Genomic DNA, 121,896 nt, shown 5'->3' on the forward strand with positions numbered 1-121,896 from the left:
TTTGGTATAAGTGTAAATTGCCCCTAGTCTTCTTCCTCGTGTCCGGCCATCTTCCACATCACGTCTTTCCGGTCCGTCAGTGACGGTTGACGGTCGGTGGTTGCAGAATCGGCTACTTCAGTCAGTCACTGTGGTACAGTTTCTGTCCTCAACATTGCCCGGGATGTGCCAAGTGGAGGCTTCTGCTTGCATCCCAATTGTCCCTAGCGTGTATAGTGTTAATGTACGGGGATCGCTGGTCAGTGCGGACTCGGTGGGCTGAAGGGCCGGTTTCTGCGCTGTATCTCTAAACCAGTGGTTCCCAACTTTTTTTTGGCCATGCCCCACCTAATCACCTCTAAAATCCTGCCCCCCCCCCCCCCCCCCCCCCCCCCCCCATGTGGTGATATATAATTCTTATCATTTAAAAAGTGAACTCCGTTTCAGCTGAAGAAGCTTAAATACACAATAAAGACCTTTTTTACCCCAAAAAAATTATTTACTCAAAATAACATCTGAAACATAAACTACATATGTTTACCTGATGGAAAACCCTAAAAAATAAAAATTGAAAATTTGGACCCAGACCTCAGTCGCGCTCAATTGCCCCCCTTAAAAATCAAATTGCCCCCCTGTGGGGCGTACGCCCCACGTTGGGAACCACTGCTCTAAACTAAAACGAAACAGAAATGAAGAGCCCAGCTACTCAAACAGCATCTGTGGAAGGAGAAACTAGTTAAACGTTTGGAGGGATCCTTCCTCAAAATGCGCTGAGGGAGAGGGGATTACAATCTCCAACAGTCTAGGCTGATGGTAAAAGTCAATCCAAGTGGAGTGATGAGGTGGTCAGCATAGACAAGTTGGGCTGAAGGGTCTGCTTTCATGCTCCTTGATGTTATGAATGGAGAGAGACAGCAATTATTTTGGCACCTCATCACTCAACTTTTCCAATCAATCCAAGTTGCTTTTTTTTTAATCTTCTGAGAGCAAATATAGTTTTGTGTAACAAATGTGTTCTCAGCTTACTGTAATGATAAATCACAAGATTCCTGACTCAAAATTATTCAATGGAGTCATACGACACGGAAACAGGCCCTTTGGCCCAACTTCCCCATGTTGACCAAGATGCCTCATCTACACTAGTCCCACCTGCCCGTGTTTGGGCCACATCATAAGATCATATGAAAAGAGTAGGGAATGAGGACATTCGGCCCATCAAGTCTACCCCGCCTTCCAATCGTGGCTGACCTGCCTCTCCCTTCTAAATCTATTCACCTGCCTTCTCCCCATAACCTTTGACATATCCCTCTAAGTCTTTCCTATCCTTGTCCAATGTCCAATGTCATTTAGTGCCCTTACACCTCTGTTTATTCACATTGATTTTAGTGGCTTTTTGTTTGTATAATATTGAAATCAATTTGATTTATAATGGGATGATAGTCGACTTGGCGTGTCAGGGCAACAAGTGGGTCACCGCATCAGGTTTTACAATAGACTGTTTTTTGTTATTTTAATAAACCGGTTGAGTGATCCAGTGTGAAGACTTGTTTTTAAATAGTTATGTTAGGATGATCAGTGTGTAGACCTATTTTCATTTGCAATTAAGTGCTCAAAGACTTGCTACACCCCAAATTACGTCAAACCCACATAAAGAGAAAAACTCTTCTTCAAACACCTCCCTCTTGCCTCCAGTTAAAAACCCAAGCACGCAAAAACACACCTGCGCACAAAATGTCATGCAGATTGATGCAGCCCTGGTTCATTCAGGTTCTTGATGAGTCAGGTAGGCAGGGCTGTGGAGAAGGTATTGGGAACACTTGCCTTCCTGGGGAAGGGCATCGAGTACAAGTGTTGGGACACAGTGATGCAGATGAACCACACATTGGTGAACCACACTTGGAGTACTGTGTGCAGATCTGGTTGCCCAGCTATAGGAAGGATGTTACTTATTGTTCTTTATCTCTCTACATCATCATCTATATCTCTCGTTTCCTTTATCCCTAACCAGTCTGAAGAAGGGTCTCGACCCGAAACGCCGCCAATTCCATCTCTCCAGAGATGCTGCCTGTCCGCTGAGTTACTCCAGCTTTTTGTGTCTATCTATAGGAAGGATGTCATTTTGGAAAGGGTGCAGAAGAGATTGGCCAGGACGTTCATTACCCTGGGCTTGTGGGATTGAGTAACAGGGAGAGGGTTGGATAAGCTGGGACCTTTTTCTTCAGCATAGGAGACTGGCGGGCGACCTTATTGAAGAGTACAAGGTCGTGAGGGTGCATGGATAAAGTGAACACTCACACAGTCGTTTTCCCAAGATAGAGGATTCTAAAACTAGAGAGCAAAGACTCAGTGAGAGAGGGGAGATTTAAGGCAGACCTCAGGAGCAGCTCAAATGTTAGTCCGTATCTGGGACAAACTGCCAGAGGAAACAGATATAACTTTTAACAGACATTTGGACAAATATATCGACTGTTTTTGCATCAACATTTTCAATAAAATCTTTCGTTTAAAGTAACCGATGATTAAAGTGGCTAATGGGTCCAAATCAATGGAATTCAACAGAAACCTGGAGTTAAAAGGCTGCAGATTTTGAAGGGCGAAGCCTCAGAGATGTCAGGTCTAGAATTAGGGGCGGAGAAGCTGACAGAAATAGAAAAGGTGCAGCGTACCTCAACGAGAGGGAGCGGTGAAGGGAGGCGGCACCCGCAGGGTGAGCCAGGGTGAAAGGACGGTCATTTACAGCAGGATCAGGCATGAAGCCAGAACAATACAGAAAAACAAGAGTGTGAGTGAGGGAGAGAGGGAAGAGGGAGGGACGGGGGTGTGGGACTAAAAGATTTGTAGTTTAGCAATGCATTCAGAAGGCTTTATAGTTGTCCTGCAATGTGTTCTGTGTTGCAATGTGTTCTGCAATAAATCTTCTTACTTAGTTCTGCATTACTCAATACACAAGACATTGGTTAATCTTTGAGATTTATTATATTAACTCCTGCAATTGCAACACAGGTAACAACACCCTGACGTGAAGGCCAGAACCAGCTGAGCAGGTTCAGGGAGAGGGGGTTAGAAGTTGTTTATAAATGATGCTTCGCCCATAATTTAACATTCCAACACTGAGACTGAGACTGCACAAAATAGTATTCCCAGAGAAATAGAAAAGTCATGTTTTCAGGACATTAAGCAGTTTACGGAGATAGCAAACGACTGTAGGATATCAGATGCGAAGTCGGGGAAAAATGCTGGCGTAACAGATGACAATCTGAGTTGGGTCCCTTCTTCAGACTGATTGTGGTAGTGGGGGAGAGAGCTGGAAAAGAGAGTTTGGGCAGGACAAAGCCTGGCAAGCAATAGGTGGAAGAGAGACACAAAAAGCTGGAGTAACACTGCGGGACAGGCAGCATCTCTGGAGAAAAGGAATGGGTGACGTTTCGGTTCAGACTGAAGAAGGGTTTCGATCCAAAACATCACCTATTCCTTTTCTCCAGTGATGCTGTCTCTCCCGCTGAGTTACTCCAGCTTTGTGCGCCTATCTTCGGTTTATCCAGCATCTGCAGTTCCTTCCTACACAAGTGATAGGTGGTACACAAAAATTCTGGAGAAACTCAGCGGGTGAAGCAGCATCTATGGTGCGAAACGTTGCCTAATTCCTTCGCACCATAGATGCTGCTGCACCCGCTGAGTTTCGCCAGCATTTTTGTGTACCTTCGATTTTCCAGCATCTGCAGTTCCTTCTTAAACAAGTGATAGGTGGATACAGGTGAGGGGGGCGGGTTGATTCATTTATCACCTTTGTATCACGGTCATGCCTTGTAGCAGGTGGCTGACAGGATGTGTGACGCATCGAACAGCAGTAAACCACGCAGAAAGCATCTTGTCCAGCAATATCACAATCTGGTTTGGGAACAGCTCTGCCCAGGACAGGAAGGCTCTGCAGAGAGTAGTGCGTTCGGCCGAATGCACTATGGGAACTACACTCGCCCCCCTGCAAGATCTATACACCAGCAGGCGCAGATCCAGAGCCAGCAACATTATGGGAGACCCCTGCCACCCCAGCAACGGACTGTTCCAGCTGCTACAGTCAGGCAATCGCCTCCGCTGCCATGCTGTGAAAACAGAGAGGATGAGATGGAGTTTCTCCCCACAGGCCGTCAGGACTGTAACCTCTTATCTCTGTTTTGGTCCCCTAATTTGAGGAAGGACATCCTTGCTATTGAGGGAGTGCAGCGTAGGTTCAACAGGTTAATTCTTGGGATGGTGGGACTGTCATATGTTGATAGAATGGAGCGGCTGGGCTTGTATACTCTGGAGTTTAGAAGGATGAGAGGGTATCTTACTGAAACATATAAGATTATTACGGGTTTGGACACGCTAGAAGCAGGAAACATGTCCCCGATGTTGGGGGAGTCCAGAACCAGGAGGCACAGTTTAAGAATAAGGGGTAAGCCATTTAGAACGGAGATGAGGAAACACTTTTTCACACAGAGAGTTGTGAGTCTGTGGAATGTGGAGGCCGGTTCTCTGGATGCTTTCAAGAGAGAGTTAGAAAGAGCTCTTAAAGATAGCGTAGTCAGGGGATATGGGGAGAAGGCAGGAATGGGGTACTGATTGTGGATGATCAGCCACGATCACAGTGAATGGCGGTGCTGGCTCAAAGGGCCGAATGGGCTACACCACCTATTGGTTATTGCCCCTTCGTGTTTTATTCAAGATTCCAGCATCGGCAGTTCTTTGCATCCCTCTTTTGGTCACAATTCACCCTTTAAATAAAAGCCAGCACTCTATCAAACCTTTCCAATAACCTGCTCCATATCTAAGCTAGCTTTCTACATTTCATACACCAGAACGCCAAATTTTACTTCGGAGTCACGTGAGTGACTACGTGAAGAACCCACCCAGCGCGCAGGCGCGGCATTACGTCAGCAGTGCAACAGCGGCAGCAGCTGGAGCCAGGCTCTCCAGCGGCAGCATAAAGACAGGACCTCAGGTAAGTGTCTTTTGAGTTACAGAGTCGCTAAACGGAGGAGAAAGAATGGCTTCCCGAAAGCGACCAGCAAGGAGGACTGCCTGCCCAACTCCACCCGAGGAGGGGTCAATATCTGGGTGGCAGCCACCAGCGGCGGATGAGCTGTTTGGACGCTCCCGCACACCCGAAGCCGAGCCGCTCCCTGTGCCGCCGATTACGACGCCCCGCACAGGGAGGAAAGCAACCCGCAAAACTGACCGGCCGGTGACCTCCGACTCGTCGGAGGAACGGGAACGCTCTCCACCGGCGAAACGGGGAGACAGCCGCTTAAGCTGCATGAGGCAGCTGCTCGAGCGGATGCTCGACGAGGAGATGCAGGCTAGGCATCTCCAAGGAGGACGGGCTTTGGCCTCCTCCATACCGTCGCCACACCCTTCTGTACCCTCCCTGTTCGAGGGCAGCAAGGGAGGCCAGGACTGGGCTGGCCTATCACAAGGGCAGGCGGACGACAGCACAAGTATGCCGGGCGAGCTACAAGAGGAAGAGCTACTGGGTGTTGTTAGTCGGTACGCGGCGCGCCCAACGACCGGGATGATACTACCACCAAGGATGGCAGCCAGTATCATCAGACTCTCCAACAAGCCGTTGCAAGAGAAGGTCGTTCAGGAGGCCCTTGACACCTATACAGCGCCGGAAAATTGCGAGGCGCTGCGGGTAAAGACCGTAAACGGCCAAATATGGAACCAGCTGGGGCAGCAGATCAGGACTCAGGAGGTGAAAATGCAACGAATCCTGAAGCTCCACACTGCAGCCATCACCGCCTTTGCTCGGTCCGTCGGAGACGCAGAGCTCTCTACACCCCAGCAGGATGTGCTGGCGTTAATGTGTAACACACAGTACGAGCTCAACAGCCTGCGTCGTGAAAACATCAGGCCTGCCCTCAACCCCACATATGCGGGCCTCTGCAAAGCTCCGGCGCCAGAAAGGGAGGCGCTGCTATTCGGAGCAGACCTACCTAAAAAGCTCAAGGAACTAGAAGAGGCGGCCAAACCCGTAGGCCTTATGAGGGCAGCGCCAGGACCGAGCAGGGTGAAGACACCCAGTTGGCAGCACGCCTCGGCATCCACCAGTAGGTACCGAGCTGGTGAAAGCCTGGTGACCGCCTCCCACTACCCCCAGAGCTCTTTTTTAGAGCGGGGCCCAGGGCGGAGCCGTGGGAAGATACGCCGCCCCACCGCAGCACCAACAAGAACACCCTCGGGCCAAACCCATCGGAAACGCTCCCAGAAATAAACATGGAGGTAGGTGGGTCTGGTTCCTGTCGACATACACAGACAAAGGGTGTTGTATTAACAGGAGGGCGTTTGAGGTTCTTCAAACATGTTTGGTGCTCCCTTACTAACAACGAGTTTATACTCAACAGTATCAGTGGATACAAAATTGAATTCAAATCTGGCATAGAACCGCCAGTTCAGCACATGCCCCAAAGGGTATTCCTTCCCTCATATTTAGAGAAGGTAGAAGGACAAGCTGAACTAGACAGGCTCGTGGCCAAAGGCATCATAGAAAGGACCAGACACGAGCCATTGGAATTTGTATCCAATATCTTTCTAAAAACTAAAAAAGATGGTGGATGTCGTATTATCATTGATTTGACATCACTTAATCAGTCTGTTGAGTATCAACATTTCAAAATGGAGACGTTTGTCACTGCCAGACAACTGATCTCCAAGGGATACTTCATGGCAAGCATAGATATCAAGGATGCTTACTATCTAGTACCCATTCATAAGGATCATTTCAAATATCTGAAATTTATCTGGATGGGGCAACTATGGCAGTATAGAGCATTACCCAATGGTTTAACGACAGCTCCCAGATTATTTACCAAAATCCTTAAAGTGGCCATGAAAAAATTGAGAGAGCAAAAACATTTAGTCGTGGCCTATCTGGACGATGTTCTCATATTAGGGAGAACAAGGGAACTAGCTGTCGCAGGAGTTTTAGCCACTAAACAACTCCTTGAAACATTGGGATTTATTCTACACCCAGATAAATCAATATTGGAGCCAACTACTAACATGGATTACCTAGGCTTCACTATTGACACTATCCGTATGACTGTTACTCTGCCTAGAGATAAAAAAGTTACACTTACAGAAGCCTGTAACAGTTTAATCGCAAAACCGCAACCAAGGATACGGCACGTAGCCAGAGTCATTGGTAGCATAGTAGCAGCATTCCCAGCTGCTCAATTTGGGCCCTTGCATTATCAAAATTTGCAAAGAGCAAGGACATATGCACTACGTCTAAGTAGGGGGCATTATGACCGTAAAATGGATTTACCCGCTGAAGCCAAATCAGAACTTCAGTGGTGGGTGGATAATATTTGGCACAGTTACAGTCCTATCGCCGTCGCCAATCCTAACATAACCATTACAACGGATGCCAGTGCTTTAGGCTGGGGAGCTACTAACTCTATAGACAGCACAGGTGGCAGATGGACTAACTCAGAGGCATCGCTACTACAATCACTTGGCATAAACTACTTGGAGATGCTCGCCGCATTTTATGGGCTAAAAGCATATGTATCCGACATGCGGCATGTGCATGTCAGGGTTATGATTGATAACACAACGGCGGTGTCTTACATCCAGCACATGGGTGGCATAAAATCAGTATCATGCGACAAATTGACTACTATAATCTGGCAATGGTGTGTCGAGAGACATATTTGGCTATCAGCTGCCTACTTACCAGGCAAGCTAAATTCAGTGGCGGACACCAGGTCACGAAAATTCAATGACAACATCGAATGGATGTTAGACCCAAAAATATTTGCTAGAATTGTCAAGCAATACGGTACGCCAGATATAGATTTGTTTGCATCTGGACTAAATCACCAACTACCCATGTATGTGGCTTGGGAACCAGACCCAGGGGCAGCAGCGGTAGATGCCTTCACGCTGGATTGGGGAAATTTCTTTTTCTATGCTTTCCCTCCCTTCTGCCTCATCAGTCGGGTACTCCAGAAAATACAAGCTGACTCAGCTTCAGGTATTCTGGTCGTGCCCGACTGGCCTACCCAACCATGGTTCCCAATTTTCCACGACATGGTGGTAGAGTCACCTATGGTTTTTCACAGCCACCCACAACTATTGACTCACCCGGTATCTGGCATAAGCCATCCATGCCATCAAAAATTGAACCTCCTGGTTTCCAGATTCTGAACAGACCTTACCAGGGATTGGGGTTATCAGAACGAACAATCACCACCATGTCGGCATCCCTGCGAGTTTCCACCAAGAAACAGTACTTGACCTACATCAGGAAATGGGAACAGTACTGCCTCAATGCAGGGACATCTTACAAGACAGCTTCGATTACGGACGTGCTGGAGTTCCTGGGCCACTTGCACCATGACCAAAAGATGAGCTACAGTGCCATCAATGCAGCACGAAGCGCCCTGTCCGCATACCTTATGCCCCAAGGACATCACAGTATTGGATCCCACCCCCTGGTTATCAAACTCCTTAAAGGGATCTATAATACCAAACCCCCTACACCTAGATACACCCATGTGTGGGATGTTAGTGTAGTTTTGCAACACCTTCGAGGTTGGCCTCCGGTGGGATCCTTGAGCCTGGAGCAGTCCACTATCAAGACCGTCATGCTCATGGCGCTCGTCTCTGCTCAGAGGGTTCAGTCGCTGCATCTATTAAGACTGGACTACATGGTGACCACCCCAGATTCCATTACTTTTACCATACCGGGGTTGGTTAAACAGAGCAGGCCAGGTACATCCAACACTCCGTTAATCTTCCGGGCTTACCCTCCAGAACCTAGGCTTTGTGTTGTGACCCACCTACATGATTACATAGACACAACCCAACCACTTAGAGGGAGTGAGAAAGCCTTATGGGTCAGCCATAAAAAGCCTTTTGGACGGAATACCAGCCAGACAATATCTAGATGGTTGAAACAGGTCCTACATACCGCAGGGATTAACACGGATGTTTTTAAATCCCATTCAACCAGGGCAGCGTCCACGTCAGCGGCGACAAGGATGCAGGTTCCCATAGACCACATCCTTAGTACAGCGGGATGGTCAAGGGAATCGACATTCCAAAAATTCTACCACAAACCGCTGATGGAGAAGGACGTCTTTGCGGAGAAAATTTTAGAATCCGCAAATTTATAATTTACAGCCCAGGGGAGCTATTTTTTGTTATTGTGAAATAAACATTTTTGTTTTGAAAAACTAACAAATTCGTTGGTCTTTAGATACCACTTCCTCCCTCGATGATCTTTCGGCAGTGAGTGATATAACTGTTACACGGTTTGAAATCACAGACCTTTGAAGTCTTCACGTAGTCACTCACGTGACTCCGAAGTAAAATAGTGAGATTAAACGAGTACTTACCAGTACGAAGTTTGATCTGTATTTTATGAGGAGTTACGATGAGGGATTACGTGCCCTCCGCTCCCACCCTCATTGTATAGATCAAACTTGGGCTGATGTCTCATTAATCTTTACTATCTTTACTTCAATTTGTGTCTACCTGTGATTCCACACCGCTGCTTGGAAGTATGCCGCGCCTGCGCGCTGGGTGGGTTCTTCACTTAATCCCTCATCGTAACTCCTCATAAAATACAGATCAAACTTCGTACTGGTAAGTACTCGTTTAATCTCACTATTCCATTGAGCTTCAGATTTCTGCGTTGTTTCACCATTTAAGTAGTGGTTTGTTTCATCATTCAAAGTGAACAACTTCACATTTTATAGATGGTAGACAAAAGCACTTTTGTCTACCTTCGATTTTCCAGCATCTGTAGTTCCTTCTTGAACATGTTTCATAGATACAAGGAACTGCAGATGCTGGTTTGTCATATAAAGACAAAAAGTGCTGGAGTAACTCAGTGAGTCTGGCAACATCCAAGGAGAACCCCAGTCCGCCACTTGTCGAGACCCTTCTTCAGACTCTCATTTCACATTGTCTCCAGTTGGCAACTCTTTGGCCTTTCACTCATCCTATCGATATCTCTGTAAACATTTTGTTCACCTCTCACAACCGAAATGCCAGCAACACTGGTGAATACTTCACGGCAACAAATTTGACACCTCTGAGGCATTTAACACGGCTACCCAGCCGAAATAATAAAGATCATATGGGAGGAAGGAACTGCATAGAAACATATCATGGAAAAATAGGTGCAAGAGTAGGCCATTCGGCCCTTCGAGCCAGCACCGCCATTCAACATGATCATGGCTGATCATCTAAAATCAGTACTCCATACCTGCTTTTTCCCCATATCCCTTGATTCCTTTTGCCCTAACAAGTAAATCTACCTCTCTCTTGAAAACATCCATTGAATTGGCCGCCACCACCCTCTGAGGCAGAGAATTCCACAGACTCACAACTCTCTGTGTGAAGAAGTGCTTCCTCGTCTCTGTTCTAAATGGCTGACCCCTTATTCTTAAACTGTGGCCCCTGGTTCTGGACTCCCCCGACATTGGGATCATGTTTCCTGCCTCTAGCGCAGTGGTTCCCAGTATGCCCCACAGGGGGGCAATTTGATTTTTAAGGGGGGCAATTGTATTTCTTTTTTTTAAACAATTTTTTAGTAATTTCTTGCTCAGAACTTTAACTGTCTTTTGTTTATTTCATTTTTCTTTTTCATGGATGCCATGTACTTTTGTTTAAACCAAGGTATTGGCGTTTTAAGCTTCTTCAGCTGAAACGGAGTTCACTTTTTAAATGATAAGAATTATATATCACCACATGGGGGGGGGGCATCAGGATTTTAGAGGTGATTAGGTGGGGCATGGCCAAAAAAAGGTTGGGAACCACTGCTCTAGCGTTTCAAATCTCTTAATAATCTTTTTTGTTTCAATGAGATCCCCTCCCATCCTTCTAAACTCGAGAGTGTACAAGCCCAGCCGCTCCATTCTCTCACCAAACGCACTGTACACACGGCAATAATTCTGAGTGGTTTGTATGTGTCTATGTGAAACTGAAAATGCTGTGCAATGTGTTTGCGTAGCCTGAATTGCGTAGTCTGAAAGCTATTGAATAGAGAAGAGGCTGGGGAATCTAAAAAATTATGATCTTTCGCTTGGGGTTGGGCACTTGTGAACAGCAGGGTGGGTGTGGTCCTTCAGAACATCCATGTGGTTGTATAAAGTGGTTAAATAACAACTCTTTTGTTTTCTCTCTTATTTCAGGCTTGCAGTGACACAATAGATTCAGCTTGAGCCAAACAATTGTCAGTTCAAGCTCCAATCGACAGATTAGACCACATATATCTGGACAGTCATACCGAGACATGCAAGAAATTGCAGAGAGTTGTGGATGTAGACCAGTCCATCACCTAAACCAGACTCCCCCCCCCCCCCCCCCCATTCCACCCCACCCACCATTAACTCCATTTACATTAACTCACAAAAGCAACCAACATAATCAAAGGCTTGTCCCACCCCGGTCATTCATTCTTCTCCTCAGTCCTGTCAGACAGAAAATCCAGAAGCTTGAAAGCACGCACTACCAGACTCAGGAACAGCTTCTTCTCCTCGGTTATCAGGCTTCTGAATGGTCCTTCCATAAATGATACGATTCACCTCTACTCCATTATCTATGGAACTGGTGTGCTACAATGCTGAGAACTATATTCTGCATCTTCCCCTTTGCTCTAGCTATTGTACTTGAGTTTGATTGTATTTATGTGGAGTATTATCTGCTTCGATTGGAGAGCAATGCAAAGCAAAGCTTTTCACTGTATCTCACTGTACACACGACAATAATAAGGCTGGTGCCTGTTTTCCGGAGCTCCCGCGGCAACAGCTGCGTCCGCTGGACTGGAGGGCGGCAGCTTCGACCACCCCGGGCCGCTGAGCTTGAACCGGCCCGTTTGCCGAGCTCGGTTGAGCCGCGGGACTGACTACCATCGCCCGGTGGGGTAACAACATATCGCCTCAGCGCAGAGGGAGAATGAGGAGGGAAGAGACAGTAACTTTAAGACTTTTGCCTCCATCACGTTGAGGAGGTGCTTGGTGAACTCACTGTGGTGGATGTTAATTTGTGTTTATTGTGTGTTTTGTTGTTTATTATTATATGTATGGCTGCAGGCAACGACATTTCTTTCAGACCGAAAGGTCTGAACGACAAATAAAGGATCTAATCTATCATTCTAATCTAATCTAATCTCATCATCAAAGCGAAGGATGATGCGTACAAATTAGCCAGAAAAAGCAGCATACCGGAGGACTGGGAGAAATTCAAAGACCAGCAGAGGAGGACAAAGGGCTTAATTAGGAAAGGAAAAATAGATTATGAAAGAAAACTGGCAGGGAACATAAAAACTGACTGCAAAAGTTTTTATAGATATGTGAAAAGAAAGAGATTAGTTAAAACAAATGTAGGTCCCTTGCAGTCAGAAACAGGGGAGTTGATCATGGGGAACAAGGATATGGCGGACCAATTGAATAACTACTTTGGTTCCGTCTTCACTAAGGAAGACATAAATAATTTGCCGGAAATAGCAGGGGACCGCGGGTCAAAGGAGTTGGAGGAATTGAGTGAAATCCAGGTTAGCCGGGAAGTGGTGTTGGGTAAATTGAATGGATTAAAGGCCGATAAATCCCCAGGGCCAGATAGGCTGCATCCCAGAGTACTTAAGGAAGTAGCTCCAGAAATAGTGGATGCATTAGTAATAATCTTTCAAAACTCTTTAGATTCTGGAGTAGTTCCTGAAGATTGGCGGGTAGCAAACGTAACCCCACTTTTTAAGAAGGGAGGGAGAGAGAAAATGGGGAATTACAGACCAGTTAGTCTAACATCGGTAGTGGGGAAACTGCTAGAGTCAGTTATTAAAGATGGGATAGCAGCACACTTGGAAAGTGGTGAAATCATTGGACAAAGTCAGCATGGATTTACGAAAGGTAAATCATGGCTGACGAATCTTATAGAATTTTTCGAGGATGTAACTAGTAGCGTGGATAGGGGAGAACCAGTGGATGTGGTGTATCTGGACTTCCAGAAGGCTTTCGACAAGGTCCCACATAAGAGATTAGTATACAAACTTAAAGCACAAGGCATTGGGGGTTCAGTATTGATGTGGATAGAGAACTGGCTGGCAAACAGGAAGCAAAGAGTAGGAGTAAACGGGTCCTTTTCACAATGGCAGGCAGTGACTAGTGGGGTACCCCAAGGCTCAGTACTGGGACCCCAGCTATTTACAATATATATTACTGATCTGGATGAGGGAATTGAAGGCAATATCTCCATGTTTGCGGATGACACTAAGCTGGGGGGCAGTGTTAGCTGTGAGGAGGATGCTAGGAGACTGCAGGGTGACTTGGATAGGCTGGGTGAGTGGGCAAATGTTTGGCAGATGCAGTATAATGTGGATAAATGTGAGGTTATCCATTTTGGTGGCAAAAACAGGAAAGCAGGCTATTATCTAAATGGTGTGGCCGATTGGGAAAGGGGGAGATGCAGCGAGACCTGGGTGTCATGGTACACCAGTCATTGAAGGTAGGCATGCAGGTGCAGCAGGCAGTAAAGAAAGCGAATGGTATGTTAGCTTTCATTGCAAAAGGATTTGAGTATAGGAGCAGAGAGGTTCTACTGCAGTTGTACAGGGTCTTGGTGAGACCACACCTGGAGTATTGCGTACAGTTTTGGTCTCCAAATCTGAGGAAGGACATTATTGCCATAGAGGGAATACAGAGAAGGTTCATCAGACTGAGTCCTGGGATGTCAGGACTTTCATATGAAGAAAGACTGGATAGACTCGGTTTGTACTCGCTAGAATTTAGAAGATTGTGGGGAGGATCTTATAGAAACTTACAACATTCTTAAGTGGTTGGACAGGCTAGATGCAGGAAGATTGTTCCCGATGTTGGGGAAGTCCAGAACAAGGGGTCACAGTTTAAGGATAAGGGGGAAATCTTTTAGGGCCGAGATGAGGAAAACTTTTTTCACACAGAGAGTGGTGAATCTTTGGAATTCTCTGCCGCAGAAGGTAGTTGTGGCCAGTTCATTGGCTATATTTAAGAGGGAGTTAGATGTGGCCCTTGTGGCTAAAGGGGTCAGGCGGTATGGAGAGAAGGCAGGTACAGGATACTGATTTGGATGATCAGCCATGATCATATTGAATGGCGGTGCAGGCTCAAAGGGCCGAATGGCCTACTCCTGCACCTATTTTCTATGTTTCTATGTTTCTAAGAAAGATATTGGCAAACTTGAAAGGGTTCAGTAAAGATTTACGAGGATGTTGCCAGACTAGAGGATCTGAGCTGTAGTGAGAGATTGACTAGGCTGGGTCTGTATTCCTTGGAGTGCAGGAGGATGAGGGGTGATCTTATAGAGGTGTATAAAGTCATGAGAGGAATAAATCGGGTAGATGCACAGAATCTCTCGCCCAGAGTAGGGGAATCGAGGGCCAGAGGACATAGGTTTCATAGAAACATAGAAACATTGAAAATAGGTGCAAGAGGAGGCCATTCGGCCCTTCTGCTAGCCCCAAGAGCTCTATCTAATTCTCTTTTAAATTCATCCAGTGAATTGGACTCCACTGCCTTCTGTGGCAGAGAATTCCACAAATTCATAATTCTCTGGATGAATTCACAACTCTCTGGGTGAAGGGGAAAAGATTTAATAGGAATCTGAGGGGTACCATTTTCACACACAGTGAGGTAGTTGAGGCTGGGACTATCCCAACGTTTAAGAAACAGTTAGACATGTACATGGATAGGAGGGATATGGGCCAAACGCAGGCAGGTGGGACTAGTGCAGCTGGGACATGTTGGCCGGTGTGGGCAAGTTGGGCCGCTGGCCTGTTTCCACGCTGTATCACTCTATGACCCTTCTTCAGTCTAAAACAAATTGCCCAGGCATTACCACATTGTTGGAGTTGATGACACTGAGATTTCTGCCACATTTCCTACGTTACACAAGTTAGTGTTCTGCAGAAGTCTTTTTTATTCACTCCAGGTTGGTTTGCTACTGTGATGAGTCTTGTGTAAATCCCTCTAAACACGTTTTCAAGTTATATTTCAAAATTCCTAAGCATGCAACGGAGAGTTTGTCATTTAAGCTCCACAGCACCATCTGGTGGAGCGAGTCCAGACTGTTGCACAGTCCTGCATATTGCAACTTCCGATGCCTCACTCAGATTCAGATTCAGATTCAATTTTAATTGTCATTGTCAGTGTACAGTACAGAGACAACGAAATGCATTAGTTCTCTAACCAAGTCATTAATTCATTGACAAGAAGACTTAAACGTATCCCCACAACAATCCGAGGCTCAAGTTTGGAGGGATTATGAACCAAACGCAGGTAGTTTGGACTTCAGTTTAGTTTAGTGATACAGCATGGAAACAGTCCCTCAGCCCACTGAGTACGTACTGACCATCAATCACCCATTCATTCTAGTTCTCTGTTATCCCACTTTCTTATCCACTCCCTACACATTAGGAACAATTTTACAGAGAGGCCAATTAACCTACAAACCTGCACTTTTTGGTGACATGTGAAGAAACCGGAGCACCCGGAGAAATCCCATGCGGTCACAGGGAGACCGAGTGAACTCCACGCATACAGCGCCCGTAGTCAGGATCAAAGCTGGATCCCCGGCTCTGCCACAGTGCTGCCAATTTTGTCCATTTCATCCTCCATCGTGTTTCCTGGTTTAGTTTAGAGATACAGCGCAGAAACAGGCCCCTTGGCCCAGCGATCCCGGCACACTAACACCATCCTACACACACTAGGGACAATTTACAATTTTACCGAAGCCAATTCACCGACAAACACGCACGTCTTTGGTGTGTGGGAGGAAACCGAAGATCTCGGGAAAAGCCCACGCAGGTCAAGTCAAGTCAAGTCAAGTTTATTTGTCACATGCACATATGAGATGTGCAGTGAAATGAAAGTGGCAATGCTCGCGGACTTTTGTGCATAAGACAAACAACCAAACAAATTATAAACACAATCATAACACACATATTCTTTTACATAATAAATAATGGAAGGAAAAACGTTCAGTAGAGTTAGTCCCTGGTGAGATACGCGTTTACAGTCCGAATGGCCTCTGGGAAGAAACTCCTTCTCAACCTCTCCGTTCTCACCGCATGGCAACGGAGGCGTTTGCCTGACCGTAGCAGCTGGAACAGTCCGTTGCAGGGGTGGAAGGGGTCTCCCATGATTTTATTTGCTCTGGAGTTGCACCTCCTGTTGTATAGTTCCTGCAGGAGGGCGAGTGAAGTTCCCATAGTGCGTTCGGCCGAACGCACTACTCTCTGCAGAGCCTTCTTGTCCTTGGTAGAGCAGTTCCCAAAGCAGATGGTAATATTTCCGGACAAGATGCTTTCCACCGCCGCTGCGTAGAAGCACTGGAGGATCCTCGGAGACACTCTGAATTTCCTCAATTGCCTGAGGTGGTAAAGGCGCTGCCTTGCCTTACTCACGAGGTCACGGGGAGAACGTGCAAACTCCGTACAGACAGCACCTGTACCCGGGTCTACTGAAAGCACTGTAAGGCAGCAGCTCTACCACTGTGCCCCCACAGTGCCACCGTTCTGAAGAAGAGTCTTTGAACTGAAACATGAACGCTGTTTCTCTTCCTACAGATGCTGCCTGACCTGATGAACGTTTTGAATGAATGAATACTTTGCTTACATACCCTCTCCACTATCGCCGCCCGGTCACCTCCGGATGCCTCCGTGGCGCTAACCCGGGTCCCAACCGTGGGCTCCATCGACTCACGGCACGCGGGTGCCAACCTCACCGACTCCACCGCCGCAGGCTCTGGCTCTGAGCGACACTGCAGCTCGCCGGGAGGCATCTGCCACAACAGCTCATCGGCAAGCAGAAACATTCTGTTTTTATTCCCAATTTCAGCAGCTGCAGATTTGTTTTATTTCCACATGGTTAATGCATGTATTTGGGACCTGGTATCTGTCGTCCATCAATTGAGATCAATGGTAGACATGATTACCCGGCAATAAAGAGAAGTAACACGGCACTTTGGTGAGCAGTGGTCGGTGTTGAAGTTGGATAAGTATCCTTAACAATGATTGATCCAAGGCAGTTAAATGGTAATCGTGTGAATACAGTACCAGGGTCACAAAATCCTCAGCTTACATTCCCCCAAAGGTTTGGGATTTTGCAAGAATAGCATCATGGTTATATTCTTGTGCTCAATTTATTTCGTTTTAGTTTAGAGATACACCATGGAAACAGGCTCTTCAGCCCACTGAGTCTGGGCCGACCATCGATCCTTGTACTCCAACACTATCCTATACACACTGGGGACAATTTACAATTTTACCAAGCCAATTAACCTACAAACGCACATGTCTTTGGAGTTTGAGGGGAAACCGGAGCACCTCGAGAAAACCCACGCAGGTCACGGGGAGAACGTGCAAACTCCATACAGACAGCACCCGCTGTCAGGATCGAACCTGGGTCTCTGGGGCTGTAAGGAGGAAACTCTACCGCTGTGCCACCGTGCTGCCCTACTAGTTTGAGGAGCTTCGTTCGATAGGAAGGGGAGAAATTGGTTCCACTGAGAAGAGGATGCATAATCAGAGGCATGGATTTAATATAACAGGTCAAAGTGACAAGGAGAAATGTGGAGAGTTTGTTTTACTAAGTTTTTCTGAACAGGAATGTCATGCATGAAAATGTGGTGGCAGCAAAAATGAATGATAACTTTCAAAAGGGAGTTGTATAAATACGTAAAAGGGAATCTTTGGCCTTTGTCCAACATTCTGCCTATCAACCCCCACCAATTACCTGCCATGATTTGTAAAGCCTCTCCTCTCTTCCAACTTTCTTCCCTCCCCCCCACCCCCCTTTCAACAGCCTGAAGAAGTTCCTGTAGAATGTGGATAGGTGACCCTTAGGGGTCCCAACCTAAAACATCACCCATCCATTTTCTCCAGAGATGCTGCCTGACCAGCGGACTTACTCCAGCACGTAGTGTCTTTTTGTAAACCATCATCTATCGTTCCTTGTCTCAACATAATTCCATGGTTTGGATAAGTTATAGAGTCACAGAGGTCTACAGCACATAAACATGCCCTTTGGTCCACCTTGCCCATGCTAGCCAAGTTGACAAACTGGGCAAGCCCCATTTGGCCCATAACCCTCTAAACCCTTTCTATCCAAATACCTGTCCAAATTTCATTTAAACATTGTAATGATATCTGCTTCTGTTTGTTGAAAGATACTACATGATAAGTCTTAGGCTTAGGTATTGGTGCCATTTGTTTTCTGGATGTTATCAGACGTTTAAAGTTATTTTCCACATTATTTCTAAGTAGCCATCCATTACAGGGAATACAGATTAAAATCAACATCATGCTACTCTTTGGCCTGTTGCACCATTAACATCGAGGCTGATCCGGCACCATTGTGCGATCTGCTTCAGTCCTGGAAAATGACATTGACCACTGATTCACAGGGAAGAGCTGGGGGAAAGTTGGGGCGTGGGAAAGAGTGGGGTCATGGAATACTGATGCTCATTACATTCTGTCCTTGGCCTCTCCCGTTGCCAGAGTGAGACCACATGTAAACTGGAGGAACACCACCTCATATTCAGCTCGGGTAAATTGCAATCCAATGGTGTGAACTTTGATTTTTTTTCCAAATTCAAGTAATACCCATGCCTTCCCCCCTCTCTCCCTCCCCCTCCCCCTCCCTCACTTTCCCATAACCCTCTCCTCCCCCCCTCCCCCCTCCCTCCCTCCCTCATTTTCCCTTGACCCTCTCCTTCCCCCCCCATCCCCCCCTCCCCCCCCCCCCCCCTCCCCCTCCCTCACTTTCCCATAACCCTCTCTTCCCCCCCCCCTTCCCCCCTCCCCTCCCTCACTTTCCCTTGACCCTCTCCTTCCCCCCATCCCTCCCTCCCCCCCCTCCCCCCCCCTCCCTCACTTTCCCATAACCCTGTCCTTCCCCCCCCCCCCTCCCCCTCCCCCTCCACCTCCCCCCTCACTTTCCCATAACCCTGTCCTTCCCCCCCCCTTCCCCCTCCCCCTCCCTCACTTCCCCTTGACCCCTCTCCTCCCCCCCCCTCCCCCCAAGGCACATAGATTTCAATCACCCTATTTCTTTCCACTCTGTTGTGGACTCATTTCCCCCATCCTCTGTCACAGTGCCTGTTGACCACAGAGGGTGGCATAGACTGTGTTGTCTTTTGTTCCATTATGTTGAAGTATTTTCACATGTGTGTCACTATCATTTGTGTTACCTATTGAGTTCCCCATTTAAATGCTGATGTTTGTCTCTGTCTTTGCCGAGTCTTGGATTATTTCATGTTGGGTCTTGTACTCTTGTTGTTCAGGATGCTAGTAAAAGTATTTGTAAGTTTAACTTATTCCTGGCCCCTGTGTCTTCTCTGTGCTTGTGGTCTATTCATTTCTTGATATTGTTACATCCTCAAGTCCCACGATTCTCTTTTATCCCCATTCTTGCCCTGCCTACTTCTGTCCAGATTCCTTCCTCTGGCTTTACATTTCATTCCTCGTCTCCCTTTCACCACTATCCTTGGTCACTAAGTTACTCTACCCATCGGCAAAGCAACCACCCCTTACCTGTATCCACCTATCACCTGCCACGCTTTGCCTTGCCCCCAACTCTTTATTACTACTTGCTGGTTGCCTTGCCGAAGCTGCGTGAAGTATAAATGGAGGCAATGGAAGGGAGGTTGGATTGTGAGATGGTCTGGGCTGCGTGCCAAGGATTGTGTTACATACCTACCATCCTGCCCGGTCAGAGTGAGCAGAATCTTGCAGTAATGAACCACCTGGCTCATCTTGAGTCCCCATGAGAGATGGCAGTTCCTTTAACTGGTTGAAAGATATGAAGTTAACCATTTAGTGGTGAAGCGATGGCAGGAATTTGAGTGATATAGAAACAAGGAACTGGAGATGCTGGTTTACAAAAGAAGTCTACAAAGTAACTCAGGAAGTCAGACAACATTGATTAAATTGTTTGAAAGATGCAACATGGAAACAGGCCCTTCGGCCCGCCAAGTTCATGTCTGACCATCAAACACTCGTTCACACTAGTTCGATGTTGTAGACAATGGTACAGACACAGTCTGGTGTTCAAAGTCAGCTTTAATTGTCAGTCATGGTGATGCAGTACAATACGTTGTTAGTTCATCTCTACCACCGGTGTAACTACGTAATATGGGAGATGAGTGTTGACCTTACAGTAACGGTTTAAGTGGTTTGCTCGACTTGTCATAGGAGCGCTTCTGGACATCATGTTTCTCCTGAATGCATTTCTGGACCGCAGCTGGTTTGAGCACCTGTGGCGTCAGCTGTTGCTGGGCGACGGAGAGCTGGGGCCATGTTATGCGGGACACCAGCCGCTGGGCGGGAGAGCCTAGAACACCATCCCTGGGAATGTTTCTCAGGTTTAACAGATCCAAGTAGACGTTGGAATTGGCAAGATGCGAACGTTCCATTAACTGTTTCGCACTCCTGACAGCACGCTCAGCGAGGCCCTTGGATTGAGGGTATTCGGGGCTGCTGGTTTCATGCTGAAAGTTCCAATGTTTGGCAAAGTTTTTGAATGCCTGGCTGGTGAACTGTCTTCCGTTGTCAGTTTGCAGTTGAACTGGTACGCCGTGTACAGATAAATGTCTCTGAAGCTTTTGTATGACCATCTCAGACGTGATGGTAGGCAGCAGGTCAAGTTCAAACAAATTGGAGTAGGAATCGACCAGAACTAAATAGTGTTTACCATGCCATTCAAAAATATCCGCAGGGACGGATGACCAAGGTAGTTCTGGAGCGGGTTGTTGCAGGGGAGGCTGTTTCTGTTGCAAGCGGAGCAGGATGCTGTTTTTTCATGTATGTATTTGGTCATTCCTGGCCAGTAAAACATGCTTTGGGCACGGGCATGTGTAGCCTCAGTGCCTGGGTGGCTGCTGTGGACATCTTTGTAGTATGCATCTTGCAGGGATGAGGGAATCACAACTTTGTGATCCTTGACAATGATCCTGTCTTGTATCACCAGTTCATTGCGAACTAAGAAGAATGGCTGTATATCTAGTGGTGTGCTGGATTGTTTTGTGGGCCAACCACTCTTGATAATGGAGGAGAGCAGCGGCAACGTTCTGTCAGCAGTTGTGTGTTCCGCAAGGCAAAGCATGCATTCCGTGGGAACAAAGTCGACTTTGAGCACAGCGAGCTCGTCGCACTCAAAAGGAGGTTGTTCACAGGCCACCCGTGGCGTTCGAGAGAGAGTGTCGGCGGTGAGCATATCTTTGCCCTTTTTGTAAACAATCTGGAAATCAAAACGGTGGAGCTAGCCAGAACACTTGTTGGTGTTGCTGGTGCCAGTCCAGGCAGTGTCCTTGTGAGTGAGCTGTCTCAGTGGGGAGATAAGTTCATTTTTAAATTAGAATTGTGCTCCGTTTTGAAAAGTCATGACCGTACACCAGAATGTCATCAACGATGATAGCACATGGGTAGCCCGCGAACAGCTGTTCCATAGATCTCTGAAAGACCTCGCTGGCCCAGTTAATTCCAAATGGCATTCTGAGGAACTTGAATCTGCCAAATGGTGTGGCATATGTAGTGAGGTTTGAGGATGCATCATCTAGAGGTATCTGCCAAAACGAGCTTTTGGCATCTAGTACTGTGAACACTGTTGCATGACCGATTTGAGCTGCAACGTCTTTGATGGTTCTCATCGGGTAGTGGGGGCGTTTAATAGCTGTGTTCAGGTCTCTTGGGTTAATGCACACATGCAGCTTGTCTTTGTCTTTCTTTTTGTAACAACCATGGTGGAGACCCAGTCTGTGGGTTCGCTTATTTCAGCCCATACCCCCGTGGACACTATGTGTCTCAGTTCGGCTTGATTCTGTCATGCATAGCATTGGGGTACGCGGTGAGGTGCACGGACTGCTGGGACAATAGTGAGGTCAATAATGATCTTGTAAGTCATTGGCAAATTGCCCAGTTTGTCGTCGAACAAATCCTGATAAAGGGACAGGAGTTGTTGTGTCAGTTCATCAGATAGGCATAACTTGTGGACAGACACTAAACCCAGGTCGTGGCATGCATGTATTCCCAACAAAGTCTCAGAGTTCGGTTTCACAATGTAGAAAATCAGGTTTTCAGTGATATTGCCCACCACACACTTGAAATCGGCTTTACCGAGAGGGTACAGAACCCCCCCCCCCCCCCCCCCCCCCCCCCCCCGCCCGTAGGCATGCAAGGTAGAGACATCCTTAGTCAAGGTCTCATTATTTCATATCTTGTTATAGACCATCAGGGACATTACGTTCACACGCGCTCCTGTATCCACTTTAGCAATAACAGACTTGTTATTGATGTGCACGGTAACAGCAGGGTCCAAGAGCTTACCAGATGTGCGGAGGAGAGCATGAACAGCAGAACTATTGTATGAGATAATTGGTTCATTCTCGTGGGCAGCTTCGAACTGTCCATGGGAGTCAGACACTGTTGGGTCTTGCTGCAACAGGTGTAGATTAGACTTTGAATTCGCACTAGGGTTCCCACGAAAACAACAGCATGCGGCAAAATGATTCATTTTCTTACAGTAATTGCATGATTTGCCGTTTGCTGGGCAAAGCTGGCGACCTCTATTATGGAAATAGTTGCAGTTAGCGCACCTCTGCGGTGGCTCATTCACAAATCTTTTAGTGCCAGCTGACGCGGTGCGGTTACTGATAACGGTCAGATTAACATCATGTTTCTGAGGCCAAGCTGATCACCCAGTGGGGCTACAACCTCCGACATACGGCAGGCATGCACTGCCTGTTCAAGAGTCAGGTCAGCATTTCGGAGTAGCTCTGTTTTGAGCTTCCGATCACACAAGCCGTTAATGGTTTTGTCGCGTATTAACTCATTAGTTATCTCACCAAAGCGACATCTCGGGGCCATGTACTTCAAATCACAAATGAAACGGTCCACAGGTTCGTCAGGATGATGTTGGCGTGCAAAGAACTTTGCTCTCTCCAGAATCCGGTTCGATGGCAGGTCACATAGCTCACGGAATTTACGTAGCAGCCCTTTAGGGTTGTGCATCGTCTCAGCTGGGACGACCGCCTGGCCGTTCCCATCGAGCACCGCTTGCACAAAGTCGAAGGTTTGCGCGCGAATCATAGCCTCGGGTCCAGCTAGGTTGAGCAGGAGCGATGCCTTGACTTCATCTGGATCATTGCGATGGACGATATTGATGTAGTGATCATAGTCAATTTCAAAGAGCCTCCATCGCTCGCCTATGTCTGCATCAAAGATGAGCTGTGTTGGTTTGCGGCACGAGTGAGCCATCGGAGTAAAAGATCAAGACTAATAAAATGCAAATAAAACCGATCGACAGATGAAATGGGTAACTTCCAGCTATTCTGACACCATGTAGACAACTGTACAGACATAGTCTGGTGTTCAAAGTCAGCTTTAATCATCGGTTATAATGATACAGTACAATACATTGTTAGTTCACCTCTACCACCAGTGTAACTACGTAATATGGGAAATGAGTGTTAATATAAAGTGTACAGTAAGGTGGAGTTAGTGTCAGTACATTACTCTGATTGGTTCACATGCAATAACCAATCTACATATGTCATCTCACACACTAGGGGTAATTTACAGAGGGCCAATCAACCAACAAGCCTTTGGAATGTTGATGGAAACCAGAGCACCCGGAGGAAACCCACCCGGTCACAGGGTTAACGTGCAAACTCCACACAGATAGCTCCTGAGGTCAGGATTGAACGTGGGACTCCAGCGCAGTGACACGGCAGCTCTGTCAACTCCCTCTTGTAGTTATCCACTATCCACATGAAATGCTTGTGTTATACTGCTCAGCCCTTCCTTCACCCTGGTATCACTCACATTCTGAACACTCTCTGCACGAAGAAATGCCCTCCTCAATTCTTTAATAGGTTTATCACTGGTGACCCTTAAGCTCAGGCCCACTAAACTTTGAAATAAACAGTAAGTGAAAACTTAAAAATTTAATCAAAGATCACATCTGTGAATTTAATACCATCATCCCCTCCAAGCCTCAGGCAATTGAGGAAATTCAGAGTGTCTCCGAGGATCCTCCAGTGCTTTTACGCAGCGGCGGTGGGAAGCATCTTGTCCGGGAACATTATCATCTGGTTTGGGAATTGCTCTGCCAAGGACAAGAAGGCTCTGCAGAGAGTAGTGCGTTCGGCCGAACGCACTATGGGAACTTCACTTGCCCCCCTGCAGGAACTATACATCAGGAGGTGCAACTACAGAGCCAACAATATCATGAGAGACCCCTTCCACCCCTGCAACGGACTGTTCCAGCTGCTACGGTCAGGCAAACGCCTCCGTTGCCATGCGGTGAGAACGGAGAGGTTGAGAAGGAGTTTCTTCCCTGAGGCCATTCGGACTGTAAATGCCTATCTCACCAGGGACTAACTCTAATGAATGTTTTCTTTCCATTATTTATTATGTAAAAGGAATATGTGTGTTATGATTGTGTTTATAGTTTGTTTGGTTGTTTGTCTTTTTGCACAAAAGTCCGCGAGCATCGCCACTTTCATTTCACTGCACATCTCGTATGTGTATGTGACAAATAAACTTGACTTGACTTGACTTGAAGCTGGTTACCAAGCTCTCAGGTCTGGATCTCTGCGCATCCCTCTGCAATTGCATCCTCAACTTCCTCATCCACAGGCCACAGTCTGTCCGTATTGGTGCAAATGTGTCATCCTCGTTAACAATCAGAGTTTTAGGCTGAGGAAGAATTTTAATTTGGGGGTCATTTCAATAGATGAGAGTTTGGAGAACTGCAGTTGCTGGAATCTTAAGCAAATAATAAACTGTGCAAGGAACTCAATGGGTCAGGCAGCATCTGTACAGGCAAACGGATGGATAACATTTCTGGTTGGAACCCTTCTTCAGAATTAGAAGTTCTCCATTTTCCGCCACAGATGCTCAGTTCCTCCGGAAGTTTGTTATTTTTTTTGCTCAGGATTCTAGCATCTGCAGTCTAATGGGTCTATAATCTTCCTATTCGACACAACCTTACCTTCCATGGACGTTCCTACAAGCACTGTCACATCACTGTGGCTTTGCCATTTTTACAAGAATATTGCGATCAGTTGCGGTTCTCCCTAGCCTGTTCACTTAGTTACGGAGATCAGATCCAACTTGCTTAATGGGGCTGGGGAATTTGTTCTTTCACAACATATTTCACACAAATAGCAACATGCCAAATGTCATTAAAAAAAATAGTTCTGTAAGAAATAATGCTGGATACAGGTCAGAGCAATATACTGCAAGGTTTATGAAATGCTTCGGAAACAACAGCTAAGCCATTATTACCAGAACAAATCAACATCAAATCTAACATTTATCCTGTTTCAATGCTTATGAAAGAAAACTAACACAATGAAAAGAAAGCACATTGTTAAATTGTTCTGGTAACCAGTACATAATGTCCAAATAGGAGAAGGTCAGAGCATATAAGAAGAATTATGTGGTAGGTGGAGGTAGAGCTGCCAAAAGTGGAATTATGTAAAATTATGTTCTGTTTAGAAGAGGAAACATCAGTTGCAACCTGTGATGATCTCCACTTCACAACCTGTCGATGTTTGCAGGAGGTTCGTTTGGTTTAGTTTAGTTTATTGTAGTTTAGTTTATTTTTAGTGTACCGATGTACAGTGAAAAGCTTTTGTAGTGTGCTAACCAGTCAGCGGAAAAACAACTCATGATTTACATTCGAGCCATCCACAGTGTACAGATACATGACCAAGGGAATAACATTTAGTGCAAGATAAAGCCCAATTAAAGATTGTCTGAGAGTCTCCAATGAAATCCAATGGGATTGAAGTCACTAAAGCCATGTTCTGGATACTGTGGGCTGAAGGGCCTATTCCTGTGCTGTGCTCTTCCATGTTCCAAAGAATGTTCTAAAGAACATTCACTAAAGCCGTGAATGGAATTGCAGAAATACAACTCATGTTTTCTTTATAACGACTCCTCAACGTCAAAGTGGCTGCAATAGCCTTGGAGAGACACAAAATGCTGGAGTAACTCATCAGGGTTGAGTCTTGACCTGCAACATCACCTGCCCATGTTCTCCGGAGATGCTGTCTGGCCCGCTGAGTTACTCCTGCACCTTGTGTCCTTTTGTGTATTAACCAGCATCTACACGTGTAGGATTGGATAATGGGGAATGCAATCATTAATTAAAAAAACTCGTACCCTTTGAAACATAGAAACATAGAAAATAGGTGCAGGAGTAGGCCATTCTGCCCTTCGAACCTGCACTGCCATTCAGTATGATCACGGCTGATCATCCAACTCAGTATCCTGTACCTGCCTCTCTCCATACCCCCTGATACATTTAGCCACATCTAACTCCCTCTTAAATATATCAATAAGTATCAATAAGGAGAAGGGAACTTCTCGTCTTTGGGTGCTTGGCTGGCAGAGGTTATAATAAGGTGCTGGCTGTGTCTAAAGTGAGGATTAGCAAAGTACCCTGATTGATGCCACAATTGCCCGATGTACAGGGATTTGGTTGGGGTCTACCAACCTTCGCCGTTTACCCACCATGTCATTGTGTTCGCACATGATGAACAGTGGAGCCGCCCGCCTCACAACGCCAAAGACCCGGTTTCGATCCTGACCCTGGGCGCTGTCTATATGGAGTTTGCACGTTCTCCCTGTGCTCCGGTTTCCTACCACGGTCCAAAGACATGCGGCATCTTGGTTTTAATTAGCTTCTGCCAACTGCCCTTAGTGTGTAGGATGCCAAAGTGGGATAAGATAGGCACAAAATACTGGAGTCACTCAGCGGGACAGGCAGCATCTCTGGTGAGAAGGAATGGGTGACGTTTCGGGTCGAGACCCTTCTTCAGAGCAAATTGACGACGCTAAAATGTGGCGACACTTGTACTGCTGAGGTGAGGCCTACTTAATGATTCTACCGGCTTGTATGCAAAATAAAGCATTTCACTGCACTTGGCTACATGTGACAAGAACCCATCTTTGAATCATTGAAACATTGACCATATAGCCATCTGAGAATAAAATGCAGATTGTTATCCGTGGTTATATTGGAATGCAAAATCTGATGCAGTGCAAACGTAGCTGCCAACAATTCACCTGTCGCCGCACATCACTCCTTAATTCTTCAATTTAGTCCAATTTCCTCTTCCCACCTGAAGATATTTTGACAAGTAAAGCTTTAAGCAATTTACACGCCAGATAAAGGGCAAGCGTCGACACAGCAACGAGGATGGCGATGACATCCAGCAGGTAGTACTGATAGAAGGGCAGCTCAGTGCCCGCGGCTCGCAAGTGAGCGGCGCCTCGGTGCCTAATGGTGTATTCAATCCAGAAGACCGCCAGCGCTTTGGGTTCCAGCGGGACATCCCGGTGCAAGGCGGATATTCGCTTCATGTTCTCCCCGTAGGAAGGGATCTCGATGACAGTCTTCACCGCCTGGAAGATCACATCGCTTGTTAAATGAGCCAAGTCCAGCATGATCGCCGCCCCTCGCGTTTTGAGGCGCAGAAGGTTGTCGTACTGATCGCCCAAAACTGGGATGCCGACCAGAGGGACGCCGTGATAAATGGCCTCGTAGAGCCCGTTCTCCCCACCGTGGGTGATGAAGGCTCTGGTCTTCGGGTGACCCAGCAGATCGTTTTGAGGAAGCCAACTCATCACCTTGGTGTTATTCCCTAAGGTGGATGGCGCGTCTCCAACCAAGCGCCAGACCACTCTCTGGGGTAGGCGGGCCAGTCCCGCCGCCAATTCAGTCGCCAGTTCTGGTGGGTAGATGCTCACCACACTTCCCAAGGAGAAGATCACGACCCCTTGGTCCCCAGAACCGTCCATGAACCGCTGCAGTTCAGCAGAGAGCGGGCGGCCCGCGCTACACTGAACACCCCCGATGTAAACCAGGTTTGGCATGGTGGGCCGGGGATAATCAAAGGCAAAGTCAACCTTCATCAGGACCATGTCAGCCTTGGCATAAAGCTCTTCCACCGTGATGTCGCTGTCCAGGTAACGCCGACACAGCTCGTTATAGGCGGGGTAAATGTAGAAGTAACTTGTGAATCTGGACATCTCATAGATCAACACGTTCTTCATCCTCTCCCACACCGACATCCTGTCCGACAAGCGGGAATTTACCACGGGCACGAAGGAAAGTGGCGACGGAGCCAAGTTAAAGTGGAGGTCCCCGGTGATCATCCACCTGCCAAAGAACACCAGCGGCGTGCCCAGTACCTGTGCCAACATGGCCCCGGCCGCATGGTAAGGGTCGGCTAAAGTCAGGTCAAACCCTGCTCCTTTCAGTCGCTGCAACAGTGCGCGGTCGTCAAACAACGCGCGGATGACCGGGATGGTCACCTCTTTGTTGAGTAGGAATAAGCTCAACATGCTGCGGGCGGCGGCGAAGCTGGAGAGGAAGCCGTCTTCCACGTAGAGCGAGTTGAAGACAATGTCACGGATTTCGCTCGCGTTCCGCGTTTTGCGCGACTCAGCTGCCGGCACCAGGATAGTTTCCAGCGTGAAATCCTCGGATGTTGTTTCCAACCCCCGCGAGTCGTTGCTCCTCAGCACCGTCACTTGGTGCCCGCTCGCCACCAGTTCCAGGAGCAGGGTCTTCATGATGATCCAGTGGCTCCAGTCGGCGGGCACGGCCAGGATCTTGGCCGCTTCTGAGCCGCGATTCCCCGCAGAGGAGAAGAGCGCGGCGCCCAGCAGGAGCGCCAGCAACGACGCCCTGCTTCTCACTGACATTCTTCCACCAAGTTTGTATCCCAACCAGGAAACAAATGTTTGTATCCCAACCTATTCCTACCTTTGGGATCGAATTACACTTCCTGGTTAGTTATCAACTGGCCACCACTGAACACATCCCGCTGAACCGCCGATTAAATCAGTTGTCGTTCCTACAGAAGCAAAATAAGCGAAATTAACTCGAATTGAATTGTTTTACAAATTCTTTCCCCACACTGCATGGTTCATTCTTTTCTCAGATCCCCGGTGAGTGCTTTTTGCTCCTTCACTGAAAAATTTCCATTAAGATCTGACTAATCTTCAACATTTCACTTCTGGCACTCGGGCCAAACGCACGAGTTACTCACGAGTCACTACGGTAAACTCGCGGGCCACTACGTTCTTACAACGAGTTTAAATGTTTCAATTTTTTTAATCTCAGGAGTAAATTTGACTCGCGGAAAACTTTTAATAGTGAAATTGTTCAAGAGTTAACACGTTTCACGGGTACCTGCCGTTGGCGCCACGAGTCGCTAAGTTGCGTCCAAGAGTTCCGACGTTCCCGCTACGTTCATTGTACGTGATTACGAGTTTAATTTGTTTTAAACTCGGGGTCACTCGTGGGTCGACTCCCACCGTGAGACAGGGTTTTTTTTAAGGTGGTTTCAAACGGGGAGGAAGCAGGAATATTCTATGGCGCTATAAATTCTTGTCCCTTTCTTGCAAGGAAATGCAGATGCTGGTTTATGCCAAAGATGTACACAAACGGCTGCAGTAACTCAGTGGGTCAGACGGCATCTCTGGGGAACATGGATAAGCGATAAATGGGTTTCTGGTGCGATCCTACTTCAGATTTCTAGTTTACACTTGCTCCGAGTTGTGCAATATTAAAACATTTGCCAAGAACAGGAAACTTGTGATCACATCAAAGGGCAGCTTAAACAGAATACATTTGTAGTTTAACGTTTGACCAGTTAAAACCAATCACGGATGAATTCTACAGAGTAGAAACAAGGAACTACAGGTGCAAAATAAAAAATTACAAAGTGCTGGAGTAACTTAACGGGTCAGGCAGTATATCTGGAGAACATGGATAGGTGACTTAGAACTTCGAACTTCTGCAGACGACCCGTCTAATGGCCCCGACCCGAAACGTCACCCATCCATGTTCTCCAGAGATAATGCCTGATCCGCTGAGTTACTCCAGCGCTTTGTGTCTATCTTCGGGAATGCATCTTGTGTGTCGGCTTGAATGTGCTTTCTTTTAATATGCCATGAAATATCCTTGAACAATATTAGCAACAATATGAGCAAGAGGGAACTGCAGATGCTGGTATAAACCGAAGGTAGACACAGAAAGCTGGAGCAACTCAGCGAGACAGGCAGCATCTCTGGAGAGAAGGAACGGGTGATGTTTCGGGTCGAGAAGTCTGAAGAAGGGTCTTGACCCGAAACGTCAAATATTCCTTCTTTCCAGAGATACTCCCTGATCCGCTGAGTTACTCCAGCTTTTTTTGTGTCCGTCTTTAGCAACATTATGCTTTGGTTTTGCACGGGTCACTTTAAAAAATGTCTTGTCACATCTCAAGAGAATCGAGACAATAGGTGCAGGAGTAGGCCATTCGGCCCTTCGAGCCAGCACCGCCATTCAATGTGATCATGGCTGATCATCCACAATCAGTACCCCGTTCCTGCCTTCTCCCCATATCCCCTGACTCCGCTATCTTTAAGAGCACTATCTATATCTCTCTTGAAAGCATCCAGAGAACCTGCCTCCATCGTCCTCTGAGGCAGAGAATTCCACAGACAAGTCAAGAGAGTTTTATTGTCATATGTCCCAGATAGGACAATGAAATTCTTGCTTGCTGCAGCCCCACAGAATGTGTAAACATAGTACATAGCGGGAGAAAAAAAAAGTTGAATGTGTGTATAAACACTGAACTTGGTTACACTGGCGGGTGTTCAGTGGAGCAACGTGAACCAGCCGAGTGACACAAGGTCCGCTGCGCCCCCCAGTGGCCCTCTGCTGTCACCGGTACATCTGTGGAGCACAGACGTGACCCTGTGTCACTGGGCTGGGCTCACGGTGCGCTCCTGCACACGCGACCTCCTCCTTGCAAAATAGCCCGAACGTCTGCAAATGTCAAATGTCAGTGTGTAGAAAGGAACTGCAGGTACCGGTTTAAACCGGAGATGAACACAAAGTGGTGGTGTTACTCAGCGGGTCAGGCAGCATCTATGGAGAAACAGCATGGGTGACAGTTTCGAGACAGGTGCCGTCTTCAGATTGAAAGTAGAGGGGAGGGAACTGGAGGTAATAAAAGGCAGGAACAAAGCCGGGCCGGGCGGCAACAGATGACCAAGGAAGGGTGGAGCCCACAACGGTCGATTGTTGGCTGGGGAAGAGATGACCAAGGAAGGGTGGAGCCCTCTGCGTGAAGGACCAACAAGGGACCATTGTGACCACACGTTATTTGTAGTTTCGATATTAGAATCCTTCAATCTTCCCTTGAACGCTCATTGCTTTATCCCGGCCATTACTAATTATAAACACGATCCCGAATTACATTTATGCATAGTTTCTCTTTACAGTGTGGGAGGAAACAATCCAGCGTTTCCACATCTGGATGCCAGCATTTCCCCGTGCAGCTGTGGGAAAGGCAAGGGTTCCCTCACAAGGATGAGCTCACACGGAATTCCCAACTCGCTGACAGACCTTTGCCGCGGTCATTGCAACGTCTGGTTCCCCCCGGCGAGGAGCCAGCCTCTTCCTGCAGTTTTGCACCAATTCTGATGCTAAATCTGCCGACTGGGCTTATGAGGGGGAAATATTTACGGTGCTTTTAAGTGACGCTGGAAAAATTTAATATGAATCTGAGGGGTAACCTTTTCACACAAAAGCTGGTGGGTGTATGGAACAAGCTTCCAGAGGAAGTAGTTGGGGCAGGGACTATTGTAACGTTTAAGCTACAATTAGACAGGATAGGAAAGAATTTGAGGTATTGGGCCAAACGCAGGCAAGTGAGACAAGTGTAGATGGGACATGTTGGTTGGTGTGGGCATGTTGGGCCGAAGGGCCTGTTTCCACGCTGTATGACTCTATGACTCCATCACTATAACTCTAAGATTCTATGAATGACTAACCCTATGATTCTATCACTCGATGACTATCACTCTAGGACTATGATCCCATGACTCCATCACTCACTCACTCACTCACTCACTCACTCACTCACTCACTCACTCACTCACTCACTCACTCACTCACCCACTCACTCAAGCTCACTCACACTCACTCACTCTCACTCACTCACTCACTCACTCACTCACTCACTCACTCACTCACTCACTCACTCACTCACCCACTCACTCACTCAACCACTCTGTGACTATATGACCATGACTCTGACTCGACCACTCAATCATCTAGCACTCTAAGACTGCATCTGATAACACGAGTCACAGGTTCAGCAAGTCCTCTCAGTAGCGCCAAGAGGGGCAGGTGTAAGGGAGAGAGGTCAAAAAACAATAGTTCCTACAAATCTTTTCAATGTGTTGAATTTTTTATTTTTTTGTTTTTATGGCATTTCTGCATTCATTTTCAATTTATTTTTTGTAAATCTTCATGATGCATTTGCCCACCAATTCAGCCCGTGGTCCGGCTTCACCGGCAAACGAAGAACACTGGAGCAAAACAGAAAGTGCTGGAGTAACTCAGCGGCTCAGGCGGCGTCTGTGGAGAGAGGGGGCGGGCGACGTTTCAGGCGGGACGCGTCCCGATGCTGCAGGAGCGAGGCTGGGTCAGAACATGGTGAGACAACAGCAGAACAACGGGGATCATGGAGGGGGGGGGGGGGGGGGGGTGGTGTGAGAGAGGGTCTCACAGAACTCTCACCGGAATTAGGAAGAAAACCTCTTCAACGTGGGAAGGACGCAAAGTGCTGGAGTAACTCAGCAGATCAGTCAGCATCTTTGGAGAACATGGAAAGGTGACATTTCGGGTCGGGGCCCTCCTTCAGAGTGAAGGCACAAGGAACCGCAGATGCAGGTTTACAAATAAAAAGACACAAAGTGCTGGAGTGTAACTCAGCGGGACAGGCCGCATCCGTGTAGATGGGTAGGTAACGGATCGAGACCTTTCTTCAGCCCCTTCTTCAAAGTAGGCATACCTTGAGGAGATTCGGCAATGGGGCATAAAACGCAGACACAAAGAACTGCAGAAGCTGAAATCTTGAAAGCTGAAGTTACTCCGCGGGTCAAGCAGCATCTTTGATGAACGAGGATAGATGATGTTTCGTGTCGGGGGCCCTTCTTCAGACTGCAGACACAAAGAACTGCAGATAAAAAAAAACACAACGTGCTGGAACAGGCATTTGGAACATGGATGGGGTAACGTTACGGGTCGGGACCTTTCTTCAGGCCGCTTCTTCTAAACAGAGGGTGATGGTCAAGAGATGGGTGTGAGGAGGTGCGAGAGTGTCCGAATGATCAATAGACCGACTGGCACTGACAATCAATCTACTTTCTTCAATTTAGTCCTTGTCCTTCTTCCAACTGAATGCATTTTGACAAGTAGAAATATCAGCAATTTACACGCCAGATAAAGGGCAAGCGTCGACACAGCAACGAGGATGGCGATGACATCCAGCAGGTAGTACTGATAGAAGGGCAACTCAGTGCCCGCGGCTCCCAAATGAGCGGCGCCTCGGTGCCTAATGGTGTATTCAATCCAGAAGACCGCCAGCTCTTTGGGTTCCAGCGGGACATCCCGGTGCAAGGTGGATATTCGCTTCATGTTCTCCCCGTAGGAAGGGGTCTCGATGACAGTCTTCACCGCCTGGAAGATCACATCGCTTGTTAAATGAGCCAAGTCCAGCATGATCGCCGCCCCTCGCGTTTTGAGGCGCAGAAGGTTGTCGTACTGATCAAATAAAACTGGGATGCCGACCAGAGGGACGCCGTGATAAATGGCCTCATAGAGCCCGTTCTCCCCACCGTGGGTGATGAAGGCTCTGGTCTTCGGGTGACTCAGCAGATCGTTTTGAGGAAGCCAACTCATCACCTTGGTGTTATTCCCTAAGGTGGATGGCGCGTCTCCAACCAAGCGCCAGACCACTCTCTGGGGCAGGCGGGCCAGTCCCGCCGCCAATTCAGTCGCCAGTTCTGGTGGGTAGATGCTCACCACACTTCCCAAGGAGAAGATCACGACCCCTTGGTCCCCAGAACCGTCCATGAACCGCTGCAGTTCAGCAGAGAGCGGGCGGCCCGCGCTACACTGAACACCCCCGATGTAAACCAGGTTTGGCATGGTGGGCCGGGGATAATCAAAGGCAAAGTCAACCTTCATCAGGACCATGTCAGCCTTGGCATAAAGCTCTTCCACCGTGATGTCGCTGTCCAGGTAACGCCGACACAGCTCGTTATAGGCGGGGTAAATGTAGAAGTAACTTGTGAATCTGGACATCCCATAGATCAACACGTTCTTCATCCTCTCCCACACCGACATCCTGTCCGACAAGCGGGAATTTACCACGGGCACGAAGGAAAGTGGCGACGGAGCCAAGTTAAAGTGGAGATCCCCGGTGATCATCCACCTGCCAAAGAACACCAGCGGCGTGCCCAGTACCTGTGCCAACATGGCCCCGGCCGCATGGTAAGGGTCGGCTAAAGTCAGGTCAAACCCTGCTCCCTTCAGTCGCTGCAACAGTGCGCGGTCGTCAAACAACGCGCGGATGGCCGGGATGGTCATCTCATTGTTAAAGAGGAGTGAGGCATACATGCTGCGGGCGGCGGCGAGGCTGGAGAGGAAGCCGTCTTCCACGTAGAGCGAGTTGAAGACAATGTCACGGATTTCGCTCGCGTTCCGCGCTCTGTACGCCTGAGCTGCCGGCACCAGGATAGTTTCCAGCGTGAAATCCTCGGATGTTGTTTCCAACCCCCGCGAGTCGTTGCTCCTCAGCACCGTCACCTGGTGCCCGCTCGCCACCAGTTCCAGGAGCAGGGTCTTCATGATGATCCAGTGGCTCCAGTCGGCGGGCACGGCCAGGATCTTGGCCGCTTCTGAGCCGCGATTCCCCGCAGAGGAGAAGAGCGCGGCGCCCAGCAGGAGCGCCAGCAACGACGCCCTGCTTCTCACTGGCATTCTTCCACCCTGTGGGACCGTGAGAGCTCGCCACCGTGGCGCCGTGAGAGCTCGCTTTGATGCTGAGATTTGTCTTGCACAACCCCCCTTCAGATGGACACAAAGTGCTGGAGTAACTCAGCGAGTCAGGCAGCATCTCTGGAGAACAAGGGTGAGCGACCTTTCGGGTCGAGACCCTTCTTCAGACTGGTTGTAGCAGCGAGAAGGAAAGTGGACAAGGGTTGAGGCAGAACCAACCGCGGGGGTCATGTCGACATCGGTGATTGGCGGTTTTGACAGGCAGATTATTGGAACCAGGCCACGGGGGAATGAAGCGGAGGGGAGGGAGTGTTTTGTGTGTATGAGTGGGGGAGCGGGGGTGGTATTCTGTAGAGTTGACCTAACATTGGAATATTCAATGTTCCTACATTGGGTTGTGCTAGATGCTGAGTTCTTCCAACACTTTGTGGCCTTTTATATAAAACAGTATCAGCAGTTCCTCGTTTCTCTCCACGATCCTGACTACGGGTGCTGTCTGTACGGAGTTTGTACGTTCTCCCCGTGACCTGCGTGGAATTTCTCCGGATGCTCCCGTTTCCTTCCACACTCCAAAGACGTGCAGGTTTGCAGGTAACTTGGGTCGTTGTAAATTGGGATTTTTTTTTCTCCACTACCCAAGCATGCAGATAGTATATGGATAGCGAGCTTTATTGGTGTCAAGGATTACAAAGTGTCGAGGGTTATTATATAAAGAGTAGACGTTGTTTCCTCTTCAATGCAGATGTACGGGGCAAGTATTTCACACGAGCATAGTGGGGGCCTGCAATGCCTTGCCTTGCCTTGGTGGTGATGGAGGCAGATACAACAGTGATGTTTAAGTGACTTTTAGATAGGCACATGGACATGCGGGGGGGAATAGATCCTGTACAGGCAGATGAGTTCAGTTTAGCTTGGCATCATGTTCGGCACAAACGTTGTGGGCCGAAGGGCCCGTTCCTGAGCTGCGCTGTTCTGTATAGAAAGAAAGAACAGCAGATGCTGCTTTGTACCAAAGATAGACACAAGTGCTAGAGTATCTCGGCAGGCCAGGCAGCATCTCTGGAGAAAAAGGGTGGGTAGGTGAGACAGTCTGAAGAAGGGTCCGGACCCAAAACGTCACCCATCCTTACTCGCCAGAGATGCTACCTGATCCTCTGAGTTACTCCAGCACTTTGTGTCTATCCACTGTATTGTTCTATGTTCCTATACCTTGTAGATGCCGGAGATGCCATGGAATGCCAGGGGGTGACTCAGGTGCCAAAGGTACCATCCCCTAACATGTTCTTTGGCACCATTCTGTGTGGCTGTTGGAGTTCCTGGTCAAGGGCGACCACTTGCCAATGCTACAAGCCACTTATCTAACGACCTCTGATATAGCCACGAATGTCTTCACTCTCTGAGAAGCTGCAAATATGCTGAGCATTCTGTAATTAGAGTATGTCCAGGCTTCTACCTTAAAATGGAATTAAGATTACTGATGAAACAGTTGGAATAATCGGATCTAGAACTCTGAACACTGTGAGGGACATGGGGGGGGGGGGGGGGGGGGGGGGCAATGTTCACAGCGTTCAGGCTATTGACCATCTATCTTATTTTTCTCCAAGTTGACTTTAATCACGTTTTCCTTTTTCCCGCCTGTTTCCCGGTGACTGTTACCTTTCTTATACTCCTTTGGTCACACCTGGCCAAATGTGTTCTTGGTTCCAACAGTTGTCACATTTGCCTCTCTCCTGGAATTCGACTGCTGTGTCCATCTTGGCTCAAATGAGGTCAAATTGTCTTAGCGCCCCCAGTCTGAGCATTGGCGAGAAAGTTTGTTTCAAATGAGCAAATGGTCCTGGATAGCATGGTAAACAGCACCTTGCGTCCATCAGCTGATGACTGAAGTATACCGCTGAGCTTTTACCTTCTATGTTGTGACAGTAACTGTGTTTGTAACTAGATATATCAATTTGTTAGGACCACAGCCAGACATGTTCAGGGTGCATAGTCTTTGCTGTAACCAATACACTCTGCCATTTCTTGATATCATGTGAATAGAATGGGCTGATTTACCTGCCAGTTACCTGCTGTTGATGATTATGCACCTCAGTTGACCAAGCCCTGGAAATCACTCCCTGAAACAACTCACCCTTCTCACCCTGGCCACAAACTCTTTGAATCACTTCCCTCTGGAAGGCGACTCCGGACTGTCAAAGTTGCCACAGCCAGACATAAAAACAGCTTTTTTCCATGAGTCAATAACCAAAAATCTGTAGTCTTCTTTTGCTCTGGTATTTTATTTAATTCATATGTTTAATCAATAATGTTTTATTATTAATGTATAACGTTTTATGTGTCATTCCTAAATGTCACGTGTGTCGTTGTCACTTGCGGGCGGAGCACCAAGGCAAATTCCTTGTATGTGAATACTTGGCCAATAAACTTATTCATTCATTTGTTCACCTCCCTCTTCTTCAGACAGTCCAACATTTTTGAATTCTCCCATTTTAAGGAACACTTCCCTCCCCTTCTCACTTCCACGTGTCCTCCTCAGTACCCCTCACCCCAGTTGTGGAACTCATTGCCACAGTAGGCTGCGGAGGCCAAGTCAGTGATATTTCTAAAGTGGAGATTGATAGATTCTTGATTAGGAACGCTGTAAAGGGTTATGGAGAGAAGGCAGGAGAATGGGGTTGAGAGGGAAAGGTAGACCAGCCATTGTTGAATGGCGGAGTAGACTTGGTGGGGTAATGGCTGAATTCTGCTCCTATAACTTATGAATTTATGAGCAAGAATATCTCCAGCAGAGAGTGATCTAGAAAGCTTTAAGGTAAGGAAGTGTGAAGGAAACATGTGGGGCAAGTTTATTTTGAAAAGGAGAGTGGGGATGCATAGAACGCACTGCTAGGGGGATAGATTAGTTTAGTTTAGTTTAGTTTGGTTTGGTGCAGTGTGCTGGAAGCATACAATAGTGGCATTTAAGAGGCACGTGGATATACAGGCTATGGCGGGACATGGATCACAAGCAGGCAGAAGAGATTAGTTGAGCTTGACATTATGTTCGGCACATTGTGTTCCTGCGCTATACTATTCTATGTTCTACGTTCTAACCAATAATACTCGTCACCACTTACATAGTTTCTCTTTCTTCATCCACGGAGAAATACTTTCCACTTCGTTGTCAATGTTAATTACGACAAAATATAGTTTTCCGTTTAAAAAACCAATGATCTTTTCCCTCCAGTTGTCCAAGCCACAGCCCTGTTCAAAGTGCTAATGCTGAAGCAATATCCAGCACAGATCCATTGTACTGCACAGAAACATGTTCAGCATCCAAACCCTGGATCTCTGCATCAATCAGTCTCTTCTCCAGTTGTCCAAGTGTCCTATCCTGCAGACCCATTTTCTACATGGTGTCCCCTTGTAATTAACACAACGGGGCTTTCCTTATGCAACAGGTTCTTGCTCACAACGTGCTTTTCCAAGATCAGACTTTTGAGAGACATTAAAGTTGCAAGTTAAGCACCCACATGTGGCGACTCTCTGACTGCTGTTCCAGAAGAGTAATATATTGTACTCATAGCCAGACACAAAATGCTGGAGTAACTCAGAGGCAGCATTTCTGGAGAGAAGGCATGGGTGAGGCTTCGGGTCGAGACCCATCTTCAGACGTCTCAACCCGAAACCTCACCCATTCCTTTTCTCCATAGATGCTGCCTGCCCCCCTGTTACTCCAGCTTTTTGTGTCTGGATTTGACTGGATAGCATGCAGGCCAAGCTTTTCACTATACCTCGATATACATAACAATAAATAAACTAAACTAAATAGTCCAGCTGCTGAATTAGGGAACTAAACCACTTAAGAGATATGGCTGTGGTAAGTGTTTCGGCCCGAAACGTTGCCTATTTCCTTCGCTCCATAGATGCTGCTGCACCCGCTGAGTTTCTCCAGCAATTTTGTGTACCTTCACTTAAGAGATGCTTTGCAGGTTGACAAGCAGAAAACAAGCTGTCTTGTACCCTCCCTGCAGTTATCAGCTAACATTGCCTCTTAAGAACAGTTTGTCAGTTTCACCGCTGGCCTCCATTGACCCGTGATCACCTCTATTGACACTTGTGCATTGATACTCCATTAGAGAATGTACCACACAGCCTTTTGTATATTTAATTTTCAGTAACAAAAAAAAAACATAACTGCTAAAATGACCTTTATTTTTTTATAAACTCATGCAGGAAAAATAATTTTGTTGCTGCAAGTCTGAAACTCTCTAGCACCCAACCAACTTTGGCTCGTTGTTGACACTTGTTTTTTTTATGATGCGATTTTCTATAACGCAAGGTTTCTTGGAATGAAACCATCGAGTTATATCAAAACTACTTGTACTTCACCAGCCGATGTAGCAATGCGCGGGGGCAGAGGATCCAAGTTACAAAGAAGAGGTCCGCGTACATCACACATATAATGTCTCCCAGCAGAGGGGGAATTCCTATTGCAATATCACTGCATCGTTAACCATTCTTCTGCCTTTTGCGCAGGAACTCTGAATTTGTGAACTACTTGGTGATCTTTTTTAATTTCTTACGTTCATAACTGATAGGGGCAGAATTAGGCCATTCGACCCATCAAGTTTACTCCGCCATTCAATCGTGGCTGATCTATCTTTCATTTCTTACCCCATTTCTCCTGAATTCTCCCCACAACCCCTGGCACCCGTATTAATCAAGAATCCACCTATCTCTGCCTTAAAAGTATCCATTTGGCCTCCACAGCCGTCTGCAGCTAAGAATTCCACAGATTCACCACCTGACTTTATTGAACTGTTGCATTTTCTTCTCAAAACCAAAAATATGTTGGTGTTAATATTGGTGTCGGGCTTATTGTTTTAATATCTATTTATTGCGTGTAACGAAAGAATGTAAGTCAATAGACAATAGACAATAGGTGCAGGAGTAGGCCATTCGGCCCTTGGAGCCAGCACCGCCATTCAATGTGATCATGGCTGATCATCCCCAATCAGTACCCCGTTCCTGCCTTCTCCCCATATCCCCTAACTCCGCTATTTTTAAGAGCCCTATCTAGCTATCGCTTGAAACTATCCAGAGAACCGGCCTCCACCGCCCTCTGCGGCAGAGAATTCCACAGACTCACAACTCTCTGTGAGAAAAAGTGTTTCCTTGTCTCCGTTCTAAATGGCTTACTCCTTATTCTTAAACTGTGGCCCCTGGTTCTGGACTCCTCCAACACCGGGAACATGTTTCTTGCCTCTAGCGTGTCCAAACCCTTAACAATCTTATATGTTTCAATAAAATTCCCTCTCATCCTTCTAAACTCCAGAGTGTACAAGTCATATGTTTAATGGAGTATTGTTGTGTCTATACCAATAGAAGTGATCGTTTGCCAATTTGTCGCTGGCAAGGCGAACTTTACCTTCCTACTTTACCTTAATTTAACTTTAAAAATCTTAATGTATAACAACATTCAAAATTCATCTTGTCAATTGACCTTTCCACCAGAATCAAAAAATTAAAAAATTAAAAATAACACACACAATATTCACCAGCAGGACGGCCTGGTGATTTTGATTAAACCATGTCGGTGGATATGTGAGAAGATTCGGCACTTCCATGTAAAACCATACCCGACAACTGCAGTGTGGAGGAAGGAACTGCAGATGCAGGTTAACACCGAAGATAAACACAACATGCTGGAGTAACTCAGCGGGTCCGGCGGCATCTGGACCTGGAGAAAAGGTGACGTTTCGGATAGAGACCCTTAATCAGATCCAGTTTACCCCCCTCCCAGTAACAGCATCAGTACCAGTGCAGTTACTGCCAAACGCGGCGACCCCGCACCTCTAGTATTTCACATCCTGCTTCGCTCACGGATCAAGTAAGTAAACAAATTGGGGCTTTTATTTGTTTACACTTAAGAGTTCAATTATTGTTTCACAAGCAAACATGTTACCAACTGCCCCGAGCTCCACATCTCAGCGCTCCCCTACCAGACTCGCACATTGCCCCGGCTGCTACCTCCACGCCCACAATACCCTTCCATTGCCGCGGGGACCACAGTGGAGAGCGCGGGTGTGCAGCGAGCCCCCGTTAAAGGAAAGACTCCCCCCCCCCCCACACCCATAGAGGTTTCAAGTTACACACGATGCTAAACTTCAGATGAAGGGTCTACCGTCTATGTACCTTCACGAGGTGTTCACGGTGTGAGTGCCGGGCGGTGGGAGCTGTGGAACACTGGACTGACTGCCAGTGCCAAGACTGTGAGCGGAGGCGGGAGACACATAAATCTCCCAGACACTTTCCCACGGCTGCTGCCTCCAGCGACATCGAATCTGAAACGCGTGTTCCGTCTACTAGTTATTGGGTAACATCTGGGCAAAGGCACTGAGCCAAACTACCCAACTGCACCCTGCGGAAAGATCATTATCATTTTTCCTTTTTAAAAAAAGGGGCGGCACAGTGGTGCAGTTGTAGAGTTGCTGCCTCACACTCAGCGCCAGAGACCCGGGTTCGATCCTAACTCCGGGTGCTGTCTCTGCACGGAGATTGTGCGTTCTCCCCGTCACTTGCGTGGGTTTTCTCCGGGTGCTCCGGTTTCCTCCCACACCCCAAAGACGTGCAGGGTTGTCGGTTAATTTGGCTTTCATAAAATTGTAAATTGTCCCTAGTGTGTTGGATAATGTGAGTGCGCCGTTAGTATGTGATCGTTGGTCGGAGCGGCCTCGGTGGGTCAAATGGCCTGTTTCCAGGACAGTGTCTAAGAACAGGGATCTGATTCTCCAGGCTTCTCGTCTAGTTTGCATCTAACCTCGTCGTCCTTTCCGCACTCAAAGACCACTGAGGAATTGACACCAAGTTGCGGGCGTCAGTCGCTCTTGAAACGATACATCGCTGCAGCGGAGAGTTCACTTCAAAACTTTAAGTTATTCAACTTTGTCGAATTCGAGAGGGGAGCCATTTCAGTGTTATAACTCATCCGTGGACGGAAGAAACCGCTGTCGAAATATCTTCAACAGTCCAAATCATTTGTTGGAACAAGTATATTTATTCGTTCGAATCCACCTCTTCTTTGGCTGGGAATTTTTTTCTTTTTAAGATAGATCTCAACTCTAAACGTTGTCTGTCCATTCCCTCCACAGATGCTGCCTGACCCGCTGAGTTACTCCGGCACTTAGCGCTTTGCTCAAGACTCCAGCATCTGCGGCTTTTGGTGTCTCCTCTTATTTGATTAACGACGCGTTGATCAGAAGACATAATGCGGACATTATGTTAATATGGAGCAAACTGCAAGTGAGAATGACATTGTTCTGTTTGGGACCTATGACAATAAAACAACTCTGACTCACTCTTGATTAATATATATCATCTGGGTAGTATTATTGATCTGATTTGCCTGCGTAGAAATAATCTTTGTTAACAATATTGTAGGTGAATTGATTCAAAAGTGTTTGGTTTAGAAGGAACGGCATTTGGATATGGAGGTGCCAGGTATTGGCACTCAGGGTAACTTGTCCACCATTGGAAACTTTTCCTCTTCAGCCCCAGGGCAAGTGAATGAGAAACTGCTGACAATATTGCTGGGGACCATTCTGAGCGCCATGTGTTTGATGGGAGTTATAGGCAATGTCTACGTCCTGGTGGTGATGAATTTGTCCATGAGGTTCACTGGCTCCATGTACACCTACATAGTAAACTTGGCTTTGGCCGACCTCCTCTACCTCACCACCATCCCATTTGTGGTGTGCACCTACTTTGCGAAGGACTGGTACTTTGGAGAACTTGGCTGTAGATTCCTGCTCAGCTTGGACTTCCTGACTATGCACGCCAGCATCTTCATATTGACTGTCATGAGCATTGAGAGATACTTAGCAGTGGTGAAACCCCTGACGACGTATAGGAAAAACAACGGCTACAGGAGGGTCATCATTAGTGTGGTATGGCTGGTTTCTATTCTCCTTGCCCTTCCTACGATGGTAATGACCGATCTCAGAGAATTTGCCAAGAACGGGACAATAAAACGCATGTGCGGCTCCACATGGCCAAAACATACTTACAGAATCTATCTGACTGTGCTTTTTAATACTTGTATACTGACTCCAGGGATATTAATTGGATTCTTATACATAAAGTTAGCTCGTACTTACTGGACATCCCAAAGCAGGAAGGAAGTGACAAAGGCACCAAAGCTGAAAATCCTCTATATGATTTTTGGGATTGTCCTAATATATGATATCTGTTACTTGCCTTTTTGGGTATGGCAATTGTTTCATCTCTACATTGAATCTGCAACTATTTCTCCCACCACAGTTGCCATCGTTAATTTGTTTGTGACATGCCTGGCATACTGCAACAGCTGCATCAATCCTTTCCTCTACACCTTACTGACAAAAAATTACAAAGAGTATCTGAGGAACCAAAAGGCAAAGTTCTCCAAAAGGAAATGCCACAGGGTTTTGTCCCAAAGATCAACGTCTTCTGGACATCATCCGTGCACAGAGAGTCTATCGTACACTTAAAACCAGCTACAGAGGAGGCCTATGCGTTAAGTATGTGAGTATAACAGATATGGAATTTATCTATAAAATTATTTTCCTTTATCCGTGGACCACAGTCAACAATAATTCTGTTCCTCCTATTTGCTAAACACAAAGTGCATGGGTCAGGCAGTATCTCTGGAGGGAATCGACTGACAATGTTTCAGTCCGGGACACATCTTCAGAGTGAAGATTCCAGCATCTGCAGCTCCTTGTGTTTCCCTGCCCATTTGCGACCCTTTCAGAGAGGACATCTTGTGTCATGACTTGACCCATTTAGATCAGTTAAAAAAGATCGTTTTGATCATCTTCCTTTTCTCCAAAAATGCCGCCCGGCCCGCTGCATTTGTGTCCAGCATTTTGTGTCTATCTTCGATCATCTTGGCATGTTGGCCAGTCATTCATATTAGTTTTTCAGCTTCCTTCCCTAAATGTAAAATTATTAAAATAATTTGTTTCCTAATAAGGTTCAATTCAAAGAGAACAGGAATCTAGGAAGAGAGTCATTCATTTAAAATACAAAAAAACAATTTTTACAAATGTTTGGACTGGTTTAAAAATCTGCTTTGACTTAAAAGCTCTAAAGTACCCTTTCATTTATTGAAAATAAACAAATCTTTTGAAATGTATTCAAAAATATTGCTTATTTTGATGAGACATCTCATTGCTTGATAGTTTTTTTTTAATAGTAACAAAACCACCTCTGCATTATTTACACAAATTGAAATGAAAGCATCAGAAACCAAAACACGTATTATTTTATTGAATAGCTAAAAGCACGAGAATGGTGTTTAATATAGAGCAGAAACATAATCAGTGACTCTCCAGGAGAGACCTTTCATCCGACCAGGAGGAGAGTAGAAGGATTATGAGGTGAGGATGGTTTAGAGGAAGAAAATGCCATTAAGGAAATTCTCTTGAAAATTGTTTAGAGAGAAAGATAGGTCAGATTCGATGGGCCAAATGGCTTAATTCTACTGCTAGGACTCATGAGCTTCTTTGTGAGATCATTTGGTCTTTCTAAAGTAGAGAAGACCATGCATGAACAGTTGACAGAATTACAAGCGATCTTCAGTCTCACATGAGCTGTGTGTTTGGGCTCTGCAAAGAGTAGAGAGGAAAGGACAGGCCTTGTACCTCCTACACTCACACACACAGGCAGGTATCACTGAAAGAGCAGCGTTGTTGGGAATGATTGGATCACAGGTTTGTGGAGGGAAGTAGGTCCATGGGAATCTGGAGAGGAGGGAAATGTGTTTAGTCATGATGATGGTGGCAAAGTGGCAGGCTTGAGATATTGAATAAGGCTTGTGAAATGGAAATTGGATGAGAGGTATGCTCATAAAGGTGCTGAATGGGAGGATGAGAGGTGTTCATGTGTCAATAAATGATGGCCTTGCCAGTGATGCATCATCTGATGATTATTTTTTAGTTGAATGCATTCCTTTGTGCATTAGTTGCATTGATTATAGCATTAATTGAATGTCTAACATTATAAGCTGTGGGGTGATGTGCGGGGCAAGATTCTTCTAAACACAGAGTGGTGGGTGTCCAGAATGCCCTCCCATGGTGACGTTGGAGGCAGCATAGTGGTATTTAAGGATACCATAGTGGTATTTAAGAGGCTATTAGATACAGTAGATGTGTGGATATGCAGTGAATGGAGGGATATAGATCATTTGCAGGCAGAGATTATTTTAACACGGCATCATGTTCAGCTCAGACATGGTGTTCCTGAGCTGCACTGTTCTGCGTTTGATGTACAGCGTGAATATGGAAACACAACTCCTTTGGCAGATGAGTTGGCAAACTGCTTTTGAGATACAATAAGCAAAATCAAATCTTCAAGGAAATATGGGGCTTTGGTATGATGCATATTGTTGTAATCTGGCATATGCGGTTTAAAAAGGAAGCAGATCAAGTAATAATTTTTAACAGGAAACTGGATGTTTACTTGATAGAAGATATTTGGCAGGGTTATGGGAAAAAAAGCAAGAGGATCATGGCTAATTGCACAGCGATTTGTGGGAGTGGGCACAAACGTGATGGATCAGTGACCTCCTAATGATGTAGGAATCTATAGTTACCCTTTTCTCAAATATAAAATCTGTGGGCCCGGTGACATTTTGGTTCTCATAGAAATATTGGCATGAGTTTCCCATGACTTGCCATCCTGGATATTAAATGGGCCATAACATCAGTTTCTTTCTGCAGTTGTGCAGAGCCCTAGTGAGACCACACCTGGAGTGTGCAGTTTTGGTCCCCTAACTTGTGGAAGGACATTCTTGCTATTGAGGGAGTGCAGCGTAGGTTTACAAGGATAATTCCCGGGATGGCGGGACTGTCATATGCTGAGAGAATGAAGCAGCTGGGCTTGTACACTCTGGAGTTTAGAAGGATGAGAGGATATCTTATTGAAACATATAAGATTGTTAAGGGTTTTCGACACGCTGGAGGCAGGAAACAGGTTCCCGATGTTGGGGGAGTCCAGAACCAGGGGCCACAGTTTAAGAATAAGGGATAAGCCATTTAGAACAGAGACGAGGAAACACTTTTTCCTCACAGAGAGTTGTGAGTCTGTGGAATTCTCTGACTCAGAGTGCGGTGGAGGCATGTTCTCTAGATGCTTTCAAGAGAGAGAGCTGGATAGGGCTCTTAAAGAAAGCGGAGTCAGGGGATATGGGGAAAAGGCAGGAACGGGGTACTGATTGGGGATGATCAACCATGATCACATTGAATGGCAGTGTTGGCTCGAAGGATGAATGGCCTACTCCTGCACCTATTGTCTATTGTCTATTAATGGCTATTGATTTCACTGTCAATGGGAATGTGGGATTAATTATAAAACACGTCTTGAATAAAACATGTCAAGGTTTTTCCACTCAAAGTCCAGGCCCATTGCTGTCAGGTGTCCAGGGGATATAGTAGGGATGCTGCTGGTGCCTGCCTTCTCTATCCGAATTATCCCAATTCCAGAATTATTAAGGTGGAAATTGCAGAGAAAATTTACAAAGACATTGGCAGGACTTGAGGGTCTGAGCTACAGGGAGAGGTTGGGCAGGTTGGGAATTTATTTCTTGGAGAGCAGGAGGCTGAGGGGTGATCTTAGAGAGGTGTGTAAGAGGGAAATAGATTGTGTAGATGCATAATGTATTTCACCCGGGTAGAGGAATCAAAAACTAGGGCGACAGGTTTAAGCTGAGAGGGGATTTAATAGGAACTTGTGAGGTGACTTTTTCCACAGTAAGAATGATGGTTATATGGTATGAGCTGCCAGAGGAGGTGGTCATGGCAGGTACAATAACAACATTTCAAATACATTTGGACAGGAACATAGATAGGAAGGGTTTTGTGGGATATGGGCCTCATGCAGGCAGGCAAGATTAGTGTAGAAGGGGCATCTTGGTTGGCATGGGTGAGTTGAGCCGAAGGTACTGTTTCTGTTTCATATGACTAATTTGGTACGAAACTGATGCCACTCAAAATAATAATGAGCTGCTGGTTTTATCTTAGTTAGATCAAATATATTAAACTAAATACAATACTCCATTGTTACAAAGGAAGAGAGGTTTCTCAGGATACGATTGAGTGGAAAAATAGTTGTTTTTGGTGACGTCCAAGACTAATTCATAACATGATTGAGGTTTTCATTTAATTATGTGAGACCTTGGGGATAGGACACAAAATCCCCCAGTATTAATGTATACCGCAGGAGAATGAGACCTTACTGTGCACCACAATTGGGAAAATCACTAGGCACTGGGAAATGAAGTCAACAACATTAGTATTCCTGGCACTAGATCATCTCAAATTTATAACATGAGATTTCTGGTCCCAAGAAATCCAACGAGAAAAAGGTCAGGGAAGAAGAGTCTCAACCCGAAACGTCACCCATTTCTTCTCTCCAGAGATGCTGCCTGGCCCACTGAGTTACTCCAGCATTTTGTGTCTAAGGTCAGGGAAGCTTCAGTGTTAGACTCCCGAAAACCCAATTTTACTTCTGCAAACCCTAATCAAAGTTGACCTTCTACAGTACTTGTTTGGGCCGATATATAGTTGGGAGTATGAGTATTTACATTTTATTTATAAAACCTTAACAATGAAAACTTGAAATAGCACTAATCATAGATAATCTCAGGTTGATACCTGCTCGGTATATTTTCTAACTAAAGAAAAAAAAAAACAGTTTAACAAGGGACAATTCTGGCAGTCAAAGACAAACTTGCCTCGGAATGATTTACAAAAGTGAAGGATCACTCACTGTGTCATTATGTTCGGATTAATCTCACCAGCCATTGTGATCTTTGCTTCTGCATGGTCAGAGTTTGCGGGCACTGGAGTCTACAATAACATGACATCTGAACTTCTGGACTCAAATCCCTGACTGATGAAGATCAACATGCCAAACACCTCCTTCACCATCCTGTCAAGTCAATTTTTATTCCATGGATGAGGGGCTTTAGTTGCCTGGATAGACTGGAGAAGTTGGAATCATTCTCTTTAGAACTGAAAAGGTCAATAGGGGATATGAAAAAAACCTTAAAATTACAAAGAGCAGCTGAACGGATGGAGTAGGCTCCTGTTGACCAAAGGGTGAGGAGTGAAAGTGATTGGCAAAACAACTCATTGTGATATGAGATGATATTTCTACTTTATTGTGCCCCTGGGGTATGGGCAGGGTCTGCAAATGTTTGCTGAGGGTTGTAGTAGTGGCAGATTCAGTTGTTTCATTCAAGAAGGAACTGACTAAGTAGTAGAAACGATAAATAAAACACCATGCAAAGAGGGATACTGGAATTTGCAAGAAGCTTGCAACAGTCACTGATTGTACATGTTTTAGCTTGAACCAGTGTAATCTGATTTGCTCACGAATTGAGCTGATCAAGAGTCAAATGTACTGACAATGGAACAATTATATTCTTACTTGCAGCAGCATATCAGGACTGTAAACACGATACTCAGACGTATAATAAACAAGAATTCAATAAATCAGACATATTGGTGCAGACACATTGGACTGAGTAGCCTCTTTCCACACTATAACCTTCCTGTTATGTTGATAATTGTGATAATTCTTATTGCAATTGCACCATTTAACACTGTGGACCCTCATAAAGTCCCAGGAACCATCAGCAGTACGTGCCCAGCCTATGAAACACCACTGCGACTTACATCCCATGTACACATATAGCATACATTCCCATGATTTTCAGATATCATTTCCTGGAACCAAGATAGCTTTGAATTAAAAACACATGTAATGTTACTCACTGTGAGAATTACATCTTGCACGTCATATGCCATTGGAATTATAAACTATTCTAAAAGAAAAAAAAGATGAGAAAATAAATTATCTGCCTAATTCAGTTAACTTTGCCTATTATTAAAAAATAAAGTAGCCTATTGGTGATACTCTGAACATTGAGTATTGATACCGTGATCACTTTTATCTTGTTAATGGATCTTCAAATTACAAATATTCCTTTATTAACAATGTTATCAATTTAGGTAATTATTCATCTAACTTCTATCATGAAGTATTTTGGAGAGATCTTTTATTGCTGTTGGAAAAAGAATTAAAGGGCTCCATAAGTGTGGAATCAATCTCTCTGATGGGCTTATTTCAACTACAGAAGTCTTGTCTTCCAGTATTCTTGAATTCTTGGGACCTTGGTGGACTGACACATTCACTGGATTATTCATAACCCAATCCACTTTTTAAAAATAAATGTTACATCGTAGTATAATACAATACAAAGCTGGAGTAACTCAGCAGGACAGGAGGCACCTCTAGAGAGAAGGAATGGGTAACGTTTCGGGTCGAGACCCTTCTTCACTGTCGCTGGGATTGTTACAGTTACAGATTCCTGACATCTTTCAGCCCTCTTGCTTTCCCATGGAAAGCATAAAAAGAAATTTCTTTAAGAAAAAGGCAGGTATATTTTAAGACACATAAAGAAAAAGTGCCAAAAGTAACACTGCAATTATTGGTGGGAATGCATCCAATGATGCAGTTTAAGGTACTTTACTGAAATGTGAAGTTGTTAATCACACTATTCTTCGTTTTACTGCACTCATCAGGATTAACAGACAAAAACAAATCAAGTGCTGGAATGTACAATAATGACATTGTGTTAAACAGTTTCCTTACACTAAAGTTGTAATGTAAAAAGCTCTAAATATTTGCACATAAATGCTTTTTTTTTGTTTTTCATCTTTAAATGATTTTCACTCTCCCATTATGACCTGGAGAATCAAGCAGGAAACCTTCTTGACAAAAAAATAATTTTAGGATTTCCTAATGCAGTTTAGTCAAAAACCGCACTTTAAAATTACACTTTAAAAATGTAATTGCAATAACATTAATAAACAAGTCAATTTACACCCCAACCTTTTACAAAGTATAATCCTATATCATATAATGTAGTCTGATATGGTTGAATGAGAATTCTGTATTCTACAGTATATTAGATATGATCCTAGGTAGCACAAAGAAAGAGGGCTCTTGAAGTACATGTCCATGTTTAGCAAGAGGTTTGTTGTAGTGAATAATATATTTAAACTTAAAACTTGATTTTGTATTTTTTACTTCATTCTAAGACGTGCTTTATTGTGTTCCGTTGATGTTCAAAAAGTATTAAGATCGAACCAAGAAATTCAAATCAGCACAGATATTTAAAGTTCAAATTTTATTGCATGTAACAAAAATGAATGTGGCCTTGAGTCCAACATCTACTCAACTACCAGCCATCAAATTCAGTCCATACCTCATTCAATACCATCAATAATAAAAAATACCTCGATTCACAGTTAAAACAAAGATTTTATACACTGTTCACGACAAAACTGGTGCTAAAAGACTTTAGCAGCAACAATGAAAAAGTTAATACAGCAATAAATTTTCCTCAGATTAGTTACTAGTTAATAAATATGTGTCAAAACAATTTAATTTGCAAAAGTAAGTTTATTACAGAAAATAAAAAGGACAGATCTCTTACATAAAAGACTGGGTGTGTTTCAAGAAAGGAGCAAAGCAGCTTTGAACCTTTTGACTATTACAGAGCTTTCACCTTCAGGAGTGCTATCTTTAAAAAAATTATTCCAGAAAAGCCCACAAAAGTCAGTGTAGAACCTCTAACTCTCATGGGTAACTTCTCTTTATCAGACGATCTTGGTGTGGATATTGTTAACAAACGGCAAGAAAGCTACACAACTGCAAGTTATATTGGAAATGGCACTTTTTTGTTCAATATTACAAGGGGAAAGTGAAATAAGGGTTGGCTAAAATTGCATCATCCAATATTTATTAAGCTATGATTATTGCAGTTATATTTCTGTCATTATATAAATTTAGGAGACACGTTAGAAAACTCTAGGGTTATTATATATTATACAGTAGTTTTCCTTAATCTGGAATTATATAAGCAAAAATCACTAGATTAATACAGTGAGATGCTGTTGTTATTTGCAATGCTGCATTGCATTGGCCAACCAAAGGATTAAAAATAGCTTCAAAATAGATGTTAGCATCAATGGACTTTCACCATTGCTTACTTGCATCATACCACTACCTGTCAGGTCCAGTGGCAAACAATGAATCTACCAATATATGTGTGAGTGATTTACTTGGTCATTGACTGAGCCCACGGACATAGGGTTCTTGCAGAACATAAATCACTCAAAGAAAGGAATTGAAAAGATATTAGGAATCCACAGGTGTAAATGAATGTCCCGTCTCCTCAGTTTAGTGATCTTTTACTTGAAATCTGAATTTGGTCCTCTCCCCTCATTTCCTCTTTTAGCTCCACGTATACCATCATTTCACAGAAATAATCATCTAAATAGTCAGGCCGCTACTATTTCGAGAGGTCAAAAAGCAAGCGGTTATTTCAAATGGTGTTACACGCATTCAAGTCTTACCCCATTCTTCCCTGCCTATCGTTTGCATGTCCTCATAATTTACACTAATCAATGCACTGCAGGAATTTTACGTCATTAAAGAAAAAACAAGCCCAAATTTAATCAACGGCAGCACTGTTAAATGCTAATTTGGTGGGGTCAGAAGATCTTTCCCAAAATAATTTCTTCGCAGAAATGCAAGAATGGCAGAGAGGGGAGTATACCCCAAGTATTTCTACAGCACTTCAATAATTTTAAGGGCAGACACACCATCAGCTGAGGTAAATTAATTATGTTTTACTTCCAGTACTCCATCAATAAAGCCAACCCTTTAAACTATCACTGGGACAAAAGTGTGGACATGCAATAAGTGCACCAAAATACTGCAATACGCATGAAGCTGGCAACATTCACTGATCGTACATATTTTAGCTTCAACCAGTGCAGTCAGATTCAATTCTCAATTAAGATTTGCACGGCAATCATATCTGTCTTCCTTAATGAAGCAACAAATTTAGAGCATCAGAGAACGAAGAAAGAGCTATGGCTATTCATTTATAGACAGACTTTACCACATCTTGCTGAGTAATTTTTTTACTCCCTTCAGTTCCAGTGAGTACATATCACAGATAGGAGCAGAAGAAAACAAAACATACTTGATTCTCCTATTCCTCTCCCACCCTAACCTGGAGAATGATTTCACTGTTTGAAAACACAATAACCTCTGTAATGCGTTATACAAAGACTAAACATTAGATATGGTTCTGCAATGGTTGAGAAAATATGCTCTGGAAATTTTTCTAAACAATCCCTAGATTTTGAAAATCAGCAACTAATAATCTCAATTTTTATATTAATTTTTCAGCACTGATACTGGCAACAGCAGCATTACAGTCACACCAGAATTGAAGAACTTCATCCAAAACAGCAACAAATCGGAGTTCAACGAGCAAGATATTTCTATTGCAACAGAGGAATAATTAGCATCTATGAACCTCCTCTCCTCGTTCTATTTACCATAAATGTCCCAATTCATCCAATGCATTCATTTGTGCAAAATTTTGGCCTGGTAAAAAGTCTGTAAATGTCTTCTAACCATTGAAGCATTTTTTTCCATTCTATGTGACTGACAAAATGAGAACTGCATCAGCATAAATTCAGTTTATAAGATTTAAGTTCATTCCTCTGGGCTAAGCCAGAAGAGTGAATTTTAAAATATAAATATTCCACACCAAATCTTTCCTATCAAACAATAGCATCAGGTCTTCCAAAATACTCATTTAACACACATAAATTTACTGCTTAGAAAAACTGACCTTATGTATGTTCTGATAATCTCAGACTTCTCCTTAGATGCTGCCTGAACTGCTGTGTGCTACCATTTTTGCTATTATGGGACAAACTAGCTGTTGTACTTCCTACAATTGTGGCAAGACCTCAAATATACTGAATTGGCTGCATTTGGGGCACATGCGATTGTGAAATGTGCTATCGAAATGGAAGTTCGACCTGAACACTTTGTTGATTTACATCCAAGGTTTATAAATTTCAATTTAGATAGGCTGGTGTTCTTTTGCCATAGGATTAGATGGAAACAAATCCAGGGGGGGGGGGGGGGGGGGGAAACCCTGAACATACTTCTTTGTAAATATGGTCTTCAATTATCCTCCCATTTTCTAACAGAGATGGTTCTGAAAGGTGCATAGATTTCATAACCTACCCAAACTACTTTGTTCTACAATGCAATTAATCCATTAAAAAAAATTAAGTGGAAACACATTGTATTTTATATGTAAAATCAATATATTAAAATGTTTTCTGCCTTTATGATCTTGTTGCATTTATATTTGTCATTCAGTTAAGAATTTGTGTACTGGTGATGTCTTTACTATTTATTTCATTCCGCTTACATGTTTTTACTCTATTTGCTAAATTTTGTAAGGTGTCCTTGAGACTCTTGAAAGGCGCCCATAAAATAAATGTATTATTATTATTAGTTAGTTAAAAATCAATGATTAAAAACATTTCCCCCCCCCCCCCCCTCAATACCCAACTTTACCACCAAATGTTTCTCTGTAGCCAATTGCTATTTAGTTGAAGAATTCCAAACTAATTTCCCCTTCTCTGCCAGTTATGTACATAATAGTAACCTGCATTTTAATAACTGTTAATTTGAAGTACTGCAATTATATCTTACTTTTGGAACATTGGACAATTAGTGTTTAACGTTAAAGTGCTATAAGATTAAATGTTCAACTCTTTCCTCATCACTGTGGCTTCTGAAAGTAACTTGCCTGACCAGCTAATATTGACCGAACAAAGTATCACCATCCTGGATTCATCTTATGCTGCAGAATTATAATTTTACTCTACAATGTAAAGGCTGTTTTGAATATATGTATTATGTTTCACAAAATATTTCAGAATTATAATCCTTGAATTCTGTTCTCTTTTGAAACTGCTGATTTTTCTTCTAAAACTTGCAACACATAAGTTCCTGCAGTCACTTTGTTTTTTCTGTTGTCCTTGGCTTAGTCCTTTATGGGATTGGGAAAGAAAAGTCATTGTGACGTCTGTGTTCCAAATTTAGAACATCAGAGAAAGAAAGAGCTGAAAGTTTTTTTCAGAACTTTCTTTCTATCTTACTGCATAACATCCAGAACGCCTGTGCACGCAAGTTTTAAAACTGTAACGTCCGTGCATTTGCAAGATATAATATCCTAAAACTGCAAGGAAATACATGGTTTTGCATTTTTACACAACAAAATTGACATTACAATTGAAACTGCGCAGAAATCTCAGCTGCTGGAATGCGGTGACATAAAATTAGCATTTAGTCTGTTTAATCCCATAGAATTAAAATGTTTTCCAAAGTTAGTGGTAAAAACAACAATATTCTTTGCAGCACAACTTTGAAACCAGTAAATGCCAATTTCACATTATCCAAATATTTCTTAAGTAATCAAGTGACCAAGTTAAAAAAAAACCCTAACATTCAGTATCAATTTCAAAATTCAATTGAAAACCACAATTCCAGCTCTGATTTGAAACGCTTCCTTTATCGTCAAACGCACGTCTTTTGCTTTGGGATTTGTACGGAAGGGAATCTTACTGGCAACGTGCAACTTAACACGCCCAATTTGTAAAATTAATTTTAGTGATCAGTGATCATCTGTACATCAAACAATCAGGTACCTACTGAGTCAAAGGGTTATATAAAGAAAATTAATCAATTTGCAAAGAACACAGTAACCACTCATATGACATTATTTCATGGTGCTGCTAATTCAAGCAAAAAGGCAGAGAATTGTTCTAGATATCTCTCTAGGATTTACTAGAGTTAGCAGTAAAAAATTCATAACGTGTACTTTATAAATTTAGTGTCAGGTTACGTCAATGTAATAGTTACAAAAAATAATAATCAAGGAATAATATTTGGAAAGGACTTTAAATTATATCATGGACCCATAAATTAGGGAGAACTTTAGATATAAAAACTGCTTAAATACAGTGCATTAATAAATGTAGAAGTAAATCTCTCTGATGTCTAATAGCACGAGACAACATATTGTTGACAAGCACTCAACTTTTATATGCAATCAGCATTGAAATATTATGAAAATGTAATTCTTTTGTCATATCAGTGAAATTGAAATCCCCTTTCTAGGCTATAAAATATAACTCTCCCCAAACCTTCTCCACACACTTTGCCAAACTGTAGTATCCGAGACTGAGATTTCAGTTCTGCTTCAATAATATTGAAAATAAAATCCAATGTTTTAGACAAATAAATTGATTTCTATGCTACATTGATTAAAGATTTGAATTGGTTGGTCACTGTGTAAAATCAATGAGTGCAATATGCTTTTAATTTTTTCTTGAATTTATGCAAGATTTATTAGGTTCAGTGAGACTGCAATGAGTTGAAAGCTGTGATTTTTGTAGAACACAGGGATTTTGTTTAATCCCAGATTATAAAATAAAAATTGTTTCTTCAAAATGAATCTTTAGAGCAGGTGTCTAAACTTTTCAGTAGTGATCAACAGCGACATAGAAAAAGCACTAATAAGTAGATTTGATTTTGTTCAAATCCTTAACATGGAATTAAAACAGACATGATATTGGTCACAATTCCTTTAGTTACCCGATGTAAAAATGAATTCATTTCTACGAGTGTTTACACCATTGTTGTTATCAAACTATTTTGATTTATAGCCACACAATATTAGCTTGAAATCTACACAATTTAAGGTCATCAAATACAAGAAAAAGGAATAAATGTCTCATTTGAAAAGGGGCGGAAGAACATGGAATTCAATGTATGGTTTAACAATGTATGGTTTAAACTCATACACGGCTCCCGTTTAAAGTTCCAGAGTCTTCCTTAATGTTGACGGCACTAACACAGTTTAAATAATTTCCTTTTTTGCTTATTCATGTCTTCAGAAGCCTTCATGAACTTAATTAAAAATAACCTCAATTCAGCATCCCGAAACAAAAAGGCAAAAACTTTTCAGCAAATTGTTAAAACATGGATGTAAATATCATGATAATAAAATTTCATAACTTAATATGCTTAGTCTCTTGGAATGGTCTTGCCCGTAAATTGTCATGTAAACCAGTTTCACACTTGGCACATTTCTCTAGTTTTCTTGAGATTGGGTGCTTCACGGATGTCTGCTATTATAGGTTCCCAGCTAAGGGAAAGGTGGCAAGGGAACAAGGAGATTCAGAGACAAACCCGATTTACAGCAAAGTAAGACTGAGGAGGGAAAAAAAAAAATCACCTCAGCAGCAATGTCTGTCAATTGTCCTCCATTAACTCTTTCAACGCTGGACTCCGAATGGATCAGTCTTTGAGTACTGAAAGACACTTTCATGTTTCTATACATTCAGCTCATATTTTTAAATTAATTCTGTAAAAATTGATGTTTGTTTTATGTGCATTGTGAAGTGGAATTCAAGGAATAAATAGAGGATACCTTACCTCAAGCTGTTCGTAAAACGAACATTTGAGCATGACTACAATGTTAATTTTGGAGCCAAAACATGACTGCAGTATTAAAGGATTCATCACAATAGAACAAGATTTGTTGTAAATATTCCTAAAAACAGTTACCTATCATATTGTTGAGGAATACAATTCTTTTAACAAAATATAGATAAAAATAATCTGATTTGATCAAAACGCACCAAGTACAGTTACTGTCTGCGCTGAAAGAGTTGATAAAAAAGGAATACTCAAGCTAGAAAATTACCTATTTCTAGTTTAGCATCCAGTATTTTTAAACGTCAGTTTCAGCTTTTGGAAGAATGAAACATTTCCGTTGGACCATTTTTATGAGGGTGAATGGTTAAAAGAATATAAGGAAGTGAAATGTGCAAGGATCTGTCATCGTTCACTGTGCAAAGTTTTTGAAATAAAGTTTCAAGCACACAACTTAAAAATGTATGATACAACTGAAACAGGTCCATTTTTCTGTCTGTCAGTATCTTCTTTACTTGAGCTCCCCGGTTTCCTCTTTTCGAAATCCTGCTGCCTTTCAGTTTCTGAGCGATCAGCGTCTTTACATCATTCGTAAGTTATAGCACCCGTGTGAGTGAATTGTTAGTTCTCTCAGTTACACAGTGCGCCACTCATTCTGATGCTTGCAGAAATTCCTTTCTGTAGTGTTCCTAACAGCTTCAAAAGGACTGGCGTACTTCACTCCACTGCAAAGCCACATGTCTCTTCCACTGCTGTCAACAATTTCTCATAAAGCTTTTCGTAAGACTCATAAGGAGGGATGTCTATACGATTAAAACTGAGCAGAGAGAGAACAAGTAAACACAGATGTTAATGAAAAAGGAACTGCAGATGTTGGCTTATACCAAAATGGTAGAGTAACTCATCGGGTCAGGCAGCATCTCTGGAGGAAATGGACAGGTAATGTTTAGGGCTGTGACCCTTCTTCATTCTGACCTGAAACATCTCCTATCTATTCTCTCCAGAGATGCTGCATGACCCATTGAGATAGACACACAATGCTAAACTATGTTAAACACAGTATTGGTTACAGTTGATTTAATTTATCTTCAATTCATTATGTATTTCTGGAAGGCAATTGGGACTGAAAACAGGCACTGAAAACAAAATCCACTGAATTATCATTCTGTAGTAATTTGACTGAAATAATGTTACAAAATAAATTGATAAAACAAGGTTTATGGGCAGCATGCCAAGTCAAAAATTTGCAAGTCAAGCAATTCATTATGGCCTCCCAATGAATATTTTCCACTTCATACAACCCTAAAGGAATCTTCGAAGAGATTACAAATAGATTTCCAAAGCATTCTATTAATATATTGAGCATGTTGGATAAGCAGGAAATGCACTTTATACAATTAATTAACTGGCAGAAGGCCAGAATTTGTAAACTACGGTCTTGAGGATTCCATATTTGACCATAGAGTGAATGCTCTCCGTTTTTATAAAAGTAAAACTCACCATGTATGTGCTTTGGGAAGGTTTTCTGTGTTGGCATCAATCAAATGGATGGTGAAAAGCCTTGGGCCTGCAGCACCTGTAGAACCTTACAAGTACAAAATCTAGTTAAACCATACAGCAAGTATAAAACATTTTAACGTTTAACTTCTAAGAGACTATCAATGGGAACATGCAAAGCAATTGAATCACTTCAAAAGTTATCCACTCTGCATCTATCGAAATGAAAAATACAAAGTGAATATATAATGTGGAAGTAGATTACAATGAAAACAATGATCATTTTATTTCTTCACAAATACCATAAAAAGTAATAAACAAAGATGATGGTATTGATGACCAACGCAAACACAAATACTGCGGGATACTATAGGGTAGACAGTCAAATTCTCTTTCCCGGATGGAAATATTAAATAGTAGAGAACATAGCTTTAAGGTGAAAATGGCAAAGTTTAAAGGAGAAGTGCCGATCAAGTTGTCTTTTACACAGAGGGTGGTGAGTGCATGGAACACACTGTTGGGGGCAGTGGGGAGGTAGATAGGTTAGTGGCATTTAAGAGTTGGTCTTGGCATCATATTCAGTACAGACACAGTGGGCCGAAGGGACTGTTCCTGTGCTGTCCTGTTCTATGTGCGATCTATTTTTGGCAGGTAGCCCAATATCAATAGTACAAAAAGGCCAGTGCCCAGCCTATGGGAACATAGTGGGGGGGGGGGAAATATATGATATTCCAAATCAGTGGTGAGTGTTGCTAAGCTGCTCCACACTGCTTAAGCAAATCAGTTTTCATTTTAAACATTTTATCTTTGTTTTCCCGAATCAATATCTCATTAGTAACATTGGGATTGCAGCAAATACAAATAGATGGCCCGAAATAATGAAACAATTTCCACAAACCGTCATTTTTATAGTTCAGAGTTTATAATGGAAATGCCTTCCACCTACACAGCAATATATAATCAACCCATTTTAGTAAAGTATGATCCATCTGATAATCACCTTGTAGTGCCTTGAATCCCTGCAGAGGTACTCTGGAAGAACCAGTTACAAACTGAAGTAGTCGTGCTCTTCGCTCCTCATCAAACATCTCCACCGTTTGCCAGAACCACTTCACAATGTTGCTGTCAGACGTGCAATGCTTTAAACGTGTGTTAGCTTTCCAGTCCTTTATGTCAATCTTCCCCAACCCACCAATAATAAGCTACAGGAAAGAAAAACAATCAGATGCAGAGATTCTACCAACATAGATGGTTATCCATGTTTCAAAAATGATTACCAATGCTACTACATACAAACATATATGCACAAATTGTTAACAAATCTTAGTTGACATAACTACTTCAAATGTATCAGCACTGAGATATTTTTTAAAATTATGTAAAGAAAATAAAAACGACAAATATTGTAATCATGGACAGTCTTTCCATCGAGTAGATGGTAAGCAACAAAAAAAGCTTTTCACTGTACCTCAGTACACATGACAATAAAATAAAGAGAAACAGACAATGTAGGAAACACTCAGAACTATCCAGGATGAGAAACAAAAGAAATACAAGTTAGTTTTCAGTCGGAAAAGAGGAAAAAAATTTGAAAAGTGACATGTATTTCTCTTTTTTCATGTTCCAGTCCGGGTCCAAAACATGAACTGCTTTTCTGTCCCCAAATATTACTTGACCTGTTGAGGGTTTCCAACATATCAGTTCCTAATTATGTTAACCTGCCACAGTATTTTAAAACTGTCAGTGCTTTCATAGAATCATAGAAAGTAGGTGCGAGAGTAGACCACCAGGTCCATCGAGCCCGCACCGCCATTCGCTCATGGCTGAACACTAAACAGACACACTTACCCACAAACAGTAGACACAAGACACAGAACACAAGACACTACCCTCCCCTTTTTACCGCTATCACCCCTCTCCACCCCAAGAACCTCGTGATCTCCTGGGGGAGGCAAAAAACCGGATAAAAACCCAGGTCCAATTCGGGAAAAAAAATCCGGGAAATTCCTCTCCGACCCCAATCCAGGCGATCGACACTTGTCCAGGAGATCACTCAGGTCTTACTATACTAACCATACCTAGGTCCATATCCCTGCCCTCTCCCCGTAGCCCCTTATCCCCTTGGCAGCTAAAAAACCCCTTGGCAGCTAAAAAACCATCTATTGGTTGAATCTAGGCAGTTTTGAAGTGCATGGTGTTTGGAATTATATATTTAAACTGCAAAGAACTTTTAAAAGCGGTGCCGAGAGACTATGAACAACGAGGAAGGAGCATCTTGAATATTAAATTTGCCGAGCAAGTTCACAATATTCAGTGTGCAAATAACTGGCTATCCAATTTAATTTATGAGTTGAAATTGAGCGAGTATTAGAAGTAGAGGGAAGCATATGGATGCTATGGGAATATGTGCAGATTTTTCTAGTTCATTGCTAACATTCTTTATCCATTCTTTACTGGCTTCCAGGCCTTGTATCTTCTCAACATCTACCCGAATACTCCAATCTTACAGAACTTTCCTGTGTTCTCCAACTTTTACAATGGAAAGTAAAACTAATCATAATTTTTTTTGGTTTCTGCACTATTAATCACAAAAAAGTAGCAGGTTGATTAAAAAGAAGAGGGATGGCAGTTGGGAACAATTAAACAGTTTGGTCACCAATTAAATGTAGTTACATCTTCATTCATTTGAAAAAAATTGTTACCTCAATTTCTTTCTGATCAAAAGGTTTAAGGAGATGCTGTGGAATAAGCTCATTAAATCCCTTCTGCAGAGCCAGAAACTGTGCCTCAATTCCTCTCATAAATCTCCAGTTCACGTAAAGCCTGAAACAATGCAAGATGGGTTATGTAATATACAATGACTTCAAAAATGAACATTCAAAATTTAAACTTACAAACATTTTGGGTTAACTTGATCATTCCGATGTAAAATACAAAATGTGTGCCAAATGTTCATGTTAAGAGCTCAACACACTGATCAGTTAAATACTGGGTAAATGATAAAGGAAATAAATTACAATAAAGCAGAAAGAAGGCCAAGGAAAGTCACAAATAACTGCATCATTTTCAAAGAGCTGTGTTTAGGGAAAATAAAGGCGAAAAATGTGATAGGATTGTATGTGTCAACTATATACAGGACGTTGTTTCACATAAATAACTAACTGCGTACGAGGTGTCAGTAGGCTTAGAAAAATGACTTCATTGTGAAAACCCTATTAACAAGCACATGTGGAAAATAGCGGTAGACAGTCAGAACCTTTATCCCCACTGGAAACGTCAAACACGAGAGGGCTTTAAGGTAGGAGGGTCAAAATTTTTAATGAGATGTGTGGGGTATGTTTCTTTTAACTCAGACAATGGTGGGTATCTGAAATGCACGGCAAGGAATAGTGGTGGATGCAGATACAATAGTGGCATTAAGGAAGCTTTAGGATTGGCTCATGGACGTGCAAGGAATGGCGAGATAAGGAACTGAAGGAAATTAGTTTAACTTGGCAGCATGTTCAACACGGATACTGTGGGCTGAAGGACCTGTTCCTGTACTGTACTCTGATACATGCACTCTATGTATGTACTTATTACAAATCATTTTTACTTCTGCAGAAAATTATAATTTGCATTTACTGTATTTACAGAACTAAATAAATGCTGAGCTGTGTCGGCCTGGTCACCATTTAAAGCAAAATTATTGCTTGTTGGGAAATTGATGGCTTAAGATGCAAAAATTCCTTGATAATGCATTCTGGAAATGATAAGTCAATTAGGCTTATGTGCAATCTAAGATAGACGCAAAATGCTGGAGTAACAGCAGGTTGGGCAGCATATTTGGAGAAAATGAATAGGTGAAATATCTGGTCGGAATCCTTCTTCAGACTGATGTGCAATCTAGATAGAGAGATAGACGAATTAAGTTAATGTGCAATCTACTAGTGTTAGTATTTGTATGATAATGGGAAACATTTTTTTCCAGGTAAAATGTTCCTCAATCTATTAAAATACGTTACTTTCAAAAAACTAGGGATGAAAAAGGTCATAATGAACTTGCTTGAGCTGAGAATGTACAGTATATTTTTAAAAATCTGCATTAATGATCAATGCAACAAAACTTTCAATCACAGCCAGCAACGTGAAAATAAACGCTTTACCTAACATATTCTCGCTTATTCTCTTCTGTTACAGGAACATTTCTGCCATTTGGTTTCAGCTCTTGTTGAATAATCCGACCAAAACAGTTATGTTCTACACAAAACGTGTGATCAAGCACTGGCGTAATATCATTTTCACTGTAATAAAAAAAGGGTTATTAAATTAGTTGGATGGATGTTGCTCATTGCATTCTAAAATATAAATTGCACCTTTGTACATATACCATGTTCAAAACAATAAATTAATTTATTTTACATGTTCAAAGGTGTCATGTTTTACTAGTACATAGTTATTAACATATGTATCTTCTGTCTCATGGTAATTAAAATTGAATATAAATATAAATAATTAGAACATTTTACACAATATATTCTTTAGAAGAAACCAGAAAATCTGTAATCTGAATTATAATGTGTATTTCAAGAAACATGAATAATTGTTTCAACTGTATCCTCTTTTAGCCAGGACGTTAATTGAGAGGAAAAAGTCAGAGGTTAATTCTGTTGTAATATAACTCCGTTAATTCAACTCACAGGATCCAAACCAAGCTCTTGTGCAATTCTGGGTCCACAGTTTCCAAGTCTGATAACTGGATAGGTTTTCCTAACAGCTGCTTATAAAACGGTAATGTGAAACCACCGTTAATGTAGTGTCCATGGAATACAGCCAGTCCCATTATCCGGCCCACAAAATGGAAATATGACAAGTGCTCCTGTAGAAACAAAATCAGTCACTGGCTCAAGTAAAGAGTATAACACTGCAATCCGGTACATACAGCACCAGAAACCTTCACACAATCTTCCCAATATCATGCTCTTTATTTATGTAACATTAACACGTGAATATTAAATCAAAACCAGAGTATATTAACCCGATACAACCAAACAAAGTTTTTTCTGTCATCGCCATACAGCATGGAAACAAACCCTTTTAGCTCAACTCGTCCACGCCAACCAGGATCCCCCTCAACGCTAATCCAATTTGTCTGCATTGGCTTATAGACCCCTAATCCTTTTCTATCCATGTAGCTCTCCAAGTATCTTTTAAATGCTGTTATAGTACTTGCCTCAACTACCTCCTCTGGCAGCCCATTCCATGGACCTACTACCCTCTGAGTAAAAGAGTTCCTATGGTGAGAGTTGCCTCCTCTCACCATAAATCCTATGTCCTCTGGTTTTTGATGCCCCTACCCTCGGTAAACTACTCTCTGCATTAACCCAATCTATTCCACTCATGAAGTTATACACCTCTATATATCATCCCTCAGCCTCCTATGTTCCAAAGTCCTAGGCTGCCCTACCTCTCCCTGTAGCTCAGGCCCTCTGGTCTTGACAATATCCTTGTAGAATGCGCTCACCAAACTCCAAAATATATTCAGTATGCGATCATCACCAGGTAAGGCCATGTTTTAAAGTGCAACAATGTAAAGTGAATTATGTGGTATTGTTGCCTTTACAGACTTGAAGCAAGATGCAACATTTATTATAACCATATAACAATTACAGCACGGAAACAGGCCATCTCGGCCCTTCTAGTCCGTGCCGAACACAGAAGCAGGACCACTATTACCAGCAGCCAAACAGTTGCTGGTTTTTTTTTTAACGGAGGCAGATTCTTGACCAGCCACAGACTTACAAATGCAAAGCACTAATAACATGTTTTGTTTAATATATTTAGCCACTTTTCATGATAAGTCAACCCGAAATAAAATTAACAATATCAATTTCAAGTATATTTGTGTATAGTCAGTAATGAAATGGATGTTTTCAGAAAGTGGCTTTGGGGTAAGAACCTATTTATGGTAATGCTGTCCTTATTGCTAACAAATGATAGAAATGAATCCATTTCATCAGCAAATATATTTCCATGTTAAAAATGCCTAAATGAATTTGCTCAAAACTCAACCTAAAATGAAAAAGACTGCCGAGATTATCATATCCAAAGCAGCTTTATCCCAAAGAGAAAGTTGCATAAAAAGAGTTTAAAGGTTTTGAAATCTTACAGCTAGCTGCATTGGAAAGGTTGCATGATGTACTTTCTAAATCATTAAAGTCAAACTCTGAAAGGCAATGTGAACCAAATGTACAAATTTATGGTCACATTATATCAAACTTATACAATGCTTTATAAATGCCAGAAATGTGAAGCCAATTCTTCAACTTGGCATTAAAAAACAATTATATAAATTAAACAGAAACAAAATCCCACACAAAAAGGGGTATAATATTAAGGAAGTGAATAAAAGAAAAGTAAAATCTGCAGAAGATGCACAATTTCCTGTTTGGAATTATACACTTAGTAAAATAAAAAGCTTAGAGAATGAAGGACAAACATTAAATACATTTAATTGAGCAGTGGTTGAAATATTTACATGATTTCACTATGAAATATTGAAGTAGCTTTAATGAGAAACCCCAATGGCCAGAAACCAAATAATTATAAAACAATCTTCTAAAAACCTCTCCTAACACACAAACTTTTATTTGAGGCGGAGAAAGATGGTCATACTTCAACGAGCAAATAATCTTAAGGAATATTAATAAATATATCCCATAATTATATTTGTGCATTTTTTTCCAGTTTAACTTTTAAGCTCCGGCTCTTTTTTATCAGGTGGGGGGGGGGGGGGGGAGAAGACAACGTCATGGGTAAAGAGAATGCTCCATGTGACAAGTCCTTGCTCATCACGTAGAACACTGTCAAAACAAATTCTTATTAATTTACAATAATTCCAACTCTCACTGTGGCCGCAAATACTCACGGGATTGACTGCGGAATCTGGATTGATCTGTAGTGTGTAGATATTATCAGTTGAATATTGAAATAGCCCATAGTAAGGATTCAACATCTCATGACAGAGCAAATACAACCACTCCCTAGAAAGCAAGCAAACACAATTATTAACAATTGGCACAAATAGGGTATTTATGCCCTCAGCTTTCTATTTAGTCACAATCGCAATTCTATTATTTTGACCCCAATTTCTGACTTGTTATGGACATTAGTTTCATACTCATGTTTATTAAATAAGTACTTACTTTCTTTTTAAATACCACCATTGACTTTGCACTTAGGTCAGTTTACCCACATTTACAGCCTTGTAAAACATATTTTTCCTGTATCTACTTAAACTACATGAGATTTTTTCTATTACAAATCTCAAATTGTGGAGTACAGAGGCAAATAAATAAATGATGGGTCTTTGTCCCAAACATTACAGAGGGCACTGTAGATGTATTCAAGAGAGAGTTAGATATAATTCTTACAGCTAACAGAATCAAGGGATATTGGGAGAAAGCAGGAACGGGGACTGCTTCTGGATGATCAGTCATGACCATATTGAATGGCGATGCTGGCTTGTAGGGCCGAATGGCGTATTTCTGCACCTATTTTCTATGTTTGTATGTTTCTCCTGTGTTATTTAATCTGATTCCATGGCAATGTTCTTCAATTTTTTCCCCTATAAATTTAATTAATATTCCCTTCACTCTTTCAGCTTGGGCTGTTTGTGATCTGTTTGTTTGAGGATGATTAATACAATGTTCACTGATGGATCCTGATCTGACTGTCATAATTCTCAAGTTTCTGTTCATTTATATATATTTCAACTTTTTAAATGTAACAGCACATGGCCTGGTTTTATAGAAATATTTCTCTGCCACTGCTCAAATTGCAAACCCTTGTCTTCGCTCAGTTCACCCAGGCTACATGTTCTTTGTGTGTGCCGAGAAACCCCAAGATCTTGCTAGAATATGGCACAGGGTCTACATGCTTAGTGGGATTGTTTCTTCAACTGGATATTCTGGCATTGTTGCAATGAATTCTGACGGACGTATGAATTTTAGCGACATCAACTGATTCCAGAAGTACATCTTTCATTTTAAAATAACAGAATGTTGTTAAGGTCATCCACTGCAAACGATGCGATGTTGCAAGTATATTAAATCCTTCCTCAGTGATATGACTTACTGATTAACCAAAAAATTAAACTATTGACCGTAAACCATCCTTACCATTTTTGAGCCATAAATCTTACCTGGCTACTCCACCGTAATCCAAACCCTCTTCACTTCTAAATTTAACCATTAAACGCTTCTTCAAGTCCTTTGGTCTCATTTTCATTACTTGACGGTATGATTCCTATTTCATACAAACTGATGATGAGTCTCCATACATACACAATATACATTTTACTAAAATGTTGCTTATAAATGCACTCTAAGGCTCTCTGGAAATTTATACTAATGAAGAGTGCTTGGAATGTGAAGTTACCTCAAAGATCTCATCCCGGGAGACTTCAATACGACAATGCCCTGCTTGTGGTTGTTGCAAAGCAAGCTCATGCCTCAGGACTTTCAACTTCTGCACCAGATCTCGCTCACATCGTGGGACAGACCACTCTCCCTCTCCTTCTTCCACTGGTACCTCAGGTGGTGCAGGCAAGGTCTGATTTGATTCCTTCAACTGACTGGGATTACTGCAAGAAAACATCAAAAGATTACCACATTTATATATGGTTTGAAGAATATAATGGCCTGATGTGCATTTTTAACAATGGTGTGAAGGCTGGTGACATTTAAGGAATTGATGGTGAGTAAAACTGTAGAGGTAAAGGCATTAACCAGGGACTAAAAATATATTAAAATGGTTTAAAAAAAACAAAACTAGGATCACTGGCAGGCCAATGAGATAGCCACAAATGTAGGTCACTAAAAAGTAATCAGTACAAAAACAATAACGCTAATAAAAGCTTTTATTTTAGAATGAGAATGCTAAAATAAAAATATGGAAATGTGTCCCATTTCAGCTACACCGAGCCAAAGTTACATTGGATTTGGAGCATTGTACACAATTATGGACATGGCATTTCAGAAATAATTTAATTCCAAAAGGAATGTAGTATTTCAACTAAAGTTTACATTTAGGTTAGATTACAAGAAGAGTTGACATAAATTAGATTTATATTACTGGGAAAAAGCACATAAAACCTGTGAGGAAGCAGCTCTACCAGCTGTGACACTGTGATGCCCTTCTCAACTATTTAACTTTCCAATGCTGATAATTTACATTACATTCATCTCACACAAGATGGCATCAGAGAGTGGTGACATTTTACGTTCAACATTTTACGTGGTTACTCTTGGGGTATTTATAATTACTGTATGTATTCTGTTTAATCTGTGAGCATCACGAGAACAAAGAATTCCACTGCATCCTAGTAACTAAACTCAAATTTCATTACGATACATTCAGCAGTGTGAAGAAGTGGCCCCAACCCGAAACATCCACTATCCATGTTCTCCAGAAATGCTGGCCACAGGGGTACTCCAGCACTTTGTGTCTTTATTTGCTTTACTTGTTTCGACATACAGTGATATATTGGGACATGTAACTGGGCATGTCATTGGCCACCTCAGTTTCATAATCATTCTTAAATCTGCTTCCAACTCTTGAATTTATTAGCTAATAAAAATGTGGAATAATATAGCATGACGCTTTGCAAAAATTCAAATTCCCTTGCAAATGATGCTGGTCAGGTGTCAGGAAACTGACAATCACCTTTGATTACCTTCGACTACCATCAATTATCTACGGATAACATGATGACCTACTACGACTAACTTCGACTAAACCCATTTATCAATTTATTCCATGGCGACCTTTTTTTACTCGTGGACATTTTTCAGCATGTTGAAAAAATACACCGCAACCTAGCTGAGTACGCGGGGACTACTCTCAAGCATGAAGGAGAGTTACAAAGACCTCCTAGGACCCCATGTCACCATGCTGCGAGTACGAGTCGAGGGCAAACGCTTCTAAACTCGCCAATTAGGTCGCCACAGTGGGACAGCCCCTAAACTCTTCTAAACTCGCCAATTAGGTTGCCGCAGTGGGACAGCCCCTTTACAATGTCCAACATAGAAAGGCAGAACACAGGAACAGATGCTTCAGCCCACCATGTGCCAAGATAATTTAATCTCATCTGCCTACACATGAGGAGAAACGTTCTATTCCCGCATGTGCCTTTCTAAAAGCATCTTAAGAGCCACTCGTTCTCTTGAATGCCCTGGAAGAAATACTTGTGGAATTAAACAGCAGACTGGTCTTTACCCTGCTCCTGAAACAAACCATATTTTACATCACTCATAGATAGGTGCAACTACATTGACTTGTACAACTATATTTATATTCTAGAACTCCATGCAACAATATCCTGATAAGATGGGAGCCACCAACCCCAAAAGTGATCATCCTCAAATAGAAAAGCTGGTGATGTAATATTCACTTCTTCAAATCAAAAGAAGCTTATGTATTTATGATGTAATTGCAATCTTATTAACGTAACTGAAAATCAATGTCTCTAATTCTCAGGCGGTGCTGGCTCGAAGGGTCGAATGGCCTCTTCCTGCACCTATTTTCTAATCAGGAGCCTGCTGTCCACAAGTGTGCTGATCCCAGAAGGGTCTAAAACTTTGTAGAAACATGAACATCTACAACATATTTTGATAATGCAGTAGAGACAACTGCAAAGGCTCATTTCAAGTGTGCTGTCCAACGTCTCGGGGACCAAAACAATTCAGTGGCACTGCATTTGACTGCAAATGATGTTGTATTTAGGAAGGCCAAACAGTCATCTACAACAGATACGTATAAATCCATGAAAACCCCCACAAACCTAAACAAAAAATTTGGAAACATGGAACATTCATTATTACAGCTTGTTTGAGATAATATCTGCGTGCCAGTCTTTCTTAGCGATTGTTTTTTTTGTTTTAGTAGGTAAAAAGAAATTGGAATTGAAACTTCCAACCCAGAAGAAACATTTATTTTACCTTCATTGATAAACGTTATGCCAATAATAAATGGCAACCAAGCAGATTTTAAGTTTTGTTGTCTGAAGGTTAGATGCCAGTTTTAAAACCCACACCGACTGCTGACCAACCCGATTTGGCCATGGGATGTTGTGGTCACTGACGGTGATGAGGAAACCAGGAAAAAGCGGAAATGGATCGAAAAACACAGCACGTGTGATCATGTTGAAGAAAATTATAATTCTATCAAAGTTGTTCAATCAGAGGGTCAGGCAGTATCCCTGGACAACGATTCTGCTCAGGGTCCTTCTTCAATGTTTGAAGGGTCTAAGTAAAACTGGAAATAAATACCTAACCCAAATGAAACAAAATCTGAACACTGCAAGACGTAGTCATTCTGAAGGAGGGTGAATTGCGATTTGAACTATTTACCTCATTATATGGTGCAGTCTGGGATCTGTGAACTGTGTTGTCCGGTTGTTATGATCTACAAAATATATTCTTCCTGACACTGTACTTCTGACTTCCCACCCGGAAGGCAAAGGACCAAGCTCATCATAGTTAAAATTTGTAAGATCTCTGCAAAAATAAATCATCAAATTAGAATTAGTCAAATTATCTATACAGCAAGAGCTTTTCTCATGGAATTCTATTAGATTTTGTCAATTAACCTTGGTATTCGAGGATCATGCCAAGTACTGACTCCAGTCTGTGTGTGCAGGAAGTAAATCTGTCCCTGTACCGTTGTTCGCTGCTCTGAAAACAAATAGACAACGATTTAAGTTTCTTAAAAATATCCTGTCATGTCACCTGCTTTTCAATGAATACATCCTGCTCAAATATGCAGTTCAAAGCCACATAAGATCAACATGTTTTGCCAACCCATCATTTTAACATTTGTAGTAAAAGTTAGTTTACAAGTTTGCTAATAGAGCAAGGCTTTGAGTAGAGATGACACCAGACTAATTGATTAAAATTCAGTGTGAAGTTACAGCCTGTTTTTCTTTCTTAATTAAAGATCTACCTAGATGATAGAAGAGTTGCCACACTCCAGCTCATGCTCAACAGCATCACACCATGATCCCATCCAAATTCATCCCCAAACTCCTGGACCAAGAAGTCAATATCTCCCTCTGCCACTTTGACCCATAAACCATAATCATCAAGGTTGGGTGACAAACCCTCCCACGCAACAATTCTCAACACTGGTGCCCTACAAGTATGAATTGTCAGGCCCTCACTATAATCCCTATACACTCACGACTGTGTGGCCAAGTTCTGTTCAAACTCCATCAACGTTTGCAGATGTTAATATTGTGAACAATACTTTGTTCAGATTTTGAACAATCATGAGATGGAATACAAGGAATAGAGAGGTTTGTAATATGGTGTCAAGACAACAACCTCTCCCTCAGAAGGGTCCCAACCCGAAACCTCGTCTATCCATTCCCCCCACGGATGCTGCCTGATCTGCTGAGATACACCAGCACTGTGTTTTTCCTCAAAATTTCAGCATCTGTAGCTCCTTCCTTGCATGTCCAATCTCACCCTCAATGTCAGCAAGATGAAGGAGCTTATTAATGACTTCAGAAAGTGTGGTGGAGTACATGCCCCAATCCGCATCAATAGTGCCGATGTGGAAATGATCGAGAGCTTCAAGTTCTTAGGTGTAAATATCACCAACAAGAATGTTGGAAACATTATTACTCTGTGCCCAACTTTCCTTGCACTTTTACTGCATAGTTAAATGCAACATCTCTAACAATTACATTGACACAGCTGCATGCATATTACATGCAACATTTTACGCACAGTAATCATTTTATGAAGTTCTATTATCAGTTTCAAAAATGTATTCTCATTGAAACCGACAATATATTTTGTATATTTTTGAAGGTTTTTTAAAGAATCAGTGTGTCACAAAAAGTGAAAGGATTTTCATATAAGCATATTCATTAATATGTTGTACTTAATGAGCTTGAATGAAAAGTAAGATGAAAGTTTCATACTTCAAGGAAGTTATGTGGATTTAGCATTGGTAGCACTGATTTCTGCTTTTCTAGACCCATTTTTACTTTTCAGTATATATTCAGAGATCAGCAGGAAATTGGGTGTAGATTTTGGCAAGATGGGAAAAATTCCAGGTGAAGTTTCCAAATTGAGATCCCATAGGAAATTCCAACTTTTTTCCTCCTAAGTATTAAAAAAAAGTTCAGACCTCAAAAGCAGTCAAAATGTGTGAGTACACAAATGTACACAGAGTACATAAATGTTACTAAAAGGGCATCATTTAAAACAGTTAAAACTGTTTGCCACAAAATAAAATGTTTTATTTTAATACAACTTAGGGTGACAAATAGATGAGAAAAAGGGAGAAGATAAAAATTGATACTTGGATAACAATCAAGGTGACCATTTGGAAAATAAGCCATTGGTATGTTCTCTGGTTTTGACTGAATATGGGTAAATAAGAATGAAACCAAACTATTTTGGAACTAAGGCAGAGGTGGAGACCCTACTGAAGAAATTCAAGTAAATATTTCAAGACATAAAAAGAAAATGGAAAAGTTCTGGTTTAATTGTATGCTCGTTTCTGATCCAGGATTTACTGTCAAAAAGCTGCTGGCAGTTGGCTTCTGGCAGTGCATCACCATAACGTGCTAGTGTAACTCAGCGGGTCAGGCAGCATTTGTGAATTTATTTTTACAGAAAGAGGCAGGCGCCCAGAATGTGCTGCAAGGGGCGGTGATGGAAGCAGATACACGAGTGGTGTTTAACATGGAGAGATATAGGAATGGAGGGATATAGTTCACCTGCAAGTAGAAAGGATGAGATGGCATTATATTTGGCATTTGCATCATGAGCCAAAGGGCCTGTCTCTGTGCTGTACTGTTTGACGTTCCAGTCATTAGGCTGGAAGACTGATGAACTCTGAATCACTGTGGAGGAAGGGGTCAGTGGACGGGTGTATCCAGAATGGTTGCACAAGTCGTGCAAAGGGATGGGCGATTCGGAGTTCACTTATTCTCGTGGAACTTGACACTACGATGGATTACATTATTCTTGCAAATAAATTTTATAGGTTAATTGGCTTCTGTAAATTGCCCCGAGTGACATAGAACTAGTGTACATGTGATCATTGATCGGCGCAGGCTTGGTGAGCCGAAGTGCCTGTTTCCATGCTGTTTCTCTAAACTAAACTCACAAGCAGAGATCTTTACCAAACGCACAACGAAAGTAAATGTCATTTAAGCAAAATAAAACTCTGTCCAAAATAAACTGACAACGTTTCAAGTCCAAAAACAGAAATCTGTGCAGTTTTCTTAAGGAGTCCATCTGTGCCAGTGTCTAGTGTATTTCTAAGGGACAATTAAATATTGATAATCAGTGGGTAGCCACTGGATATCGGTATTTTTCTTAGGTATATTTTTTTTAAAGCACTACTGAATCCAAGTTACCGTATCCCTCTGGTAGCACAGGAGACTGATGTCCATGAGGTCGGCTCTGTGGCGTGTGCATTTGAACTCGAACACCAAAGTTACGGATTCGCTGAGCCTGCAGTCTCTGTTCCTGGTTTGGAGACTCTATCAACTGGCAATTCCCTCCACCCGCAGCACCAGTTATGTCTGGATATGGGACTGTGTCTTCCATGATACAGCTTAGCGGCCTTCCAGGTCCAGAATCTTCAAAAAGTGGCCTGACAATAAAATAATGTAGCATCACTGAAGTGGCACAGAAGTTATTTAGAAATTGGCATTCTTGTTAAAATATGGATACAGTAACCAAATACAAATGTGCTTAGATTTTTAAAGTAAAACCGGTCGACCACGGCCATCAATCACACTACATTTGCAGCTCGTTCCTTTTATTATCCAACTAAAAGTGAGGATTAGATAAACAGAACAGAGATAAAAAATAATACAGCACAGGACCAGGCCCTTCAGGCCACAATGTCAGTGCTGAACGTGATGTCAGGTTAAAATAATCTCTTCTGCCCAGCGTGATCCATGTCCCTCCATTCGCTGCATATCCATGTACCTATCTAAAAGCCTCTTAAATGCCACTCTGCTTCCATCACCATCCATGGCAGCACATTCCAGGTGCTTTGAGTGGTCTATTTTTCTCACAAATCTCAGTACAAAAAATATTATCCAGGTAACTTCCCGTATAAAAGTGTTCATACTATATGTTGTATTAAATAATTATGCTGCTTAATGGTTCACTGTGTATTTGCTGCAACATACTGTGTAAAATACTTTTTTTTGAATACTATTGGACATGATGATTTAGGGGAAAGATAAAGTTAACTCATATTTAAGCTTTTGTTCACTCTGGTTACTTTTGTTAAGAGAACAATGCTGAAAATTGAACTTAATTAGCTGATTTAATTCTTCCATTGGGCTGGGCCCAAGACATTGTGACTTAATTGCACACAAAATGTTTTCCAAGCAACAATTCAAAGAGAAAGGGTCACAACTCACCCCTCAGGTAGATCATTATCTAGTATTCCTCTGCAATCGACAACAGGACCACCAGTTCCTATTCGATCTCGAGTTTGTAAACTTACTAGAAAAGAAAACCACAAAATTCAGGTAATGCATTATATTTAAGTTATGCAATTGAAAGTCTCCAAATAGCCTCGGGACTTGGAGCCACATCCTAATGTTGATGGGTGGGTAATTTTCCTATGGTTTCATGATAAAGTGAGGCTTAACCCATACTCTGAGATGGATTCCTGCAGTATTTCCTGCCCCTCAGAAGGGGCGAACTGAACCTGATAACTACAACATTTCGGGCATATTCCTTTTACTAATATTTAGAATGAAATTCAACACCGGAAATACTTAAAGATAGATATGAGAGACAGAGAAAGTGATAGTCAATTTAATCATAAAGATGTTTCGCCTCTGAAGACTTTCAGATTCATGAACTAGGAAGAAATACAACCTGCACAATCGATACGAAACGGTTAATGAGATACTCAATATATAGCTCACCACCTCTGTATCACCACCCAATTTACACAGAACGTATTCTACAAATACTTTTTTCAGTAAACATGCCACTGGAACTTGAATATTTACCAACTATTTGTCCTCGTATTGTATCGCCGTCTGTGGGATTGAGCTTGCATAGATCCAACCGCTGATCTGGCAAAAAAGGATGCAATATTACCCGAACTGAGTAAACACATCAAACCAGTGAAACAAACCCTACAATCTTATTCCTTTATGCAGTGCAAGCGACTACTTAATATATTTTGCATCACATTTAGCTGTGACATTATTTCAAATGTACGATATCCAAGCCAATTGAGTGAATTCCTGAAGCCAAGTAGCTCATTATAGGCTCTGAGGATGGCTTGTATTCAACCCATCCCTGCTTCCTGCAAATCCCACAACCATCCCCTCTCCACCATTTCAATGACCATCAGGAAAGGTGTATTTCTACCTTGACCGAATATTATCTTGCAAGTATCCAACACAAAATATTACACAAGTGATATTTTTGACTATAAGATCATAAGATCATAACTGGTAGGAGTAGAAGTAGGCCATTCGGCCCATCAAGTCTACTCCGCCACTCAATCATGGCTGATCTATCTCTCCTTCCTAACCCCATTCTCCTGCCTTCTCCCCATAACCTCTGACACCCGAACTAATCAAGAATCTATCCATCTCTGCCTTAAATATATCCACCGACTTTGCCTCCGCAGCCTGCTGTGGCAAAGATTTCCAGATTCACCACCCTCTGACTAAAGAAATTCCTCCTCATCTCTTTCCTAAAATAACCTCCTTTAATTCTGAGGCTATGACCTCTAGTCCTAGACTCTCCCACAAGTGGAAACATCCTCTCGACATCCATTCTATCCAGCCTTTCATTATTCTGTACTTTCAATGAGGTCCCCCTCAATCTTCTAAACTCCAGCGAATAAGGGCCCAGTGTCATCAAACGCTGATCATATGTTAACCTGCTCATTCTTGGAATCATTCTTATAAACCTCCACTGGACCCTTTCCAGAACCAGCACATCCTTCCTCAGATATGGTGCCCAAAATTGCTCACAATATTCCAAATGTGGCCTCAGCTTTACATCCCTGTTTTTGTGTATTAACCTTCTTGAAATAGATGCTTGCATTGAGTTTATTTTCTTTACTACCGATTCGACTTGCAGATTGACTGATTAACAGGGAATCCTGCACCAAGTCCCTTTGCACCTCCGATTTCTGGATTCTCTCCCCATTTAGAAAATAATCTACACCTTTATTCCTACGATCAAAATGCATGACTCCACACTTTGGTACACCATATTTCATCTGCCACTGCCCATTCACCCAACCTATCCAAGTCCTGCAGAATCCCTGCTTTCTATACACTACCTGTCCCTCCACCTATTTTCGTATCATCCGCAAACTTGGCCACAAAGTCTTCAATCCCCTCATCCAAATCATTAATATACAACGTGAAGAGCAGCGGAGCCAGCACTGAGCCCTGTGGAACACCACTAATCACTGGCAGACTACCAGAAAAAGCCCCCCTTATTGCCACTCTTTTCTTTCTGCCGTCCAGCCAATCTGATAATCCTTGCTAGTATCTGCCGTTTGATACCATGGGCTCTCATCTTCCTTAGCAGCCTCCCATGTGGTACCTTATCAAATGCTTTCTGAAAATCTAGGTATACTACAGACTCCCCTTTGTCTGTCCTGCTATTTACTTCTTAAAAGATTTCCAGCACATTTGTCAGGCAAGACAAAGCCATGCCGCCTACGCCCTATTTTATCATGCACTTCGGAGGACTCCATAACCTCATCCTTTATAATGGACACTAAAATCTTACCAGCCATCCTATAGTTCCCACTTTTTAAAATAAAAATTGCACTATTTTATAAAAACGTCATCGTAAGTTGCCTTTTCCTTAACACTTTGGATAGAAATAGTACCATGTAAAAAATCAAATCTCTTGCAGTGAACCCATCAACAAAAACACATGCAGTTAAATACAAAAAGTGTACTTTTTCATGTTTTCCTCCAGAATCAGAGATGCAAATATCCCAGAGGCCCGAGAATAAGGGCCATTTTGGCAGGAAGACAGTCAAGAGTTGAGTCAAGAGTGTTTAATTGTCATATGCACTGAAATAAAACAATGGAATTCTTTCTTGCAGCTGCAAAACAGACTATTTCAGACTCTTTTTCATTGCTTGGTTAGTAAGTGAAAACCTAAAAAGGATATTTATGGTGCATTTTCTCAACAATTCGTTTCATCAAGGGGCTGACCTGCCATTAGAGTTGGCAGCTCCAAATTCTTTTCAGAAGTCAGAATAGCATGTCATCAAATATTCTTAAACTTTCACAGTTGCACTGTAGAAAGTAGTCTGAATGGTTGTTTATGGTTTGGTACAGTAATTCCAATGCACAGGAATGCAATAGGTTGCAGATAATGGCAGACTAAGCCCAATTCATGACAGGCACTGCTCTCCCCACCATCAAAAGCACCTACATGAGGCACTGACTCGAGAAGGCATCATCTATCGTCAACAATCCCCGCCATTGGGCCATGCCGTCTTCTCGCTGCTACCATGAGGCAGGAGGCACAAGAGGCTGTGGTTCCACGTGAGATTTGACGTTATCAGTATCTTATCTTATTGTAACAATTCCCTATTCCTAACTTCCAACCCTCGTGTAATGATGGCCATTATGTGATCTGCCTTCCGCACACTTACCCCAAAAACAAATTTCTTGGAGTGAGAAGGCTACCAATTCAAATTCTACTTGAGAATCTTAAATATATAACTGAGGTGACACTTTAGCACAATTGAGCATGCTGTGTGTTGGAGACACCATCTCTTAGTTTCGATGTAGTAGATGGGAAAGATACTCTTGAATTTTTTTTTTGAAGAGGAACATTGTTTTAATTTCCTTCCATTGTTTAACTCTTAATACCACAAACAAGTCTTTAATCTTACCATTGCTCAACTGTCTTAGCTGTTCAGAGATTTGTTGCCATTTTTATCCGTGTCACAATAGTGATTGGCTTTTTAATAAATTAATGGGATACTATCCTTTCTTTCAAAGAAAATCACAACGTGGGTCGCATTCATAAAACATTTAGAAGCAAGAGAAAACAAGCATTCTAAGCCAATAAATTTTTAAGGTGGCCTCCTCTTCTCATGATCACAAAGTTAGAAAACTAACATTACTTTGGATCAACTGAATATGTTCTCGCAAATATCAGACTGTTCTGTACTACTAGGTTTGAAAAGTGAACAGGAAGCTGCTGGCTGTACATTTTAGCATGAGGAATGCATTGTATGCTAGCAATGACATATCCTTCAGTAGAATACAAATATGAATCCGACGACGAGAGTAGACAGTGACAAGCAGAGATTCATCCTCGGTTATAGCCGCCTTCCACCATTACAACTGAATAATCAATCCTTCCATAGACATTAGCTTTTCTGCTAAAAGAAAATCAAGAAACAGACTACATACAGCCAGTATCCTTTAGTCTACTGATGGCATTTGATAGCAGCCGAACACAACCCAGGAAGCCAGCTCCCTGTTTCTTATGTATTTTCTTGTGATTCCATATGCTTATAGTAATTGAGTCTGCTTTTCCAATGTACCTGAAATGGAAGAAATTAATCGTTATTAGAAAATAACACGAGAATATCTCCCAAAATCTCCAACTGGGCAATTGATTAACATTTTACAATCTATTTGGTGCTGCGGGAGGAGGTTAAACTAATTTGCCAAGAGAACATGCATAAGGAGAAAACAGTAATGAAATCGGCACAAGCAATCAAGAAGCAAGTTGCTTTAATGAATAAACAGTTTTTCAGAAATAAGAGGGATCAGATTAGGAAAAGGATGTTCGATGTAAGATTCCAGCATCTGCAGTTCCTTGTGTCTATCCTTTTCCTAATCTGATCTCTCGTCACCTATCCATCCAGAGTCCTCCAGAGATTATGCCTGACTTTATTTCAGGTTGATTTTGTTTGAGGATTTATTTTGCCAATCTCAGCTGTTGGACGCTGTTGCGAGTTTAGGAACAAAGTGCTGGAGTAACTCAGCGGGTCAGGCATAATCTCTGGAGGACTCTGGATGGATAGGTGACGTTTTGCGTTGGGACCCTTCTCAGGACTTAGGAACCCTTCTAGGAAAAGAGCAGGTAGACTAAATCGGATTGAAGTACAAGTTTAAAAAAATCAAGATGACCCTGCAAGTCTGCACTGCTCTACACATTGTTTGCCTAATCTCCATTAACCCCCAAATCTTTACTATCCAAGAAATGATCAATTTCAGATTTGAATATAATCAACTGCCAAGTATCCACAGTCTTCTAAAAGAGAATTTAAAAGATTAAGAAATATCTCATCTCAAACCTGTTTATGCATGCTGACTTTCTCACAAACCGACACCCCCACAACTCCTGTGACCTAGTGGTTCATTTTTAAGAGGAAGAAGAGGTGCCATAACGGTAATGGCAGAAAGCCAACATAGGTGGCAGAGAAGAGAATACAAAACATAAGAGCACAAGATTATTCAAAATTGCCCACAATATTCCTGACTTTAAAACCAAGGGAGTAATCCAAACGAGTTGGTTCCCATCTACACTATCGCTTTGCCTTAAATTTCAGGAAGAACATCGTCGTATGACAACTACAAGAGATTCACTAAAATAGTGGCAAAAATGAAGGGTTTTAGTCATGTAGACATTTCAGAGAAAATGGCATTGTTCTTCGGAGAGAGAATACCAAGACCAAATTCCCAATCATGATGGTTTCAGCAAGTAAATAATGAGAAATACCTTCCAATGGCAGAGAGGTCAGCAACCAGAGATTAGAGGATAGTTAAGGTAAATAAATATTGAGGCAGAGATGAAATGAGCAAGAAAGAATTTGCAGGAATAACAATCCAGAAAATATTGAAAGCACGGCAGAAGCAGATACAATAGTAAATTTGAAATAGAACTGGATAAATAACATAAAGAGAAAAGGGGGTAATTAGTTATTTCAAATGCATTGATTGAATGGACACATTGTTCAGGACTTCCAAGTTGAATAAACATTTGCAGAAGTTCCAAATGTACAGATACAAATCATAATTTCCTGAAAATTCAAGAATATGAAATAGTTAAACTGCACTAATTTAGATGTCCTTTAAAGTGTAATGAATTTGTCTCAAAAAATCCATTGAACTTCAGAAATAAAATGGTAGCTCAGATTAAATTATACTCACAAGTCATAGTGTTGGTTCCATTTTGGATCAAGTGTGTTTTTTACTGTGTCTGTCGAATGACATTGCCCGGAGCCATCAACAATAATTTTAGCAAAAGGGTCAGGTAATCCTATGCAAGGCAAAACAAACCTTCATTGATATCTGAACAAATTCCTTTTCAGATTAAAAAAATTATCAGCAATATTTTAAAATATTTCAAACGTTATTCCTGACTGAAATCCATGAAAGATGATCTTGAGAAATAATATGAATTATATTTCAATATCACAAACTCCTAATAAAATATTATAACTGTTATCTCTTAACGCTCAGAGAACTGCAGATGGTGTTTTTTTTAAACAATAAAAAGACAGTGTTAAAGTTAATCAGTGGGCAAGGCAGCAATTCTGAAGAATATGAAGAGTCTGAAGAAGGATCACAATAAAAAATGTTGCCTATCCGTGTTCTATTTGTTTGTTTACTTTAATGTCACATGTACAGAGGTACAGTGAAAAGCTTTTGTTGCATGCTATCCAGTCAGCAGAAAAAACAATTGATTACAATTGAGCCATTCGCAGTGTATAGAGTAACTCAGCGGGACAGGCAGCAACTCACTTTAGAAGAGTCTCGACCCGAAATGCCACGCATTCCCTTTTGTTTGTTCATTTGTTGTTTAGTTTATTGCCATGTGTACCGAGGTACAGTAAAAAGCTTTTGTTGCATGTTTTCCAGTCAACAGAATGGCAATACATGATGACAATCGAGCCATTTACAGATTCTCCACAGATGCTGCCTGACCTGTTGAGTTACTGCAGCGCTGCCTTTTTATACCTCTTAAATACTTAATTGATCAATCAATAGATTTGCTTAAAGTGTTGAAAGGTTTTGAGGTAAATGAAAAGAGAACATTTCCACATGTGGGAAGGTATATCAATGTAGGCCATATTATAAGTAAGAAAGTAAGTCAGAAATCAATTTGGGAACTCAGAAGAAACTTCATTGACATAAACAATAGCCTGACTGTGGGATTTGCTTCCGCAAAGTGGTTGAAACTAACAGTGCATTTAAATGCTAAAATGTATTTAAGGGAAGATTCGACAAGCATGTGAGAGAAAAGGGAATGGTGAACTATGCCTCTGAATTTGGATGAGAAAATAAAGGAGGATGCGTAAATGGAGCATAAATGCCAGCATGACCTGATGAGTCAAATAGCCTTGATCTAGGCAAATATATCTGACACCAGTCATAATACAGCTGAATTGGATGCACCTGACCTCGTTGAGAGGTGTTCTCTGGATTTATCTCAGTTGCTCAGTGATCTTTGAAAGTCATTAGCATCGACACCTGAACAGATCTCTGGGATTGCATTACGAGTATTAAATCCAATATCAAGGAACACTGAAGCCACGCTCGTCAGAAGCCTTTCCCATGGCTGCCACATTAATGTGACATATGAAAGGTGTACATTTTTTCAAAGCCAGCATTGGTGCTGTGCCATTAGATACCAGTAACCATGCAATGCATAAATAATTCAAGAATTATTTTAGCCCCAAAAATCTGTTCTACTACTAAATATGACTGCAACTGATTTTTTCCCTTAATGGTATTTCCTGCACTAACAATTCCTTCAATACCCAAAGAATCTGTCTTGCGTGTACACAGCAATGGAGCCACTATGTTCATCGCAAATAGTATTGATATGGACTTAATTTGATTTGAAACATTAATCTTTAAGCATACTAATCTTAGATAAGAATTTTGCATAAGACCTAAGCAGAATATACCAGATTTGAAACAATGGTTCAATTTGTAAAAGAAAGTAACGATTGACATTTTAATTTACAATACAGAACTGAGTAATAATCTTTCCCCAGCTGTTGGTGGGCGCAAAATTATTATGGCCCTACTGTTTCCAGAATGGAGCAATCAAGCTTCTGTTCCTCAGAAATAAAATTATAGACACCAAAGTTTAATACTTACTGAAGAAATCTTTCTTTGCCAAATTTTTCGCGCACAACACTGAAAAACAAAAAAATTGGATTTAGTTTCATATACTTCCTCGGAACACTCTCCCCTTTCTTAAAACATATGTCTCACAGACACCAACAACTTCACAATCCCTTTCTGATTAATTCATTTTCTATTAATCTGAACAATACATGACGTGGTTGTTATGAACAATATTTAAGTTAACACCAATTTAATTTAGTCATTCTGGACTTGCAGAAAATAATATGGTTCCACAGGAAACTGTACATGTGCTTAAAATTGGAGGTAATCTTATAATATGGGTTTTAATTATTATGGAAGCAGGAGACAGAGAATGGCAATGAGAAGCCTCATCGCTGGCCGGATGTGATCAGAGATTTGTACTGGGGGCTCAGTTTCTCACCATAATAGCTTTGCAAAGAAATCTAGTTGTGTATTTAAGATTCCAGATGTCTTTCGTGTTTTTGGGGTTGGAGCAGACTTAATTTTAATCAGATTTAATTTTAATAGAGAAAAAGCTATTTCAACAATCTTTACTGGTGCAACACAACCGAATGACTGAAATCTGCTCGCACTGCAGAACTGCATTTTACCTCCTGGTGTCACTAACTAACTGCTCAAAGCATTTAAAAATAAGAACTAAAAGGCACAAGGCTTTTAAACTGATATATGCAAATTAAACTGAATATACATTACAAGAATGGGTCACTTCAAAAAATTAAAACAGTAGGGCGATTCATTGTTAAATGCTGCGTAACCAACTAATTCAGAACACTACAAAAAGTAATTGTTTGTTGACGGGAGTGGCATGCACAACATTTACCGATATCAGCTCAAGGCTATATTGCTCTCATTTTAACAATGCTAATCCAAATGCAACATTGTGAATAAATCAGAAAGTCATTTTCCAAGTCCTCAAAACTAGAATCCATAAAATGTAATTACAAAGACACAAGGAACTGCAGATGCTGGAATCTTGATCAAAACACTAAATGCTGGAGGAACTCAGAGGATCAGGTAGAATCTATGAAGAGCACACAGAGTAGACAGCTAACATTTCGGATCAGGATCCTTCGTTGGTCTTAAGAAGTGTCCCAACTCAAAATGTTGTCTCTGCCCATTCCTTCACAAATCAAATTTCGGACTGTGCTACATGTTTTTTTATATACCAACATTTCAAGAAAACTTCATATCAAAGTGGTTTGGTATAGCCTTCAGTCATGAAATGTACTGTGAAAATGTAAATTATTTTGTACGTTTATAAAAATTAAATTCTCAGAGGATTGTATTTTTACTTAAAAGAAAGCCATTAGCAGTCAATAAGTGGAATTTTGGCATTAAAACAGGACATTTTACAAATACATCTGCATGGGATTTCATGCAGTGCTGTAAAACACATATGTAAGCATTAAATAAATACAAAATTTCACAGTTGTGATCTTTACCATCTCTCTCATTTATTACAGAAATAACATATTTACACAGTGCCTTTTATTGGCCTCAGTGCCAAATTGCTTTAAAATTACTTTTTTAATGTTGGGACTATTATTCTATATGAAAGACGATGGCCTAATGTGGACAGTGCACTAATGTGATTATCCTCAAAATAATCTGTCCTAAAGATTAATAATTGCCCTGTAAACTTCTTTGCCTTAAAATAGAGATCCAAAACAGGGCCTTAGTTTAAAAGTTCTCATTTCTGAAAGACATCACCTCCCGTGGAGCCTCACAAGCTCCTCTGCACTGAATAAGCAGTATGCATTGTACTCACTTTTCAGGAGTTATACAAACATAAAGAGTTGTATCTAGGCAACTGAATAGTCACTTCTGCAAGGTCGCTACTATTCAAAGAAATTCGATGCTGGACATCTGAAATAAAAGTAAAGATGACCCTTCTCTACCTGAAACATTAACTCTGTTTCTCTTCCAGCAGATGCAACCTGACCCGCTATGTATTTCCAGAATTTTATGTTTTTAATCAATGATATTCAGCGTGATATTGTAATGGATGAATCCTGTCTGGGTGCCAAAGAATCAGTACTTCTCTGCAGTCAAATCATTTGTTTTTATTGTCTCATTTTTCATGGATTATGGGAAAAATTATGAAATCCAAGATTATGCAGTGGTTATTAATTAAAATAATTATTTTTACACCTTCTATTCTACTTTGAACGCATTTTTGGTTGATAACTTCACACTTGTCAACATTGAAACCCATTCCTTCCCATTCAACCAATAACATTCCTATGTAAATTAATGCATTCAATACATTGCTTTTAAGAACTATCTTCGCATTATTAGCAACTTAGGAAATCTGGCTCTCGATACCATATACCGAGTCATTAATAAATAGTGAATAGTCGAGACGTCAGAGATGTCACTGGTCACATTTGGGGATTTTGAGCACCTGCAGGATGTCACTGGTTATGTCTTACTATTTTGAACATCTGCCAATATCTCCATTTGCCTCCTGCATCTCAGTAATCACCCAATAGATGCCAAGTGTTAACTGTAAATAGCAGCCTCTTACAGAGGAAATCAATACAACAGTAACTTCTTTGTACTGTACTGCAGTCATCCCTTCAAAAAAAATAACTTGAAATTGGCAGTCACAATAATATTAATTCAGCCACTTCCTAATTACCCAAGAACTCAATTCTGAATTGGCTGTGTATACTGCCGATGCAATAATTAGCCAGAGTGGGAATGAATAAGAAATTCCTATGTCAATCAAGTTTAGTGGCCACGTTGCTCTCAGAGATTAACATAGATTTTATTTAGAGAATTTGTATCAAACAAAACGCTGCATATGCAATTATTTTGTCCTGGAGAAATCACATTGTTTTATTGGGAGAGGGTGCTACTACTGCACTTCCTTCACCGTGAAAAACATTTCTCTCCATGTTTCCCTTTTCACCTTTCTAAAGAATTTCTTGGAAATTGAAAGATCAAAATCAGAGTACAGGCATTTGCATTATTCCTATCTTCTACTCTTTTAAAAGTTGCAGAACAAAATCATCTGCTCCACTTTTCCAGTTCAATTATTTTTGTTGTTGCCATTGCTTTTGACACACCCTGGCACACAAATGAACATTAGCTTCAGATGTTCAGATCAAATGGCAGTACACTATAGCAGAGGAGGAAGTGGTCAAGAGAAAGACTCCATAATTCCACAAATAAATATATTGCTGCAAGTGCAATGGTTACAACTAAATACAGAATAGCAGATGTAAAAAAGACTACATAATATTCCACCTCTGTTCAACAATTAAATCAGAGGAATAATGGGCCTGTCTCACTTAAGACGATTTTTCAGGCGACTGCCAGCGACTGTCAAGTTGCCGGCAGTCGCCTGAAAAACCAGCAACTGGAACGGCGACTGTGAGAATGGAACGCACACACACACACAAGTCGCCAGCATTCGCCTGAAAGCCCGACAACTGTCAGAGTGGAACACACACACACACACACACACACCGCTTCCTTCACCAGCCAGTTATGCAGGCAGGGGACAGGGCACGCGGGTGGAGCGCTGTCCAAGTGATATTCACACGGTGCAAAGCCAAGGTGATACAGACACACACCGCGATGAACAGGAAGGTTGGCACTGTAATTAAGATGGTGAAAGCACATTGTACGATAAGTCCTTTAAAAGAGGGGGGAGAAGGAGGGAGAAAGAGTGGAGACAACTTTTAAGAAGCCAGAGATTCACGGCTGTGAAACTCGGCGGACATTAACATTACCGTCGGTTATCCTTGGTTCTGAAAACTACTGCTTACGTTTTTTTTCCCCAATGAGCCAATGAAATTCACCGGTCAGCACCAACTACAACCTACAAGAACCTACGAGAACCTTCGACCTCCTGGCAACCCACTAGGACCTCCTGGCGACCCACCTATGGCACGAGAATTTTCGCTACTCTCCTTGGCGGCTTCATTCTGGTCGCCACTAATTTTTTTCAATGTTGAAAATGGAGATATTGGCAGATGTTCCCATAATGAGGCCGTGACTAGTTCCCAGAATGTGGGAACTCTTCACGACCATGAAGGCGACTCCCCAGCAACCATCTGCGAACATGTGGCAACCGCAGAGTCTCCTGTAGTCGCCTGAAAAGTCGCCTAAGTGGGACAGGCCCATTAAACTCATAATGGCCCTGGTGTGATCGAGGAATACCAGCAGCAGTACCAGTAGAAATGTTAGCACTTTAGGCAATAGCACGAATCTGAGAGTTCATAACTGGAGCCATGTTAAGATAAGTAAGGATTAATGAAACCGTACCACAATCATAAACTGTAAACTCTAACTCTAACTTGGACTGATAGTCCGAAATAATTAAGTCAGAGCCTTTTTTGAAAAAGCAGTTGATTTGAAAATGAAGGTGGGTTTCATGGATAAAATAAACCCATGAAGTCATGAGGAGAGACAAGAGAAACCCGAATGGAGTGGGGAGGTTGCTGGAGAATATTGGACTTTGTGAGCCAGGTACAGTAAGTAGGGAGGCAGGAAACACAGCTGTGAAGATGTTTTCAATCTTAATGTCTCAGAGGAATAGAAATAAGTGGTTGGCAAAAAAAGCCCAGTCATCACCATTCTCTTAAAATAATCGTGGAGATATAAAAAGTTATGATGCAAGTCCTTAAGAATGATGATTTAGGCATAACTGACAAACAGTTAGTTTGACATGTTTACGTTTGCATCTCAGAATCAGGATAGAATCAGGAAGAAATTTTCAAAGTGAGGACAGCTGATGGTTAATTTAACTTTGTGACGATGGAAGCACGGCCAAACTCAAAAGGGCAAGAGTAATTCAAACTAGCATTTAAGGTTAAGCGTAATCACTTTTATTTGTCACATTAAGTTAATATATGTTAATAATCAATGGTTATCAATACCGAGACAGATTTTGGCAACATTATCCAATTTTAGTGTTGAGTAGACAGACTGGATAGCAATGAGGTTTGTCATGAACATACTCCTAGAATGTACCCTGCTGAGGATTAGCATCTATTCCACAAGACTGAAGAGTATTAAGCTTCCTTCTGAATTAGACTGTTACTTTATTCTCCACTACAAAAATCAGCATTTCTGCTGCGTACGTACATGAAGTTTCTGACGAAAATATGTTAAATAAGTTAATAATTTCTCACTCTGTAATATACGTTTAATGCAAACAGTCGATTGCACAAATATGCTTCCTATTTGTTAACAGTCAGAAGCAGCTTAGGTCCAGACTACACTTCAGATACCTCTGCATTTTAAAATGTAACCTTTGCCTTAGCCTTTCATCCCAGTATTCCTCTCAGCTGCCATGTCCATTTTCTTTTCTGCATCGCCTTAAATGTGTTAAATTCCCTTTTTATCTCCTGAACAAGCAAGATTTTATGTAACATCCATATCCTTACATAACTACTGGATGCCATTATTTTGAACTTAGTTTATGCTTTCACATCTGCCTTCATTAAAATTCCAATGCATAAATAAGAGCTTAAACAGAATTTAAAATTAAATTGCCAGTTAAGAAATTACCTTTTCTGACCAAATTGGTGTTCAATGCTTCTATTTAAATATTCATCTGATTACTCGTGTCCAGGCTGAACAATCCTAAACTGAATGCACTTTATGCATTTGGTGTAGTTTATTTGTTACAAATATTGTCTTTATAGTTTTTTAATAGTTCTTTGTATTCTGTCATCTCCTTTGAAATAAATGTATTAAGTTCGACAATTAAATCTACAGACAAGACTAAATACGGGTATTGGCTGAATTTGATTATATGAAGGCCATGAACAGCTGGTTAAAAGGATGGCTTGTGGATAAATGGAAGGGCCAGATACTATGATTTGATCCAAGAAATTGGGGAAAGCCGTGTAGCTTAATTGTAGCTGTAGCCATTAGGGGCTTCTTTGTCTACAGCATCATATGATATCAACCACAGTCTCACACAGAAAAAATAGTGAAGCAGACAGAAAGAGAAAAAAGAAAGATGCAGTAAAGAGAATTAACGAGGGAGAATCCAGATCGGAGACATGAAAAATGTAATACAAAACATAGAGACAAAAGGATCACCTAATTCTCCAAACTTCTATGTGCAAAATGACATGTCATTCATCAAAATTAAACTGGCGTTCTGAGACAAGAGCAACAAAGAGAGAATTATCCCTGGATACTTTAAAATGATGAATAAAAAGACATTGGGCAAGAAGCAAGAAATTAATTTAACGACCAGCATCCAAAGCCAATTTCAAAAATTTGGTTGCAAAATGTGAACTGATGAAAACACAAGGCAAAATTAGTTAGGAAACCTCAGTAAGCAGATACAAATCAGTGACCAAAAGCAAAACAAAACCAATGTGACTGAAGAAGGGTTTCGGCCCGAAACGTTGCCTATTTCCTTCGCTCCATAGATGCTGCTGCACCCGCTGAGTTTCTCCAGCTTTTTTGTGTAACCTGACAAAAGATTAACATCTGTACCACATGCTGTGGACATCCAAATGTTTCTCCAACTCCTCTGACAATCTTACTGGAAGCAGTGAAAGTTGAGGGAGCACAAGGACATCTTCTGTGGACATTTCAAAATGAAGACAATGTGAGTGAAAGTCGACACTACACTGGAGATTAACTGGTTTGGAACATGTATACGGGAAAGATTAAAATGTAACATCAAGATGTCAAACATTGAAGTTTGCTTTTATTTGCACTTTCTCCTCAACTACCAGGTTCACAGTGGGAAACTTGTGGAACTGAGCTCGACAAAGCAGCCCAAACTTAAGTGTTCTGTGGGTTACATTTTGTTATAGAAAAAGTACTAAATAATGCTCACAAGAATACAGTCCAAAACAATTAGTTTGCATTTATTTTCAAACTGATGTTAAATATATAGATAATTAAAAAATTGAAACGATTACATTTTCCAATTAAAGCTGCAAACTATATTTGAGCGTCAAATTTAGACCACCAGGGAAATAATTACAATGACCTTTATTATAAGCTGCAGCCAGACGTTACCATAGAAATAATATTCCAAAGCAATAATACAGGCTCTATTTTGAAATGGAGCGAATGGCATTAAAAAAAAAAAATAAGAGCAGGAAATGCTATTCCAGCCCCTCGAACCTGCATGAATAGAATCAAGGATGATATGTCACCTGAAACAACTATTTTCTTGCTTTGAATTTTTCTTTGAATGCAATCAACGGTCCTCTCAGGTGCACAATACCAAAGATGAGTTTTTAAAAAACTGATTTCAGCCCTACATAGCTTAGTTCTTAATTTGCCATTCTGTTTCACAGATGTACCACAGTGAATCTAGCCTCACTTCAACAATGGAATCCCAAGTTCAAGTTGGAGAAACCTTCTGTATATGTCATTGTCTAGGTAAACAGACTTCCCATGTGGCCTAGGATGCATATTTCAGTTGGCTGAACAGCTCTACCTTGTCTCGCTCAGAAAAGGTAAGTGGGAGAACAGGACTGATGGGCAGCATAGACCCAATAGCCTCCTCCTGTATCATAAGAAATGACAAATCCATGATAGAAATTTGGCAGAAACTTTTTACAGGTATTTGCCATCTGCCAACATCCCAATGCAACATCACATATTTAAATCTATGCCAATATTCAGTTGTTCCCACCAATGCACCCACAATTACCCCCCACCTCACAGAAGCTGTCTTGCTTACCAAGTTCCACACTTTGAGGGCTTTTATACTGAAAGAACACTTTCAAATATCATATTGATATACATTTGACCTTCAAAATTAAAATTATTTAATAAGTGCTGGTCAATTATTAAGACATAACAATAACATAACCAGTTCACCATAATGGAAAGTAAACTTTTTAGGTAATACACAGCTTTTAATGGACAAGCACAATTAAGTCAAGATATTTTGCCTTTTTCTATGTGCATTTATGTGTATAGTGCATTTATATACGCACTGGTTTTGTAACACAGGTAAGATAATAGTGTAGGCAATGGAACTTTTGAGGTACAGGAAATGCAAAATAATTTTATGCTGAGATTCATAAATATCAATAGCTTTTAACTTGCACGTAAACTGGCGGATGTTAATTTGTGTTTATTGTGTGTTTTGTTGTTTATTATTACATGTATGGCTGCAGGCAATGACATTTCGTTCAGACCGAATGACAAATAAAGGATCTAAGTCTAAGTCTAAGTTAATGGTTAGAGGAAAGTCTTAAGCAGAATGATTTCCAGAACAGGAGGTGTAGCCAAATGGGACAGCATTAAAAGCTGAACATACAAGAGAACATGTGCAGAGGACAACTAAGTAAAGGCAAGTGTGAACCGTTTCAATTTAGTTTATTGTCACATGTACCAAGGTATAGTGAAAAGCGTTTGTTGTGTGCTATCCAGTCAGCAGAATGTTTACAGAGTACTATGTTTACATATCTGTTGTGCTGCTGCAAGTAAGAATTTCATTGTTCCATTTCGGAACATATGACAACAAAACACTTTTGATGACTCTCTTGACTCTTGAACTTATCTAAAGCAAAATCAAGGAGCACAGAGACTGAAAAATTGAAGGCTTTTAAAACAGATGCTTTCTTAAAATTGCTTGTAGGTGAATATTAAAAGTCACAATCTCAGCTACTTGTGTTGCTGAATACTTAAGCAATTACACCAGAAGTTTTACACTGGCGGGGAAAGCAAAGGGTCCAAAATCATATGCAGCTGGTGGGATAGTACATGATATCATATACAGCTGGTGGTATAGTACAGTGTGTCCTGCTTCAGTCCATGGTGAACGATACCTACCCACATTGGCAACTTAATGCCGGAAATCAGATCCTGATCAACAAGACCCTTCTTACTGAAAACCAAAGTATCACTCCCAGAAAGGTTTAAGCAGAGTGCTGGGACTTGTCCAGGCCCAGCAGCCATCAAAAGGCATTGAATGTATGTGAATATCTCAACATTCACATTTTGAAAAATATCTCAAAGGTGTTAAATCAAACAATTTACCGAAGAATTCAAATATAAACAACTGAAAACGTGATTAGAAACACTAACGCTACCAAGTTAGTAAAGGTGACAGCAAGGCAGGAGAATGGGGTTAGTAGGGAGAGATAGATCAGCCATGATTGAATGGCAGAGCAGACCTGATGGGCCAAATGGCCTAACTATGCTCCTATCACTTATGACCTTTTGGATGATTATGTGTTTACTTAATTATCTCACTTTGGGCTATTTCTCAGCATTGAATAAATATTGCAGTTTAATCTACAAGAAGTCTAACTTGATAAAGACTCTGCCCCATAATTCCCCAGCTTCTCAACATCACATGCACAAGTGACAAAAATATTTTGGGTAAAATAAAGTACCTCAAATTTTAACCTTCCATTTGATATTCTAGTCAAGTTTAAATCCAGCCAGTGTTATTCAACAAGCAAATGAATAACAATGCTATCCACTACATCAGTTTTCTTCAGAAATGGCCACATTATCAACTCGGATATTTGCAACTTACACCAAACCTAACAAGTATTTACTTTTAACACCAATCCTATCTGTTTTATGTCAGAAATAAATGTTTTTAAATTCCAACTTAGAACAATCCAAAAATATACATCAAATATTTAAATGAAACACTTCAATAACTTAACAATCCAACTTTAAAACAGTGTCTTAATTACAGCAAGACAAGACAATGCAAACTCACTATGTATATATGACTACGATTTATACTTTCTTGTAAGGCAAAGCTGGAAAATTTAGATTCCAATTTTTTAACATCATACATTACTGCTGGATCGGATGTGTTGCTGAATGATATTTAATTGTTAAATATTTGTTGCACTGATCAAGAACAGAGGCACAATTCATCACAACTTGATGATTTTTGTCCATTTTTTCCTGATCTAGCATTTATAAAAAAAGTTAATTCAAATGCAACATACATTTTCCAAAAATGAATGCAAGATAACAAAAGGGTATGGATTAAGGCTCCCTCATTTTAACAGCCGCATCAACCTGCAATAATTAGAAATTTGATATTCCTTACTAACCCAATCTTCATGTCCTTGCCCGCTGAAAGGTAAAAAAGGTCCCACGGTAACTACGATAAACCCACAGATGTATACAGTGTAGTCTTGCGTGAAACTCAGGGCGGGCCGGAGCTGCAGATTGTCAGCTCCCTTCAGTTTTCAAACTACTTCATTGTCATTCCTCCAAACTGTTCTAACAAACCATGATTTAACAAATGAAGGTCACCCTGAGCTCATGAAAGCTGACAGGATCTTTATTTTATAAATATTGCAATTTACCAATTACCTTTCAACAGCTTCCCCAATTTGTCTGTTGATTTATCAGTTGAAAACTTTTATCTCATTGAAGTCAAATCCTTTATCACTTCAGTTATAATGTTGGTTCAATCACATACCTTGGAGACTTAATTTTTGTCCCTCAAACACCATGATTATCACAGTTCTCAAGCTGTTCCATTACCATTTGTGATTCATTACTTAAAGCTATGAATATCAACTCCTCCTTTGTTCATAGTAATACTCGAGTGCAGGGGGCAGTGACAGTCCACAAAGGTCTGGGACTGAAGACTCAATTCAAATGTTTCACCGCTTTGCTCTCTCTTTTCCACGTGTGAGAAACAGAGTAATGAGCCAAAGTAAGTGAAGTCATAAAATGAGAAAATGTGATAAGAAATATGAATAGCTTTGTACCGTACTACTGACTTTTACCTTTCCCACCACCTGCAAAAGCATCAGGTTGTTCATGGCAGCTGTGCTTCACCTGACACAGGGGTGGGGAACCAGCGGCCTTCTTGGCCATTAAGTCCAGCCTTTTGAATGAATCCAAATTTTGTAGAACAAATCCTTTTATTTTTATTTAAATGTTTTTGTTCATCTTTTATTATTTTTATTTTAATCTTAAAATGAACGTATTTAAAATACCAAAGTGTAAAAGAAGATTCAACAAAATACGTGCTTTTCAACTACGTATTGCTACGAATCTACATCCTCCTACCTAACCCAAATCAAGACTGCCTGAAGGTCACAACTGAATGGATACCCATCAAGAAGATCAGCTGAAACTGCGTACCTCCATGTTGCAACCAAATATTCAAATGCTTTCCCACAAAAAAGCAGTCACAACAAAGTAATTAAAAGATTAGTTAACTTTAGAATTAACAAAATGTTTTCATTTTCTTGAAGTTAGTACATAGTAGTTAGATTTTTACAAAATAATGTACATTTTGAAGCGTATTTAATTGAAGTTTCTTGGATGCGGCCTTATTAGATTACAGCTAACTTAATGCGGCATTCCAACATGAAAAGGTTCCCCAACCCTGACCTGTTACCCGATGGTCAGGGCAGAAACGTTTCAAAGCCATTTATTCCAATGGAGGGGAACACCCATATGGGAGAAGGGCAAGGATAATTTGCAATCCTTCGTTAATTCAACATTGACAATCAGCAAAGCCTGGAGGCAAGACTGTCAAAATTTCACCTGGTTCTCACACAGGATCATGGCATCATGCATGGCCCCGCCATTAAGTAGGGTTTTGCCCACTTGGATCTGGCTGCCCTTTTTTTGAGCAAATTGGCATCAGCGCATTTAAAAAAGGCAGACTTGTTGGTCCATATGTCAGCAGCAGGAATATGAAGACTGCTCTTGGCATGAGGTTGTGGATCATTAACATGGTAGCTTTGGAAGTCCTTAAAAACGTCTGCACAAACATTTCTAAAACTGAATACCTATCCTGAAGTTGCATTTTAAAAAATTCTCTTGGTCAGTTTCTATGACAAACATTATAGCTTTGCCAAGTTAAAATAGAATTGAGCTACTGTTACATTACAAGATCCTAAATTTGGCACGCACCAGTTTCTACAAGATGTCTTTCTCAAATGTTTCAGTGATTCAGTTAAAATAACTTTCACAGGTGTGTAGTAGCAAGTTCAGTTCTGTTATTTGAAAGTTCGCCCACCACATTTTTTATATGCTAATTAAAGAGTGTTATTTCAGCTAATCATGCTGAGAAAAAATTGAGAATCACAGTAATGATTTTCTCATTCTTCTTTGCTTCTCCCACTCAAATTAACTAAGTAATTAAGAGCATAAAGCATTTCAAGCAACATATTAGCAGTATATTAGCAATTTGAAAGGTATCACTGGGATTAGTGACATAATTTTATTTTCAATAAAAGTTTATTAAAGAAAGTAGGGAATTATTTGCCATTTCCACCTCATTTTGCATTAAAATATAAATTTGAAAATCAATTAGGCTTAGCTAAATCAATACTCTCATTAACTTTCCCTAAGGGATTATATTATTGAAGAGAAGCAGTTCTTGTGATGGTTGTACCAGCCACGATGCACAACCGCCTCCTCTAAATTGTTTAGTTATAATGCCACCATTAACCTTCATGACAGGCACATTTTTTATTAAAAAAACAATCCTTTTAGTCAGCATGTGAAGGAAGCAATCTAAATTGACTATGAAGCTGTGTTTATTCTATGCATTCTTCTCTGTTCTATGCAAAAATCAAACAATATTTTTATTAACCACAATTCAACGTCGCAGTTGTATGAATTCAGCTGGCAAATATAGTGAGAAAATAAATTGTATTTGTAGGGCCATAGTAAGTATGACTTACTTGGTACATTTCAAATTACTCCATTAGAAAGCAAGCTCCATGCTTATGAAAACATCTATTCACATTATCACATACTATTTACTATATAGAAACTGGTCACTCTGCCCAACACGTTTAAGAATGCATATACTGCAAACAAACTCTTTCACTTCACATTATAAAACACTGTCCAGGAGTAGATACATCCCTTCAGCCTACCTAATTTGGACAATATTTGCAGACAATATAATCAATGCTGCCTTGACAGATAGGGGCCAGTCTGCATTTGGGGGCAGGGGCATAGTTTCAGAGATAAAGTTAAACAGACCCAACAAATTCAGGTGGTCCTAATTACTCATATCATAAGAATGACCAGCAGCTCTTGAAACAATTAACATTGAAGAATAAACTATATACTTTAGGGGATGTAGAAGAAAAATGTATGGGCTCCCTGTCTCAAAACAGTACACTGATAGTGAAGTACTGGTGAAGCATTCATGTTCACATTTTGGTAAAATGGCTGCATATTTACACACATTCCTACAAACTGATAAAAAAAATACATCTATTGATGCTCCTGAACACATCATCAGTGATGTAACCTGGGGTCATTGGGTGTTTCGGGTCCTTCAACATCAGACACCCTCGCCCAGGTGACCCAGCCGTGGTTGATCAGACCACAACTTGTGTTCAGGTGGCATTCGCTCCTCCCCATGGACCTCCTCTCCTAATCCAGAGCCATCTCGAGGCCTTCTCCGCTGCCTCTGTGGTGTTCTTGATGGCTCTTCTCCTCTCTATTCCTTGATGCCCAGTGCACAGGGCATCAAGGCTTTGTAGAGTGATTGCCCTGCAAAACCTCTGCAGCCAACCTCGATGGGCATACACCTTGCCTTCCAGCCCTGCTTACGGCAATCTATGACCTGCTCTTCGTACTTGGTCATCTTCCTCTCATGGGCCTCCTCCAGATGGTCCTCCCACGGCACTGTCAGTTTCAACAAGACGATGTTTTTGGTCGCCTCTGAGACCAGGAGGATATCTGGCCTCAGGGTGGTCGTGGCAATGTGCTGTGGGAGCGTCAGCTGTTTCACCAGGTCGACAGAAAGCTGCCAGTCCTGCGCAGTCGCCAGGATTCCTGGCTGCTGTGATTCTTGGCAGCTACACTCCAGCCTTCACGAAGGTGATCATCTGGGTGGTGGACTGTGCTCGTTTGCAGCTGCTGATTCCCATGCTGTTGCTTCTAGCACCTTGTTGACATCCTCGTCAAACTGATGCCAGACTGCCATCTTACAGGCCTGTGGCCATATGACTCGAACCATCTTCAGAGGTCTGTTCTGAGTTGCGCCACTTGGAGGCTTCTGGCTCTATGGTGTGCTACCAGGCCCGGCTCCTCCTGCGTCTCACCAGGTAAAATACCTGTGCGATGTGACACTCCCTTTCCCTCCAAACACTTCATCCGGGTCTGGTGAATTTTCAGGCCGCGGCTGTTCTTGCAGACCTTTCCACATCTGCATTTGATACTCATAGTCGGTTGTCCATTGCCATTAGTCGTTTGCCTTTGATACGTCAAATTGGGGTGCTCATCCTCCCCCCCTCTCGGGCACCCTGGGGGTATTTTTCCATGTGTTTTTCTGTAGCGTGATTTGGGTCTCCTCCTCTCAGAGGATGCAGTTTACCGGTCTCTCCGAGCTGTCCACCGTCTCTCCAGTCATCACCACCCTATTCTTGGTTGTCAACCAGTCTATTCCTGGTTGCCACTGGTTTCACCAGCACAGTAATTGATAAAAAATACACTCATTGATGCGTAATGAGCAGATATCATAATGAGCAGATAATCAATCTTAGTGATGTTGATTGAGAGATATCGGTCATGATAAGAGATTTCTCTCCTGTTCTTCTCTAAAGGTTCATGGGATCTTCGTTTAACCGGTCGTAATTTGCAAAGTTAATGAGTATCACACAAGAGCGTCACATAGGTCTGCAAAAAATAGGAGTGTTGATAAAGCAAGATTAATAACCAGATAGACCTGCCGGACCAAGTGGGCTAGTTCTGTGCGATGTTGTTATGTAAACTTAATCTCCAAGTGTCAACATATTCTTCCATTGCTCTCGGACTCATTCACCTTGCCGTGTAACAGCATAAACACTACTTATTTTCAGCAATTAAAGTTGATTTTCAAAATGTTGCCATTCCCAAAACGATCCTATCAATTAGGACAAGCCTTTATTGCTGGATGCTCAGTCACATCGCGAGAATAATTTGAGGTGTGTAAACACATGAGCGGTATAGATAGGGTAGACAGGAGAAAACCTTTCCCTTTATCAGAGGTGGATAAAACTAAAGGACGTAGAGTTAGGGTGAAGTACAAAATATTAAGAGGGGAAACATTTTTCATCCAGTTGTTAACAAAAAATATAAGGCTACAACAGGACTTTGGCTTTGATGGGTGGGTAAGATTGGAGACCTGTTGACTTTTGGGACAAAACTACGCCAGATACTTCATGTCTACAGTTCCTGCCTGTTTCTCCCATACAAATTTAATTTGATTATACATTATGTTTCACCAACACTCCCCACCCTATAAACAGTAATCCAAGATAATATTTCAGACATTTCAGCTTCCAAACTTTTATAAATCCCAAACTGTTAAGATTTATTAGATTATGGTATTTATTATTTATCTCATCTCCCAATATTCTTCTCATTTCAGCTACCCGATTAAGGGATACCAACTCTTCCCTTCCCACTTATGACAATGCTCTCTTCCAAAATATTCTCTCATCTCAGCTCGTAATGCCTATATATTGATTTAAAAAAACCCAAGAGGATGCAGAGCAAGAACTTTCATTTTCATTTCTTCCAATTCGACTTTTCAAGTAGAAGGGAAGAGTAAATAAACTATAAACCAGCTGGCCTAAAATTGGTAGCACAGAAAATGACACTCATTAAGGACAGTGAGGGAAGGATGGAAATGAACACTTACAAGTATAAATATTACTCAAAAAAATTGACAAATGTTATTAATTTGTTAGTTACTTCTGAGCGTGTGCTGGATGAAGAATTTCATCGCATAAGGTACCATTATACAAAATCAGGTCTCTTAGAAATGGAGGCAATACAGCTTAGAAATTGGTTGATGAAAACACAAAGAAGAATTAATGGATCATTTTTGTCACATTGTAACTTGTGGGTTTAATGATTGGATTTTGATTGTTTATGATTTACGGTAAATGTTCCAATGACAGGACAAAATGTAACACAAAGTTTCGCATTGATACAAAGCTAGCTGGGAAAATAAGCAGGGAGGAGAATGGCATAAAGCAAAGATGTGGGGGAGGTGTGGTAATGGTGAAGCAAGGGGTAAGGTGGCAGGGTAATAGAGGCTGTTCATTACATGGCCGCAACAATCTCCCGCTGTTCTTTCTGATCACTATGCGGCATACAGCTTCGCAATTCACTGCAGGCAGCCTTTCCTCATTCCAAAAAATGACATATAATAGGGTACATTAATTTCTCTGCATTTATTGTACCAGCAATTCAATGCAGTCTCTTACAATTCAAGTAGATAGCCTTGCAACTTCACTAATCGTTCCCTTTAAGAAGCATCAGTTAGAATAGGGTTATTCAGCTGCAACCCCACAGCCAGTCCATATCAGCCATGTTGATGAGATAATACAGCCGTTAGTGCTTGATGTCCTGTAACATAAGGCGTGGCTGGCAACCTTAGCCATAAATCAGACATTTGAGCCATATGTTAGGTACATCATGCTCATTGAGCAAGTTACAACCTGTCTATTGGGAAGCTCTGCCCAAGAGTGGATGCTACAAAGTTTCACTGGAATGATTCTTGGAAAGGCATTCTAATTCTATGAATTGAAAGGAAACAGGCAGTTCATATTCCCTAGAATTTCAAAGAATGGGAGGTGATTTCATGAAAACACTCAAAACCAGATTTTGCATCTGCAACAAGAGAGAAACTGACAGGTCATTGCAACATATTGCCAAACTGGGAAATGAGAAGTTGCTGTTGGAAATTCCCCATCTTGACAATGGTTATGCCATTTGGCAACCTTTCCCAGCATACCTTACTCAGTATCAGTGATCTGAAGGGAACTATTTGGTGCAATTGTTATCCTGTAAACATATTGACAGTCTAAACACATTTTAATACCATAGTAATAAAGTCTGCCTAAGAAACTCACTATCCCTGAGGGACTCATGTTGTCGACCTCACTGTGGTGAGCCCTGACAACTGACCTCAGTCAGGCGAACGACAACAAACAGAGACAGCAGTAGCGCCACAGCTTGGCACCAATGCGCCCTATTTAGGGAGGGCACCTAGGATGTCAAACAGGATGGCATCACCCTGCTGCAGACTTCTGCTGCCTCAAATGCAAGAAGAAGACTGGCCCTGAAATAAAAACTACTTTTTAAGATATTTCTAAATGCAACATGTTTAAGAGAGAGTTACTTTTGGGGCACAAGGTGAAAAACTGTGTATTCTAATGTTCATTTCACAAACTAAAAAAATAGTTAAATCTGTTTTATTCATTCCAAGGTTTGTAATCTTGGAGAATGTTTAACACAAGTTGCTATTCTAGCCATTTTGACATTCAAAGTTGACGTATTTCAGAGGGACCTAATAAAAAGAAACCAACATAGATGAAGAGAAACTCCATGCACTGACGTCATTAGGTCTCCAAGGGCAGCCTTTTCTGAGGTCAACCACATTCACCATTACTTCACTTACACTTCCAAGATTCTTCTCAAGCTTGATATGGTAGGAGATGGAGGATTATATATATAACTCAGCAGGACATGCAGCATCTCTGGAGAGAAGGAATGGGTGACAATAGACAATAGGTGTAGGGCATTTGGACCTTCAAGCCAGCACCGCCATTCAATGTGATCATGGCTGATCATCCGCAATCAGTACCCTGTTCCTGCCTTCTCCCCATATCCTCAGACTCTGCTATCTTCAAGAGCCCTATCTAGTTCTTTCTTGAAAGTGTTCATAGAACCGGCCACCACCGCCCTCTGAGGCAGAGAATTCCACAGACTCACAACTCTATGTGTGAAAAAGTGTTTCCGCATCTCTGTTCTAAATGGCTTACCCTTATTCTTAAACTGTGGCCCCTGGTTCTAGACTCCCCCAACATCGGGTATACAAGCCCAGCCGCTCCATTCTCTCAGCATATGAGTGTCCCACTATCCAGGGAATTAACCTTGTGAACCTACGCTGCATTCCCTCAATAGCAAGAATGTCCTTCCTCAAATTTGGTGACCAAAACTGCACTCAATACTCCAGGTGTGGTCTCACTAGGGCCCTGTACAACTGAGAAGGACGACTTTCCTCATATAATCAACTCCTCTTGTTATGAAGGCCAACATGCCATTCGCTTTCTTCACTGCCTTTTCGGGTCGAGACGCTTCTTCAGACTGATGTCAGGGGAGTGGGCACGACGGAGATAGAATGTAATCAGAAACAGTGGTGGGAGAACTGGGAAAAGGGAGGGATGGAGAGAGAGGGAAAGCAAGGGCTATTTGAAATTAGAAAAGTAAATGTTCACACCGCTGGGGTGTAAGGTACCCAAGCGAAATATGGGGTCCTGTTCCTCCAATTTGCGCTGGGCCTCAATCCGACAATGGAGGAGGCCCAGAACAGAAAGGTCAGATTGGGAATGGGAGGGGGAGTTAAAGTGCTGAGCAACCGGTGGTTGATGGGTTCCCGTTGTAATGCCAGAGATCCCCGTTGTGACGCGAGTCACGGCAACCCTCCCCAACTGCACCTCACCATCGCTTCTTCCTACCCCTACCCTCCTTCATTCCCCCTCATCCCCAGCATTTCCTCCCCGTCATCTTCACCCTCCCACTTCTTTCCCCTCTCCTCCCCACTCCCTCCCTCACATCTCCTCCTCACTCCCTCCCTCTCCTTTCCATTACCCTCAGTCACTCCATCCGTCCCTCCATAACTCCTCTCCCCTCCCTACCGCCCTCAGAGGGAGAGGAACATCTCCCTGCTCCCCCACGTAGCCGACGGGTTCCCGTTTTGACGCCAGAGATCCCCGCTGTGACGCTAGTCACGGCAACCCTCACCCAACTGCGCAGGCGCATGAGGTGGAAGCTGCTGGGTTTCTTTAAACGTAAATGAGATCCCATTGTGATGTAATTGTGGGGTGGAACACTGCTCACGGGCAGTTTATGTACATGAACTCCCATTGTGAAGTCATACACTGCTAACTGCCAGTGCAGATGGAAGATTTTTTTCTCAAAGTGGGGTTTTGTAACGTTTAAAATGTGAATAACTTGTAAAATATACCGTTGGGCTCCGTTCCCCAACACAATATTGCACCAAACAGCGCAGTCTGGCTGACGGATTCCCGTTGTGACGCCAGAGATCCCCATTGTGACGCGAGTCACAGCAACCCTCACCCAACTGCGCAGGCACGGCCGACAAGTGGGAGCGCGACTGTGACGTTTTTAAAGTTTAAAATGTCAATAACATATAAAATTTAAGATCAATGTGAACGCATCTCATTCTCCCTCTTCAAACCCCTATTCCCCTCCTCCATTATCCTCCCTCCCCATCCTCCACCAACCCTCCTTTGCTTCCTCTGCTCACCCCTCCCTACCCCTCTCCTCTATCCCCCTGCTCCCCCACTCCTCACCTCCCCCTATCCCACTCCCTACACTGAAAATAGTGATTTGTTTTAAAAATGAAACCTCCCCACAAGAATTTGATTAAAACTGATCTTTTTTGAAAATCACAATTTTTAACGTAAATGAGATTCGTGATCCCATTGTGACGTAATTGTGACATCGTAAAACTGTGACATCGTACGCGGCTAGCGAGCAGGGCATAGAAAAGTGATTTTTGGAAAAGTGTTTTTTGTCAAATTTAAAACGTGAATAACACCAATCCGAACAAAACTTGCCACAGCACACACCAGGACAACGATGAGTAAGGTGGGCCAAAAGTTGTTGCGCTATTTTGTACCGTTTTGGGGATCACACAAGCACGCACAGAAACAAACAAGATGAGAGGTTTGGTAATATTATATATATATACACAGTGGCTTGCAAAAGTTTTCATACCCCTTGAACTTTTCCACATTTTGTCACGTTACAACCACAAACGTAAATGTATTTTATTGGGATTTTATGTGATAGACCAACACAAAGTGGCGCATAATTGTGAAGTGGAAGGAAAATGATACATGGCTTTTAATTTTTTTTTACATTTTTACATTTTTTAATTTCATATACAAGTGCACAACCTTTTATCCGAAGTTCCAAATAACGAAAACCCCCGAATAGCGGGCATTTTTTTCCTTCGGTCCCCAGGCCCGCAGAGGTGACAGCAAGCACGGAAAGGGGACTAAATCCCCATTCCAGAGAACCCACAGCCATTGACAATCTGCTGCTGCTGCCTGCCCCGTTCCCCAGCTCCAGAGGAACACGCTGGGAACTTTTTAACTCAGCGGGCAGGCACAGCAGATTGTCGCTGATGGTCCACCTACACCCCTCTGCATGCAAGTGTACCCCTTCCCTCCCCTCTCCAGTCTTGTTCGGTTGGGGTTGCGGATGACGGGGGGCAGCTCGGGCTCCAGAGGAACACGCTCCCCTTAGGGACAGAAGCTGATGGTGTGCAAGGTACGTCTTGTTCTTGGGGTTGCGGATGAGGGGGCGCAGCTCGGGCTGTGACGTCTCCGGCCACCCCCCTGTACAGGAGCTGAGATTAGGAACTGTGGGGTTGTTTGCAGTTGCAGAGGGAGGGGGCAAGGGCGGTACAGTTCCCAGTCTCAGCTCCATTCCAGGGGGGTGGCCGGAGACGTCAGGACCAACGGGACACCGACTGCAAGCACGGAGATCCCAGAGACTCACAGCCAGCAGCAACTCTAGCCCAGCCCCGTTCCAACTCCAGAGGAACCCGGGTTGCGGATGAGGGGGCGCAGCTCGGGCTGTGGGCAAACTGCCACTTGTCGCTGTAGCGGCCCATCGAGGAGCGGGTTCCTGTTGGTCCTGACGTCTCCGGCCACCCCCCTGGACAGGAGCTGAGAGACGTCAGGACCACCAGAAGCCGCTCCCCGATGGGCCGCTACGGCGACAAGTGGCAGTTCGCCCACAGCCCGAGCTGCGCCCCCTCATCGGGACACCGACCCCCAGGCCCACTGCAAGCACGGAGATCCCAGAGACCCACAGCCAGCAGCAGCCCAGCCCCATTCCAACTCCAGAGGAACACGCTCCCCGTAGGGACAGGTGTGTGTGTGTGTGTGTGTGTGTGTGTGTGCGTGTGTGTGTGTGTGTGTGTGTGTGTGTGTGTTTATGTGTGTGTGCGTACACACACACACACTTTTAAAACTCTGTGTGTGTGTGTGTGTACGGCATGTTGCATTTTGCCTTTGATTTGTTACTCCGCGAAAACCAGATGCAAAAATGACGACATTTTACCATTTCGCTAGCGATTTTACTTTTACATTCGCACCTCCACTCCTTGGTCAATTATTTCCTCAGATTATGAGTAAAATTGATCACAAAACTCAATTTCTAAAATCTAAACGGCTCTTACCAGCTGCTGACGTCACAATTCCCTCATGCCGAGCAATCCAAGCCGCTTCTCCCTCTCTCTCTCTTCATTTGGTAGCCCAGCTCTCCTCCACTACCACCCCCCCCCCCCCCCCCTCCAAGTACGCTCGCGCCACGCCTCCCGCATCTGGACTCCTAAGCCCGCCCACCCACTCCCCCTCGCTCTCGCTCAGAGCCGCCCATGCGCTCAGCTGCCGCCCGGCTCTCCTCCACTTCCCCCCCCCCCTCCCCCAGCCCTGCTCCGTCACGCTGGCGGAAGCCATAGACTGGTTTTTTTTCTCCGCTGCTTTTCGCCGTCCTCGCTGGCGGCCCACAGGCTTACTCAGGATCACGCCCGCCCGCACCACCCTCCCCCCCCCCCCCCCCCGAACACGGGGTCTGAAGCGCCGAGGATGCGAGGCCATGGAGCTGAGGCTCACAGAGCCTGACGGCTGCTGGGTGGTCCTACCCCTCTCATCCCTCCTTAATATAATATCAATGGGGGTGGTTAGTGTGTGTGTGTGTGTGTGTGTGGGAGGGGTGGTGTGTATATAGTCTTATACATACACTTTTGAAAGAACAAAATTGCTGTATCAGTGCTATGGGAAAAAAAATTGACTAGGAAAATATTTTTTGGCCTTTCTTCTCCGCCAGTTGACCAAACCAAAACTTAAATTACTCATTTGCTATATTTATATTTATGAATAGAGATCAAGCATTTCTACAGGTTAGGCTGAGATTTGGCAGGATTCAGCATGTAGCAGACAAAACCGCCTTGCCTTGAATGCAAGGCAGCTTTGACTGCTACATGCTGAATCCTGCCAAATCATAACTCATAAACCCGCAGGCTGCAGAGAAGGAAAATTACATTCATAATGGGCAAGTAATTCAGAGTTCAGCAACCTGGATTTAATTTTGACCCCGGTGATGCCTCTGGAGTTTGCACATTTTCTCTGTGATTTCTCTGCGTCCTCCAGCTTCTTTCCCCATCCTAAAATGTGTTAGTTAGTAGGGTAATTGAGTTCTATAAAATGCCCCAGTGCAGGTGAGTGCGTGCAAGAATCAGGGTTAATGGGCACATGAGAGAGAATAGGCTACATAGAGTCATAAAGTGATACAGTGTGGAAACAGGCCCTTTGGTCCAAATTGCCCACATCAGCCAACATGTCCCAGCTACCCTAGTCTCACCTGCCCACATTTGGTCCCTATCCCTCCAAACCTATGCTGCCCATGTACCTGTCTAACTGTTTCTTAAATGTTGGGATAGTCCCTTCCTCAACCAATTCCTTTGACTGATTGTTCCATACATCCACCACCCTTTGTGTGAAAAGGTTACCCCTCAGATTCCTAATAATTTTTTTCTGTTTCACCTTAAACCAATGTCCTCTCGTCCTCAATTCATCGCAAGAGACTCTGCGCATCTTAGATACAGGAAAATAAACTGTGGAACAGAACAGATGGGGTCTGCCCTGAATGTCAGCATTGACAAAATGGACAATTGGCCTCTTCTTTTGTCATAAAGAAATAAGAAAATTTGCCGTCCATTTTGGAAATCCTGCGCTGTCCAACAAGATTCTGGTATATTATGCACACTAAAAGAATAAAGACAACATGGAAAGGTCTGAGGCTGTGTCACAGTGCAAAGCTGCAATAAAGAAAGTACCAGAGAGACTGCCAAATGCATTTATTTCAGAACAATACAATAGAATGGCGTGACTGTCATATGTTGATAGAATGGAGCGGCTGGGCTTGTATACTCTGGAATTTAGAAGGATGAGACGGAATCTTATTGAAAAAGATAAGATTATTAAGGGATTGGACACGTTAGGGGCAGGAAAGATGTTCCCGATGTTGGGGGAGTCCAGAAGCAGGGGCCACAGTTTAAGAATAAGGGGTAAGCCATTTAGAACGGAGATGAGGAAAAACTTTTTTACCCAGAGTTGTGAACCTGTGGAATTCTCTGCCTCAGAAGACAGTGTAGGCCAATTCTCTGGATGCCTTCAAGAGAGAGTTAGATAGAGCTCTTAAGGATAGCGGAGTCAGGGGATATGGTGAGAAGGCACAAACGGGGTCCTGAATGTGGATGATCAGCCATGATCACAGTGAATGGCGGTGCTAGCTCGAAGGGCTGAATGGCCTACTCTTGCACCTATTGTCTGTTGTCTAAATCCAGTGATTTGGAGGCCACAAATTTGCAGAAAACCTTTAATGCGTCACAGGAGACAACAAAAAGGATATCAATTGATTGTTATGGTGACACATTGGATTAAAAACTGAAAACTCCAGTTCTGATGAAGCTGTATCTTAGCAGTGTAGTCCAAAATAATTCAAAGTGATTATAACACTAGAGCGCAGAAACAAATGACCTAATCAAAACAAAATGCACAATCGCTTTCATCGGATAAATTTACGTCTGATAAATCTTACACCACTGGCTACACTGTTCGGCCAAAAGAAGAACAAGCGACAACATTTTACTGCCAGTGTTCTCTCCAGTTGATTGAAATTGGTTACTCAAACAAATGCACCCAAACCAACCAAGCAGATTACATAACACTGGACAAAACAAATGTTGTATTTTGCTAACAGATTCGGCTTTAACATCAGCACATATTGCAGAAAATTAATCTAGTATCACAGCATGTGATTAACTGAGTAGAGTATTTTTGGCACTGGCAACTTTCACCATGACGATGGATGGGGTCATCAAGACCAACATTCAGTTGATTGAACGGAGGGATCAAGAATGAATCCATCAGGGAGAAGAAGAAGCCTTTGTTTAAGATCCTGTCCAAGACTGGATTGCTGAGGATATCATTAAAATGGCAAAGATAAAAGTAAGGAAGTATAATCTTAAAGTAGGAATTGTATCACTCAACAATGGCTGTGTCACAATGTGGTCATGTCACAGTGTGCAGAAAGGAACTGCAGATATTGGTATATACAGGAGATATACAGGAGACTAACATCGGGACCCTGGGTGCTCCAAACCGGTGCGGCCTTGTCGGCTTCGAAAGCCGCGGGCCCCAGTCAGGAAGCGGCCGTTCCAGGTGGCCCAGCCGCTGAGAGGACTCTCCCGACGCCGGGGCAACACCACCCGGCCAGGAACATCGGGCCTCCGTAGAGGCAATTGCGGTGGCCTCAATAGGCCTGACTTTGGGTGAACTGGGGATGGGGACTGGACATTGTGCCTTCCCCCACAGTGGTAACCATTGTGGGAGGATGATTTTTTTTTGTCTGTAAGTAAACATGTTAGTCTGTGTCCAAGATGGCTGTCGGAAGGGAGAGTGGACGCTGGCGCGCTTTAGCTGCAGCTGCTCTCTCTTCACATTGTGTTTTTGATTTTTTTCTGTCTTTGGATTGAATTCTGGTTTTAATTTGTGTTTTTGTGATGTCTTTATTATTTATTTTATTCCGATTATATGTTTTATTATTCTTGTTAATCTCTGTAAGGTGTCCTTGGGTGTCCAGAAAGGCGCCAGCAAATAAAATGCATTATTATATTATTATTATAGATACAAAGTGTTGGAGTAACTCAGTGGGTCAGACAGCATCTCTGGAGAAAAAGGAAAAAGAGGAAACCTTTTCCCCGAAGAGGGACGAAACAACAAAACTTAAGGCAATAGGGTAAAGTATTGATACCTCTGAAGGTAGGTCAACCAAGTGTGAGGCAGGAGAGAAAATAGAATTAAACAATTAGATTCAGTGGAGGAAAGATTAAAATAGGATCAACTGAGTCAATAGACAATAGGAGTAGGCCATTTGGCCCTTTGATAAAAACAATGGCATGGGCTGCATGGGCCAAATAACCAGAATACTTAAGTTAAGATGGAGACTGAAGTAACTATGAATGAAGGATCACTCAGCAAAACGATCACAGAAGATAGTGGAATGCTGATAAATCAACCAACTAATCAAATATTGATGATTTGACATCTGACCGTTGTTTTAAAGTTTAGTTCAGAGATATAGCATGGAAACAGGCTCTTCAGTCCACCGAGTCACGCTGACCAGCCATCCCCGCACACTAACAATATCCTACACACACTAGGGACAATTTAAAATTTTTATCAAGCCAAATAGCCTACAATGCTGTATGTCTTTGAAGTGGAGGGGGAAACTGGAGATTCCAGAGACAACCCAGGTCACAGGGAAAACTCCATACAGACAGCTCCTGTAGTCAGGATCGAAGACAGCAACTCTACCTTTGCTCCACTGTGTCACCCCAATGAGATGGTTCCTTGAAATTCGCCAGGTTATATTAAACTTACTGGGTTTATCTATAAAACTGTGTAATCTAAAACAATTAATTACAATTATTTGGGTGCATAATTAGGAATAACATGCAAAAACATGCCTGTCCAGCACCAAAGTCCCAAGCATGACCAATGAAAGGAAATAGATGCTTGAAGAAAAATAGTCAAGTTTATTATCATATGCACAATTATGGTGAGGTACAGGTACAATGATGCTTGTTTGCAGCAACATCACAGCCACCTAGACTCATGCAACATTCAAAATTGCACATAAAATTCTGAAAGACATTCAAAAGAAAGAAGACTGCATAAAAATACAGTCAGGAAAAAAGTAATAAAGTTCACGGTAGTGCAAGAGGTGGTCCATCGTGTTCTATTGTCAAGGTAGAATTATGGTTGCGGGGGTTGGTTTAAGAACCTGATACTTGTAGGAATGTAACTTCCCAATCTGGCGGTGTACATCCTCAGGCCTCTGTACCTCCTACCCGAAGGTAGCAATGAAGGGAGTGGGGGAATGACACCACCGTTAAAGCAGATAGCGTGGTCAGTTGATGGAAAAGAAAAGATGAGAAAGACACGCAAAACGGTTTGGCATTGCCAATCAAGCCAAAAAAAGCTTCATTGGGATATGAAACCACAAATCAACACAGCCAAATCCAATTTTATTCTCAGAAACATCTGGGTTGCCCAACATGCATTACAAGAGCGCAAGCACGAAGAAAACCTTGTTTTCCCAAAGGCATTAAGACGCGTGAAGCCAAATTCAGCCTCTCATTTCAGATTAGACTAATGCAGTAACAATGGTGCCACTGTGGTCCTTACAGTTCATTGCCTACAAGCAGAAAGCTAGATTACAGTTTTTTTTAAAACAAAGGCCAAAGAGGAAAGGTACCAGAAACCGAGTAGCACACTAACTTGGTCATTCCCTCTTAAAGAATTAGAAAGGAACCAATAAATGTGTGACATTGCAATTTAAGACTGCAGGACTTGATGAGCTACTGGATAAATTTATGCAAAAAGAATCAGCTTGGATCTTGGTAGATGGCCCAGATTTGTATGGCAGCAAGTCTCCAGCACAAACAATTAATTATTAATTGAACCCGGTGCACTGCTTGTGTAACTGCTACCAAAATAACACTTCCCATTGAAATTCAAGTTTAAATACACAAATGACCAAGCACTAATTTAGATCAGATAAGAAGAATTATAAATCCTTAATGTTACACAATGAGGTAATGATTTTTTGTTGAAAAGCTATAGAGCATTAAAACAGGCCCTACTCCCCAACTTATCCAGCTTTTCCTGCAATTTTATTTCCCCCTGATAAATTGCTAAATTTTTGACCAATTTAGTGTAGATAGACTGAAGAGAGGAACTTGCAGTGGATCAAAACTAAAGCAGCAATCAAAATTAGGCTCAAGAGTTCTGCAAACGATCCATGATTGAAACATTAAATTTGCTTAAAATCTTAAGTAGGAATCAAATGTAAATACAGTGAAGCAATTCAAGTGGCTTACACTTATCTGTTATTTCACTTCCAATTACAGATTTCAGATTCTTCTTTATAGAAATAGGAATTGGTTCAGAAATCAAAATAAAATTAAAGAATGTTAGATTTTCAGTGGGGGACGAGGGGAGAGTTATCATAGCAGTAATCCACTAGGCTCTGAAGAACTAAGGCAACAAGTGCAGGAATATTTCTTAGTTTAGTTTAGAGATACAGCGTAAAAACAGACCCAACGCCCCACCGAGTCCGCACCAAATAGCGATCCCAGCACATTAACACTATCCTACACACACTAGGGACAGTTTAAAATTTATACCAAGCCAATTAACCTACAAAACTATATTTCTTTGGTGTGTGGGAGGAAACCGAAGATCTCGGAGAAAACCAATGCAGTCACGGGGAGAACGTACAGACTCTGTACAGACAGCACCCATAGTCGGAATCGAACCCAGGTCTCTGGTGCTGTAAGCACTGTAAGACATCAAGTCTACCGCTGCACCACCGTGCCGTTATAACGTTAGCCATTTAAACTTAATTCTTATTAAGTTAAAGCAAAGGGAACTTTTTATCCCTTTGAGTTTGTTCCAGCAATTGGCAACGATGGCTGTTCTGCACCTCAAGTGTTTTTTGCCCGCTCTGTGCAATACCACTTGATCTCTATCCTATCCAAGAAATCCCCGTCAATAAAGTTACAATTGTCATAGCATTTGTATGCCAAAGTATTTCCAAATAATATTTCCACAAACTTGTCATGTGATAATTATATCTGATGTAAATTATATATTTGAGACTATGCTGCTATAATTTTCACCCTTGGGAATGTAAAGTGCTTTGTTCACATTTTATACTGTTTTCATTAATACAGATCAAGACTCAAATAATTTCTGAATGGAGTGGAACAATGTTTGCTTGAAAATAAGCTATTTACAGTCACTTTTTGGGATCCAAATCTTGATCTTGGGTTCAGTAAGACAGTATTTATTGCCCATCTCCAGATGTGCGGTACTTTAAAATATTTTACAAGAGCAAAATCAAGCAAAACTTTAACAAAAGGAAAAGGCATTAAACAAAAGCTGACCATAAAATGGACTGTATGGAATATCTTAAAGGAGATGAGGGAATAAAATTAGGTAGAGAATTTGAAAGTTTAGCACCTAGACAGTACATCTGATCAAAGAATTAAATTGATGAATGAATGAATAAGCTTATTGGCCAAGTATTCATACATGTAATTTGCCTTGGTGCTCCACCCGCAAGTGAAAACATGACATACAGTGATAGTTAGGAATGACATAAAATATTAAACATTAATAATAAAACATTATCGATTAAACATGTGAATTAAATAATACCAGATCAGAAGGAGGCTACAGATTTTTGGTTATTGAGTAGAGCTACTACTCGTGAAAAAAAGCTGTTTTTATGTCTGACTGTGGCAGCTTTGACAGTCCGGAGTCGCCTTCCAGAGGGAAGCGATTCATAGAGTTTGTGGCCAGGGTGAGAGGGGTCAAGATGATCTTACCCGCTCGCTTCCTGGCCCTTGCAGTGTACAGTTCGTCAATGGAGAGAAGGTTGCAGCCAATAACCTTCTCAGCTGATCGGAAGATTTGCTGCAGCCTCCAGGTGTCGTGCATGGTGGCTGAGCCAAACCAGATCATGATGGAGAAAGTATGGAAAGACTCTACGACGCCCATATAGAATTGGACCATCATTGCTGTGGAAGATTGTGCTTTCTCAGCTACCGCAGGAAGTACATCCTCTGTTGTGCCTTTTTGCCTGTGGAGTTGATGGTGCCCCCCCCCCCCCCTCCATTTAAGGTCCTTGGAGATTATGGTTCCCAAGAACTTAAAAGCCTCCACAGATGTGAGTGTGGTGTTGTTGATCGTGAGTGGGGTGAGGGGAGGGGAAGCTCTCCTAAAGACTACAATCAATTCCACTGTTGTAAGAGCATTGAGCTCCAGATGGTATCAGGACGCCAGCTGTGCCACTTCCTGTCTGTAGGCAGATTCCTCCCCATCCTGGATCAGTCCAATCAGGGTTGTGTCATCCGCAAACTTGAGAAGCTTGACAGAGGAATCAGTGGAGGTGCAGTCATTGGTGTAGAGAGAGTAGAGGAGTGGGGAAGAGTACACAGCCTTGCAGTGCTCCTATGCTGAGGGTCTGTGGGTCCAAGATGTGCTTTCCCAGCCTCACATGTTGCTATCTATCTGTCAGGAAGCTGGTGATTCACTGACAGAGGGGTTCAGGCACAGTCAATTTGGAAAGTTTGGAGTGTAGTTGCTCTGGCACAGTGGTGTTGAATGCTGAGCTAATTTCAACAAACAAAATCCTCGCATAGGTCCCCTGGCGGTGCTGGAGGATGAAGTGCAGGCTCAGGTTGTCTGCGTCATCCACAGATCTATTGGCCCGATATGCAAACTGCAGAGGTTCTAGCAGGGGGTTCATGATATTTTTCATCTTGGCCAGCACAAGCCTTTCAAGGATCTTCATGACTACAGAGGTCAGTGCGAGACAAGTAATCCTTGCCTTTTTTGGTACAGGGACAACAGTGGAGACTTTGACGCAGGCAGGACCAGTACAGGTTTCCAGGGACTGGTTGAAAATGCCTGTGTAGACCGGTGCCAGTTGTTCGGCACAGAGCTTGAGAGTAGAGGGGGAAACATTGTTTGGTCCTGGAGTATGCGAGATGTCAAAAATGGCATGCAAGATGTCAAAAATTATAAAAACCAGATTTGAGGATTATAGGATTGGCAGAAATTACAAAATTAAGTGACAATGTGATAGGTGGTAAAGAAATCATAACAATTGTAGGTATTAGAAAACAGAAAATGCTGGAAACACTCAGTAGGTCAGGCAACATTTGTGGTAGGTGAAACAAGAGTTAATGCTTCAGGCAGTGGCTCTGTTTCAGCAGCAAGCCACAGACGGATCTGAACACAATTGTTTTTTAGGTTGAGAAATGAATGAGACCTGGAGTCCAAAGAGCCATATATCCCAGAATATTGATTCATCTAGAGCTCAATGTGGGACATGTACAGTCAAAACACAGACAGTCAGAATTGGGTGTTAACTGTTTACATGTGAAACATGATAGGCTTTTAAATTATGTTATCAAGGAAAAACATGCATATAATAATGGAGGTGCCAGGTATGGATCCCTGGTAGACTTCAGGGAAACAACAAGGGAGTGGGAAGGGAAAACAAGACATACAATTCTCCAGCAAGAACTGGATAAGGAGGTATGGAACGAAACAAGAAAAATCCCACTCAGCTGAACAGTGAAGCAACACTACAAGGAAATTATGATCAACTGTGCATTGGCTGCAAATAGAACGATAAAGTAACATTTCATGGGAAGTCAGTTCTGACTTTGTTCTGGGCCTTTCAGTTGCCACAAATTTTAGGCACAAGCCACATCAGCATGGATCATTTACAAGAAAATGAAAATAAAAAACTTAGATGCTGAAAATCTAAGATTAAAATGCTGGAAATACTCCATATATTGGGCCACATTTGTTGCAAGAGATACAGAGTTAACGTTTCAGTCGAAGACCCTTCATCAGATGTCAGACATTAAATATCTGACAAAGGTTTTAGAACTCAAGGAATATCTATTTTTCTTATCACAGATTGACTATTTCCCGTACTTTTTGATTTTATCTTGGATCATTTAAAAGTCTCCAAGAACATAGAAACTGAGAAGGAACCGAGTGGAATAAAGGTGGAAGAACAGAAGAGCACAACTGACACATTCAAGATCACAAGATCTTAGGGAGAGGAGAATGTAGCAAAGACAACTAATGATTTAAGTTTTTGAAATAAAGAAGCCTCATTGCTGGTGGCAAGGATGGAGAAGATAGTAGAAACCAGCAGAAACAAATGATTCATGGCAAGAATGTCAAACATTATCTTCATACTGCAGAGCAGTGAATGGTTCCAGCAATGGCAAGGAAGGCCCATGAGTGCTCGATGTGATTTGGCTTAGCGTTTTGCATCAAGATAAAACTAAAAGTAGTTTTAGCTTGATCCACCAGCACTATTAGGTCCTCCATGCCACAGTATAATTTCATAACTTTAAAATCATGCCATCCTAACCATACTAAATGAAAAGCTCTAGCCATTCCGTAACAATATACTGAAACTATTACTGTACAAAATTAGATTAATCCAAGTCATTCTCAATTGAAGACACTCGTTTAGAATAAGAAGGGCAGGGAGGAAAAAAATTAAGTACTTGAACTTGTATTTGCAGCCTCATCTTGGCTTGACATTGAAAAAAGTTGACAAAGGAATATTATGCTGCTCAACTTATTTTGTATTTCCGCATTCCTCCTTTTTAATCTTTGTCGAAATTGCACAGTCCGACTACATGATTTTTAGATCCAATTACCCAACACCCACAAAAACATTTTTTCCAATACTCGGGATATATTCAAGAGACAGTAATTGAGAGCATGAACAAATAGATATTTATACTCTCTCTTCCCTATCCCACGATGCTAAGACCAACTAAGACAAATTCCTGACCAGTATATATATATATATAAACAAAGGCTCTCTGCTTTGATGGCTTTGGACTGCATAGCAATGAAACACAATGGTGTAGTTCAAAATCAAAAACTACTGAAAAGATTATTCAATTTTGTTAAATATGAAGAATATTTCCAAAGGCTAACTATTTAGAAGAAAACAAGGCCTTTGTTTTACTGAATTTAACTCTCTGAACTGACTGTAGCCTGTGCGAACTGAACAGAAGACAAAATACAAGATTTCATTTTATTCACAGTGAAAGCAAACTTGATCAAAGGTAAGGTGGTCACAAAATGCTGGAGTAAGTCAGCATGTCAGGCAGCATCTCTGGAGGAAAGGAATGGGCGACGTTTCGGGTAGAGACCCTTCTTCAGACTGATGTCAGGGGAGGGGACGGGACAAAGATAGAATGTAGGCAGAGACAGTAAGACTAGTGGGAGAATTGTGAAGGGAAAAGGGATAGAGAGAGAAAGCAAGGGCTATCTGAACCTCCAATTTGTGCTGGGACTCACTCTGACAATGGAGGAGGCCAGGGCAGAAAGATCAGATTGGGAATGGAAAAGGGGTTGAAGTGCTGAGCCACTGGGAGAACAGGTAGGTTAAGACGGACTGAGTGGAGGTGTTCAGCGAAACGATTGCTACTTTGATCGCTGGTGGATCACCAGCTTCCTGACAGACAGGAAGCAGCATGTGAGGCTGGGAAAGCACATCTCGGACACACAAACGCTCAGTATAGCAGCACTGCAAGGCTGCGTACTCTCTCCTCTCCTCTACCAACAACTGCACCTTCACAAACACTTCTGTCAAGCTTCTCAAGTTTTCGGACGACACAAGTCTGATTGGACTGATCCAGGATGGGGAGGAATCTGCCTACAGACAGGAAGTGTCACAGCTGGCGTCCTGGTGCCATCGCAACAACCTAGAGCTCAATGCTCTTAAGACAGTGGAATTAATTGTAGACTTTAGGAGAGCTCCCCTTCCCCTCACCCCACTCACCATCAACAACACCACAGTCACATCTGTGGAGTCTTTTAAGTTCCTGGGAACCATCATCGCCAAGGACCTTAAGTGGGGGTGGCTACCATCGACTCCATAGTCAAAAAGGCACAACAGAGGATGTACTTCCTACGGCAGCTGAGGAAGCACAATCTGCCACAGGCAATGATGATCCAATTCTACACGGCCATCGTAGAGTCTGTTCTCGCCTTCTCCATCTTGGTTTGGTTTGGCTCAGCCATCAAACATGACACCTGGAGGCTGCAGCGAATCGTCCGATCAGCTGAGGTTATTGGCTGCAACCTTCCCTCCATTGATAAACTGTACACTGCAAGGGCCAGGAAGCGAGCGGGCAAGATCATCTCTGACCCCTCTCACCCTGGCCACAAACTCTATGAATCGCTTCCCTCTGGAAGGCGACTCCGGACTGTCAAAGCTGCCACAGCCAGACATAAAAACAGTTTTTATCCACGAGTAGTTGCTCTACTCAACAGCTAAAAATCTGTAGCCTCCCTTAGATCTGGTATTTTGTTGGTTCACATGCTTGATCAATTGTGTTTTATCATTAATGGTTTATTATTATTAATGTTTAGTGTTTTCTGAGTCATTCGTAACTGTTACTGTTGTTACTTGTGGGCGGAGCACCAAGGCAAATTCCTTGTATGTGAATACTTGACAATAAACTTACTTACTTGTCTGCATTGAACAAAGTTAAAGCAGAAACTGCAATTTACAAATAGAGAGGAGATTGAACATCAAAGAATTCCACCACTAAAGATGACAATCCGTAATCAAATGCATTGTTTTCAAACTACAATCAAATCAAACAAAAAACATACCTTCAATGTGTAAAGCACTTAATTTTCTTTGCAACAATTGCTTTTAAAGTCATCTGGTCTAAAAACATGTGTTGGCTGATTGTAAAACTAACATAGGTGTTATTGACTCACAAGAAATTGCAGATGCTGGAATCATGCGAAGAACACAAAGCTCTGGATTAACTCAGCAGGCCAGGCAACATTTTTAGAAGACACGGATAGGTCTGGACCTTTCTTCAGACATTTTTCATCAATGTTACTGACATTCACAAACTAGTTGGTGTTGATAAACAGGTGCTAATAAATAATTGCCCATGGCTAGCATTCCGAGCTACACAAAGATCGACCTAAAGAAAGATTGATCTGGAGCGGGCTCTTGGAAAGCCATTCAGACGGGTATAAGGTGGAATATACAAGCGCAAGAAGTTCAGAAAACAAAGATGCTGAAGAACTGAATGAAAGGAACACCAATATAGATGAAAATGACACAGCAACCCTGTGAAATTACGACAATGCTGCATGTATGCTTACCACAGGTTGTCAATTAGCTGCATGTAAGTTTACCACAGGCTGTCACAGGCTAACTTGTTAGAAGTCAATCTTCTACCAAGCATTTAATAACTCCTCAAAACCCATCCACTTTGTAAACACATAAGGAGAAATTAAGCAATGTGGGATATTTCATATTTTTGTGTTTAAGTACAACTAATAAGTTCTATGCCACATGATTGTGGCTTTCAAAACCAAACAATGCATTCTAACAACATTATCAAACCACGTTCAGCACTATCTTGATTACTATAGCCTTCTAAATCGTTTTTATTCTGTTCACTACTCCTATAATAATGAAGCAGTCTGCAACAATTTACAGTAATATCTGGTCAATGAGCTAGGCATGATATAATTTCAATGCCAAGTAACGGTCTTGAGGCAAGCTCTCTTCGCTGCTTGGAAATCCCACGGAGCTCCTCCAGCAATTAGTATATCCAGCAGTTCGTTTTTTGCTCCAGATTTCAGCATCTGCAGTCTTTTGTGTCTCCCCCTGCGTTTAACAGCATGACCATGGCAGAGTCTCCTATGATCCAAATCCTAGGTGTCAATTTTACACTAACACCCGAGATGCAGAATGAATGCAGAGTAGCGACTCAGCAGAGATTAGCAACTTACCTTTGACCTCAAAACCAGCTAACCACCAAAATATTTGGTCAGCAATGTCCCATAACTCGCCAGGTGCCAGTTTGGTCAAGCAACAGCCAAGGAAATTAAAACAATTCTAAACACCCGTGTTCATTTGGCTCAATAGGCAAGCAATTCAACACTGACAGTACAAAGTATAACATAACCACTATCTACTGGGTGCTTGAAACATTAAGGTCATTTTGTTATCTTTCCTACCCTAGTGTGAGGAAGTTTACTTCGTACAAACTTAATTGAGTATTTCTGAGATGACGAGAAAGATGATTGATGAGGGTCGGTCAGTAGATGATGTGTACATGACTTTAGTGAAACAACAAAGTCCTTCATTGAACTAGTTCAGAAATTAATCACATGGGAACCATGGTGAGTTGGTAAGTTGAATTCAAAATTGGCTTGTTCATAGAAGACACAAGGTAGTGGTGTAGCGGCGTATTCTGACAGTTGTGTTCTGCAAGGATCAGTGCTGAGACCTCTTATTTGGAATATTGATAAATGAATTGGATGCAAATGTAAATGGAACAAACAGAAATTTTACAGATGACACAAAAGTAGGTGGAATTCCAGATAGTGAGGAGCGTTGTCAAAGGATATAGCAGAATATAAATCAGTTGGAAGACTGAAGTAGAGGTGGGGAAATGGCACTTAGAATTTAATCCAGGCGAGGTCAAATGCAAGAGGAACCTACACAGTAACCTTCGGAGCATTGATGTAGAGGGAATTGGGGGGGGGGGGGGGGGAAGGGAAATCCATAGTTGCCTGAAAGTTGCATTTAATTTGCATCGCTGATTGCAGGAAGGTTTATTTGATGGTGATAATTACAAATGATTGAGATACAGTATATTCAGTTCAGTACTCCCGTAATCCAATGCCAAGTACAGACTCACTGATTTGTATGTATTTTTTTGAACTACAATATGGTGAACACATTTCCAATTCCATTAAAATAAATCACACATCCCATTTAAAAACGACTCCAAAACTAACCAATTTAAAATGTAACAAAACCATAATTAACATATTTTCATCTGCCAGCAGAACGTGTGTGACATTCTACACACAAACAGAAACAATGAAAGCTCAATATATTTGATAGATGACAAAATGTTCAACACTTAAGACTCGATATATTTGACAGAAGTGAATTTACCGACTTTATAGCTGGAGGACTAAATAACTACTATATTTGAGCAAAAGAAAATATAAACTACTTGGAGGAACTCAGCAGGTCAGGCAGCATCTGTAGAGGGAACTGTACAAGATAGCATTCCATGGTTCAAGTTTCGTTTCCAAGTGTGGAGAAGGGTCCAGACACAAAAAGTTACATGTCCATTTCCCTCCATAGATGCTGCCTGACAAGCTGAGTTCCTCCAGCACTTTGTTTGGATCAAGCTTCATATCAATATGCAATACACCTGCAAGGCTGCACATTTGTGAGATGGATATTTCCCCATTCCTTCCACAGATGATGCCTGACCCACTGAAACCCTCCAACACTTTGTGATTCCAACATCTGCAGTTCTTTGTGTCTTCATTTCCCCATCACTGCTTGCTGATCAGTACACTTGAAAGGCTACAGATTTCCTCAAATGCAGAAAACTCGATATACAATTGTGATAAGCCTCCAGTGAGATAGGCACTTCCCCATCAATATAGGCACATGGAACAGCAGATGCTGGTTTATAAACATAGGCACAAAGTGCTGGAGTAACCGTGGGATGGGCAGCAATTCTGGAGAACATGAACAGGTGACATTTCAGCTCGTGACTGATCTGAAGAAGGCTCCCAACGCAAAACATCACCTATCCATTTTCTCTTAGACATGCTGCCTGACTCGGTAAGTTTTTCCAGCACGTTGGGTCATATTTCCCAGTTAATGCTTGCTACACATACATTTCTCAATCTCAGAAAGCTTGATATAAAAATATGATAAGCCACTCAGCGAGAAGGAGACTTGTCCATCAATGTTTGGTGAGCTATACACTTGCATTTCCCAAACGCAGTAAGCTCAGTATACAAGTATGATAAGCATCCAGTAAGATGGAACTTCCCAGACAATGTTTGATGAACATTACAGCTACATTTCTCAATCACAGTAAACGTGGCATACAAATATGGTAAGCCACCAAGCAAAAGGGTTCTGACCCAAAATGTTACCCATCTGTCTGAAGAAGGGTCACGCTTCCTTTATCTGCAGAGATGCTGCCAGACCAACTGAGTTACTCTAGCACTTTGTGTCTATCTTTCAAATAAACTAGCATCTGCAGTTCTTTGTTTTTACTTCCCCCTCAATGCTTGGTGACCAATCCCAGTGCACTTTCCAATCGCAGTTAAAATGGTATACAATTATGATAGTAAGATAGACCCAGTAAGATCGACACTTCCCCAACAATGTGTAGAAAGGAACTTTGAGTTGCTGGTTTACATCAGCGATAGATACAAAATTCTGGAGTAACTCAGCGGGTCAGGCAGCATCTCAGTAGAAAAGGAGTATGGTGTATAATGTTTGGGACAAAGAACCATAATTTATTTAATTGCCTCTATACGCCACAATTTGAGATTTGTAATTTAAAAAAATCACATGTGGTTAAAGTGAACATTGTCAGATTTTATTAAAGGCTATTTTGATACATTTTGGTTTCACCATGTAGAAATTAATGCTGCGTTTATATATTGTGCCCCCATTTCAGGGCACCATAATGTTTGGGACACATGGCTTCACAGGTGTTTGTAATTGCTCAGGTATTTAATTGCCTCCTTAATGCAGGTACAAGAGAGCTCTCAGCACCTAGTCTTTCTTCCAGTCTTTCCATCACCTTTGGAAACTTTTGTTGCTGTTTATTATCAACATGAGGACCAACGTTGTGCCAATGAAAGTCAAAGAAGCTATTATGAGACTGAGAAACAAGAATAAACTGTTAGAGACATCAGCTAAACCTTAGGCTTACCAAAACCAACTGTTTGGAACATCATTAAGAAGAAAGAGAGCACTGGTGAGCTTACTAATAATCGCAAAGGGACTGGCAGGCCAAGGAAGACCTCCACAGCTGATGACAGAAGAATTCTCTCCATAATAAAGAAAACACCCCAAACAACTGTCCAACACATCAGAAACATTCTTCAGGAGTCAGGTGTGGATTTGTCAATGACCACTCTCCGCAGAAGACTTCATGAACAGAAATACAGAGGCTACACTGCAAGATACAAACCACTGGTTAGCCGCAAAAATAGGATGGCCGGGTTACAGTTTGCCAAGATGTTCTTAAAAGAGCAACCACGTTCTGGAAAAGGGTCTTGTGGACAGATGAAACAAAGATTAACATATCAGAGTGATGGCAAGAGCAATGTATGGAGGAGAGAAGGAACTGCCCAAGATCTAAAGCATACCACATCATCTGTGAAACATGCTGGTGGGGATGTCATGGCCTGGGCATGTATGGCTGCTGAAGGTACTGACTCACTTATCTTCATTGATGATACAACTCCTAATGTTAGTAGCATAATGAATTCTGAAATGTTTCGACACATTCCATATGCTCAAGTTCAAACAAATGCCTCAAAACTCATTGGCCGGCGGTTCATTCTACAGCAAGACAATGATTCCAAACATACTGCTAAAGCAACAAAGGAGTTTTTCTAAGCTAAAAAATGGTCAATTCTTGAGTGGCCAAGTCAATCACCCGATCTGAACCCAATTGAGCATGCCTTTTATATGCTGAAAAGAAAACTGAAGAGGACTAGCCCCCAAAACAAGCATAATCTAAAGATGGCTGCAATGCAAGCCTGGCAGAGCATCATCAGTGAAGACATCTAGCAACTGGTGATGTCGATGAATCGCAAACTTCAAGTAGTCATTGCATGCAAAGGATATGCAACAAAATACTAAACATGACTACTTTCATTTACATGACATTGCTGAGACCCAAACATTATGGTGTCCTGAAATGGGGAGACTATGTATAGGGAGGTTGCACGGCAGTCAAGGTCACAACCCGTGACCCATACTGTTGCCACGCAAGGCCTTCAGGAGTACAAGCGGTGAATGTCAGATAAGCACTTACTATGGCTGCCAGTGCAGCGGGCCCGTCTTTTGTCCCAGCATCTGTCCCCGATGTGTGGGTCGGGGGGGTGAATAATCATCCCATGTGTGGGTCGGGGTCCGGGGGTCTGAATCGCCCTGGTGTCGGAGTCGGGTGCCAGTGCAGCGCAGGTCCGTGACTCTGGGTGGGCGGAGGGACCAGACTGTCCCCAATTCTGCTGCAGCTGTCAGGGACGATGCAAGGTTTATGGCCCCGTGTGTCCGCTGCACGGAGTCGCGACCCCGCTCCACTCGGGCCCGTGTGTGGGCACTGCCGACCCACATAGCCCGTCACAGCGCGGCCGCACAGGAGGAGAAGGGGCAGAGGGCGGCCGTGGCTGGACAGCGGCGACCACGGGGGGATAGTGGGGGCTGTCCCGAGGGATGAGCTCCTTCAGCCATTTACACCTTGGTGCTCGGGTTCAGACCACTCAGTCACCCTCCAGCCCCGGGCGGCTGTGGGCGGGGGCTTGCCCTCAATCCACTGGCACGCTGCTCTTTCGCAAGTCAGTGAGCAGCAGTGATTTTGGCGGTTTCTCTCATGGTTACCCATAGTTCATCAATTTTTGCGCTGTAAAAATTGATGAACTAGGGGTAACCATGAGAGAAACTGCCAAAATCGCCGTAATTTCTACATGGTGAAACCAAAATATATAAAAATGGCTTTATTAAAATCTGACTGCACTTTAACCACATGTGATTTTTTTTTTCTATTACAAATCTCACATTGTGGAGTACAGAGGAAAATAAATAAATGATAGGTCTTTGTCCCAAACATTATGGAGGGCACGGCAGGTGACGTTTTGGGTGTACTCCTTTACTCCAGAGATGCTGCCTGGCCCGCTGAGTTACTCCAACATTGTGTGTCTAACTGCCCCAACAATGCTCGTGTCAGTGATACGCTTTCATTTCCCAATCGCAGTTAACTTGGTATGCGATAGTGATAAGCCTAACAGAAAGATAGACACTTTCCCACCGATGTTTGATGAACAATGTATTCCCCAATCGCAGTTATTAACTTGATATACGATTATAATAAGCTTCCCAGTAAGATAGACACTTCCTCAACAACGTTTGGGTAATACACTCGCATTTCCAAATTGCAGTAAACTTGGCAGACAATTGACAGACACTTCCTCAACAATGTTTGGTGAACAAAACACTTGCATTCCCTAATCGCAGTGAACTTGGTATACATACAATTATGAAAAGCCTCCCAGTAAAATAGACACTTCCTCAACAATAGACACAAAATGTTGGAGTAACTCAGCGAGACAGGCAGCATCTCTGGAGGGTCTCGACCAGAAACGTCACCCATTCCTTCTATTCAGAGACGTTGAGTTACTCCAGGAATTTGTGTCTGTCTTCGGTTTAAACCAGCATCTACAGATCCTTCCTCAACAATGTTTGGGTAATACACTCGCATTTCCAAATTGCAGTAAACTTGGCAGACAATTGACAGACACTTCCTCAACAATGCTTGAACAAAACGCAATTGTAGTCCCCAATCGCAGTGAACTTGGCATACGTATATGATAAGCCTCGCAGTAAAGTAGACACTACCACAACAATACTCGGGCGAGCAATACACCCTCATTCCCCAATCTGCAGTGAACTTGGCAGACAATTAATGATGAGAAGCCTGCACTGTGGTGGACACTTGCCCATCAATGGCTGACTGTATGAGGAAGCGGCGGCGCGCCTGCGCGGAGGGCGGCCGGGCGACGGGGCTGGCACCGAGCGCACACAATCAAATAACCGCCTCAAAACACACACTTTCCCCTCAGCAACTCCATCCTCCCCGCTCCGCCGACCCTCCCTTCGACGGCCGACCCCAGAAACGGCGGAAACTACCGTTGGAATTCGAACTAACTGAACTTCTTTTACCTGTCAGCCGGATTTTAATGCTTGACCCGTTCCGTCGAGCTCCGGGGTTCGACATTACTTGTAAAATGCCCCCTTTTTTCCCCCCCAGCAACGAGCCGCTCTTCTTCCTGCGCGCCGTATTAAAATAGAATTTCTTTATCGACGAATGAGAAAAGATAGATTTACACATATATATAAGTAGAGATAGATATATATATATATATATATCCGTGAGGGAGCGGAGCCCGGGCCCAACGCTCGCAGCGCTGGCGCGAGACACAAGTCACGGCGGCTGCGGCAGGCAGGCAGCGCGCGCGCGCCCCCCCCGTCCGCTGCGCGCTGACGTCGACGTCCGTCCGTGCGCGCGCGCGTCCCCCCCCCCCCCCCCCGCCGCGCCTGACGTCGACGAGGACGTGCCCCGCCCTCCCTGCGCCCCCCCCCCCCCCCACCCGCTGCGCGATGACGTCGCCGTGCGTGCGCGCCCCCGCGCCAGCCTCTCCTACATGCCTCCCCTACAAACCCACTGACTCCCACAGCTAT

At 42.4% G+C, this 121,896-nt stretch overlaps 4 protein-coding genes across 6 annotated transcripts; 1 reads left to right on the forward strand and 3 right to left on the reverse strand.

The window, feature by feature from the left end:
• Positions 1 to 23,365: 23,365 nt before the first annotated feature.
• Positions 23,366 to 29,168, reverse strand: LOC129706660 (UDP-glucuronosyltransferase 2C1-like). Its single transcript, XM_055651046.1, has one exon. The coding sequence runs from the start codon at positions 28,721 to 28,723 to the stop codon at positions 27,113 to 27,115; it is 1,611 nt and encodes a 536-aa protein (XP_055507021.1). The 5' UTR covers positions 28,724 to 29,168; the 3' UTR covers positions 23,366 to 27,112.
• Positions 29,169 to 32,828: 3,660 nt separating this feature from the next.
• On the reverse strand, positions 32,829 to 35,165 carry LOC129706661 (UDP-glucuronosyltransferase 2C1-like). Its single transcript, XM_055651047.1, has one exon. The coding sequence runs from the start codon at positions 34,842 to 34,844 to the stop codon at positions 33,216 to 33,218; it is 1,629 nt and encodes a 542-aa protein (XP_055507022.1). The 5' UTR covers positions 34,845 to 35,165; the 3' UTR covers positions 32,829 to 33,215.
• Positions 35,166 to 41,450: 6,285 nt separating this feature from the next.
• uts2r5 (urotensin-2 receptor 5) lies at positions 41,451 to 52,294 on the forward strand. 2 transcript variants are annotated; one of them, XM_055651050.1, is made up of 2 exons: positions 41,451 to 43,406; positions 52,155 to 52,294. In XM_055651050.1, the coding sequence occupies exon 1, from the start codon at positions 42,332 to 42,334 to the stop codon at positions 43,370 to 43,372; it is 1,041 nt and encodes a 346-aa protein (XP_055507025.1). In that variant the 5' UTR covers positions 41,451 to 42,331; the 3' UTR covers positions 43,373 to 43,406; positions 52,155 to 52,294. The 2 variants fall into 2 exon arrangements, with proteins under 2 accessions (XP_055507025.1, XP_055507026.1); XM_055651051.1 differs by having other exon boundaries at positions 41,451 to 43,402.
• A 2,878-nt stretch (positions 52,295 to 55,172) lies between these two features.
• Positions 55,173 to 121,660, reverse strand: smurf1 (SMAD specific E3 ubiquitin protein ligase 1). 2 transcript variants are annotated; one of them, XM_055651049.1, is made up of 18 exons: positions 121,378 to 121,660; positions 80,929 to 80,967; positions 78,970 to 79,078; positions 77,221 to 77,354; positions 73,816 to 73,881; positions 73,213 to 73,297; positions 72,190 to 72,428; positions 69,403 to 69,487; positions 69,164 to 69,310; positions 66,192 to 66,396; positions 65,956 to 66,059; positions 64,681 to 64,795; positions 62,453 to 62,631; positions 61,919 to 62,056; positions 60,476 to 60,596; positions 58,774 to 58,975; positions 57,777 to 57,852; positions 55,173 to 57,093 (listed from the first exon to the last, which is right to left on the reverse strand). In XM_055651049.1, the coding sequence occupies exons 1-18, from the start codon at positions 121,544 to 121,546 to the stop codon at positions 56,994 to 56,996; spliced, it is 2,313 nt and encodes a 770-aa protein (XP_055507024.1). In that variant the 5' UTR covers positions 121,547 to 121,660; the 3' UTR covers positions 55,173 to 56,993. The 2 variants fall into 2 exon arrangements, with proteins under 2 accessions (XP_055507024.1, XP_055507023.1); XM_055651048.1 differs by having other exon boundaries at positions 57,777 to 57,861.
• Positions 121,661 to 121,896: the final 236 nt, after the last annotated feature.

Source organism: Leucoraja erinacea, chromosome 20 (assembly GCF_028641065.1).
Source record: "Leucoraja erinacea ecotype New England chromosome 20, Leri_hhj_1, whole genome shotgun sequence".
NCBI classification, from domain to species: Eukaryota; Metazoa; Chordata; class Chondrichthyes; order Rajiformes; family Rajidae; genus Leucoraja; species Leucoraja erinaceus.

Coding starts and splice junctions, on each gene's coding strand:
- LOC129706660 (XM_055651046.1), bottom strand. CDS start 28,723: ATGTCAGTGAGAAGCAGGGCGTCGTTGCTGGCGCTCCTGCTGGGCGCC.
- LOC129706661 (XM_055651047.1), bottom strand. CDS start 34,844: ATGCCAGTGAGAAGCAGGGCGTCGTTGCTGGCGCTCCTGCTGGGCGCC.
- uts2r5 (XM_055651050.1), top strand. CDS start 42,332: ATGGAGGTGCCAGGTATTGGCACTCAGGGTAACTTGTCCACCATTGGA.
- smurf1 (XM_055651048.1), bottom strand. CDS start 121,546: ATGTGTAAATCTATCTTTTCTCATTCGTCGATAAAGAAATTCTATTTT. Junction 66,397..69,163: donor AGACTGCACCATATAATGAG/GTAAATAGTTCA, acceptor GTTTTCTTGCAG/TAATCCCAGTCAGTTGAAGG. Junction 57,094..57,776: donor CTTCCCAAAGCACATACATG/GTGAGTTTTACT, acceptor CTCTCTGCTCAG/TTTTAATCGTATAGACATCC.